This window comes from Mesoplodon densirostris, chromosome 9, assembly GCF_025265405.1.
Source record: "Mesoplodon densirostris isolate mMesDen1 chromosome 9, mMesDen1 primary haplotype, whole genome shotgun sequence".
NCBI lineage: Eukaryota > Metazoa > Chordata > Mammalia > Artiodactyla > Ziphiidae > Mesoplodon > Mesoplodon densirostris.
In genome coordinates, this window is record NC_082669.1 from 28,591,812 (window position 1) to 28,735,990 (window position 144,179).

A 144,179-nucleotide genomic window follows, 5' to 3' on the forward strand; every position below is an offset into this window, starting at 1 on the left:
CCATGCACCACAACTGCTGAGCCTGTGCTCTAGAGTCCGTGCACCACAACTACTGAGCCCACGTGCTGCAACTACTGAAGCCCGTGCACCTAGAACCCATGCTCCGCAACAAGAGAAGCCACTGCAATGAGAAGCCCGTGCACTGCAATGAAGAGTAGCCCCCGCTTGCCACAACTAGAGAAAGCACACACGCAGCAATGAAGACCCAATACAGCCAAAAATAAATAAAATAAATTTATTTTAAAAAATTAACTCAAAGTAAGTCAAGAACCTAAATGTAAGAGCTAAAACTATAAAACTTTTAGAAGAAAACTTAGGGGTAAACTTTTGTCATCATGGCAATGGTTTATTAAATATGACACCCAAAACACAGGCAACCAAAGAAGAATGAGATAAATCGGACTTCATCAAAATTAAAACATTTGAGCTTCAAAGGACACCATTAAGAAAGTGAAAATATGGGAATTCCCTGGCAGACCAGTTGTTAGAACTTCACACTTTCACTGCTGAGGGCCCAGGTTCAATCCCTGGTCGGGAACTAAGAGCCCATAAGCTACATGGCACAGCCAAAAAAAAAAAAAAAAAAAGGTGAAAATGCAACCCACGGAATAGGAGAAAAATACTTGTAAATTATTATCTGATAAGTCTACTACCCAGAATATAATAAAAAAAATAATGAATGAATAATAAAAATTCATTTTTAAATGGACAAAGGGCTGAAATAGAAATTTATGCAAAGAATGGATACACATGGCCAATAACCACATGAAAATATGCTCAACAGTATTAGTTATTAGGGAAATACAGGTGAAAACCACCAGATACATTACACTTACTAAAGCAGTTATAATAAAAAAGGCAAAAAATAAGTATTGACAAGGATGTGAAAAAATTGGAACCATTCTACATTGATGGTGGGAATATAAAATGGTGCAACTACTTTGGAAAACAGTCTGGGTGTTCCTCAAAAAAGGCAAACATTAGAGTTACCATATAACCTAGTTATTCCACCCTTAGGTATATATACCCGAGAGAAATAAAAAGATGTCACACACAAAAACTTGTACATAAATATTCATAGCAACATTATTCATAATAGCCAAAAGGTGAAAATAACCTAAATGTCAATCAACTGGTAAATGAATAAATTAAATGTGGTCCATCCATACAATGGAATATTATTCAGTTATAAAAAAGAAATGAAGTCCTGACATATGCTACATTATGGATGAATCTTTGAAAAAGTTATGCTAAGTGAAAGAAGCCAGACACAAAAGACCACATGTTGTATATTCTTTATGTAGAATGTCCAGAATAGGCAAATCTGTAGGAACAGAAAGTAGGTTAGTGGTTGCCTAGGGCTGGGGGGTTGGAGGAGGCGTACTATGGGGAGGTTGAGAGATAATGGCCAAAGTGGTTTTGGGGGGGGTAATAAAAATGTTTTAAAATTGTGATGATGGTTACACGACTTTGTGAAGATACTACCATTGAATTGTGCCCTTTAAATGAGTGGATTATATAGTATACGAATTAATTTATCAATAAAGCTGTTTTTAAAAAGTAATAATATATATAGATTAGAAAGAAAGGGATATATATCATGCAAACACTAGTCAAAATAAATTTGAAATGACTATTAATATCAAACAAAGTAGATTTCAGAGCAAGGAAAAATCAGGAATAACAGTACTTCACTGGGAAGGTGAGTCCCCGGAACATTTGGTTGTTAGGCTGGCAGGTCTTACTTTCAGGAGAACTAGAGGGCTGTGGGAAATAGAGACTCCACTCTTAAAAGGCAACACAAAATCTCACATGCTCCAGGACCCAAGACAGAAACAGTAATTTGAAAGAAGCCTGGCTCAGACTCACCTGCTGACCTTTAAAAGCCTCCCATAGAGGCAGGAGGCAACTGGAACTCACCCTGGGGACATAGATACTGGTGAGAGTCATTATTGGGAACTCATTCTACCACAAGGACACTGGTGTTAGCAAGCACCATTTTGCAGTCCTCCCTCTAGCTTATTAACATCATGACCCAGTGCTGCCCATCAGCCTGTTGGCACTAGTCATGGGATGCTCCAGGCCAAGCAACTAGGCAGACAGTGACACAGCCCCACCCACCAGCAGACTAGCTGCTGTATGAACCTCTAAGCCCCATGCTGCACTGAGACCGAGCCACACCCACCACAGGGCCCAGGACCCGCCCCCATGCACAATGGGGCTGGCACAAGTTCCAGGACCCATGGGGCCCCACAAACAGCCACCCCAGGATCTACCTACCAGAAGGCCAACACCAGCCCTGTGACACCCTCAGGCCATGATTCCATCCACCAGCAGGCTGACACTGCCTCAGGACCCCCCAGGCTATGGTACCATCCATCAGCATGCTGGTGCCAGGACTGAGACTCCCTAGACCATGCAGACAGCTGTGAAAGGACCTGCCCCCACCCACCAGCAACCAACAAACTTCATACTAATCAGGGTCTGGCAACCAACAGGATTAGAGACCAGCCACACCAACCAGCATGCCCACAGTAGTCAGCCTATCATAACAGAAGGGCCTGTGCAGCTCACATAGAGGACACACCTAGAGCATATAGCTCTGGTGACTAAAGGGGAGAGTGCTGCTGGGCCTCATAGGATGTCTCCTACATAAGGCCACTTCTCCAAGTTCAGGAATCATAACCAACCTACCAAATACATAGAAATAAAAACAGAATTAGGTAAAATGAGGTGACAGAGGAATATGTTTCAAAGGAACAAGGTAAAACCCCAGAAAAAGAGCTAAGTTAAGTAGAGATAAGCAATCTACCCTACAAAGAATTCAATGTAATGATCATAAAGATGATCAAAGAATGTGGGAGAAGAATGGATAACACAGTGAGAAGTTAGAAGTTTCTAACAAAGTGTTAGAAACTATAAGGAAGAACCAAATATAGATGAAGAATACAATAACAAAGTTAAAAATTCACTAGAAGGAATCAACAGTAGATTAGATGATACAGAGGAATGAATCAGTGAACTGAAGACAGAGTAGTGGATCTCACTCAAGCTGAACAGAAAATAATTTTTTTAAGTGAGAACAGTTTAAGACACCTGTGGGACAACATCAAGTGTACTAACATTCACATTATAGGGATCCCAAAAAAAAGAAGAAAGAAAGAAAAGAGCAGAGAAGATATGTGATGATGTAATAGATGAAAACTTCACTATCCTGGAAAAGAAAACACACACTCCATGTCCAGGAATCACACAGAATCCCAAACAAGATCAACCCAAAGATGACCACACCATAAGACACTGTAATTTAAAAGGCAAAAAAATAAACATAAATAGAGAATATTAAAATCAGCAAGGGCAAAGCAACTAGCTACTTACAACGAAACTCCCCAAAGACCATCAGCTGACTTTTCAGCAGAAACTCTGGACCCCAAAAGGGAGTGACACAATATGAAAGGAAAGGATCTACAACCAAGAATACTCTACCCAGCAAGGCTCTCATTCAGATTTGATTGGGAGATCAAAAGTTTTACAAAGAAGCAAAAGCTAAAAGAGTTTGGTACCACAAAACCAGCTTTACAAGATATGTTAAAGAGACTTCTCTAAACAGAAAAGATTACAACAAGAAATATGAAAATTACAAAAGGAAAAATCTCATTTGTAAAGGCAAACATATAGTAAAGGTAGTAGATCAGACACTTACAAAACTAGTAGGAAAGTTAAAAACTGGTCAAATCATCTTTATCAAGAATAAGTAGTTAAGGAATACACAAAACAAAAAGATGTAAAATATGATGTCAGAAACAGTAAACGTGTGGTGAGAAATGGAGTAAAAATGCAGACTGTTGAACTATGTTTGAACTTAAGGGATCAGCAACTAAAAATAATCACATATATAATAAATATAATGTATATATATATCTTTTTTGTTTTTCTATATGTATAAATCTTATGGTAACAACAAACCAAGAATCTATAATAGATAAACACAAAAAAGAGAAAGAAATTGAAACATAACACAAAAGATAATCATCAAATCACAAGTGAAGAGAGTAAAAGAAGAAGGAACAACAAAGAACTAGAAAAATAACCTCAAAACAATTAACAAAATGTTGGAGAGACCTTCAAGATGGCAGAGGAGTAAGACATGGAGATCACCTTCCTCCTCACAAATACATCAGAGATACATCTACACGTGGAACAACTCCTACAGGACACCTACTGGATGCTGGTAGAAGACCTCAGACTTCCCAAAAGGCAAGAAACTCCCCACATACCTGGGTAGGTCAAAAGAAAAAAGAATAAACAGAGACAAAAGAATAGGGACAGGACCTGCATCTCTGGGAGGGAGCCGTGAAAGAGGAAAGGTTTCCACACACTAGAAGCCCCTTCACTGGCAGAGACAGGAGGTAGCAGGGGGGAAGCTTCAGAGCCACAGAGGAGAGAGCAGCAACAGGGTTGCAGAGGGCAGAGCAGAGAGATTCCTGCACAGAGGATCAGTGCCGACCAGCACTCACCTGCCAGAGAGGCTTGTCTGCTCACCCGCGGGGGCGGGCGGGGGCTGGGAGCTGAGACTCGGGCTTCAGTCAGATCGCAGGGAGAGGACTGGGGTTGGCTGCGTGAACACAGCCTGAAGGGGGCTAGTGCGCCACAGCTAGCCGGGAGGGAGTCCTGGGAAAAGTCTGGACCTTCCTAAAAGGCAAGAGAACATTGTTTCGGGGTGTGCAAGGAGAGGGGATTCAGGGAACTGCCTAAACGAGTTCCAGAGATGGGCACGAACCACGAACCGTGGCTCTCAGCGCAGACACCAGAGACAGGCATCAAACGCTAACACTGCTGCTGCAGCCACCAACAATCCTGTGTGCAAGCACATGTCACTATCCACACCTCCCCTCCTGAGAGCCTGTGCAGCCTGCCACTGCCAGGGTCCTGGGATTCAGGGACAACTTACCCGGGAGAATACATGGCGCACCTCAGGCTGTTGCAATGTCACGCCAGCCTCTGCCGCTGCAGGCTCGCCCCGCATTCCGTACCCCTCCCTCCCCCAGGCCTGAGTGAGCCAGAGCCCCCTAATCAATTGCTCCTTTAACCCCCTCCTGTCTGGGTGAAGAACACACACCAGAGGGCAACCCACATACAAAGGCAGGGCCAAATACAAAGCTGAACCCCAAGAGCTGTGCAAACAATGAAGAGAAAGGGAAATCTCTCCCAGCAGCCACAGGAGCAGCAGATTAAATCTCCACAATCAACTTGATGTACCCTGCATCTCTGGAATACCTGAATAGACAACGAATCATCCCAAAATTGAGGCGGTGGACTTTGGGAATAACTGTAGAATTGGGGTTTGGTTTCTGCATCTAATTTGTTTCTGGTTTTATGTTTATCTTTGTTTAGTATTTAGAGTGTATTATCATTGGGAGATTTGTTTACTGATTTGGTTGCTCTCTTTTTATTATATATATATATATATATATATATATATATTTCCTTTTTCTCTTTTTGTGAGTGTGTATGTGTATGCTTCTTAGTGTGATTTTGTCTGTATAGCTTTGCTTTTACCATTTATCCTAGGGTTCTGTCTGTCTGTTTCTTTCTTTCTTTTTTTTTACTATAGTTTTTAGTGCTTGTTATCATTGTTGGATTTGTTGTTTGGTTTGGTTGCTCTCTTCTTTCTTTTTAATAATTTTTTTATTTTAGTAACTTTTTAATTTAATTTATTTTTTCTTTCTTTCTTTTTTTCTCGCTTTTCTTCTGAGCCACGTGGCTGACAGGGTCTTGGTGCTCTGGCTAGGTGTCAGGCCTGTGCCTCTGAGGTGGGAGAACTGATTCCAGGACATTGGTCCACCAGAGACCTCCCAGCTTCATATAATATCAAACGGCAAAAGCTCTCCCAGAGATCTCCATCTCAACGCTAAGACCCAGCTCCACTCAACGACCAGCAAGCTACAGTGCTGGACACCCTATTCCAAACAACTAGCAAGACAGAAACACAACACCACCCATTAGCAGAGAGGCTGCCTAAAATCATAATAAGTTCACAGACACCCCAAAACACACCACCAGATACAGTCCTGCCCACCAGAAAGACAAGATCCAGGCTCATCCGCCAGAACACAGGCACCAGTCCCCTCCACGAGGAAGCCTACACAACCCACTGAACCAACCTTACCCACTGGGGGCAGACACCAAAAACAATGGGGACTACGAACCTGCAGCCTGTGAAAAGGAGACCCCAAATACGGTAAGTTAAGCAAAATGAGAAGACAGAGAAACACACAGCAGATGAAGAAGTAAGGTAAAAACCCACCAGACCAAACAAATGAAGAGGAATTAGGCAGTCTACCTGAAAGAGAATTCAGAGTAGTGATAGTAAAGATGATCCAAAATCTTGGAAATAGAATGAAGAAAATACAAGAAACGTGCAACAGGGACCTAGAAGAACTAAAGAGCAAACAAACAATGATGAACAACACAATAAATGAAATTAAAAATTCTCTAGAAGGAATCAAGAGCAGAATAACTGAGGCAGAAGAACGGATAAGTGACCTGGAAGATAAAATAGTGGAAATAACTACTGCAGAGAAGAATAAAGAAAAAAGAATGAAAAGAACTGAAGACAGTCTAAGAGACCTCTGGGACAACATTAAATGCACCAACATTCAAATTATAGGGGTCCCAAAAGAAGAAAAGAAAAGAAAGGGACTGAGAAAATATTTGAAGAGATTATAGTTGAAAACTTCCCTAATATGGGAAAGGAAATAGTCAAGTACAGGAAGCTCATAGAGTCCCATACAGGATAAATTCAAGAAGGAACACTCCAAGACACATATTAACCAAACTATCAAAAATTAAATACAAATTAAAAATATTAAAAGCAGCAAGGGAAAAACAACAACATACAAGGGCATCCCCATAAGGCTAACAGCTGATCTTTCAGCAGAAACTCTGCAAGCCAGAAGGGAGTGGCAGGACATAGTTAAAGTGATGAAAGGGAAAAAAAAAAAACACAACCAAGATTACTCTACCCAGCAAGGATCACATTCAGATTTGACGGAGAAATTTAAAACTTCACAGACAAGCAAAACTAACAGAATTCAGCACCACCAAACCAGCTTTACTACAAATGCTAAAGGAACTTCTTTAGGCAGGAAAAACAAGAGAAGGAAAAGACCTACAATAACAAACCCAAAACAAATAAGAAAATGGGAATAGGAACATACATATTGATAACTACCTTAAATGTAAATGGATTAAATGCTCCAACCAAAATATATAGACTGGCTGAATGGATACAAAAACAAGACCCATATATATGCTGTCTACAAGAGGCCCACTTCAGACCTAGGGACACATACAGACTGAAAGTGAGGGGATGGAAAAAGATATTCCATGCAAATGGAAACCAAAACAAAGCTGGAGTAGCAATTCTCATATGAGACAAAATAGACTTTAAAATAAAGAGTATTACAAGAGACAAAGAAGGACACTACATAATGATCAAGGGATCAATCCAAGAAGAAGATACAACAATTGTAAACCTTTATGCACCCAACATAGGAACACCTCAATACATAAGGCAAATGCTAACAGCCATAAAAGGGGAACTCGACAGTACCACAATAATAGTAGGGGACTTTCACACCCCACTTTCACCAATGGACAGATCATCAAAAATGAAAATAAATAAGGAAACACAAGCTTTAAATGATACATTAAATAAGATGGACTTAATTGCTATTTATAGGACATTCCATCCAAAAACAACAGAATACACTTTCTTCTCAAGTGCTCATGGAACATTCTCCAGGATAGATCATATATTGGGTTACAAATTAAGCCGTGGTAAATTTAAGAAAATTGAAATTGTATCAAGTATCTTTTCTGACCACAATGCTATGAGACTAGATATCAATTACAGGAAAAAAATCTGTAAAAAATACAAAGATATGGAGGCTAAACAATACACTACTAAATAGCCAAGAGATCACTGAAGAAATCAAAGAGGAGGGCCTCCCTGGTGGCGCAAGTGGTTGAGAGTCCGCCTGCCGATGCAGGGGATATGGGTTCGTGCCCCGGTCTGGGAGGATCCCATATGCCGCGGAGCGGCTGGGCCCGTGGGCCATGGCCGCTGAGCCTGCGCGTCCGGAGCCTGCGCGTCCGGAGCCTGTGCTCCGCAACGGGGGAGGCCACAACGGTGAGAGGCCCGCATACCGCAAAAAAAAAAAAAAAAAAAAAAAGAAATCAAAGAGGAAATGAAAAAATACCTAGAAACAAATGACAATGAAAACACAACAACCCAAAACCTATGCGATGCAGCAAAAGCAGTTCTAAGAGAGAAGTTTATAGCAATACAATCCTACCTCAAGAAACAAGAAATATCAAATAAACAACCTAACCTTACACCTAAAGCAATTAGAGAAAGAAGAACAAAAAAACCCCAAGTGGGCTTCCCTGGTGGCGCAGTGGTTGAGAGTCCGCCTGCCAATGCAGGGGACACAGGTTCGTGCCCCATTCTGGGAGGATCCCACATACCGCGGAGTGTCTGGGCCCGTGAGCCATGGTCGCTGGGCCTGCGCGTCCGGAGCCTGTGCTCCACAGCGGGAGAGGCCACAGCAGTGAGAGGCCCACATACCGCAAAAAAAAAAAAACCAAAGTTAGCAGAAGGAAAGGAAAGAAATCATAAAGATCAGATCAAAAAGAAATGAAAAAGAAATGAAGGAAACAATAGCAAAGATCAATAAAACTACAAGCTGGTTCTTTGAGAAGATAAACAAAATTGATAAACCATTAGCCAGACTCATCAAGAAAAAAGGAGAATTCTCAAATCAATAGAATTAGAAATGAAAAAGAAGTAACAACTGACACTGCAGAAATACAAAGGATCATGAGAGATTACTACAAGCAACTATATGCCAATAAAATGGACAACCTGGAAGAAAAGGACACATACTTAGAAAAGCACAACCTTCCAAGACTGAACCAGGAAGAAATAGAAAATATAAACAGACCTATCACAAGCACTGAAATTGAGACTCTGATTAAAAATCTTCCAACAAACAAAAGCCCAGGACCAGATGGCTTCACAGGCGAATTCTATCAAACATTTAGAGAAGAGCTAACTCCTATCCTTCTCAAACTCTTCCAAAATATAGCAGAGGGAGGAACACTCCCAAACTCATTCTACGAGGCCACCATCACCCTGATACCAAAATCAGAGAAAGATCATAAAAAAAAAAAAAACTACAGGCCAATATCACTGATGAAAATAGATGCAAAAATCCTCAACAAACTAGTAGCAAACAGAATCCAACAGCACATTAAAAGGATCATGGTAATGATCAAGTGGGGTTTATTCCAGGAATGCAAGGATTCTTCAATACATGCAAATCAATCAATGTGATAAAGCATACTAACAAACTGAAGGAGAAAAACCATATGATCATCTCAATAGATGCAGAAAAAGCTTTCAACAAAATTCAACACCCATTTATGATAAAAACTCTCCAGAAAGTAGGCAAAGAGGAAACTTACCTCAACATAACAAAGACCATATATGACAAACCCACAGCCAACATCATTCTCAATGGTGAAAAACTGAAACCATTTCCTCTAAGATCAGGAACAAGACAGGGTTGTCCACTCTCCCCACTATTATTCAACATAGTTTTGGAAGTTTTAGCCACAGCAATCAGAGAAGAAAAAGAAATAATAAAAGGCATACAAATCAGAAAAGAAGTAAAGCTGTCACTGTTTGCAGATGACATGGTACTATACATAGAGAATACTAAAGATGCTACCAGAAAACTACTAGAGCTAATCAATGAATTTGGTAAAGTATTAGGATACAAAATTAATGCACAGAAGTCTCTTGCATTCCTATACACTAATGATGAAAAATCTGAAAGAGAAATTAAGGAAACACTCCCATTCACCATTGCAACAAAAAGAATAAATACCTAGGAATAAACCTACCTTAGGAAACAAAAGACCTGTATGCAGAAAACTATAAGACACTGATGAAAGAAATTAAAGATGACACAGACAGATGGAGAGATATACCATGTTCTTGGATTGGAAGAATCAACATTGTTAAAATGACTATACTACCCAAAGCAATCAATGCAATCCCTATCCAACTACCAATGGCATTTTTCACAGAACTAGAACAAAAAAATTCATAATTTGTATGGAAACACAAAAACCCTGAATAGCCAAAGCAATCTTTAAAAGGAAAACAGAGCTGGAGGAATCAGGCTTCTGGACTTCAGACTATACTACAACGCTACAGTAATCAAGACAGTATGGGGCTTCCCTGGTGGCACAGTGGTTGGGAATCCAACTGCCAATGCAGGGGACACGGGTTCAAGCCCTGGTCTGGGAGGATCCCACATGCCATGGAGCACCTGGGCCCGTGTGCCACAACTACTGAGCCTGCGCTCCAGAGCCAGCGAGCCACAACTACAGAGCCCATGAGCCACAACTACTGAGCCCGTGAGCCACAACTACTGAGCCCGCACGCCTGGAGCCCATGTTCCACAATGAACAGTAGCCCCCTCTCGCTGCAACTAGAGAAAGCCTGTGCGCTGCAACGAAGACCCAAAGTAGCCAAAAATAAGTTAAATTAATTAATTAATTAATTAAATATCATTAAAAAAAAAAGACAGTATGGTACTGGCACAAAAACAGAAATATAGATCAATGGAACAGGATAGAAAGACCCATGCACATATGGTCACCTTATTTTTGATATAGAAGATAAGAATATACAATGGAGAAAAGACAGCCTCTTCAATAAGTGGTGCCGGGACAACTGGAGAGCTACATGTAAAAGAGTGAAATTAGAACACTTGCTAACACCATACACAAAAATAAACTCAAAATGGATTAAAGACCTAAATGTAAGGCCAGACACTATAAAACTCTTAGAGGAAAACATAGGCAGAACACTCTATGGCATAAATCACAGCAAGATCCTTTTGACCACCTCCTAGAGAAATGGAAATAAAAACAAAAATAAACAAATGGGACCTAATGAAACTTAAAAGCTTTTGCACAGCAAAGGAAAACTTAAACAAGATGAAAAGACAACCCCCAGAATGGGAGAAAGTATTTTCAAATGAAGCAACTGACAAAGGATTAATCTCCAAAATTTACAAGGAGTTCATGAAGCTCACTATCAAAAAAAAGAAACAACTCAATCAAAAAATGAGCAGAAGACCTAAATAGACATTTCTCCAAAGAATATATACAGATTGCCAACAAACACATGAAAGGATGTTCAACATCACTAATCATTAGAGAAATGCAAATCAAAACTACACTGAACTATCACCTCACACCAGTCAGAATGGCCATCATCAAAAAATCTACAAACAATAAATGCTGGAGAGGGTGTGGAGAAAAGGGAACACTCTTGCACTGTTGGTGGGAATGTAAGTTGATACAGCCACTATGGAGAACAGTATGGAGGTTCCTTAAAAAACTAAAAATAGTACTACCATATGACCCAGCAATCCCACTACTGGGCATAGACCCTGAGAAAACCATAATTCAAAAAGAGTCATGTACCACAATATTCATTGCAGCTCTATTTACAATAGCCAGGACATGGAAGCAACCTAAGTGTCCATCGACAGATGAATGGATAAAGAAGATGTGGCACATATATACAACGGAATATTACTCAGCCATAAAAAGAAACAAAATTGAGTTATTTGTAGTGAGGTGAATGGACCTAGAGTCATACAGAGTGAAATAAGTCAGAAAGAGAAGAACAAATACTGTATGCTTACACATATATATGGAATCTAAAAAAAAAAAAAAGGTTCTGAAGAACCTAGGGGCAGGACAGGAATAAAGATGCAGACTAGAGAATGGACTTGAGGACACGGGGAGACGGAAGGGTAAGCTGGGACAAAGTGAAGAGAGTGGCATGGACATATATACACTACCAAATGTAAAATAGATAGCTAGTGGGAAGCAGCCACACAGCACAGGGAGATCAGCTCGGTGCTTTGTGACCACCTAGAGGTGTGGGATAAAGAGGGTGGGAGTGAGACGCAAGAGGGAGGAGATATGGGGATATATGTATATGTATAGCTGATTCACTTTGTTATAAAGCAGAAACTAACACACCATTGTAAAGCAATTATACGCCAATAAAGATGTTTTTTAAAAAAGTTATTAATATTCGGATTCTATGTTCCAATTTGCTTGAAACTGAATATTAGTTATGCACACACTATTTGAAAAAAAAAACGTGGCCCTTCTTCATGTGCATTTCTAACTAAATGGACTGATGGGACCAAAGGCAATTTAGAATATCAGTGGCCATATGGGAAACTTTTGAAATCTCCAACCTTAATTTCCTTAAAAAAAAAACTGGACTACAATAGATTAAAGTTTTCCAGAACTGAGTGGAATGCTTATTTTGATTGGTATTTTGAGTCTTCCCAAGGTTATCAGTGGTCTAAAATGGCCTCTCTTCAAAATAAGATTTTAAGATTAACTGGGGCAAACAAATGATTAAAGAAAATCAAAGGGCTCCTGAATTTGCAGGCCTTTCTTCCTGGTCTCTTTTTCTCAGGTTTTGTGTCCTGGGCTGTCCTGTCTCCCTCAACTCCTGTGCTCAGACTCCACCTTCAGCACCATCTTCCTCCTTCTCTTCTATGCTGCCTATGCCTCCTCTATACCCTCAGCTCCCTCACACTAATTCTCTCACCAAACTTTTACTCTTCTCTGAAACTCTCTTCTCCTCTGAAACTATCAGAATCTGTCCCTTTAATATTAAGCCTTCTGAGGATCCCAAGGGTAAACTCTTATTAATTTCTTACACTCCCTGGACTAAAGCTGAACTGTGAGCCAGTCAAAAATTTCCCAGAGGGGCTTCCCTGGTGGCACAGTGGTTGAGAGTCCGCCTGCCGATGCAGGGGACACGGGTTCGTGCCCCGGTCCGGGAAGATCCCACATGCCGCAGAGTGGCTGGGCCCGTGAGCCATGGCCGATAGGCCTGTGCGTCCGGAGCCTGTGCTCCGCAACGGGAGAGGCCACAACAGTGAGAGGCCTACGTACCACAACAACAAAAAAAAAAAAAAAAAAAAAAATTTCCCAGAGTAATGCAGATCCTCATAAATTTACTGAGGAATTCAATACAGTCATTCAAATGCATCAGCCTGGTTTCACTGACTTATTCTTGTTCATATGCTTGTCAGCGAAGGGCAGGCCCAGCACTGAATGAAAACCACTAACTGGGAAAATCCTGAAAGATCTCTAGAGTTACAACTGGGAGGCCAACCCTCTTGGCTATAATAGGCTAACTTATTATACAATCAGTCTCAGGCAATCGCTAGATGACTTCACTGAGCAATGCCTAGGGCTCTTCCAAAGTCTGTTGGTTGGAACAAAATTCAGTCTTGTGCACAAAAGTCTGATGAACCTGTTCATGAATATTATAATTGAGTTCAGGTTGTTTTTAAAGAAATGTCTGTAGAGAACAAACTTATGGTTACCAGGGGGGAAGGGAAGGGGGATAGACTGGGAGTTTGGGATTGACATGTACTCACTGCTATATTTAAAATGGATAACCAACAAGGACCTACTGTATAGCACAGGGAGCTCTGCTCAATATTATGTAACACCTAAATGGGAAAAGAATTTAAAAATAAAAAGAAAGAAAAGTCTGGTCTTCCAGATGTTGACTCCACTGAGTAGCTTTTAACTCTATGCTTATTAATTGGCCAGACCAGGAACTTTCCCTTCTAGTAAAAAGGACCAGGATGGAAAGGGAAACTATGTCCACTCCAGGTTTGGTTAGTCTGGCAAACCAGTCCTCTCACACTCCAGATGAGTCATCTCAAAGGAAGACTGCTAAAATTCATAATCTTCAACTCCAGCAAATGAAGGCCCCTAAACAAAAACAAAACCTTCCTATTTGTTGCTGCTATTATTACCCAGAGCCAGGACATTGGAAAAGAAATTGTTACAATTCAAACTCTTCAGGTACCTGCAGCCCTCTAACCAGCCTTTCTAATGTACTCCCAATTCTCAAAGATGGGGCTCCATAGACGGGGCTCTTCCCAATTCTCCCTCCTAATTGGCTGGGAGAAACGTTTCTCCAGAGGGGGGATGAATCTCTTCCAGTACGAATTGACCCCAGAGCCACACTCTCAGTGCTCATCTACACTACTATAAAGCAGCCCCTGCATCAGAGGACTAAAACTGTTCAAACAGTAGGGATCTCTAATGAACCTCAAGAGGTTCCTGTCTCTGAACGTATTCTGCTTTATTTAGGCCCTTTGAGAGATACACACCCTTTTCTCCTGGAATTTCTCTCCCCAAAGGGGAAAATGATTCTAGAAATTGACAGTGGTCATCAAAGTAACCCACCACGTGAATTAAATGACCCTTTGACATCTTTTATTTGTCCCATCTCTGATGGTACCAGAGCTGATTCTGGAAACACTGATCATTTGTCCCTATTGAGTCAGCTACCACCCTCCTTATGGGCAAAATCTCCAGCTGACCCCTCAAATCCTCTTAATCAATGTCCTACAAGTAAAGAAGCCCTTAAAGGTATAAAGCCCATAATAGAAGATTACAAGGCTCAAGACCTCATATTCCCTTGCACTAATCCCTGTAACACCTCCATTTTACTGGCAAGAAAATCTAAGGACCACAGGTGGAGGTCTGTCCAGGACCTCCAAGCAATAAACAACTTTTAAAAAAACCCATTATTTATTTTTGGCTGTGTTGGGTCTTGGTTGCTGCGCACGGGCTTTCTCTAGTTGCTGCGAGCAGGGGCTACTCTTCCTTGCGGTGCACAGGCTTCTCATTGTGGTGGCTTCTTTTATTGTGGAGCACGGGCTCTAGGCGTGGGGGCTTCAGTAGTTGTGGCACGTGGGCTCAGTAGTTGTGGCTCATGGGCTCTAGAGTGCAGGCTTAGTAGTTGTGGCGCACGGGCTTAGTTGGTCTGTGGCATGTGGGATCTCCCCCGACCAGGGCTCGGTCCCCTATCCCCTGCATTGGCAAGCGGATTCTTAACCACTGCGCCACCAGGGAAGCCCTAAACAACTTTTTTTTTTTTTTTCCCCCGGTACGCGGGCCTCTCACTGTTGTGGCCTCTCCCGTTGCGGAGCACAGGCTCCGGACGCGCAGGCTCAGCGGCCATGGCTCACGGGCCCAGCCCCTCCGCGGCATGTGGGATCTTCCCAGACCAGGGCACGAAGCCGTGTCCCCTGCATCGGCAGGAAGACTCTCAACCACTGCGCCACCAGGGAAGCCCTAACCAACTTATTTTTTAACACCTTGTTGTTCCTAATCCTCAGATGTTACTAACATCCATTCCCACCAGAAGCCAATTCTTTACTGTAATTGGTTTATGCTGTGCATTCTTTAGTATTCTGGTTGATGAACGAGCCAATATCTTTCTGCCTTCATTTGGGAAGAAAAACAACTCACCTGGACAGTAATGCCTCAGGGTTATACTGAGAGTCTTTCTTATTTCACACCAATCCTGAAGGCTAACCTGGATGACAAAACATTCCCTAGAGGTTCTACTTTGTTGCACTGTGTAGATGATTTGCTTCTTTGCTCTCCTTCTCAAGCCTCCTCACAGGAAGAAAGCATCCACTTGCTGAAGCTTTTAGCCTTAAAAGGACATAAGATCGCCAAAGAAAAATGCAGTTTGCCCAAACCCAGGTTCAATATTTAGGGCATCTGATAACAGAACAAGGCTATACTTAGATCCAGATAGACTTCATGGTGCCCTAAGTTTCCCCAAACCCAAAATTAAGCCCCAATGGGGAGGTTTTCTCAGGTTACTGCCGAAATTGGATTCCAAGTTCTCTGTTATGGCCAAACCTCTGTATGCTCTACTCAACAGTAACAACCCCACGCAATTTTGTAGGAAGAACTGAACAACACAGCCTTCAAGGCCGTAAAGGCCTTGATGAATCCACCTGCCCTTGGGCATCCCAATGACCAGATTCCCTTTTTCCTTTTTGTACTATATATGAAAAGGAAGGAAATGACCTTGGGACACTCACCCCAAACAGGGGGACCACCATTGATTCATAGGGTATTCTAGCCAGCAACTGAATCCTGTGGCCTTGGTTCCTGCTTAGAGCCATTCTAGCCGCTGCCCTTTTGGTTAAGGCCGCCAAGAAAATTGTGGCATCCCTCTTAACCATTTTTGTACTTCATGCAGTAGAAGCTCCCCTGAATTGTCATGACACTCAACATTTCTCAGCCAGCTGCCTCACTCCTATGAAGTCTTTATGTGAACAGCCTCTCCCATAACTCTTTCACATTGTAATTACCTTAACCCTGCTACTCTTCTCCCCTCTGTCACTGGCAATACTGATTGCTCAATGCTGACGGGACACCTCCTGACTCCTTGTAAAGATCTATAGGAAATTCCACTGGGTAACATTGACTTCTCATGGTTCGCTGATGATGATAGTGGCAAATATCATGCTGGGTGTGTTACTGCACCTCCTTTTGATGTTGTTGAGGCAGCAACTTCACCTATGGCTACTTCAGCCCAACAGCATGAATTATATGCTCTTATGAAAGCTTATACTTTAGCTAAGGGCAGAACTGCCAATATTTACACTGATAGTAGATATGCTTTTGGAGTACCTCATGATTTTGAAATGCTGTGGGAGCAATGTGGCTTCCTTACTTCCAGTGGAAGTAGGATCTAAAATGAAGTGTTGAATGCAATACTTGTATCTGCTGTTTAAGCTATCAGTAAGATTCCAGGGCATTCTAAACTTTATTCTCTGGAAGCTAAGGGAAATCACCTTGCTGACATTTCTGCAAAGAACGTTGCCCTTCAAGGGATCAACAGCAGTCAGACCACTTTCACAGTGCAAAGGCATATCTTTCCAAATGATAATTTAGAAAAACTGGCTAGAGGAAAAGACTACCCCTACCTGGGGAACTCCCCTCGAACTTCATAATGATGGAGGAAGCCATTTTACTGGCCAGTTGCTTTGACAAGGCTATGCTGTTTGGCCGGTTTTACAACACTTTCACTGTGCTTACCACACCAATCCTCTGGTTTAGTGGAATGCACTAATGGCACCATTAAGACTCAACTGGCAAGATTTGTAGAGACCCTCCCAATAGATTGGTCACAAGTATTGCTGTTGGTCCTTCTAAATCCACCTCTTTGGGAACTCATAAACTCTCACCCTTTGACATAGTCACAGGATGCCTAATGTACTTGACTCCTGCCTCTTTTCACCCACAACTGATAAGAGTTACTCCAATATTGCAAAGGCCTAATTGCTTCTGTTAAAAATAACCATCTTGGGCTTACCTGGTGGCGTAGTGGTTGAGAGTCCACCTGCCGATGCAGGGGACACGGGTTCGTGCCCAGGTCCGGGAAGATCCCACATGCTGCAGAGCAGCTGGGCCCGTGAGCCATGGCCGCTGAGCCTATGCGTCCAGAACCTGTGCTCCGCAACGGGAGAGGCCACAACAGTGAGAGGCCTGCATACTGCAAAAATAAGATAAAATAAAAAATAACCATCTTTGGGGAATGCAATCTTTTTACAGTGCATTCTCAGGAGATAAAGACCTTAAGCATCACACCTTGCAAACTGGAGCTTTTGCCAGTTGGAAAAGACACCTCCAGAAGGATTCTCTTCAACCTCACTGGAAAGGTCCCTATCAGGTGCTGCTAACCAACCCTTGTGCTGCCAAACTCCAAGGAAAATACTTGTGGATTCACATGACACACCTAAAAATAGCACCAAACCCTGACTGGACTTGTACATCATCTGGTGACCTGAAAGTAAAGATTTATCAGAATTGAAGCAGACGACATCTGATGAGACAACTTTCCAAGGACAATCAGACCAGGCCTGCTACAAGTTTGTAGCTAAACCTTTGACGATGACATAACACTTCAGATGATCTCCAATGTCTATGATCTTGATAACAGATGCACTTCATATAAAGTGCCTGAGAATTCTCCCTCCTACTGCTCCTTGTTCCTTGAATGTGACCTCGATAGGTTTTCCATCTGTGTACTTTCCCTCTGATGTGGGGCACTCTACACCCAGGAAAGATTCTTCCTAACAGTAAGGGATAAAAAGTCACTGCAACTAGAAAAGCTATTCATTAGCAATGCTGTCACAAAAGGATCTTGATCAAAAGGGGTAAATGTAAAAAATTAATAAACAGAAACCTCAATTCAATAGAGTCGGGAGACCAGAAGGAGAGCTCTCACAGCCTGTGATGATAGCAGAGCCCAGCAGGAAGAAGAAAGACTCCTCTTCTTTCTGGGAAAGGACTCAGGCAGAAAAACACAATGGACTCTTTACTTTAGCCGTCCCAGTGTTACTGACACAAGCTCATGTGTCCAATGCACAGTGAGTCCAAACAAACCAAAATGTCTGAATTTGGAGCAAAGAAAGGTTTATTGCAGGGCCAAGTAAGGAGAATGGGCATCTCGTGCTCAAAAAACCTGACATCCTCGACTTTTCGGAGAGAAGTTTTTACAGGCAAAATTTGGGGTGAGGGCTGCAGGGTGTGTGACTTTCTTCTGATTGGTTGGTGGTGAGGTAACAGGGCGGTGCTCCAGGAACCTTGTGCTCAGCCTAAAGTTACCGTCCTCCACCTGGCTGGGGGCCTTAGCTCCTGCAGAAGAACTCAAAGATGTTGTTATGTATATGCCTTGAGGAGGAACCCACACCCTGCTTTAATCACTGTACTATTGTTTCTTGATTGCTCCTGCTTTGTTTCTGAATTTCCTGATTAGCAATTGTCTGAATCTGCCCTTTGGTATTCAGGACCATATAGGAGGCTAAGGCCTTTTTCCTACGAACAAAAAATTGGGGAAACAGATAGGATTTGTACTTGGGAGGGCCCCATAGGGTCCTGCTTGGTTTCACCAACTTCCTTTTCCCCTCTATGAAAGTGTACTCTTTATTTTTAATTTTTTAATTTTATTTTGGCCATGCCACACAGCTTGCAGGATCTTAGTTCCCCAACCAGGGATCGAACCTGCACCCTTGGCAGTGAAAGCACGGATGCCTAACCGCTGGACCACCAGGGAATTCCCCAAAGTGTACTCTTTCTTTTTCCTGCTGGGCCTTGCATGTGGCTAGCCATGGTCCTATACCTCAAACTGTAGTTCTCTGCTGATCTTGTAACTGAGGAGGACCCTATGGGGCCTTCTGGGGACAGGCCCCTCCCCCATACCCTCTGCTTTAGTTCCTCTCTGAAGCACCTAGATAATAGTATGGGATGCACATTTCCTGAGTGCTTTTGCAGATGTGAAACACTACCCCCACTCCCCCACCGAATGGAAGAACTACTTGATGATCCTGAGCACAGAGCCCCAGGCCTCCTGGAGCCTAAGGACTGATAAAGTGAACCCCTGTGACACCGTCCTGTAGCTTCACCATCAGCCAGTCAGAGAATGGTGTACAAGCTGATCATCTACCCTGCGACCCCCCCCCACGCCCCTCTTGGCCTTTAAAAATGCTTTGCCGAAACCCTTCGGGGAGCTCAAGGCTTTTCAGGGAATGAGTCACCTCATCTCCTTGCATGGCCTTGCAATAAACCTTTCTCTGTTCCAGACTCCGACGTTTTAGATTGTTTGGCCTCACTGTGCTTTGGGCACACAAACTTGCGTTAAGGATCGCAAATAAACCCATCTTTGCCATAGAAATAACTGGCAGTCTTACTTGTTTCAGGTCAACAACCCATTAATGAGGGAACCAGAGGATGACAAAGCTGCTTCAAAGGAGAATGCAGGCAACTGACTATGTATACATAGCCAGTGAAAAAGAGGAGAAAAGGAAACTCTTGGGATGAGATCGATAAATCAGGCAGAAACCTGGTTAACATTCTGAGCTGGCAGAGGTCATTTGCATTTTTACCAGATGAAATCATTTACATCAACACTGGAGGAAAAAATTTGCATCTCTATTACACAACAAAGCTTGTGTTTGGTTTTCTACAAGTTAACTTCTACCCTTAAAAGAGTAATAAAATGCCCTCGTTTAAAATAGTAAGTCAAAGTTACTAAAATCCCAGGCAGTACCCTTGGTGGTCTTGTCTGATAGTGTATTACCATGACAATGAAGGCCACCAAGCATCTTTTCTGCTTGACTTGCAAGTTCTGGTTCCAACAGGTGTGGTCTGGTGGTGCATGTTTTATAGTCATCAGATGAGTACATATGTTGAAGTCTGGAAAGAGTTTGGGACATGCATTAGGTAACATCTATTTCCCTGACCCCTCCCTTCACCTCCAGTCACCCGTAGGTTCATGTCCTTTATTATCCTGTACCCCCTGGTGTGTGCACTCAGCACTTTGCATCCTATTCGTGTAAGTAACTACCTCTCCCTTTAGACACCAGGCAGAGTTTTCTTGCCCCCCTCTATGTACTGGCTCTCCAGCTCAGGGTCTGGTACAACTTACAAGTTCAATAAATGCTTGTTGAATAACTATAAATGAGATGGAATCTGAGCCATGTTGTGAACAAAACATGGTAGGTACGAGGTAGTGGGGGGAAGAAAGTCAGTTCAGCAGAGGCAAGGACATCGCAAACTTACTAGCAGGAGGGTGGGCTTCAATGTGGGCCAATTGTGCGGGGAGTACAGGCAGGGCCAGCACAGGAGGATGCGGACATGAAAGCACCACATCTAAGCGAGAGGTGAGGCGCAGGGATTCTTCCATTCTCCGTCTGCCTCCTCATCCTTTGGCTGTCCTTGCCGTCACACGTCGCGAGGGTGCACCGCCCCACGGTGTGCAGGGATGGAAGGGACAGTGAAGAACCTGGAGGCACACAACGGGTTCATGTATCTCCCTCTGGAACGAGCCTCACTCCGCGGAGACTTCGCTTCTTTTAAAAACCTTACCAGGGCTTCCCTGGTGGCGCAGTGGTTGAGAGTCCGCCTGCCGATGCAGGGGACACGGGTTCATGCCCTGGTCCGGGAAGATCCCACATGCCACGGAGCGGCTGGGCCCGTGAGCCATTGCCGCTGAGCCTATGCGTCCGGAGCCTGTGCTCCTCAACGGAAGAGGCCACAACAGTGAGAGGCCTGCGTACCGCAAAAAAAAAAAAAAAAAAAAAAAAAAAAAAAAACAAACAAAAAAACCCAAAAAACCTTACCAGGTCTATTCAGGGTTGACAGGGCGGTCTCCTAGGAGGGAGGAAACAGCTGGCCCCTCCCCTCCCACCCGCCAGCCTCCGCGACTCATCTCCCAGCTCCTGGCGCGCGCACTCCGGCGAGGCTGACCCTGACACCCAGTAGCTGAGCCGGGGACGCGCGAGCCGGGGGCGCGCGAGCCGGGGACGTGCGCGGCGAGGGCTTCGCGGCTCAGTCCGGCTCCCCGCCCGCCAGCCGGCTGGCCCCCTCGTAGGGGACGTGTTGCTGACTCGCGCCTGCGACCAGGAGGACGCGCAGCCATGGGCCGCCTGGCCGGGAGTGCGGCGGCGCTGCTGCTCGGGCTGCTCGTGGAGGTAGGGCCGGGCCGGGCGGGGCTGAGCGGGAGCGGCACCGAGGCGCCCGGGAGACCGTGTGCGGGAGCCCTGAAGGCTGAGGGCCGAGAGCCACGGCTTCACGGACCGGCATGAGCCCCCGTGCGGAAGGCGTCCGCGCCCTGGTGACGGGGTCGTCCCATCACTCCCCGCTCCTCCGACGGCCCTCAGTCCCCCCGCCCCGCGTTACCGACTCTCGCGCGTGGGGAGGACCCGGGAGAACCCTGTGCGCGCTGTGCGCCCGACCCCTCCCCTTCCCCGGGGGCCCGGGGCTGGTGGGGCTGGCGGGCGGGTAGTCCCTGAAGCGGCGCAGGCGCAGACTCAGGGCGACCAGCGGTTTGGGGCTGGGGAGGGGGCGTCGCCGGGTCGGGGCGCGACCGCGCGGAGACGCGGATGAGGGAGGTGTCACGGGTCCGCGAGTGAGATGGCGGGACTGAGCAGGAGGAAATGTCCCCGCCGGTGAGGATGAAGCGCAGTCCTCCGAAGCGAGAGAAAACCCCCGAAGAGCCGGGGTGGTGGGTGTGGTCTTTTGGAGCCGAGACAGGGGACTTGTTGAAGCGACGGCGGAGGAGTTGCTGGTGACCGCAACCTCGTGGGGACCTCGGCTGCCCCCGGCCGGAAAGTTGCGCCCTCGGATGGCGGCCACCCCCTTCTTGCAAAAGCGGGTTCTTTAAAATGGGGGTTAGTGGGGCCCTAGGGTGCAGTCTGGATTAAGGTTTGTTCTATTCCCTGCTCACTTCCATTATTTTGAATGAAATTTTATTAAATTCATGAAGTCAAAGTAAATGAGTGATGAGGTTCTTACGTTTTCTCTTTTAGGTAGTAAAACTCTGGAAACGACTGCTTGGTTTTCTTCATGTATAAGGAAATCAATGTTACAAAATGTTGGGAGGGAGAGTCTGAGCTCTCCTGAAAAGAAGGTTGATGGAAAAGTTTCTTGCGCCCGGCCCCGCCATAGCAAAGACTTCCTGGTTTTGTTCTTCTGTCTCCCTGGCTGAGTGGTTCATGATTTTGTGGAGTGCCCTCCACTTGCGTCCTTTTTGTTGATTCATAATTTTATGACCTTAGGTATCACATCTCCTGGGTGATCACCAGACAGATAATGGAGAAGTGAATCTGAGACCACTGTTCACATAAAAGCGCATGCATCTGTACCTACACATGCGATCCCCCCACTTTTAAATCAGCACTTGGTGAAATTACCTAGCATTTCGTTGGTTCTGCCTCCTGCAGGTCTTTAGTGTGTGTGGTGCTGTGCCCTGTACGTAGCCTAGACTGCTTCAAGGACTCAGTTCTTTTCAAAATACTTAAGCCTGGGACACAGCCTCTCAGATCACTCGGAGGGACTGCTCTGAAGGTTTAAGGGAGGAGCCAGGATACAGAGGAGGTTTTTTTTTTTTTTAAATATAAAATTATTTATTTATTTTTGGCTGCGCTGGGTCTTCGTTGCTGCCCGTGGGCTTTCTCTGGTTGTGGTGAGTGGGGGCTGCTCTTCGTTGCGGTGCGCGGCTTCTCACTGCAGTGGTTTCTCTTGTTGCGGAGCATGGGTTCTAGGCACACGGGCTTCAGTAGTTATGGTGCGCAGGCTCAGTAGTTGTGGTGCGCGGGCTCAGTAATTGTGGCTCACGGGCTCTAGAGCGCAGGCTCAGTAGTTGTGGCACGCAGGCTTAGTAGCTCTGCAGCATGTGGGATCTTCCCGGACCAGGGCTCGAACCTGTGTTCCCTGCGTGGGTAGGGGAATTCTTAACCACTGTGCCACCAGGGAAGCCCCCTATAGAGGAGTTTTTGCCAAACAAGAACAAAAACCAAACAAAAAAACCCCAGGTAGTTGGAACATCAAAAGATTACTATTAAGGAAAACCAGACATCTCAGGTTAATGAATTTAGCACTTTTCTATGTATGGGAAGTTGCAAGAGTTTGAGCATATTGAAATCATTCCTTTGATATGCACCTCAGCTATCTGGGGCCAGTATCCTGTTTTTCTCCATCCTGAATCCCCTCTGGTTGCACAGTCTGGGAGACTGCAGTGGCTGCTGGCTAGATGGCTGCAACATCCTTTGTTTACTGAAATGGCAAGTGACGTTCTTCAGGAATTTATCATCTTAAGAGAGAGTTCAAATCAGGCCTGACAGGTTCAAATGATATGAAGCAGAACTGTGACAACACTAAATTTTTTTTTTTTTTTTTTTTTGCGGTACGTGGGCCACTCACTGTTGTGGCCTCTCCCGTTGCGGAGCACAGGCTCCGGACGCACAGGCTCAGCAGCCATGGCTCACGGGCCCAGCTGCTCCGCGGCAGGTGGGATCTTCCCAGACCGAGGCACGAACCCGTGTCCCTTGCATCAGCAGGTGGACCCTCAACCACTGCGCCACCGGGGAAGCCCATACACTAAAATGTAAAGGAGTAAATTGATGTTTTCACAAAGTCAGATATCTAGATGATTGGTAATTTTTGTTTTCATGGGATGGTGTGGTGTAGCCCACTTTTGCATGCCTGTCCCAAGCACCTGTTTTGTTTGTGGTAGAGAGGTGTCTCTCTGAGGAATTAAGGATATTTCTTTCTAATGTATCACATGGAATCTTACACGTGCGTTATATATCTGAGATGTTTTCATCTTAAGTGGGTTGCTCTGAATTTCATCTAATATTGGTTGTTATCAGTATGCCTCTGATGCTTTTTTTTTTTTTTCTCTGATGCTTTTGAGGTCCTGAATCACATACCTAAATGTGCTATTTCCGTTGCCGAGCGTGTGAAGAGGCAAAGAGCTCTCTTCAATTTGAGGGCCTAAGACAACTGAGGGAGATGTCTGAAGGCTCCTGACAGCCAGCTGCAACCTGGAATACTTGTCTTTGTTCTGCTTGAGCTGGTTTCACTGTGGCTGTGGTGTAGTTGACCATAAACCACCTGGCAGCCTTTATGCTGCCCCTGGCCCTCTGGCATCCTGTTCCTAGGCAGCACTGCTCAGGGTTGTGTGGGGCGGGCGTGGGGCGGGGCGGTGTGCTCGGGAGAAGTCTTTGACCATGGAGGGTGTCTAAAAGTTGTTTAAGAAGGGCTTTCCTGGGCTTCCCTGGTGGCTCAGTGGTTGAGAGTCCGCCTGCCGATGCAGGGGACACGGGTTCGTGCCCCGGTCCGGGAAGATCCCACGTGCTGCGGAGCGGCTGGTCCTGTGAGCCATGGCCGCTGAGCCTGCGCATCCGGAGCCTGTGCTCTGCAGCGGGAGAGGCCACAACAGTGAGAGGCCCAAAAGAAGGGCTTTCCTCCCCTGCCTCACATCCTTCTATAGAAGTTCACTTACCTGTGAGACAGCTAGACTGCGTCTTGGTTTCTCACTCAGCAGACACAGAGTGTTTCCCCTGTGTTCTAAGCACTTTACAAATATTAACTCGTTAATCTTCTTAGCAATTACTTTTAGTCCCATTTTTGTGTCAAATGGGGACGTTAAAGAGCTTGTTCACAGTCTCACTGCTGTGACGTGTGAGGGCTTGAGATGCTAACCCAGGCAGAGGGTCTCCGACCGCCCCATCCTGTGCTTCAGCCTCTCCCACTGCTGGACACAGAGACATGGAGAGAATCTGTACTCGGTCTGTCCCGAGGCCAGTGGTAGACTTGGACGGGTGTGGTCCCGTGAAAACAGGGAAACCAGCAAAATCCCCTCTAGGAACTCAGCTCCATTTAGGGGACCATATAATTTAGTATCCAAACTATGACACTGGAGAGTGACGCTGGGGACTGTTAACAGTCGTGCCCGCACGGCAGGCATCAGCAGGACTGTCCTGGAAGCCCCGGCGTGTGCTCACCCCAAAGCCCAGACAGAGCTGTAAGTAGGAACAGGCTGGGGGGCAGCATTATCCCTTCCCCAGGGAGGCTTCTGGGGGGCTCATCACTGAAGTGACCTTTCCTTTCTGTTAACCTGGCCTTGCCTGTGAATCGCATGGGAAGCTGGTGTGGACCCTTATTTCATCTTCCCTCCTCCCCAGTCGCTCTGTGCCAGCTGGGTAGATATCCCAGGCACGTGGGCCAGGGGGGCGGCCACAGAATAGGGGGATCCCGTGGCTCCTCTTGGGTCATGAAATTCTCAAGTTGTGTGTTGTCCTCCTGTCCACTGGTCTGTGTGAGGCCCTGTGAACAGTGGCTGCGGAAACAGTGACGGTGCTGAGCCGTCTCCCAGTAGCCCTGGTGAGCTAGTCCGCTAGTGCACTGGGTTGCAGCTGCAGCATGGAAACTGAAGAAGAAAAGCGGTTCCAAGCCTGAGTGTGGCTTAGTAGAACCTGGGGAGTCATTAGGTGCTGAGCATATGCGCCCCCCGTGGGCTTTTGTCAGAATACGTGGTCTTCTGGATGTTGTCACAGCGGTCTCTTTCTAGAGGTCAGGTTGTTGACACTTCTGTAATATACTGGGCAGTATTTGCTATGCGTTCTGTCCTTACTGAAATGAGCCCCGAAATGTGTAGTGTACTATTTAGTATAAATTCCCCCTGTGCCAGGGTTGGGGGTTCTGCTTTATCCATCCGTGGGGGAAAGAACTCTGTACTAGGTTATTTTATTCAAGAGACCGGCATCAGTATCTTTCTGCCCCTCCCCTGGAACCCAAAGCTGGAAACCTTTAAGTGAGGCCGCCATGTGTTTCAAAGTTATTCTGGCCAAAGAACATCCCTTCTTGGGCTAGAAAAAGGAGTGGTCTTCTCTTCGAGAGAGAGGGTTGGAAAGGGAACATTGTCTTTTGAAACTAGGGAAATTCACAGGATTACTGAGTATTTTTCTAAAGTCCTTTGTATTTTGATGCCCAGGAGTCTTGAAATTAGAACCAAGTCATGTTTAAGAGTGTTTTTTGTCTCATGCCGAATGTCTTTTGTACCCTGGAATTGCAATGAATGTGGCAGCCCTTGGATGCCAGTTTTCTGAAATAAAGTACTGCCACCTTCCCACTCTTTAGAGTTTTTAGAATCTGAGCAACATGCAATTTGAGTGAAAGAGAAGACTGTGGGGAGTTTGTTATCTATGGAAGCTCCATGGAGGCTGGGTGCTGAGGATGAGGGGTGGCAGTGATACGTGAGCCTGGTGGCGAGGGCTCCACTCTGAACTGGGGGAAACTGGCTCCGGGTGTGTGAGGAGGGCCTGGGGCTCTGGGCCCTGACTTGGGGCCCTCATTGGCCCTTGCTTTCCTGTGGCTTGTGCAAAGCTATAAAGACCAACTAGGGGGCCGTGACTCTAGAAGCACATGGATTAGGCTATTGGCCCCTGGATTATCATTTTCCAGTGACTAAGAAATGACTAAGAAAATTAGTCATTTTCTTAGAACCTACATTTATCCTCTCAGTGAGGCCTCACATGTCACCCTTTTGATGAGGCCTACCTTGACCACCCTATATAAAATTCCAACCCAATTCTCCTCCCAGCACTCTGGCTCTGACCAATTTTCTCCTTTCTCTGTATCTGTTACCTTCAAAACATGATGGAATTTACCTTCCACAATCTACACATTATGGGAGCAAAGGTTTTGATCCATTTTGTTAACTGAAATATCCCCAGCTCCTGGAACAGTGCCTGGCGCACAGTAGGGACTCAGTAAATATTTGAATGAGTAAAAAGAACCCGTGGTAATGACCCTGCGGGAGGGAGCTGACTAGGTCTACAGTAGAAGAGGGGAAGGTAGTTGATTAGCTGTGACTCTGAAGGGGGCCTTGTGTGTTAGGACTTAGAGCTGATCATTATTTGAATACCTCTAGTGATGGAAACTCACTATCTCAAAGCAAGGCATCAACTTTTTGGACAATTTTAGTTGTTAAAGTTTTCTCTTATACTGAGTAGAAATGTCTGCATTGTTTCTACCTGGTTCTAGTTCTGTACTCTTGGGCTTTTCAGAATAAATATGATCACAATGACAGTCCCTCAGTTGAACACAGCTGTGCTGGTCTCCACGCACCCCCTGCTCCCCGCCCCGTGTTCTTCTCCAGACATCATTTCCTTCTGTTATTTCTCACAAGATGTGGTTTTGAATCATCTCACCGTCCTCACAGCTGCCCTCTGAAAACTGCCAAACTGGATGAACAGTGGTCAGGAAATCATCACTGTATGAAAAAAAATGGTCCTAGAAAAAGGCCACTCAAAGTGAATCCACTTAAAACAGGGATCAAAATTTCATAGTTAATAGTGAGGAAAAAGTTGCAGCTTAATTTGGAAAAACAAAGCCCAGATAATAAAAATAAGTTAATTCCATCCCAAGTACCCATTTTTAGAATTGAATCAATTTGGGCGGGGGAGATTAATTTTTCTGATAAAAGTCTGTGATGCATAATTGCATAGTCTTTACTTGACCTTGAAAGTTAGTGGCATGATCATAGCAAGGGACTTTTCTTTTTGTTCCAGAATCATTTGCTCGAGTAATCAAACCCTGCCCTACGTCCACCTCTAGCTTCTCTTGGTCTTTTTTATTCATATCATTCTGTTTTGGGCATCTGTTGGGTCATTATTAACGGGTACCTGCCAGAGTCTTTTGTGTCTTCCATAGACTTCATGTATCTTTGCGAGGTCTGCAGGGTCACTTTGCTGCCCATCTGTGTGGTATTTGCGTTGTACTTGCCTGTGATACTGACATCAGCGGTTGATTATGGAGCTGCTTGTGTTAAGTGGGCTGCGGTGATGGTACACTGTTTTAGAAGGAATGAGTTCAGTGTTGAGTGCATTTTGTCACGCAGCCTTTGGCTTGCCTCCCATCTCTTCCCCACTGGGACTTGTTTGAACAATAAGGACACTCTGTTCTGTAGATGTGGTCTCACTGGCACTGTCACAGCCCTTGTTTGGACCTTTGCATTAGGCAGGTAAGCCAAGAGATTTACACTGAGTTGGCAACCCACAAATCCTCATAACAGTTGTAGAGTGTTGAGTATAATATATAAAACCTAAATTGAGGACTATATATTAATTCTATTTTACATTACTTCCTTCATCTCATCTTCTTAAGCCTGTCAACCTCTGTTTGAATACTATTTTTTAAAATCCAGTACCCTTTATGGTTTTGTGCCATATACAGATTTGATTATCATACCGTTGTCGGCTTTGCCCAATGGAGTAAAAAAAATGTTAAATCGAGCCAAGTCAAAGATGGAGACTTACATCTGGGTTGAAGTAGATAATTAAGATTTTTTCAAATTAATTAATTAATTATTTTTGGGCTGCGTTGGGTCTTCAGTGCTGTGCACAGGCTTTCTCTAGTTGCGGCGAGCAGGGGCTACTCTTCATTGTGGTGCGCAGGCTTCTCCTTGCGGTGGCTTCTCTTTGTTGTGGAACACGGCCGCTAGGCGCACGGGCTCAGTAGTTGTGGCTTGCGGGCTCAGTAGTTGTGGTGCGCAGGTTCAGTAGTTGTGGCGCACGGGCTTAATTGCTCCGGCACGTGGGATCTTCCCGGACAAGGGCTCGACCCTGTGTCCCCTGCATTGGCAGATGGATTCTTAACCACCGTGCCACCAGGAAAGTCCCTGATTGAGATTTTGACTTGGAGAATACTGATGTCCTTAATTTTAAAAAGTCAAAATTTAGCTTTAAACGTGCAGTGTTTTGAAGTGTTTGATCATCTGCCCTCTGTGAGGAAAGATCCAACAAGAGTCTAGCAAGATGCTAAATTTGGGAGTTATCTGCACTCATGCTGCAGAGCAGTTGAGAGCCTTATTCAAGGCCATTGTGTTTGGTGAGTAGGACACGGTGACCTTTGCTGGTTGGGGTTAAGGAGTCAGGTGGTCAGCAATACAGGGAGGCAATAAATATGAATATATATATTTTCATGAAGTGTAGCTGCATACTTCAAAGCTCTTGATTAGAGCACAACATCCTCAGACCAGAACAGAGAAGTAGTATCTTATAAATCAGGTATGAAATTGATCAATTGTATACTTGAGGCACAGAAGACACGTGATGGTAGTTAAGTTTCTTGTTTAGATAGTGTCTTAGTGCATTTGAGCTGTTATAACAAAATACAAAATACTACCTACCAGGTAGTTTATAAACAGCAAAATTTCTGGAGGCTGGGAGGTCAGTCAAGGCACCAGCAAGGTCCAGTTCGGTGAGGGCCCTCTTCCTGGTTCAAAGCTGGCCCCTCTGGCTGTGTCTTCACATGGTGGAAGGGTAAGCAGTCTCTGTATAAAGGCATCTATCCCACTCGGGAGGGCTCCACCCTTGCGATCTGATCACACCCTAAGTGCCCCCACTTCTTTATCCCACCGCATTGGCGTTAGCATTTCAGCGTGAATTTTGAGGGGACATGAACATTCAGACCATAGCAGATGGCAGCATAGCGATGTGTTGTTGAATCTCAGCTCTTTGTGTGTTGGCTGGGAATCTTTTGGGTAAATTACTTAGCCTCTCATTGACTCAACTGAGTCACCTGTAAGAAGAGAAGTGCCCCAGGGTAGAGGGAAGCTCTGGGAAAATCCACCACTTGGAATTTAGCTCTGCACTGTTAGGACCAACAGATTGTGAATGTTGTCAGTTGTTTCTAAGCAAGGTGCCTTGCCCAGGTTCCCTGCCAAAATGGAGAGAGGGCTCCAAAAATACCTTTTTATTAAAAAATTGTGCTTTCTTCCCTTTTTAGTATATCTGTGACTAGATTGAAGAGAAACTTGGTCATTAGTGTCCAAAACAAGGGAAAGGAAGATTGTGATTACTACCCTCTTTGGCTCTTCATTTTTGCTCTGGGTAAAGCAATAAAAGGGTTCAAACTAGTATGCTAGTCCCCTTCGATGCTTTTTGGATGGTGGAGCAGAAGGCAGCATCCACAAAGGTAACACCTTGACTTTTAACTAACTGGGAGTAAAGTTGAGCGAAACGCTTTGCCTCTTTAGCTGGTCTCCGTCTCTTGGTATCTTGTGATTTATGCCCTTGTTGTCCAAAGAATCAAACTATGGCTTCCTGGAGAGAGTGGGGACAGATCTTAAACTCTTATGGGCGGGGGGCAGGGAGTGTGGGAGTTTGCTTGTGAGGGTTTGTGAAAGTTCCTAGTTGTGGTCCTTTGTTTCTTTAGTTGTATAGAAAACAAGCGGATAAGAAGGGGGTGGGGTGTGTGAAGCAAGTCCCACAGCCTCAGGGCATCGTTCTCACACTGCTGCAGGGTCTCCCCACTTGGTTAAAACCTCTGCAACCTCAGCTGCTCTCTGCTGACTTCAAGGTACATTCCAAGCGGTTCAGGATTCTTTTTCCGGAACCCTGGCTTCTTTCTATTGTTCTTTTTTACTTATTTCTTGTCACTTTCCTCCTGACCATTTTTCTCTAGCTCAGAGAGTGTCAAACCTTTTGTTTGTATACTCTCTTAAGGAATTTTCAAAAAGTATATACCCCTGCACATATTTTTTGAGTTGACATGCAATCTTTTTTTATTACAGATTTTAAATGACTAATGAATTGGATCCAGTGAGATTATTGGATTTGATCTCTTGTGTATTGTGAAAATTAGCTATTTAAAATTGAACTAGAACAGCACTCAGTGTATACAGTGGAATTTAAATATCAGTAGCAATTTGATACTGATTATTGTAGAGGAAGAATGTCACCTGCCACATCAGTAAACAAAGGTTGTTGCGGCCATCAAGCCCTCAGCACTGCAGCCACCCCAGGCTGTGCACCCTGAGGGGATTCAGGATAGAAGAAAACAGGTTACTGGCCCTAAGTAGTTAAGATGCTGATCAAAGGAACGATTTCAAAGAGCCCAGACTCTTGCATCTTCCCGTACATAGAAAAGTGCTACATTCATTAACTTGAGATGCCTGGTTTTCTTTAACAGTAATCTTTTGATGTTCCAACTACCTGGGGGGTTTTGTTGTTGTTTTTAGAGAAAGAGAGAGATATAGATATCTCTCTCTATATATATCTATCTCTTCAGCTCCTCCCTGACCTCTTCAGAATAGTCCCATAGAGCCTATCTCCAGGGCTTAAGTCCTCAGTGTATCTCCTGAATAAAACATAATTCTCAACCTTTAGGTTGTGCATTATCATTCCTTTAAAAATATGCAAACAAGCTCATCTTGAACAGTTGGAAATTTTACATCACCTCCTTTTCTCTTTGATTTTCTGCTTCCATTCTGCTTCCCACACAGAACTTTAATCTAATGAAATCTATGCTTGAAAGTCTGCTTTTGCTATCCTTTTTTGGGTAACAAAAATATGTATCGAGTTAATTTTTAAAACGTTTCCTCAGATAAACGATTAAAAGATTAAAAATTTACTAACAGAGCTATCATTACAGTTATTACACATTTGATGGAAACACTGTAAGTATATTACAAACTGAATATTAGTAAACAGAAAAAGTTTACTGGCAGTAATTTTCTGAGTGAGCTGGGGGAGGATTTTATTTTTTCAGTTGGATCATGTATCACTGGTAGAAATGGAAGAAGTTTCATATTGAACTTCTTCTGAGTAATGTGCCCAAATCTCACAGTAAACTATGATCAGGTCCTTTTTCAATTTAATTAAAAGCGAAGAATTTGAGAGCACCTGAGGTGTAAAGGGTGTGTTGACAAAGGAAGTCTCCTTGACGGAACTTCAGTGAGGTTCCTCTGCACTGTCTTCTTGACTGGGCCTCTCCCTGGCCTTCTTCGCCTGTCTGCACTGACCCACATTTAGCAAGAATCTTGCTAAATTATCCCCCATCCTTGATATGCGATTACGTTGACCTGCCTTCAGCAAGAATTCTGTTAAACCAACTTAGCAAGGATGCCCCTCTCCTTGATATGTCCTCTTAGTGATTTTCTGTCCCTTGACTCCTTCACTCTGCTCCTTGGCTGTAAATCCCCACTTGTCCTTTTTGAGTTTGGAATTGAGCTCCATCACACTCTCCCCTGGTGCCATAGTCTTTTTTTTTTTTTTTTTTTTTTTTTTTTTTTGCTGTTTGCAGGCCTCTCACTGCCGTGGTCTCTCCCGTTGCAGAGCACAGGCTCCGGACGCGCAGGCTCAGTGGCCATGGCTCATGGGCCCAGCCACTCCGCGGCATGTGGGATCTTCCCGGACTGGGGCACGAACCCGTGTCCCCTGCATCGGCAAGCGGACTCTCAACCACTGCGCCACCAGGGAAGCCCTGGTTTTCTTTTTAAAATGCATTATAAAGAATTATGTTCTCAGCCAAAGGCACGCCACTCCTGTGAAAATAATTAGCCACTACTACTGTATTTAATAATGAGGTATGGGGCAGGGAGGTGAGGGGCCCGTACTTAGCTTTTGCTACTTGGACACTTAGGGAAAGGGCCACCTGGAACAATACACTGGACTAAGATGGCGCTCCCACCCGTAAGAGCCGGATCTCATCTACACTCAGCGTGCAGCACACCGTTTTAGTTGTGTGCCTTACTTGTGTTCCCCACGGGAACCTTGTAAATGTCGTCACTCCACTTTACAGGGTGCAAACTAAGGTTGAGAAGTTAAGTGATTTATTAAAGGTCACGTGTGCAGTCAAAGAAGATGGTAGGAGCTTTCTTTTCAGCTTTCCCGTGTGGGGAAACTGAGGCACTAAAGATTAGTGATTGTTGCAAGTCAGCATCTGTTATACCTGTTGTCCTTCAAGGGCTGCGGTTTGAGCCGGGGAGAAGGGAGGGGGCAGCAGCGCTGACGGGTGAGGGGGTGTCGACACAGGGCCCCGCCTTGCTCAATCCCCCACACCCTCACCTCCTATCCCAGCCCCACATTTCACTGCTTTCCTTCCCCCTTTTTTTTGCTACTTCTCCCAAGTCTGCAGACAGGCTGATACTTTTTTTTTTTTTTTTTTTTTTTTGCTGTATGCGGGCCTCTCACTGTTGTGGCCTCTCCCGTTGCGGAGCACAGGCTCCGGATGCACAGGCCCAGCGGCCATGGCTCACAGGCCCAGCCGCTCCGCGGCATATGGGATCCTCCCAGACCGGGGCACGAACCCGTATCCCCTGCATCGGCAGGCGGACTCTCAACCACTGCGCCACCAGGGAGGCCCAAGCTGATACTTTTTTAAAAGACTTGTTAAAGGTGTATTTCTCTGTGTACCTTAAGTCTCAGGTGGATCGTCCTTTGGCTTACAAGCATGTTTCAGTGTAATGGGCCAACCTGGAAGCAGCACGTCTTCATGAAGCTCTTCTTCCCAGCACACAGCAGCATCCCTCCTCAGAGGCTCTTCTTTCACCATCCCCGTCCCGACCTCTCGTCTGCACCTTTGATGCTCACGTCTTCCAGGCTTGGTTGAGCACCTCCTCCTCTTCTCATTCTCTGAAAGATCTCGAGGAATCTCATTCACATCTAAATCTTCAATCACAATATTTACGCCAGTGTCTCCAGAATCTATGTTTCTAGCCCAAGAATTCCCTGCTGAGTGACAGCCCTTATTGATCCAGTTGTCTCATAGAAATCTCTCAGACCCTGCATCTGAAACAGAGCCCATCCTTTCTCCAAGTGGCTCCCGTTGGTTTTCATCTTGGTCAGTGGCCACGCCACCCAGCCAGGAGGCTGCTCCAGAAACCTGGGTCACTCCAGCCCCGCCCCCTCTGCATTCTCTGACCAAGGTTCTAGAATGCACCTCTCTCAGGCCTCCGTCCTGTGTGTCTGCCTGAGTCCTGGCTGTTCTCCCTGTGGACGGCCCTCTTCCTTCTGTCTGTGTTATCTCTTGAAACCCTAACCCAAGCTGTCACTTGCTTATTTGAAATCCATGAATGAACCTAAAATTTCACCCACCCTTAGCTTAGTTCAAAGTGCCCATCCGTGCCCCGTCCATTCCTTAGGTAATGTGTGGTGTTTCTGTCCTGTCCCAAGCCTTGCTAACTCCACGCCCTTGCCCTGACCAGGTGCTGTGTCTAAGAGTGAAGCAGCAGACGTCGCACATTTTTAAGTGTTTTTTTATCTTACGGGAATTAACTGATCACTGTACGAGTTTGAGAGCCTGTCCCATCAGCAGTAAATGGGGGAGGAGGGCCTCTGAATGGCTCGTTCTCTCTGCCTCGCCTCTCTTTACCTGTGATCACAGTTCTGGATAAGGGTTCACTTTTTGGAAATCACAACGGGTTGGAGGGAAAGAGATCCAAGATTGTAAATTTTGAACAGGGTGGGCAGTGTTGCTAAGATGCAACCAGGATATGCCTGTCAGAGCAGAGTCTTTCTAAATGGCACCCACTGTGTTGTGCAGTGTGCCGACCAGGACAGACTTGGGAGCAGCCCTGCTGTGAGGCTCCAGGGTCTGGAAGGAAACGATGCCTGGCTGTGCGGCTTAGGAAGAGTGTGAGTGAGTGTGTGTGTGTGTGTGACACAGAGCACGGTGATACCAGTGGAATCAGAGTTTGGGAGGGCTTCTTACGTGGTGATGAATGACCTAAGCAGCCGTGGTTTGTGCAGGGATGGAGCTGCTGGGGTTGAGGATAGGGACTGGGGGCATCTGGTAGGGCTGAGGGGAGCCCCAGTGTGTCTCACTGGTTTTGTTCTGGGAAATATTTAAAGCAAAACCACAATCTTTAGGCCAAGGTCTGTAATCTAAATATTGTTTGTCTGGCAGGAGGTGAATTGGCGCTTACAGCCAAGCCTAGGAACCTTGTCTTAGGGTCTATGTTATAGGTAAACAGCCTCTGGCTCCCCCAGGCTAGTCTTCTATTTCCCTCACTTTGAAAGCAGGCCTCTTACAAAGATTTTTCACTGGTGAGAATGCCACCAGCCCTGCCCTGACTCTTCCTCCCAAGTGGTACGAAAGTGGAAATGAAAATATATCCCCATTAAATTCTGCTAGGTGGTGGAACTATAGTTGCTAGGGACTAGAGGCATTAAAAACTTTCCCCCAGGGCTTCCCTGGTGGCGCAGTGGTTGAGAGTCCGCTTGCCGATGCCGGGGACACGGGTTCGTGCCCCGGTCCGGGAAGATCCCACATGCCGCGGAGCGGCTGGGCCCATGAGCCATGGCCGCTGAGCCTGCGCATCCGGAGCCTGTGCTCTGCAATGGGAGAGGCCACAACAGTGAGAGGCCCGCATACTGCAAAAAAAAAAAAAAAAAAAAACTTTCCCCCAAACCTCTCCTTTTTGCGAAAAAAAAAAAAAATCTGAATTCAAAATTTAAAATTAGCCGGTACGACAGATGAACGATGGTTCCTTTCCAGCAATAACCTCCTGGCGGTGTAACACACACTGGGAATAAGGTTATGAGATGCAGTTAACTGCTGTACCTATTGTTGCTCCCTGAATGGTTTCCAAGTTTAATTCCTTGTAGGAAGATTGACAGTGGTAATTATGTTGTCAAGCGTTTGTCTTTTTTGCTGTAGCAACATTGACACCCAGACAGAGAGCTCCGCCCTGACTTTGACTAGTGTGAGGCGCAGGTCTTGGTCGCATGTCTTTCCTAAAGTATGTCATGATTCATCAGCACTTTGCAGCCAGTGCCGTGTGTACTTTTTTCTTTGGGTTCAAGGGTACAGTCTAGGGAATCGTGTGTCTCTTCTTCCCAGTGTTCTGTCAGCTTTCTGAGTTTAGCACAGTTGGCACTGGGACATTCTCCTGGGAGACAGGGCTCCGCTGGCTGTCTTATCACTTTCTTCTGTGAGTGAATCTCCATCAGCTGCCTGGTAGATCAGACTCTATGACCTGAGGTCTCCCCCAGTTTTGGGAGGTGATGTAATGTGGTAGGAAAAGGGCAACTTGGGAGCCAGTCAGACTTGAGTTTTAAACTGACTTCTAGCATTTTGTTTTGGGGCGTTTTGCTTAGCTTTCCTGGACTTCATCTGTAACCCAGGGGAACTCGTGCACGTCTTGCCGGGGGTGTGTGAGTGTGAAGGTCTGCCAGGTAAGAGACATTTAGTAGACCGTGCCTTGTGTCCTTAAAATGTCTTATGCTTTCTGATAGGGACAGCCATTCAATTTAAGGTGGGAAGGAAAATATTTGCCACCCCATTTCTAGAGACAGTGTGAAGAGAACAGTCTGTGAAGGCAATTTAAGCTTCTTGTGGGGAGGGGCGTTTTGTGCAGAGCTTTTGAAGTCACCTAACTTCTCTCCTTGCTGTTCCTAAATCCAAAAGTCGCTCGTGTTTTTCCGTCTCATCTAGTCCTTTAATGGACCGCCTTACCCATGCAATGCATGTTAAAAACCAGCAGAAGGCCCAGGCCTCGACGGCAGCAGGTCCCACCATGGCCTTTGTCCTGTGTCGCTGGTCTCTGACTTGCCTTCCAGCGCTGTCCCTCCACCTCTCCGCCCTTTATCAGTTCAGCACCCACTTTGTATTGTCCTCCTGCTCCAGCTTCCATTCCCTCCTTCACTATGTTTCCGTTTGCCTTCTTCCTGTACCAAAGGGAATCCAAGCCCGCTTCCTCCGCCTCGTGGACCCCTCCCCACTCAGGGCTTCCCTTGGGAGGAATGAATAAGATGACCCTTCTCCATTTATTTTTGTGCACTTTAGACGTTCGCTTGGATGAGAAAATTGACCTTTGAGATATGAGGTGTGCTCAGAACACATCTTGGCACAGAACACGTCTTGGACTGTTTCAGCCCACTAGGAAATTTGTAGGTAATTTGCCAACCAAACTGGAGCGATCAGTGTTTCCACAGAAGAACCTGTCCCTTTGCTTCTGGTGGCGCTGTTCCCCACTCTGGGAACGCCCTCTCTCCTTGTCTTTCTGTTTTCACTTCAAATACAGCCTCCCCCCCCCGGGAAGCCTGTCCTGATGCCTCAAGCCAGTGTAATCCCTGACTTTCCAACTTCATAGTTAAAACATTGCTATGTTTATTATGAAAATAAAACTAATGCATTCTAATCATGGAATAATTTTAAAGTAGAGAAATACACAAAGAAACAAAACCATGTCTCATAATTCACCAGGACAGAAGCTGTCAATGTCGAATGACGTTTTCCTTCCAGCCATTTTCTTTGCATTCTTCATACAGTGGTCACAACATGCATAAAGTTTTGTATTCTCCTGTCATGGTCACTTCCATTCCGTTTTAAATTACCTGTAAACATTGTAGTAGCTGTATAGTACTTCATGATGTTGCTATTGATTGACTCATCCATTCTCCTGATGTTGAGTATTTAGCTTGTTCCCCATTTTCCTGTGTTTTAAGAATCCTAAGATAAGCATCTTTGTGCATTTTGGATTTTTTTTAAAGATAGATTTCTAGAAATGGGATAACCAGACCAGAACTCATTGACAGATTTTTTTTTTAATGAATGAAGTGGAGGGCTTCCTTGGTGGTGCAGTGGTTAAGAATCTGCCTGCCAATGCAGGGGACATGGGTTCGAGTGCTGGTCCGGGAAGATCCCACATGCCGCGGAGCAACTAAGCCCGTGCACCACAACTACTGAGCCCGCGCTCTAGAGCCCGTGCTCCTCAGCAAGAGAAGCCACCGCAGTGAGAAGCCTGCGCACTGCAACAAAGAGTAGCCCCCGCTCACCGCAACTAGAGAAAGCCCACGCGCAGCAGCAAAGACCCAACGCAGCCAAAAACAAATAAATTTAAAAAAAAAAAAGAATGAAGTGGACGATTTTTTTAAAATTTATTTATTTATTTATTTATTTTTGGCTGTGTTGGGTCTTTGTTGCTGCGCGTGGGCTTTCTCTACTTGCGGCAAGCGGGGGCTGCTCTTCCTTGCAGTGTGCGTGCTTCTCACTGTGGTGGCTTCTCTTGTTGTGCAGCATGGGCTCTAGTCACGTGGGCTTCAGTAGTTGTGGCGCTCAGGCTCAATAGTTGTGGCTCACAAGCTCTAGAGCCCAGGCTCAGTAGTTGTGGTGCATGGGCTTAGTTGCTCCGCGGCATGTGGGATCTTCCTGGACCAGGGCTTGAACCTGCGTCCCCTGCATTGGCAGGCGGATTCTTAACCACTGGGCCACCAGGAACGACCCCGAAGTAGACTATTTTTAAAATCTTTATTGAATTTGTTACAATATTGCTTCTGTTTTATGTTTTGGTTTTTTGACTGCAAGGCATGTGGGATCTTAGCTCCCTGACCAGAGATCGAGCCTGCACCCCCTGCATTGGAAGGTGAAGTCTTAACCACTGGACCGCCAGGGAACTCCCTATTGACAGATTTAAAGGCATCTGATATGTCTTACCAGACTGACTTACAGGAAGTTTACTTTTTTTTTTTTTTTTTGCGGTACGCGGGCCTCTCACTGTTGTGGCCTCTCCTGTTGTGGAGCACAGGCTCCGGATGCGCAGGCTCAGCGGCCATGGCTCACGGGCGCAGCCGCTCCGCAGCATGTGGGATCCTCCCGGACCAGGGCACAAACCTGCGTCCCCTGCATCGGCAGGTGGACTCTCAACCACTGCGCCACCAGGGAAGCCCCGAAAGTTTACTTTTTAAGCCAAATTTATGCTCCCTCCCACAGTGTATATGACTACAGGGTCAAATATTATATGTTTGCTTATTTGAACAAAAATACATTTTCCCCATGTTACAAGACGCAGAGGTTTAAGACACTAGCACATGTGTGTGTTCACTGGGTGTTGGCTGATGTCCTCTCGGAGGCGGACCAAGAGTCCACCCTTTTGTCCCGGCTGTCACGCCAGGTAGATTGGCCTCTTGGCTGGTGTTGGGTTGGACTGAGTTACTAGGAAGTGGGATTCTTCCGGGAGTTCTTGGACTGATGCTGTGCTCTCTCCCAAGCACCGTGTTTTCCGGTGTCCTCCTTCATTCTGCTCAGCTGTTCTGGCCCCTTGACCCCGGCCCTGTGGTCTTCAGGGACCTGGGCTCTGGGAGCATCCTGGAAAGCAGCCCAGTCTTGATGTGGATGACCCAGGGACTGTTTTCCTGGTTAGGGCAGTCGGTCCCTGCAGTTACCCTGATGGGAGTGGGTGAAAATGAGCCTTTTCCTGATTTGAGAGCACCATTTTTTCCTTCAGAAAGGATGGAAGTGGAAGCTTTTAAATATATGGGATTTCTATAAAAAAGGGGGATTTCTTTTAGAATAGTTCCACATTCTCTTGTCTGGAAAGCAGGCAAAGTGTTCTTCATATAGTTGGGTATGTGTCTGTTTAGAATGTAGCATTTGGGGTAAAGGAAGTAGATACAGCCTTGCACGCGTCAGCATATGCTTCCTCTTTTTGTTCTGTCTTCAGGGTAAGTGTTCAGTGCAGAGTGTCCGCCAGTGCAGCCCTGCCTCTACCAGTCCCCCTGGGGAGGACGTGACGGCAGAGCAGAGTGTTTCTAAGGGTGGGAAAAGTGAGAAGGTCTCTAAGAACATGGGGCTCTGGTTGTGTCCCAGTTGCAAAAATGATGTTTGAGGGTCACTGCCTTTCTCAGCTTTTGTCCAGATGAGTCACAGATTTGGGGGTTTTCGTAGAAATTAAGCCATATCACCAAGGCTCCTGTTCCGTGGAGTATGGATGCCTGACCTGAGGGCCACTTGCCCTGAGGGAAAGGCAGATTGTAAAAGACTTGGGCCCCTTGCTAACCTTCCTGTCCCCCGACGTCTGTAGAAATGGGCCTTTACTTTAAGAGCCTGGGTGTTTGTAATGCTTGGGAATGGTTTATGATGAGTTAGTCCTGTCTCCTCTATCAAGCCTTTAGGTAATTTAGGGTCCATTTGGAATACCTGGTCTCCAGCTGCCTGGACTGTCCGTTGTCGGCTGGGAAACCTCTCAGATGTGCCTTCTCCCTGCCAGGCAGGACCTCACATGACCCTCCTCCAGTGCTGACACCAGGCCCTGTATCTCCAGGTGACCAGCCCCACTGTCGTCACTCCAGGCTGTTTCGAGACATAAACGGTGATAAAACAAGATGCCCCTCTCTCCCTCCTGAGATTGTACGTCTTGTTGGTTATTGGAGATGCTGTTTTTTCATTATCCTGTAGTACCTGTTGCAGAACCCATAATATTTGCCAGCTTTTCCTCATATTTCGTTTACTCCTAGCTTCATCTCATCCCAAGTAATGGGAAGGAAGGTGGTGATCCAGAGCAGTCTTGTCACGTGAAAGGCATGTTGGCGGAGGGTGGGGGGAGGGAGACAGGAGATACCACTCAAGGTCTGGGTGATTGTGGACAGGGCTTTGGATTTGTCACAAAAAGCTGAAAATCTAGCTTTTTCTGTAAAGTTTCCTTATCTTAAAACTGCTGTGGGCCAAACAGAACACATCCGTGGGTGGCTAGTTGGAGGTGACCATACTCAGCTCAGCTTCCAGTAAGGGCTTGAATGATTGGTGCATTTAGTTCTGGGTGTTCAGAGGTCTCTGTAAAGGAACTTTCCTGCTGTTTCTCGAGTTTACATGGTTCTGTAACTCCCAAGAAGCTGGCAAGATTTATTGGTACGCAGAGACTTAAGTATAAGTTATTGATCCCTGTCCTTATATGTCGCAGAAGAACAGGACTTCACTATAAGATTAGCCATGGGCTTCCCTGGTGGCGCAGTGGTTGAGAGTCTGCCTGCCGATGCAGGGGACACGGGTTCATGCCCCGGTCCGTGAGGATCCCACATGCCGCGGGGCGGCTGGGCCCGTGAGCCATGGCCGCTGAGCCTGCATGTCCGGAGCCTGTGCTCCGCAACGGGAGAGGCCACAACAGTGAGCATACCGCAAAAAAAAAAAAAGAAAAGAAAAGATTAGCCAAAATGCCCTGCCTCAGTACTCCATGTGGCATGACAGTTAGAAAGAGCCTCAGAGGTCACTTGGGCTCCCCTCCTCCTCTTCGGGCTTCCGGGGGAGGGGGTGGCCGTCCTCCTGCGGGATTCTATTTGTGAAATCCCTTGAGTCTCTGTGTCTTGCTCCCCAGCCTCAGAGCGGAGGCAGGGTTTGACAGGAAAGTTAGTAGGCATTAGCTGAGAGGATTGGAAAAATACCCAGCGCACCAACACCCAGCTCTGCTTCCTAGGGCTGTGCAGCTGTCCCTGTGTCCTTACAACTGACCTGGGGCTGCTGAAATCCAGGTCACAGGGATTATGAAGGGCCCAGCCTCCTGCCACGCTGGACAGTTGGCATCCTGTGGGTCAGGAGACCTGACTCGCTGAGCTCACTTCTGTGCTCACATGCGGGTTCGCTCGTCTGTACCCCGAGGCCTGCCCATCAGCCCGTGTCCCAGTGGCTTCCCCTCATGCTCAGGATGAATGAAGCCTCAGGGTGAGGCTTGAGGGACCGTCACCCGGAGCAGTCCTTCCCCATCCTGCCCGCCTCTGCTCTTTGGGCTTGAAAGCCAGGAGCCTTAGTTCAGGTTTTGTTGACATTGTTGTTGTCTATTTGTTTTGGGCACAATATGTATATTTTTAGTCAGCTTTTAACTTTGAAAAGAGTTTAGATTTATAGAAAAGTTGCAAAGCTAATGTAGAGTTCCTGTATACCTCTTACCCATTTTCCACTAATTTCACATCCAATATTGCCACACTATATTTGCTTAAAAAAAACAAACCTAGGGGCTTCCCTGGTGGTGCAGTGGTTGAGAGTCCGCCTGCCGATGCAGGGGACACGGGTTCATGCCCCGGTCCGGGAAGATCCCATATGCCACGGAGCGGCTGGGCCCATGAGCCATGGCCGCTGAGCCTGCGCGTCCGGAGCCTGTGCTCCGCAACGGGAGAGGCCACAGCAGTGAGAGGCCCGCGTACCGCAAAAAAAAATCGCCCAAAAACCTACATTGATAATGTTACGATTAATTAAACTTCTGGCTTTATTTGAATTTCGCTAGTTTTCCCACTTGTGTATTTTCCTGTTGCAGGATTCCATGTTGAATTTAGGCTTAGCTCAGTGTTACCCTAGCTTCCTGCCTGCCTTTCCCTTTTCTTTCCAGGTTCTCTCTATGTAACCATTCTCAACCTGGGGCACTCCTGGGAAGGGGTACAACTAACACAAACCCACGTGGGGGGCTTCTCAGGGGCCTGGGAAGCAGAATAGGGGCACAGCCACCCCGAGCTCTGTCGGACGTGTAACTGCTGCGGCCCACAAGCTGGGACTCCAGCTGCAGTCATGTATGTTTTATTTTTCCAGTCACACCAGGGTGTCATCATACCTGCATTTCTCTGTGGGTAAAGTCAGCTATGCCCACCTGGCCAGAAGGTGGGAGCAGGAAAGGACACAGTGTGGACGGCACCCATGCGCATCAGCCGTGCTGGGGCTGGCGGGAGGCCCTGGCCGGGCGCCGGCAGGTGGGCGAGCTCCTCCCCCACAGCACCAGGGGCTCGTCACCTGGTCTCACCTGGTACCTTCTTTGCTAGAAGCCATGTTCACAGCTTATACTGATTATAAATGATGTTTGCTATATGTAGCTGGTTTATTTATTATTATTATTTTATTTATTTATTTATTTATCTATTTTTGCTGTACGCGGGCCTCTCACTGTCGTGGCCTCTCCCGTTGCAGAGCACAGGCTCCGGACGCACAGGCTCAGCGGCCATGGCTCATGGGCCTAGCTGCTCCGCGGCATGTGGGATCCTTCTGGACCGGGGCACGAACCCGTATCCCTTGCATCAGCAGGAGGACTCTCAACCACTGCGCCACCAGGGAAGCCCTCATAGAGTCTTTATAATACCCTCAGTGAGGGAGATGTTATTGTCTGCATTTACTGGATGAGGATATGAGCGGAGTCTGCGTTTTATTTATGGTCGATCTGTAATTGGTTTTGTTCGTGTGGCCTGTCAATGGCAGGTAACTGTGGGCCAGCCACTGACTGTGCTTCTTTGCTCTGTGTCTTTCCTGGCACCCAGGGTGATGCTGAACTGAACACAGGATATCCTTATCCATTCAGGTGGTCGTAGGTCAGATGGCTGAGATTGCCGAAGCCTGGCGCAAAGTTTGGGCGTCTCTTCTCAGAAAGAAGAGTGTTGTTCAGATATTGTACTTATCTTCCCCAGAACTCGAACGTGAGGTTACTTTGTCTGACTTGCAGTATGCCTCTACTTGCTCAAAAGCAGATGGCCTGATCGCTGTTCCCTGCTGGGTTTGGTTCCTGTCGAGTTTCTTTCTTTTTAAATATTTATTTATTTGGCTATACCGGGTCTTAGTTGCGACCCGCAGGATCTTCGTTCTCGCACGTGGGATCTTGAGTTGCGGCACGCTAACTAACTCTTAGCTGCAGCATGTGGGATCTAGCTCCCTGACCAGGGATCGAACCCAGGCCCGCTGCATTGGGAGCGCCGAGTCTTAGCCACTGGACCACCAGGGAAGTCCCTCGGTTTTCTCATAGTGAAAGCATCCTCAGGCATGACGTGCGAGTGAAAGTGCCAGCCGAGCTAGCTGCCTCACCTTAGAGAGGCTTGAAAGAGGTGCATGGCTCGTCTTTCATGGCTTTGCTGAGCACTATGGGTGCTCAGGGCACGCAGATTGACTATGCAGGAGCAGCCTTTCTCCCCACAGGTCCAGCTGGCTCCAGAAGAGGGTCCTGACAGCCCTTCCCAGTTAGGGAATGAGACAGGGTTAGGTGGAAGGGTCTTTGACTCACCATTGACATTCGGTCGGCTGTCAGAAAATGGCCAGTCCCCTCCCTCCACAAGTTTCTGACTACTTGGAGTTTCTATTAAACCCTCCAATCTTCTTAGACACAACTTGATTGATTGATTGATTGATTGATGGCGGGACGCGTGCCTCTCACTGCTGTGGCCCCTCCCTTTGCAGAGCACAGGCTCCAGACGCGCAGGCTCATCGGCCATGGCTCATGGGCCTAGCTGCTCCGCGGCATGTGGGATCCTCCCGGACCGGGGCACGAACCCATGTACCCTGCATCGGCAGGCAGACTCTCAACCACTGCGCCACCAGGGAAGCCCAGACACAACTTTAAATCCAGTTCTGCCACCAGTTCTCCTGCCTCCGTCCGCAGTTCTGCTGCAAGAGCTATGGATTTCACACTGTACGAATTCTATTTTGTTCACTTTCTGTGAAAGTTGTGGGGAGTTAGTGCATTTCCCGTCTTGCGGGGAGCAGCGTGGTGTGCCTGCATTGACCCGGGATGGGGGTTGGGGGGAAGCGTGCCTCTCCTGCTGCTGACGCCCTGCCCCACAGTCGTCAGAACTGCTGCCCTGTCGTCACTCTCCCCGGCACCCCGGCCGGTGTCCTCCACCAGCGGTGTTCTGTTTTCACATCAGTCTTACTCTTCAGTCCTGCACGTGCCATGTGCTTTCCCATCACTCTCGCCCGTCTTTTGGAGAGGCGCCGGGATCTCGTCCCTCTCTGTTCCCTCAGCAGCCCTCACAGCACATTGGGCTTTCAAGTTGTCTGTCCTTGCTGCTCTGAGGGTCGCCTCGGTGTGAACTGGAAAGAGAGCAGGGCCGGGGTCCAAACTGCAGTGTGTTTAGTCAAATCAAATTAAAACTTCTGAGCAGGCAGAAGAGGAGGAGGATACGTGAGCATTTCCACAGCAGCGTTTCCTGAACCCCTGCCCTGGGCCAGACACTGGCGGTCACAGGGCGGATGTGACAGGACCCCTAAACTCCCGAGGCGCCTGGTCTGCGGGAGGAGTGCACCCCAGCAGTGGGTGGGCAGGGGTGTGAAGGAGTGGGCCTCCCAGGGGAAGCACACAGGCACTTGGAGACAGCCTCACACCGGCCGCCGGGTGGGCGCCACGCGCTCCCTGATGTAAGAGGGACAGTGCCCCCCGATCACAGCATGGGACGGCCCACCCCACGCTAAGCATGCCTCCAGCCTCAGCAGCCTGCCCATTCATACAACACTTTTAGGACCAAATAAGATAATGCAAATGAAACTTTTTGTGCTCATGATTTTAGTAAAATTTGGAGCCCCAAGGAGAAAACTAACATCTTTTCTGAAAGTTCAGGAAATTTTCATCCACGCAACACTGAGCCTGGCTCCAAACCATGCGGACTCCAGGGAAGAGCATTGCAGGTGGAGATAAAGAAGATCTAGACCTGCCTTCAGGAGCTTGCCATCTAGAGGCAGGTGGATGGCAGGGGATGGAAGGTGGCTATGGAGTGGCAGAGACTGGAGCTCTAGCGGGTTGGGGGCCGTGGCCAGGAACTTCCCTGGTTGTCTGGAGTTTAATCTGTCAGTGAGGGTCAGGGTTTCTGGGGAAACTGGTACAGGCCAGGCTCTCTGAGCCCCAGCACTTTTGCTTGTTCCATATATATGCAGTCCTGTCTAGGATCAAATTATATTCAGAAGGAAGGGTTTTGTGACCTCCAGGAAAGAAGAAAAGAGTGCAATGAATGGGGCTTCACCGGAGAACCGCAAGCAGGGAGTGGGTGTGCTTGCTCTCCTTCTCTCTGGGTTGTCCTCTGCAGAGCCCTGTGTAGCCACCTGAGCCTTGTAAAGCCTCGTGAGAAGGGAGGGAGGCAGGTGCAGTGCCAGCAGCGCCCCGAGACTGGCCTCCCAGGGTGCAGGAGGTCATGTGGGCTGCTGAGGGTGCAGGAGCGGCCCTGGGCCTGCCCAGTCTGGGGCCCTGCTCTCCTGTCCCCACTGGTCTCCACCTGCCTCTCCTCGTCTCCCTCATCCCCTCCTTTACTACGGGCAAGCCCACACACGCTCGCTCTTCATCTCCCGGCCCCGGACCAGGCTCGCTGACCAGGTGCGCAGGGAGGAGCTGGCCCTGGCGGGCTGCAATGCTGTCTTGGGCGGTGCTGCTGCTCCCAGCTAGCAGCCCGAGGGGCCAGAGGCGGTGGAGGCTCTCTGTTGGGATGCCAACGTGAGGTTCCAGCAGGCACGGGGTCAAGGTGCCAGGCGGCAGGTGGAGAGAGGTCTCTGGCTCAGCAGAGAGCCCTGCACAGTGTTGCATTCTGGCATGTGTTGTGCTCGGGACCACCCGCAAGAGGGCCACACTGGAGAAATGTGGGGGACTTGAGGTCAGACTTGGGGAAACTGCAGAGCAAACTCAGAAGCAGAAAGCCAGTTAGGGGCAATACTGAATATCAGACTCTGAATGACAGACGGAGGCAGAGATGCAGCGTGAGGCTGTGGGCAGCCCCAGCTTCCCAAACAGCTGCCCACACCGGGGGTAGAATCGGCACGTGCTGCAGGTAACTGTTGCAGGACCTTTTCCTTGCCAGGACCGCACAGGAGAAAATTGCATGAGAATTGAAGCTGAGTCCACCAGTGGAATTTGTCATCTGCTTGCATTTGCTTTTTTACCTCCAGACGGTCTTCCTCTTCTCTCTCCATCCCCTGTTCCCTTAAGGAAAAAAAAAAGCCATACAAAACAATCTCCGTCACAGATTTTAAAAAGCAGGACACAGTGACAGCTATTAGAAGTGATAGCTGACAGAGCTAAGAGACAGCGCTATAAAAAGTTTGCTGACATTCTTCCAGAAATGTGCGGCACTGGGCGGAAAGCCATGGCTGTCTACGATACTTAAAGAATTGCTTTCCTTTTTGACCTGAGTTCTGCTGTCCTCCTCCCTGTGGGTGTTTTCCCCCAGCCCACCCCAGCCCACTTCCTCAGTAGGAGAAAAGATGAGGCGGCACCCAAAACAGAGCATCAAGAGGGTGATGTCCCCATGAGATCAGTTGAGTGTAGCCGCTGTCAGATGTGGGCAAGCAGGTCGTTCAGACTACGTGCCCTGGACTGTTTCAGGGCATATTTCCTTTCACTTTTTAAACTCATATATTATGCACCATATGCCTGCAAGGGCCAAGTGTGAGGTCATGCCGATGTGTCCCTGCCCTCCTGTTTAGGGGGGGCAAGGGTGGTGACAGAGGATAACACCAAACACTGCGCTCGTTGAACATTTCCTGGAGAGACGAGAGTCCAGGAGATGCACGCATGGGGCTCAGACGGCACCGGGGTGGTCAGTTCAGCAGAGTCCTCCCGGGTAGATTCAGATCTAGGAGGAACTTCATGTTTAAGCTGAGACCTGAAGGAGGCATGGCGGCTGCTGTGGAGTCGGCATGGGGATGCACCTGGTAAGTCGAAGCTGCAGGAAGAACAGGGCACAGGACAGCACTTGCGGGGCACAGGCAAAGGGCTGCAGGTTCCTGCCCCAGGGTGAGGGGTAGGTCACATCGCCTCTGACCACGGGGAGCCACGTCAAATCTCAGCTCTTTTCACTCTCGTGTCCTCTTTACAGTTAGAATCCAGACTTTTAGAAGCCTATCTGTCATCACACAATCCGACACACATTCCTTCCAAAATATAAATCGAATAGGGAGGGCAGTACACAACCTAAGTTAGGGAATCCTTACCTACTCTTTGGCATTTTTGCTCTCAAAATGTTAGTAATCTTTTGAGGCATTCCTCTCCACACAAGTTGAAAAGTTGCTATTTTCTCCTCTGGTGGTTAAGTTTTGGGTCTGCTGGTAAAGACTTAGGCTCAGTATATATCTGTTATCCCATTTGGGGAGACTGTGTGATGTGGTTGGAAACCACAGATCTTTCTCACATTCTCACTCACTTCCCATGAGGTCATTAAAGCAGCGTGTCCCCTGACCCCCGGCCCGCGGTTGCAGAGCTGCTCTGTTGGCCCTTTCACATTGCAGCTCTTGAGCTCTGGGCAGTGCCACTGAAAGGGGTGCCTTTCCTGGATTAGGCCCTTAGGGAGAGTATTGAAGGTCTGGTCTTTCTTCAGTGCTTTTGTTGGAATTGAGCCCATAACCAAGGTTGATGATATTCGTTTGTGGCCAGCAAATAACAGTAGCTCTGCTATTTCCATCTGTTATCACTGCTTTCAGATCATTCTAATTAAATCTCCTAGTTGTCAGTTTCTGAATGAATTATGTTTTGGGGCATTTGGAAAATTTGTCACATAAACCCTTTTGGCTGCAGCCCATGCATTCATTTCATGTTGTTTTGTGCCCCACAGTTGCACCTCTGAGTATTTTTAGTAGCTAAGAACTCTCTTCTAAGGGCACGAGGGGTTGTTTTGTGGTTTGCCTCTAAGATGGGCTTTGGGCCCCCTTGGTTTGTGGTTGTTCATGGCAGGTCAGCCATTCTGAGCACCTTTGTTTTGATTTTGCTTTCAGAGATGCAGTAATTGGTAGTTGAGATAGCTGAAGTATAATCCCTGATAACCCATAAAAGGAGATGGAGGTGGGCTCTTCCGTGTGGTTTCAATTGTCATTTTAGTTTTCTTCTAGACAGTGAAATGATGCCTAAAATAAATCTCATTCTGACTCCTTGTGGGAGATGTGTCAGACATCCCAGAGAATGAGATTATGCATTATTGTGGCGCAGGAAACGGCAACATCTATACACCGCCAGAGAAAGTGCACAGACGTTAGAAACCGACTGACCTCATTCAAACCCAACTTTCTGCTTGCTTCTGTGTTACCTTGGCCAAGTTAATTCACCTCTCCGATACTTAGTTTACCCATCTGTAAGTACATAAGCTGCCTAATTCCCAGGGTTTTACGCTGTTGAATGAGATTTCATATGAAAAGCCCCTGGAGGATAATAGGTTCTCCATAAATGGCGGCTGGTATTTTTACCTGACAATTGAGCTGGCGTGAACAGATGCTCTACCTCATTATTAGGGAAATGCCAGTTAAAACCACAGTGGGATACCAGTACAATACCAGATGATTAATGTGGAGAAACTGGAACCTCATACATTGCTGGTGGGAATGTAGAATAGTGCGGCTGCTTGGAAAACAGGAGGTTCCTCAAAAAGTTAAATGTAGAGTTGCCACCTGACCCAACACTTCCACTCCTAGGTATCTACCCAAGAAATGAAGACACATGTCCACACAAAGACCTGCATGTAAATGTTCGCAGCAGCCGTATTCATAGTAGCCAAAACGAGGAAACAACCCAAATGAATGGATAAACAAATTGTGGTGAATCCATTCAATAGAATACTATTTAGCACTGAAAAGGAGTGAACTGCTGATAAATGCAAGATTGATGGACATATGCAGACGTAAAAAACTATAAGTTGTATGATTCTTATTTAATTGAACCTTGTAGAAAAGGCAGAGCTATAGAGATAGAGAAATGGTTAGTGTTGCCTGGGCTGCAGTGGGAGCTGGACTTGACTGCAGAAGGAAATGAGAGAACTTTTGCGGGGGATGGAAATGTTCTAAAACTTGATTGTGGTGCTGAATGCACAGCTGCATAAATTTCTAAAACTCAGCAAGCCGTGCATTGAAAATGGGTGACTTTTAGGAACTCCCTGGCGATCCAGTGGTTAGGACTCCATGCTTTCACTGCCGAGGGCCTGGGTTCAATCCCTGGTCAGGGAACTAAGATCCCACAAGCTGTGCAGCTCAGGCCCCCCAAAGGAAAGAAAAGAAAGAAAATGAGTGACTTTTATGGTTGTGATTTTGTGACTTATAGTGAGAAATGTATATCCCTCTAAAGGTGTCTGTTGTTAGGTTAAGGGAGTGAATTTTGGAAAGCCCGTAGGTAGTCTAAGAATGGGGGCTGCTTCCAGGGGAACCAGCCATGTGATTAGAGGTGGAACTTTCAGTCCACCCCCAGATCTCCAGAGGAAGGGACAAGAGCAGGAGATTGAATCTGTTTACCAGTGGCCAATTATTTCATCATGCCTGTGTAACGAAGCCTCCAGAAAAACCCAAAAGCATGGGGTTCACAGGCTTCCAGGGTGAACACGTGGAGATTCGGGAAGAGTGATGCACAGAGAGCATGGAAACTGTGCCCTTCCCCTCCCCCAGACCTTGCCCTATGCATTGCTTCCATCTGGCTGCTCCTGAGTTATATCCCTTTACAATAAACCAGTGATCTAGTGAGTAAAATGTCCATGAGTTCTGTGAGCTGCTTTAGCAAATTAACGGAACCCAAGGAGGGGGTCGTGGGAACCTCCAATCTATAGCTGGCTGGTCAGAAGCACAGGTGACAACCTGGACTTGCGATTGGCGTCTGAGAGGGGAGGGGAGTAGGGCAGGCTTGGGGGACTGAGCCCTTGACCTGTGGGCTCTGACGCTGTCTCCAGGTAGTGTCAGATGGAGGTGAATTGTAGGACCCCTGGCTGGTGTCGGAGCATTGCTTGGTGAGGGGGAAGCCCACGCACATTGGGCATCAGACGTGTTGTGAGTGTGGTCATCGTGTGTGAGAGAAGCACAAGAGGAGTGTGGCTTTTCCAACACAGTGGTATATAAATTAAACCTCGTGTTGAGCTAGAACTTGGATGACATGACAGTCTCATAAATTATGCTTTCTATTGATAATTACGTTAAAAAAATAACGTGTTTTTCGGAACTCTTGTGTTCAGGCGAACAGGAGTGCTGCATGCCTGTTTTGAGTGCTTCAGGGGATCCTGTCTTTTGCACTAATTTAGGGTTATGTGCCTGTTGTTACCACAACAGCTTCTGATTATTGTTAGAGGAACTTAAGACTCAACAGAGAGATATTTGTAAAGTAACCCAAAAGAAATCACACTGTCCAAAAAGAACACTGTAAAGTTAAGCTTATCTATAGTCCCATTCTTTTTCCTATGAATATACATTAATATTTATTTTTATATTGTTAAAATCAAGTATATGTAATGTGTTTAAGACCGACTGCATAAAATGAACATTTTCCATGATGTTAAAATTTTTATAAATACAGTTTTAATTACTGACTACGTGAGTATTTGTTTCAGTAACCCCCTCTAGCTTTGTATATTCTTTTTAACAAACTTTGCTTATCTGTTACTTCTTATTTAATTCCTAGTTGTATAATGTTCACTTTTGTCAACCAATTATATTTCCTTAATTTCAATATCTCTTTATATCCACTCTCATATTCTGTATTGGACCACAAATGATCTGCTTTTTAAAGTGACATTTATCATCAGTATTTTGAAATATATCTTTTCATATTATTTTCTCTCTCCTATGATTTATAACAAAAATATACTATCTTAGATATACTATTTTACTGACTTTATTTTTCTTAGTAAAATATTCCCGTGCTATTGTATGCTTCTCTACAATGTCTTTTGGATGTGTTATAATATTGTTATCCAAACCCATATTCTGAAAATTTTGGTTATTTCCAATTTTTATTAATAACATTTTTTTACAATTGTTAATATTATTTCCTTGGGATAAATGTTAATAACGCTGTTTAAGTTATGTACATTTCAAAGGTTTTTTGACATATATTGAAAAATTGTCCTCCTGAGACATTACATTTATACTCCCAACAGTATTATGTGATATATATTTTCCTTCATGCCCCCATCAACTGTAGATACTAGGTCTTTTTCTTTTTCATTAAATAATTTGATATATAAATCCATACTATTATAATTTACATTTATTTGATTACTAATGAACTACATCTTTTTTTTTTTTTTTTCACGGTACGCAGGCCTCTCACTGTTGTGGCCTCTCCCGTTGCGGAGCACAGGCTCCAGGCGCGCAGGCTCAGCGGCCATGGCTCACGGGCCCAGCCGCTCCACGACATGTGGGATCTTCCCGGATCGGGGCACGAACCCGTGTCCCCTGCATCGGCAGGCAGACTCTCAACCACTGTGCCACCAGGGAAGCCCTGTACTGTTGTTTTATTAAACAGTGGCATCCTGGTTCTTCCTATAGGCAGTAGAGATAGATGTAGAATAATTTATGTCAATATGAGGATTATTATTTGGGATTAGCAAGGATTTGTTCTTTGGGGCTTATTTAGATCTTGGCTAACTGGGTAACTATATTTAGGAGGGCTTAACTACATTTATAGATATCCTAGTCCTTCAGTAACAGACCACTGGGATTCTTCCCTGAGTACAGGTGTCTTACAGGCCTTTCCAGTTTAAAGCTTAGATTCCCTCACTTGGATTTCTCCTCACACTAGATGTTCTCTCACAGTTCCACAGATTCTGCTTTGTGACTAGTTTATAAATTGTATGTTGCTACTCTTTACACTGTCTTCAGGAAATAGATGGTTGTGCTGTTAGTGCTGACACTAGACACATCATGAGCTCTTTGAAGGCCGGCCGTTTGTCCGGAACCTGGTAGAGCGTCCTGGCTACTGTGGGCGCCCAGTCAGTGACAGAAAGTAGCCAACCTGACCTCTCCTAACAAGTGTATTTTCTGTTTCAGTAGATGGTCAGTTTTTGAGAAATCACGGTAGTATCTTTGCAGAATGCATAGAGCTACTTTTAGGGGTAGACATAAAACCCTGAAATTGATTTTTGTTTTCCCCTTATTTACTTTTCAAAGTCTTTTTGGAGAGGGGCTTATTGTTTTTAGGGAGATTTTGGAAAACTGCATACCACAGAGTTTTCCAAAATGTAAGGTATTACATATTTAAAATCTTTGTTCTCAAGAGGTTTGGAAGCATGGCTTCTGCTTAAATGATAGATGATCACGGGAAAAATGAGCCTTGGAAGTCACTTGTTCTAGAGAATTGAGAAAGCTGGCTTCAGGGTGCGCATTTCGGGATAGAGTTGCTAACTGTGGCTGTGGCATTTAGTGAGCTATACCCCTGGTCTGGCCAGACATTTAGATATATGCAGGCTCAGTTACTTCATAAAGCCGTCTTATACATTCAGCAGGGAGGAGAGTCTGTCCTGTTTTATTTATTTATTATTTTTTATAACATCTTTATTGGAGTATAATTGCTTTACAATGGTGTGTTAGTTTCGGCTTTATAACAAAGTGAATCAGCTGTACATAAACATACATCCCCATATCTCCTCCCTCTTGGGTCTCCTTCCCACCCGCCCTATCCCACCCCTCTCGGTGGACACAAAGCACCAATCTGTCCTGTTTTAGAAGTAAGGAAGCTGAGATCCAGACTAACTGGCGACATGGCTGGTGAGTGGCAGTCAGGATTGGAACCCAGTGTTCTAGGCTTTAATCCATCCTTCCTCTATGGGGTGGATTCATCCGGGCCCCTGTGCTGTGGAACCTGGCACAGTGCCTCTGTTTGCTTTTCCCCATGCTGCCATCTGCCTGCCGATGGGGTTGCCTCTGACAGCCCAGCATTGTTGGGCAGTATTCTGGAAAGCACCCCCCCACACACTCATCCTTTACAAACTCCCATTTTGACCACATCTGCAAAGTTCCAGCTGTCTGGCTCTGCCATGAATCCTGGTGTTTATGCTGATTTGGAAATTGGAATCGGTAGGCTAACTGTGGCTCTGCTGGTGGACTTTCACTTGGCAGGAACTGGCTCTTCATCCTGGGTGGTTTCCAGCAGGAATCTCCCTCTGCACTTCCTACCTGTGGAACCTAATCTCCGTTTTTAACACGAGACCTCTCGGATGCTGTGCAAACCGACTTTGACAACTGTGTGCAATTACCCAGCGTTTACTGGGGGAGAGGCTCAGCAATGGAAAGGATCAGAGCTCCCCAGTCCTCATTCAGTGTTTTTCTGTTGATTAATGAAGTGTGACTTGTGTTCTTCCTATTATCCAGCTCTAAAATGATATGATAATGTGTTAACTTTTGTGAGGTACCATATATACGTGTTGCTACAGTATCGACATTCCTTCCAGGAAAGCTGTTGTCAAAGTCCAGCGTCCAAAAGTAGTGAAGACGTTGCCTGGATATTAGCAAATTTCAAGAACTTAACTTCTAGGCAGCTCAGTTTAAAAGAGATTTTTCCCTTCTGTGTCAGGAAATATGGCCGCAACATTTTCTTAAGAGAATCTTCAATAGAGGAACAAACGGGGTTAATACTTTAAAAATTGGTCTTATTTGAGTGGCTTAGTGAAAAATGGTGAAAAGTTATCAGCAAAGAACTGAGCAAGAGTAACCAACAAGCACCAGTGGAGTTCCTGGATACCCCAGCAAATGCTGGAAAGAGATGGTGGGAGGTCTGAGCGAGCGTGGGTGGAACTAGTGACCTTGGCATCTGAGGGCCCAGGAGGAGAGGGTGTTCTTGTAAGTTTCGTGTGAGCGTTAATCCCCACTTCCTCCATGGGGTCACTCCTGGCAAAGTGGTGGCTTGTGTAGGAGCTCCGTGATGGCACTTAGGGAATCTCTTTGGGCCGGGGAGAGTGGATTTAAAAAAAAATATGGGCCCGTTTCCCTGAGTCTCCATTGAGATGCCTTTTGGGGTGGCCAGGGCAGCAGAAAGGGAGGTTTTTTTTTTTTTTTAATTTATTTAATTTTGGCTGCGTTGGGTCTTCCTTGCGGTGCGCGGGCTTCTCATTGCGGTGGCTTCTCTTGTTGCAGAGCACGGGCACTAGGCACGTGGGCTCAGTAGTTGTGGCACTTGGGCTCTAGAGCACAGGCTCAGTAGTTGTGGCGCACGGGCTTCATTGCTCTGCAGCATGTGGGATCTTCCCGGACCAGGGCTCGGAACCCGTGTCCCCTGCATTGGCAGGCGGATTCTTAACCACTGCGCCACCAGGGAAGTCCAAGGGAGGGGTTTTGGACTTGGGCTCTAGTGTCCTGAGCTTCGGGACTGGCATCAGGGACACCGTTTCTTGACTGTGTGTGGAACTTGAGTGTCAAATTCCAAGAAAGTGTGTCTGTCTCTAGTGGTGATGGAGAATAAAGAAGAGACGTTGGAAATGCCACCTGGAAATAAGACCCAGTTTCTCAGTTTATCGTAGAAGACTCTAGTGAAATGAGTTGTAATTTAGGGCAGAGACCTGAAATTGCTCTTCCTTGCCAAAATAAATTGATTTCTTCAGCTGTCTGAACTTCATTTCTTGAACTGGACAAGAGCTAACCTAGTCTAAATTAAACTCATTTTCCATTAATAAAACTGGGTCACTTCAGGCTGCCTGAATGTGCTTCTGAGTGTCTTAAAGCATATATATTTTTAAAAATCCCATGTTTCATGCTCTTTTCATAGCTCATCTAATTTAGCCAGCATAACACATAACATTTTTTAAAATTTATTTATTTATTTGGCTGTGTTGGATCTTCGTTGCTGCGTGTGGGCTTTCTCTAGTTGCAGCGAGCGGGGTCTACTCTTTGTTGTGGTGCACAGGCTTCTCATTGTCGTGGCTTCTCTTGTTGCAGAGCACGGGCTCTACGCGTGCAGGCTTCAGTAGTTGTGGCTTGCGGGCTCTAGAGCACAGGCTCAGTAGTTGTGGCACATGGGCTTAGTTGCTCCTCGGCATGCGGGATCTTCCCGGACCAGGGCTCGAACCCGTGTCCCCTGCATTGGCAGGCGGATTCTTAACCACTGCGCCACCAGGGAAGGCCAACACATAACATTTGAACTCACCTCTCCCTTGGCATTCTGCAGTAGATTTGAGGTCTGTTTCTGAACTTCTACAGCTGTCAGGCAGACTGCAGCAGGAGGGCATCACCATACTCCCGCGGGGGTAGGGGCTGGACAAGACAGTTCGTCCCTGCCTTGCCCAAAGAAAGCTTTGTTTTCACTGTGCCTTTTCCTGCTGGTAGGGACCGATGAACATGGATCATGGAGGTAGAAAGTTGTGTACTTTATTTATTTATTTATTTATTCATTCATTCATTTATTCGTTTATTTTGCGGTATGCGGGCCTCTCACTGTTGCGGCCTCTCCCGTTGCGGAGCACAGGCTCAGGACACGCAGGCTCAGGGGCCATGGCTCACAGGCCCAGCCGCTCCGCGGCATGTGGGATCTTCCCGGACCGGGGCATGGACCCGTGTCCCCTGCATCGGCAGGCGGACTCTCAACCACTGCACCACCAGGGAAGCCCAGGAAGTTGTGTATTTTTAGAGTGGAGTAATTTTAGAAGAGCCTTGCTCAGCTAGGTCAGAGCGTTTCTGCTTGGAGCGCTCACTTGCAGTTGGTTCCACTGGCTTCCTCTTACTTGTCAGGTGTTTGAGATACTGAAGCCTCCAGGGTGGCATCGCACCTGCTCTGCCCTGCCCTCCCCTCCAGAAAGTTCAGCATCAACTTCCTTGGAAAGCACAGGGAAGTCCCTCCTTGTCCCCCTCTTCCGTCTTTCTCCTCCCTGGGAATGAGCAAGGGCAGGGCCCCCGCGGATGCGTCAGGTCAGTTCTGCCTCACGGAGTCTGGCAGACATAGGTGCCCACTGGGGAGTCAACGACTTGAATATGGCTTTTGGAAGACAGTGGACCCTTGAACAATGTAGGCTTGAACTGTATTGATCCACTTATAACTGAATTGTTTTCCATGGTAAATACGACAGCATTACACGATCTGTGGGGACGGAGGGCTGACCAATGTTCTACGCGAATTTTCAACTGTGTGGACAGTGGGTGCCCCGAACCTCTGCGTTGTTCGAGGGTCAGCTGTATTCTGAAATATAAAGGTCTAGAAATGTTAAGACTCTGGGAAATGTCTTTCAAAACCAAAAATTGGGGGAAATCTTTGTAATAATTTACTTCTATCATTCTTTAGATATTTGAAGTATCATACCATGTGAATTTTTAAGAATGGATTGTTTTTAATCTGCATTTTTAATGAATTATTCATCCCCAATTATTTATTTATTTATTTATTTATTTGGCTGGACTGGGTCTTAGCTGTGGCACACGGGATCTTCGTTGCAGCCTGCTGGGTCTTTAGTTGCGGCTTGCGAACTCTTACTTGCGGCATGTGGGATCTAGTTCCCTGACCAGGGATCGAACCCGGGCCCCGTGCATTGGGAGCACAGAATCTTAGCCACTGGACCACCAGGGAAGTCCCCCCACCCCTTGTATTTAGAGCTATGAAAAGCTAGAAAAATTATAGGGAAATAGATGTTTTCCTATGTTTTCTTCTCTTTTAAAAATTTTGAAGAAATAACAAGTCATGTTCGGGGTGGATCTCCCTCTAGTTCATCGTCCCCCCAACCCCTGCTTCTCACACTTTAAGCTGCATTCACTCATCCTTCCTTGTTCCTTTTCATGGGATCTTCTCAACAATATGCAAACTACTTTTCACTGACAAAGCTTTTCTTCCTTCTATTTCCAGTGCACAGAGGCCAAAAAGCATTGCTGGTATTTTGAAGGACTCTATCCAACCTATTATATGTAAGTATTTGCACTTATCTGTTGGTTTGATTCTGTGGTCACATCTTTCTCTGGGAATTATTTCTTTCATAGGTCACAGGACTGGTTATGGGATGGGGCATGTCCAGCCTCACGAGGCCTCCACCCCTGGTTTCACCTGCCTCCACCCCACAATGAGCAGGCGACCTCCCTAAGGATGCTCTCCCTGCCCCGACCAGCTGCTCTGAGGACAGCATGGAATTCTGGGTGCTTTGTTCTCTGAGGCATGTTAGCTTGTACATGGTTGGTCACAAAGGACAAAATGTCTGAACAAGGCCAGAGTTATGCTGGTTTATACATATCTTCCTAGGCAAAGGGAGCAAAGGTAGTGGGAAAGAATTTTGAACTTGAGCAGGACAGGACAAAGTACTTAGCTACTGTGACTGTGAGAGAGAGAGAGAGAGAGAGATGACGGTGATCACCAGGGTCACCCAGCCTGGCCCCCCCCCCCCCAGGCAGGTGCAGTCAGCCTTGTATGGCTCTTGGCTCAGGGCAGGTTATGCCTCTTCCTGTGCCCTCAGCACCTGCCAATATTACTCTTATTAAAGCATTGCCATATTTTCTCCCTATTGTTTTTCTGTATTTTTAATATCTGCTGTGTTAGCCACTAGTTCTGCTGAGCCACCTGCCTAGGTGGCCAGATTAACTCTCTAGATTATTAATTATTATTTTTATTTATTTATTTATTTTATTTTGGCAGTACGCAGGCCTCTCACTGCTGTGGCCTCTCCCGTTGCGGAGCACAGGCTCCGGTCGCGCAGGCTCAGTGGCCATGGCTCACGGGCCCAGCCGCTCCGCGGCATGTGGGATCTTCCTGGACCGGGGCATGAACCCGCATCCCCTGCATCGGCAGGCGGACTCCCAACCACTGTGCCACCAGGGAAGCCCTAATTATTATTTTTGATAGTGTTTTGAAGTTCCGTAAGTTTTGAGTGGAATAAGCCAAATTAATTTTTCCCAAAAACTCTTGTGTTGAATTTTGTGAAATGTGAGAAATTTCAGTAATGCATATAATTGTGTTATAGCAGAAACACTCTCTTTTCTAGTATATAGGGAGATTGGACAGGAAATACTACACATGGTAGCAAAGAGGATTAGTTCTTAATTGGCCAAGGTGTATGTTTTTCTTACCTGGCATTATTGGGGAGTTTTTAACCTCAGAGAGACCAGTGTAGTTGGGGAAGGTTGCTGGGCTGTGAATGGGGACGAAGCACAGGGAAATGGACAGTAGTTGTGGCTCGCAGGCTCAGTAGTTGTGGCTCACGGGCTGTAGAGTGCAGGCTTCAGTAGTTGTGGCTCATGGGCTCAGTAGTTGTGGCTCATGGGTTCTAGAGTGCAGGTTTCAGTAGTTGTGCCTTGCGGGCTCAGTAGTTGTGGCTCGTGGGCTCTAGAGCACAGGCTCAGTAGTTGTGGCACACAGGCTTAGTTGTTCCGCAGCATGTGGGATCTTCCCGGACCAGGGCTCGAACCCGTGTCCCCTGCATTGGCAGGCAGATTCTTAACCACTGCACCACCAGGGAATTCCTAAAATGTACCTTTTTTGTGCTTTGGTTCTGAGCTTACTAGATACATCCTCTTAGCAACAGTGTGATTTAAAAATAGCAGGGAGGGGCCTCCCTGGTGGCGCAGTGGTTGAGAGTCCGCCTGCGGATGCAGGGGATACGGGTTCGTGCCCCGGTCCGGGAGGATCCCATATGCCGCGGAGCGGCTGGGCCCGTGAGCCATGGCCGCTGAGCCTGCGCGTCCGGAGCCTGTGCTCCTCAACGGGAGAGGCCACAGCAGTGAGAGGCCCGCGTACCGCAAAAATAAAATAAAATAAAATAAAATAAAATAAAATAAAAAATAAAAATAGCAGGGAGGTCACGTGGCCTCACCACTCGCGTCCCTTTGCTTTCATTCTCGACTTGAGTTGTTCTTGGGCCGAGGACTTGCTCATTCAGCCCCTCTGTCTGCTGCAGGGGTGGACGAGGTGAGCAGATGGGGACGGGCCTGCTGAGGAGCCCTTGCCACTGGCCACACAGGGCTGCACAGGGCCTGGCTTCCTTCCTTTGTGTTCAGAGTCCAGAGGGCACTGCAGACCAAGGTGGCAGTTGTCAGGGAAGAGTCCCAGTGAAGTGTCACATCCTGGGGCACTTCGATGCCCTGGTGGCTGGCGGGAGCGCCTGTCCTGCTGGGAGGTGCACCCCAGGCCCCGCTCCTGCGTGTGCAGGAGGGCAGGCATGGGGCATGGGGCTGGCTCTGCTTCAGCTGCTCTCGCCAGCAGACCCCTTGGCCTCGAGGCCTTGGTTCTCGGGGTCACGTGGCTGTGGTCATAGTTACTACCACGTTCAATTTCTGAGAGGGTAGATACTGCCCTGCGCGTCCCTAGTGTCTGTAATCATCACTGATATTCACAGTTTCCTGGTGGCTTGGAGAGGGTCAGTGGGTCTGTGTCCAGAGGTGACCAGATGGGGCCCCTGACTTTAGCTACGGGCACTGCTGCCCCAGAGAGGGGCACGAGGGCTGGGCGAACCTGTCTCACTGTGGAGTACGCTCCTGGGGACTCTGGGAGGGCCCTTCCGCTTGTCTCCAGTGTCCAGAGGGGCCCTGGTGGACCACCACGGCCACAGTCGACCCCCCTGTGGGCAGAGGGGGCCTCTCAGGTCAGGAGCAGTGTCTCTCTGTCGACGAGAAATGTCACGCTTTCTGCTGACATCTGTAGCCCCGAGGCTCGCTTGCCCACAGCCGCCATCCGCGGAAGGACGTGAGTGTCCAAGGGCAGAGGTGGTTGGCAGAACCAGGTGGAAGGCGGAGGGTGCTGAGTCTGTGTCGGCCGCTTGGACTCGTGTAAGTCTCCAAGTATGGGGCCCAGGGACCTCAGGGCCTTCTCCGAAGTTCACGGTGGTGGAAGGACCTCAGTGCCCTGGCGCACCCGCCGGCACTCACCCGGAGCCATCCATGCTTCCGTGTCTCCCTCAGACCAAGACAGAGCAGAGTGCGTCCCTGAGTTTTCCCAGACTGTAGCTGAGGCGGAGCCCTCCATGGCGGCGAGGAAATTGTCCAGGAGTTAATCATAATACAAAGACTAAGAATAGTAACAGCTGACATTCATTGAGTGCTTACGGCATGCGGTGGACTTTTCTGAGCATGCTACATGTATACTCTTCCGAGAGCTTTTGAGGGTGGCCCCTCTCTCCTCCCCTCCCTTCTTTTCCCTCCGTTTCAGCTGAGGGACCTGTGTCCTTCTCGTCCTTTGGTACCACGCTCCATCCTCAGACTTACTGTTGCTGAAATAAAACATCCATTGTTTCCTCCCTAGACTGGGGGATCGTTGAGGGCACGAGTTCTATCTTCTGTGCTGACACACGGCCAGGCACATGGAAAGCACTCGGTACTCATTTATTAACTCACACGTGGTGGCCTCGAGCAGGGTTGGGGAAGGAAAGGGTGACTCACTGTCATTCTTCAGTGATGGAAATTGTTTTAGGGACCTAACGTCAAGAGACCTCTAGCCCTGCTCTGCCATTAGGTGGCTCTGTGATCTTGATCAAATCTCCTAACCTTTCTGGGCCCCAACTTCCTGGGCTATATAATCTCCAAGGTCTTATACTGCTTAATTCTATGACACCCTCTGGCTGGCTGTGCAGAATAATTTAGAGCATAGAGAACAAACAGTGAACGACCAAGCAGGCTTATGTGTTGTAGCAGAGACAAGGGTACAGATATAAGATGGATTTTAGCGCATGAAGGGTCCAACCTGCTTGCCAAGTACAAAGCAATCACCTAACATTTCCTTTCTAAGCCGTGAGTCATCTTTCTTCTGCAGGTCTTAGTATTGACACAGCAGTGGGGAGGAGATGTTAATCACACAGTCAGATGGTGGAATGGATCTGGGAGCCTGTGACCACTCACTGCTCCAGACTCTTTGAGGTTCCTGATACGTCTTATTAAGTGCTGAACTGGGCCTTCGTGGCAGTCAGGTACATGGATGCTTACTTAAACCGTGACTGTTTTCATTTGATTTTAAACAAGCCAGAGAAAGCTGGTGATTTAGATGTACATGTTTCCTGTTCTTTATGAATAGAATTGGATCTGGTAATTCCTTCCAGAAAATTGAGGGTAGGTTAGAAATGGGTTGGGTCTTCTTAACTAGACACCAGTGATTTAAAAACAAGATGAACCAGTGGCGCTCTGTAGAGCTGGCCAGTGGGAAAGGACCCAAAGGGGGTCCTTGATTTACCTATATTCTCTTGGAATACTAAGGAAACCTTAAGACCCTCCCTACCTAGTTTTACAAATGAAGTAATTGACAGCAGGAGTTGCTAAGCATCCACCTGGGCCCACAGTGTCTTCAGGGGTCTTATTGTGTGACTGGGTCACACCTCTGGCCGCCCCGTGGATGGAACAGAGCTGCAGGGCATTTGGGTCCTGGGTGTTGTGTTTGCACATTTATTCTACTTTTTGGTTCAGCTCTAAGTACCACTGAAGGAGAGAATGTGGGGACACTTGTCTTAATCATCTCCCCTGAGACTTGAGGGAATCCCCAACTGCCCAGCTCAAAGGAGAGAGCGAAAGGGAACCGATGGATGGAAAGCACTTTGGTCAGATACACAAAAGAAAGATAGGACGCATAAGACAGTGAGTGAGGACACACGTCAGGGTCATGCACTGATGACCCTGATGTGTGGACTTTGTTGAGTACCTGTTACGTGCACACCACCGCCACGGGGGAGGGAGTGAGCGTGTACCAACCTTGGGAGTAGAGACACGGAGGCAGGCCTCAGGCCCATCTCCTGCGGCTCTAGGAAGGGCCGTTCCTTCCAGCACTGCTCTTCTCTGGCTATCGATTTCGACCAGGCCATTTTCAGGCCCTATGCCCAAGTTTCCCATTGGAGTGTTGAAGCTTCTTTCAAAGTACTCACGTTACCCTGGTTTATCTTGTCCTTTGGGTTCATTTCTCTGCTGTGAATAATTAATGGTGTGAATGGGTGAAGTGTTTGCAGGTGTCAGATCAAGATCCCAGATTCAGGCTTTGCAGAGCCCGCACCCAGCTAGGAGGTTGGTGCCAAGGGGACACCAAAGACACAAGGTCCCCCCGAGCAGTAGCAGGCTGTGTTGTGACCTGGGCCCGGTGCCCTGCGCCCTCTGTGCCCAGCTCCCCAGCAGCTTGGGGAGCCTGAGGTGTGTGCAGGGTGGGGCAGGGCAGGGGGGCTTCAGCTGGTGAAGCAGCTGAGCACAGCCTTTGGAAGCAGCCTGGGGAGGGGGCGGTGTCTGGTCTGGGGACAGATACTCTAAAGAAGAAGTTTTCTTCTCCCTCACTCCTTGTTGCTGGGCTTCTCATTGAAGACGGCTGGTGTAAGTTGGGGGCATTTTCATGTCCTTAGAACAGGGAGAAAGGTTTCACCGTAATCCCCCTTTCAGATCGCTAGACTCCTGTTGTGGTCTGAATATTTGTGTCCCCCCAGAATTCACATGTGGAGTCCTAACCCCCAAAGGTGTTAGTACTGGGAAGTAAGGCCTTTGGGAAGAGCTGAGGTCCTGAGGGTGGAGCCTGTGTAAGTGGGATTCCTGCTCTTGTAAAAGAGCCTCCAGAGGGCTCCCTGGCCCCGTCCACCGTGTGGGGACACAGGCTGGGAACCAGAAGGGGGCCCTCACCAAAACACAACCATGAGCTTGATCTCGGACCTCCCAGCCCCCAGAACTGTGAGAAGTAAAGTTATGTTGTTTGTAAGCCACCCAGTCGGTGGTATTTTGTTATAGCAGCCGGAACAGACTACGACAGCCTCTAAAATGTCATGTTTCTCTCTATATTCTGTAACTGGATTTTGTTTCCTTAACTATAGATTATAAATCTTCTTCTAAATCAGTATACAAAGCAACCTCATTGTTTTTCTTAATGACAGAGTGTTCCCTGGGGAGGTACCATAGTTCATTTACACATTCCATTATAATCATTGTACATTCAGGTTGTGCCACTTCTGTTTTGTTTTTACTACTGAAGGTCTGCAGTTCCTTATCTGTTATTCCAAAATTTGAGACAGTGCTCATAAACAAATTTTTTAATAATTGGCAGCAGGAACGGATTTGGACAACACAAGGCTTTTAAAATTCTTTTTAGAATTCCATTTAGTATGATGTGCTAAAATATAAACGGAGGCATATTAAAGTTTTCAAGAGTTTATTTGAGGAAACATCAATTCAAATTGGGCAGTGATGAGCATTCCACCGCCAGAAGCCAGGGGCGAGGTGTTTATAGAGAATCAAACAAGGAAGTGATTTGATTGGCTACAGTTTAAGGGATTGCCTAGTCTGGGAAAGTCCCGTTGGCTGTTGGCCATTGGTTTCCTTCCCAACTTGAGGCATTCACAGGAACCCACTCTGCCTTAGGTTTCAGTTTGCTTCCAAAGACAACACAACTGTCAGAGTCCCCTCAGGCTAACGGCCTCCTTGTTTGAGAACTTTAACAGATGTTTTGTGTTTTTCAGTGTAGATTTCTGCTGGTAATGTTCCGTAGCACGTGGTTAACATATCTTATAATTCATGAATCCAGACAGTTCTCAGTCTCCACATACCTGGTCCCCAGAGTTTGGAGAAAGGATTCTGGTACGCCCCCGTACTCACTAAACATCTTCCTACACATACTAGAGCTTATTTTGTTGTGAGATGGATTTGCAGAAATAGAATTGATGAAGCAAAGGTTATGCTTGTTTCATATTTTAATAAATTGCTGTTAGTTTCCCAAACGTTGTCATGATATAACCGGCCATCAGGGTGTGAGAGCAGCTGCTTTCGACCATCCTCAGCACCACTGGGTGTAACACCGTAATCAGAGGACGCTTTGCACTCTGGGTTCTTGTTAGTTATGTGTTGTCTCATCCTAGGGAGTCTCTTTCTGCTGCGACATCACTTCCGCTCAAGGCAAACACATATGATGTGCCGGGAACCATGGTAGGCACCTGGGCTATATACATAGAGGAATGAGACAGGATTGCTCTTAAGCTCATGGTCTGGTGGCGGATCTATAGATGCCTTTAACGGTGAACAAATTGTACGTGGTCACAGCTGGAGACCCAGCAAAGGGAGGATCCTGGCCTGGCAGGGAGGACGAGGGGATGGTGCTGAGAAAGACCTCACAGAGCTGATCTCTGACGGCTGAGGAGCAGTTTCAGAGGCTCTAGTGAGAGTGTATTTGGGGCACCACAAGGCTGGAGTGTAGGCTGCCCTGCCGACGGCAGGGGCTGAGATGAATAAGGAGGGGGAGGGGCCTTGAATGTCCTTCTGAGGAGCTGAGACTTCCTTCTGCACAAAGCAAGGCAACAGCGCCAGCTTGGCCTCTCAGAAGGCTGCTGGCACAGCGCTGGGCTGGGAGGTGGAGGCTGGAGCTAAGGAGGTTGCTGTGTAGTAAGGGCACAGTGTGGAGGGTCTCCTTCAGTGAAGATGGGCTGAGAGACCAGTCGGTGGGCCCGAGTGTATCTCAGAAGCATCAGTGTGGGGCTGAAGAGTGGTCTCTGCTTGGCAGACAGTGAGAGAGGGTGCAGAGAACAGGTTCAGCCAGGGGTTTCGCAGAAGGGAGAGGGGGGCGGTGAGTTGAAGTTCTTGCAGAGCATCCAGGCAGTGGGGCTTTGCTTCTGCAGCTCAGGAGGGTCCACGGACAGAATGTAGATTTGAGAGTTCTGAGCAGGAAAGGAAAGTTCAACCAACTCAAGTAAAAGTCAAGCTGAGAAAGTCAGCCAGGTGTCAACCTGAATCCAGGTTTCTAGATTTTTTTTTTTTTTTTTTTTTTTTTTTTGCGGTACGCGGGCCTCTCACTGCTGTGGCCTCTCCCATTGTGGAGCACAGGCTCTGGACGCGCAGGCTCAGCGGCCATGGCTCACGGACCCAGCCGTTCCGCGGCATGTGGGATCTTCCCGGACTGGGGCATGAACCCGTGTCCCCTGCATCGGCAGGCGCCACCAGGGAAGCCCCCGAGGTTTCTAGATTTTTGAGCTAATGGGGACTGGAAGCTGTCTGCTTTCCAGAGCTCATGGCCACACTCATCATGCCATTTATATTTGCCTTACTTGTGTTATTTCAGTGAAATGAAACCTAGTATCGGGTTTCAATTCTATAAAATCATAGGAGGACTTCTGTTTTTCATTTTCAGTATTACCTCACTGACCAGCGTTTATTTTTTAACCTGAGGGTTAATCAACCCAAGCTATAGAAGGATAAGTTTCTTATTTTCCAGGTTAGAGTTGAATAGAACTGATATTAAATGATCAGCAATTTACTGAAAGGAGGAAGAGGAGAAACCTCTACCCCAGAAACACAAGGGCAGAGTTTCAAAATCTGGAGCCAGCAAAGGTCAGCAGTCATGGGAAAGCGTCTAGGCCATCTTTCCTCGTCCGCTCACTCAGCTCCGGGGGCAGCTGGGCTTGGAGGCAGCAGCTGTTCAAGGGTTAAAATGGCAAGGAAATGAGCACTTTCTAACCCATTTGGTCTGTTAATTTTAGGGCTTATAGTAAGCACTTATAATACTTTCTCCGTGGAAGAAGTAGAGTGGAATTCCCCTATGTAAACCCCATAAGCCACCCTAAGTACAAGCAATTTTGGTTTATTCCAGTTTGAGATGTTTTCTGGTAAAAGATGTGTCTCTGGAGGAATGACTCCCAGGGCACCTGTCCTTCCAACCCCCAAAGGCTCAAGGTCAGGTCTCATCAGAGCCACTGTGGTCCCCTCTTTAGAGCCCAGAGATGTGTGACTTTGCCATGAAGTGTTAAAAGGTCATCAAACTCTAACCATCTGTTTCCACAGACGGGCACATCCCCGCCTGTCAGGGAAATCAAGTCAGACTGGAAGGAAAATATTCTGACATATGAATTGTCAGCTGAGATTGACAGAAAGAACCGTCAATTCATCCTCAGATCTGTGAAATTTTTGACTTGACAGCCAGACATGTATAAGGTCTAAAACCTGTGACTGGAGAGATGAAAGTTCTTTTTTTAAAAAAATTTAATTTATTTAATTTATTTATTTTTGGCTGCGTTGGGTCTTTGTTGCTGCGCGCGGGCTTTCTCTAGTTGTGGCGAGCGGGGGCTACTCTTTGTTGCGGTGCATGGGCTTCTCATTGCAGTGGCTTCTCTTGTTGCGGAGCACGGGCTCTAGGCGCGTGGGCTTCAGTAGTTGTGGCACGTGGGCTCAGTAGTTGTGGCTCACGGGCTCTAGAGTACAGGCTCGGTAGTTGTGGTGCATGGGCTTAGTTGCTCTGCAGTATGTGAGATCTTCCCGGACCGGGGCTCGAACCCGTGTCCCCTGCACTGGCAGGCGGATTTGTTACCACTGCACCACCAGGGAAGCCTGAAAGTTCTTTTGAAATCACTTTTTCTCACAGATATTCAATATTGAAACTTATGAGAATATGTCTATTACCTCTTGTGTGATGATGATGTCACGGGTTTGTATGTGTCCAAACTCAACAAATTGTACCTATTAAATATGTACAGTTCTTTGTATATCAATTATACTTCAATAGAACTGTTTTTTAAAACAAACGATCAGGGGCTTCCCTGGTGGCGCAGTGGTTGAGAGTCCACCTGCCGATGCAGGGGACACGGGTTCGTGCCCCGGTCTGGGAAGATCCCACATGCCGCGGAGCGGCTGGGCCTCTGAGCCATGGCCGCTGAGCCTGCGCGTCCAGAGCCTGTGCTCCGCAACGGGAGAGGCCACAACAGTGAGAGGCCCGCGTACAGCCCAAAAAAAAAAAAAAAAACTGATCAGGAAAGGCAAAACAGCGTCTCCTCCCCTGCTATGTTCCTGCCGGGTGCCCCGAGAGGAAACACCGACAAGCGGGTGGGTCTCCGTCCTGGCTGTGTCCTAGACTCACCTGAGGAGCGATTACCAACCCACAGGCAGAGGCGTGTCTTAAAGCTGCCTAGTAATTGGGATGTGAGCCAGGGTCGAGAACCACTGCTCTCCAGAGTGCTCATCACAGAGTGACCACCTGAAGCTGCAGAGGTTCCTCCTGGGCTGCCTCCTTTCCTGTTATGCGCCCACAGGTGAAGGGTTCTGCTACTTCGTTCAAATGGAGAACTTTCCCATGGCAGGTTTGGGCCCTAAAGGAAAGGCTGGAGAGATGGTCTGCTGTGTTAGGCCATAATAAGGCTAAAAATAAATAAATGTTGAAACATTAAATAATATTTTAAAAGCTTGTTATAGGAAGGTAGAATTGGTGGTGAGTAGTATATTTTAGGATGATAGACTCAATATTGCGAAAGAGATGGCAGTGACACGTTGCTATCCATCTGAACGGGAAGCGTGCTTCAGGGAATTAGTGGGAAACCTGAAATGTCATGGAGATCACAGAGACCTGGTTTAAGGAGGGAAGAGGCGGGAATTGCCAGGATGTCAGTATGCTAAGGAAGCAAGCAGCCTACTGGGGTGAGATTTTAACAGCAGACGTGCGAAACATGAAAAGTGGGCTCATCACCCAACGCAGAATGGCAGGGAACCTACGTGAAGGCTTCAGGAGAATCATCTGAAAGAGCTTATTAAAGGGGCCTTTTGTGATCATTTGGAACTAATTTGGGTTCGCCTGTTAATGTCCTGTGAGGTTGGGCTCATTTTTTCAATGGGACCATGAGACGGGGAGATCTGTGACTTGACAGCTTGCCCGAGTTGCATGAAGACATTTAATAGCAACTCACTCCGTATTTCAGCTGATAAGATAGAAAGTCTGGTCTAAACAAAGAGGCCAGTTAGGTAGATTTGTGGCTGGTGTAATAGCTGTACCTATAAAAGTATGATTAGCAAAATACCACCATGGAAGGAAGGTCTTTAATGGAATTGACCATTGGTTCCATCGTCACTATTTTATAATTGATTTGAATGAAAATATGGAAGGCATGCTGTAGCAGTCACATTCTCAGGTTGTAGGGAGAGGGGTATCGCATCCAGCTCTTTCTTTTTTAAAGTTTAAAAAAATTTTTATCTACTTTATTTATTTATTTTTGGCTGCATTGGGTCTTCGTTGCTGTGCGTGGGCTTTCTTTAGTTGTGGCGAGCGGGGGCTGCTCTTCGTTGTGGTGCGTGAGCTTCTCATCGCGGTGGCTTCTCTTGTTGCGGAGCATGGGCTCTGGGCCTGCGTGCTCAGTAGTTGCTCTAGAGCGCAGGTTCAGTAGTTGTGGAGTGTGGGCTTAGTTGCTCTGCGGCATGTGGGATCTTCCTGGACCAGGGCTCGAACCTGTGTCCCCTGAATTGGCAGGCAGATTCTTAACCACTGCGCCACCAGGGAAGCCCTCCATCTCTTTTCTTTTTCTTTTCCTTTCCTTCTTTCTCTCTCTCCCTCCCTGTGTTCCTTCCTTCCTTCCTCTTTTTTTTTTTTTTTTTTTTTTGCGGTACGCGGGCCTCTCACTGTTGTGGCCTCTCCCGTGGCGGAGCACAGGCTCCGGACGTGCAGGCTCAGTGGCCATGGCTCACGGGCCCAGCCGCTCCGCGGCATGTGGGATCTTCCCGGACCGGGGCACGAACCCGTGTCCCCTGCATCGGCAGGCGGACTCTCAACCACTAGGCCACCAGGGAAGCCCTTAAACTAATATTTTATAGGGAGCTATTTTCTACGTATTTTTCTACATAAAACAAGTCAATTTGTACTGGAATTACCTACAAATTCAGCCTCCAAGGTCTTGCATCAAATTGTGTCTTTCTCCCAACTACTTTTTTTTTTTTAAAAAGAAGAAAATTGGCAGGAACCTAGATCACAATTCTATGATCATTTAATATAATTGAGAAACAGCCTTGCCCACCCTTGCACACACCCAGTCCACTGCCACTTGGACTGAAATTGCTTTAGTGAAAGTGCCTCTGTGAAAACCAAAGTGCAGAAGTTTTCACAGCTCCATAACCCCTTGGAGCCTGGACCCTGCTCCGGACCTGTCCTTGGAGGGTGAGGGCCTTTCTCAGGGATCTTCTGGGGGAGGAAGGGTGCTGAGCGCTGTGAGTGTCAGCCTCACGGGGGCAGGACAGGTGTGAGCAGCCATGGCCCTTGTCGGCACTTTACATGAGCATGCTGGCCTTCAGACTTAAAACAGCGCTGTAAGGAGGTCCTGCCCACCCACCCCTTTTGCTTGTGGGGAAACTGAGGCTCTCAGAGGTTGAATAACTTGCTAGAAGTCCTGCAGCTGGTAAGTGGCAAGACCAGGACTAAACCACCTGACTTGTCTGACTTCGTAACCTCTGTCCTTAACCTCGCTGGCCTTGTCGGTACAGATTCCCATCTTCTGACGGGGGTCAGCACTGAGCAGGGTCTACAGCGCACTGACGCTCCCCTCTGGTTTCATGCAGGTGTTTGGTCATCCAGTTACAGGGCCTCCCCAGAAGGAAACCACTGTGATTGCGCCCACAGGATATGTAGCAAACAGGTGCTTTGCGTGACACTGTCCCTCTCGCGCCTTCCGTTTGGGCCACCCGTTTGGACTAACCACAGCTCTGCTAGTTTCATAAAACGCAGTGGTGGCAGTTCTGTCCGTTGCACTGAAGTCTGCCTGGACCTCCTGACTGGTCTGGCCCTTCTTCTGCAGGATGCTGACGGCCTGTGCCCTGTCTTCCGCAGATGCCGCCCTTACGAGGACTGCTGTGGCTCCAGGTGCTGTGTGCGGGCCCTCTCCATACAGAGGCTCTGGTATTTTTGGTAGGTCACGACTCTTCCTCGTCTCAGATGCTCCCCCTGCCCTCCCCCAGGGCTCTGCCCGGTCAGTTTGTCACAGCCAAGGTGACATCACCTCCCCCTGAGGCCATGGTCTCTGGGTGGCCTCAGTCAAGAAAGCAGGTACGTTGGGGCTGGCTTCATGTCAAGCACTTCTGCTCACAGAGTTTGGAGAAAGCTCGTCCCCATTTCCACAGACCTGTGGCTCGGGAAGAAGACTTATTCTTTTGGAAGCTGGACTGTACAGCAGCCTGGACCTTCAGCGGCTCCTCCACCAATTTCTGAAATGGAGCTGAGGCCAGTTGTGTTAATCAGAGAATCAGCACATCTCGTTATAAAGTTTCCACTGCCTGGAAATCTTCCGTATCCACATTGTGTCAGCTGAGTCCTAACTTTCCAGACAGACAGGCTGCATCCTTGCCCATCTTCCAGCTCTACTGGGGGAAGTTGGAAGTGCTGTCTGGAGTCTGTAAGTTTGTACCCTGGGAGAGAATGAGGGAGTAAAGCTGACAGAGTCCTAAAAGGATAGGATGCAGAGTTTCCGCTAAGGAGAGGAACCTCCTGTGAGTTGCCACCCTCAGAGGATGCCCCTTTGGAGGTTTGTCTGAAGATTCACTTGACTCTGTAGATAAGAGATGGGCTTCAGATGACAGAGATGGCGGAGTACGTGTGGGAAAGGATTTGCCTAAAACCACAAGAGCATTTCCTGTGCCGGCCACGCTCTCCTCTGCACCACTGCAGAGGTACAGTCATCGAGGCAAACCCCGTGAAGGATTAGGACCCAGCTTTAAGGGTTAAGCCTCTTCCTGGGTTTCAGATTCTGACATTCCTGACATCTAAAGACTTTAAGGCCTTTCCTGAGCATGTGGCGGCAGACACTTGATTTTTTTTTTTTTTTTTTTGCGGTATGCGGGCCTCTCACTGCTGTGGCCTCCCCCGCTGCGGAGCACAGGCTCCGGACGCGCAGGCCCAGCGGCCATGGCTCACGGGCCCAGCCGCTCCGCGGCATATGGGATCCTCCCAGACCGGGGCACGAACCCGCATCCCCTGCATCGGCAGGCGGACTCTCAACCACTTGCGCCACCAGGGAGGCCCAAACACTTGAATTTTTGGTGAGACTTTGCCTTTGCCTCCTGACAGCTGTTCCTAATGTGTGATTAGGGACATCAGCAGGAAGTGGGTACTCCACACGCCACGTTTCCTTTAATAGGAGACCCTCTTTTCTTTCTCACCATCACCACCTCCTTGATGGGGTTTTGGCCATTTGGGGGCTGGACTCACCTGCCACGCTGGGCCCTGAACAGTGCCACGCTGGTCGTGGCTTCTCCCCACCTCCTAGTTGCTACGGCCTCAAGCTCTGTAATAGAAGGAGAACTTTTTGACCCTGAGATTTTCCCAAACGTTAACACCTCTGTGTACCTATCAAGGTGGAAGGGACTGGTACCCAAGCTGGGGTGAGGAGGACCAGGGGAGGTGGCATTTCAGAGCTTTGCCTGGCTTCACACACACACACCCCCTCAGAACTTGCCTCCACGGGGCCTTGTGGTCGAGGGTCCCGAAAGGGATCACTCGTGCTTCAGGTGGGCCTGAAACACCAGACGAATGATGATGAGATTGTGGGAATGCTCCCCAAAATGAGAAAACTTGTCAAAGTTTAGACATGACGTGATTAGAAAGAAGGAACAATTGAAAGGCCAGGAGAACTCTGAGGGCCTGGCTGCTAGAGCAGCTTCTGTCGACCTTCCCTGGAAGCGTTCCCTGAGCTGCTAGCTGGTGCTTCTGAGCTGTTGGCCGGCGTCACTTGTTGGGTCAGGGCACCTCAGCGAGCCAGTGGGTCCCTACACAGAGGCATCTCGTGAGAGCCGTGGAAGGAGGGCAGGTCTCCAAGGTCGGGGTGCCAGATACCAGAAGGTTTGGTTGAGTTCTTTGAGTTGAGATTCTGATACCAGATACCAGCTTCTAAACTGGGGATACAGCCAGAGAGCACCTTGAGATGCAAGTCTGAGGCGCCCCAGCTGAAGTCTGAGGACACTTGGTTTCCACTCCATGGGTTCCTTCTCTCAGTTATGTGTCTGGTAGGGAGAAGGCCCTACGGCAGCCGGGCTCCTAAAACAGACAGATGTCTAGACACATGGAGAGCTTTAAACCAGTGTTCTGGAAACAAAGCGTGCGGCCTCTGATGCCACAGAAGTTGGGGAAGGCTGCACAGCTTCTGACCGGGTCTCAGAGAGGGCCTTTCTTGGGAAGGGCCCAGCACATTGCACGGGCAGGGACGTAGGCATGGACCTGGTGAGGGAGTGATGGGGAGCTGGCGTGGGGGCAGGTTTGGAGGGAGGGGCCGGATGGAGCTGGGCATCGCGCGAAAGGAGGGCGGCTCTCCAAGCTGGTCCCACTTGACTCTGGAGGAATTTGGGCTCCTTACCGTAACACAAGAGGTTTTGGAGGAGAATGCTTTCAGAAGTCCCTGCCAGCTCTAAAATCTTAAGTTATCTTTAACCAGGATAGTCTAATGAAATCCCCGGGATTAGAAAAGGTGTAAAGTTGGAAAGCGCACTGCAACAGAGCGCAGCCTGGCAGGTGAGTGCTGCCCTGCTGCTAGGGCTCCCGCGGATCTGGGATCTGGGGCGGGTTGGCCCTGGATCTGCAGGGCCTCTGCTGCTGCCTGGGGCCTGCATTGGGAGCTGAGAACTGCTGTTCCAAGTGCTTTGGCGGGGAGGCAGGAAGGGACTGAAAAAACAAATTGAATTGAAGAAACCAGATTACTTTTGATGACAGAAAAGGCACAAACTTCCTCTCTTAATCCCAGGGAAGCTCCCCAGACCTGCTCGGCAGTGGAAGAGAATGTCTAGGAAACAATCGTCCTGTAACTCACAGCGCTCCCAAGAGCTGCTTTCTTACCTGGGCACGCCTTCCCTCACTGACACCCTGCTTCCTCTCCCTGTTACCAGAAGCTCATCCCCTGCACCCTTGTTAGTTTCTCTCAGACTACTGCTTCCATAAGGAATGAGTCTGATGATGTTAATGGCCCCCTAAGCCGGGGGTTAGCCTCCGGCCATGTGACTTTGTTCTCATTTGCTTGCACCTGTGTGGTCTCCAGCAGTCCACGGTGTGAGGTGCATATCACTTTTATTTGTCTAGGAAGAAATATGTATTCCATTTGACGGTGTAACCAACATTTTGGCTTGTCTCATGGAAGAGATCAAGATCTCTCATGGCTTCTGCATTTCTAATCCAGAGAGCCTGGTCCCTTGGGAGTGAGCAGTAGTGTTACTGAGAAGGGAAAACCTTATGCGCATTTACCCTCCCTGTGCTTTACCTTTCTGCTCAGATGTTTACAGCTGGACCCAGGGTTGAACATAAGATTACCGTGGAGTCCAAATGAAGCTGTTCCCTTTGGATTCCAGCATCTGACTAAGGAGAGGACCTTGTTTTGCACACCTTGGATTCCTCTAGCTCCCCAAGAGTGCACCCCTCTGACCCCCTCCCCGTCTGCAGCTCACAGCTGTCCTCTCCGGGTCTCTCACCCACCCAGCTTTTCCTGTGGGAGCACCTGTGCTGTGCTTTCCACCCAGAAAGCTCCTTCCCTTCCCTTCAATTTGTCTCTTTCTTTCCATCATTCAGACTCAGCTCAGATGTTGCTTTGAAGGAAAGGAAGCTTCCTCACTCTGACAGATACCCTTGTTAACCCTCTTGTTGCATTGAATTGTACCCTTGAAATGATGAACACAATTGTGTGTTATGTATATTTTACCCGCCACTCCCACCCCAAACCTATGTTGTATCCTTGCTTTTCTTGCTTAGCGCTATCAGAGTTGTAAATAAACACTTTTGTTAATTTGTTCTTTACTGTCACCCTCCCCTATGAGAACTCAAGTTCAGTGAGGGGAAGGCCCCACCTGTCTTACGCCCTGGAATGCACAGACTGGTGCTGGGAGCATGGCAGGTGCTTAAAAATTTTTTTGTTGAATGAATAATGAATTAGACGAGAGGTCAGAAAGCCACAATTTCAGTCCTTTCCTGAATCATTTCCTGTCTGGTGCCCCTGATCTTTGTTCCTGTTCAGGTTCCAGGGTTGTCCGGTAAACGCTTACTGACTGACTAATGGACTTAATTTAACCCTTAACATTATGTTAATTATTCTTGAAGGCTTTATTGTCTACTCTTTTCTTAAATTTCATTTGTGTGTGGACAGGTGCCTTTGACCATGACATGGCCAGCTCTGCTGTGTGTGCATCCTTCACAAGAGTGTGTGTGCGAGTTGAGTGAGGTTCTGGAAGGTTCTATGAGTCCTGTCATCATATCAGTTTAGAGATGGGAAAGTTTCTCAGTTATGTCTGCGTGGAACAGACAACTTGGCCCTTCTCAGAATGACTCCCCCTGTTTCTAGAAAAACAGGTATAGTGCAGATGTGAGGTGGGAAGAGTCATTCATTCATTCATTATTTATTGAATGCCAGTGATGCATCTGAGAATTCTTAGATGATGTGGACAAAGGTCCGATCCTTAGCAGTCTGCTCTGTGTCCGTTAGACTGTAGGGTCATGGTAGGAGGTTCAGCCATACTTAGAACCTAGAGATTTAAAAACAGCCTGTTTATTGATTGTGAGCATTTTCTCTATTCCTATAGTTTCTCTATAATTAAGATGTGCTCTAGGAAGGGCACTTAAAAAATTTTTTTTAGGGATGTTCATATAATAATGGAGAGAAAACTGCTAGAAAGGATCACGTGCTTACTCTTCTTGCTTTAACAGTAAAGAAAAATGGGGGAAATAGACAGTGAGGACCAGCAGTAGCATTCAAACTGGATTGAAAAGGCATCTCCCGTTTTGACTAAAATATTGAGTTAGGTCAGAGCCATGCACAGGAAGGTAATTGCACCAGCCCTTTGAAGCCAGCAGCCATTTGGGGCTTTTGAAGCAGAAAGCTCACTTCGAGAGCTTCTCAGCATGAGTGGCCTCCAACCAGGGGCACCCAGGGCTCTGCAAGCCAGCTGTCTCCCTGGTGTGCTCCACCGGGCCCGTCCCGGGGGAAGGTGGTCGGGGAGGACCAGCCAGGGAGCCCTGCCATGTGCCCGGGCCTCTGCCTGGGGCCTCACCCTGTGCTCTCGCCCAGGTTCCTTCTGATGATGGGCGTGCTCTTCTGCTGTGGAGCCGGCTTCTTCATCCGGAGGCGCATGTACCCCCCGCCGCTGATCGAGGAGCCGGCGTTCAACGTGTCCTACACCAGGCAGCCCCCGAACCCCACTCCAGGTCAGCCAAGCCCTCTGTCCTTGTCTCTCCTCCTTTCAGTTTACATGTTCTCTGTAAGCATGTTCTCTGCCACAGAATATGCTGGAAGACAAAATTCAGGCCATGTTTCTTCATTTAAGTTCTGATGATCAACCTTACTGTGCAGTTGTGCTGATAATAAATGCAGTGTCTGCTGTGTTGTATGTCTGTCACCTCTTATTCTTACCTAATTATTGGTGCATCTTTTATGCATGTTTATGCGGCACATTATTTGCTCTTTTTTTCTTAAAAATTACTTCATGTGTAAATTTTTATGTAGAAACTGTATTGTCCATGACATTCTTAATGCTTCTGGACTAAATATTAATCATGTTACTAAATGGTGATTTGCTTAGATAGTCTGTCCTTGCTGATCATTTGTTTCCTTTTGTTTTGCTTTTCATTCGTTCATTCAATAAGCGTTTGCTGAGCGTTTATGAGTATTGTGAGTACTTATTAATTGTGCTGCTATAGACATGTCTGCACAAGTTACATTTGGCCTGTTTAGGGAACATTACCCAGAGTGGTGCCCCAGGGTCAGAAAGAATTTGTGGTTTCCTAACTCTTATAAAACACTGCTTTAACTACCTAAACCTCAGACATACTGTAGTGGGTGAATTCAAGTTTCCCTCGGGACACGGGCCCATTCCTTTTTTTGAAATTACGTGTGCAATGTTTCCCCTCCCTTTGGGGGCAGGGGGCGCCAGGGACTCTGCAGGGCTGGGGAGGCACTGTTCCTTGAGCTCCTGTCTTTGGGCCCGTGTGGTGGGCCGGGGGCTGCGTGGCTCCCTGCGTTCCACTCTGCCCCGTCATGCTTCCCACCTCCAGAGTGTGGGCAGGCTCCCTCTATTCATCACACACCACAGGGAGACAGTCGGAGATCTAGAGTTCTGTTCCAGTTTTTACAGAGTTCCGGTTCTGTAAGATAAGTCCTAAGACCTGCTGTACAGCATGGGGCCTATAGTTAGTAACACCGTGTCGTATAGTCACGCCTTTACTGAGTGGAGGTCTTATGTTGTGTCATCACAAATTCAGAGGGCAGCAGGAAATGCTTGGAGGGGATGGATAGGTTTATGGCATATATTGTGGCGATGGCTTCACGGTGTATCTGTATTTCTAAACTCAACAAGTTGTAGACGTTACATATGTTCACCTTTTTTTTTTTTTTTTTTTTTGCGGTACATGGGCCTCTCACTGTTGTGGCCTCTCCCGTTGCGGAGCACAGGCTCCGGACGTACAGGCTCAGCGGCCATGGCTCATGGGCCCAGCTGCTCTGCGGCATGTGGGATCTTCCCGGACTGGGGCACGAACCCGTGTCCCCTGCATTGGCAGGCGGACTCTCAACCACTGTGCCACCAGGGAAGCCCTGTTCACCTGTTTGTATGTCGATCACACCTCAAAGAAAAAAGAAAGAAGTTGGGGGATTGAGTGTGGGAAGAGCTCTCTCTCATCTGCCCTTTAGACACAGAGATGCAGAGATGGGCATTTGCTGGTCTGTTTTTTATAGTTTTATTGCACCAAACACTCTGCCATGTTTTCTTTTATTATTTTTTAAAACGCTGCTAAAGATCTAAATATGTATTTTCCACAACAGTTCTGAGGTTGCTGTAGCTTAAACTTTCTCTCAGGGTTAGTACCACTTTTCATGCATAAGTGGATTTTTATTCTTTCATATTTGGAAAGATTTGAACAGCTTCAAATCTATGCTCCAGCCTAGGGCAAAGTGAAAATTTTCAGTTAAAATGGGAGGCCAAACCTAGATTTTATCTGGCTTGCTCTGAGTTTTCAGTCCTTTGATTTTTTCTTTTTTTTTTCAAGAAGCAGACAGTAGATCAGAGAAATGGGTAAAAGACTAATGAATTTCCTTTTCCTTCTGTCTTCATGACATGGATTTTTAGTGTCCCATGTGGCCACAGATGCAAGATGCCGTGTGTGCTTGGCCCACAGCATCAGGCCTGGGCTGGGGCCCGGGCGCTGAGCTGCCTGCACACAGACCCTGCTGAAAGTCTGCAGCCTCTCAATATTTTGAAACAAGAACGCCCTGCATCCCCTGTCACCCTCTCTCCCTCACCCCCGCCTCTTTTTTTCATCCCAGTGCACACATCTTTCTAACTGGAATCCTCGGCCCCCTTATAATAAATAGGGTATCAATCCTACAAGCCTTACTTCAGACTCTTACTCACCCCTGAGCAATGCCTGCTAAAAGCTTTCCCAGTCACTTGTCTCTGCCAGCTCTTCTCTGTCTTCCATGTTGCCACCAGAAAGTTCTTTGGGGAAAAAAAAAAAAAGCACCTAGGTCATGTTGTTCTCCTGCTTAAGGGTCTCTGCCGTGTCAGTTTGCTCCCAGCAAGTCCAGACTCCTTAGCCAAGGACCCAGAGCTCTGTCCTTGCCCCTCCTGTGCCCCGTGTGAGCAGCCCGCTCCCCAAGCTGTGCCACCTCACACCTCACTGGGCCTAGCCCATGCCCTCCCTTTGTCCCAGGCCATTTCCTTTCATTCTCTTTCTCTCCTGGATTCTCTCTGCCAAGTACTTTAACTGTGTTTATTACGGTGATTTTTGTTGTTGTTTATTTTTTTATTGAGGTAACATCAGTTTATAACATTATATGTTTCATGTGTGCAACTTTCTATTTCTATTGCTGTATACCCTACAGTGTCCTTACCACAAAAAGTTTACATTCCATCCATCACCATACAGTTGATCCCCTTTACACATTTTACCTGCCCTTCCTTCACCCCTTCCCCCGCCTCCATAACCACTACTCTCTTCTCTATATCTATGTGTTTGTTTTGGCTTGTTCATTGATTTTGTTTTTTATATTCCAAATATGAGTGAAATCATATAAATTTGTCTGTCTGACTTTCACTTAGCATAGTGCCCTCTAGAGCCATCCATGTTGTCACAAATGCTAGGATTTCGTTCTTTGTTTATGGCTGAGTAATATTCCATTCTGTATATTGACCACATCTTCTTTATTCATTCATCCACTGATGGACCCTTAGGTTGCTTCTTATCTTGGCTTTTGTGAATAATGCTGCTATGAACATTGGAGTGCGTGTATCTTTTCAAATGAGTGTTTTCATATTCTTTGGAAAAATACCCAGAAGTGGGACTGCTGGATCATACAGTGGTTCTATCTTAATTTTTGAGGCACTTCCATACTGTTTTCCACAGTGGGTGCACCAATTTACATTCCTAATGATAGTGCACAGGAGTTCTGTTTTCTCCACATCCTTGCCAGCGCTTGTTATCTCTTATCTTTTTGGTAATAGCCACTCTGACAGATGTGAGGTGATAGCTCATTGTGGTTTTTAATTGTCATTTCCCTGGTGATTAGTGGTGTTGAGCATCTTTTCTTGTATCTGTTGGTCATCTGATGTCTTCTTTGGGAAAATGTCTGTTCAGATCCTCCACCTATTTTTTAATCAGGTTTGTTGTTGTTGTATGAGTTCTTTATATACTTTGGATATTAACCCCTTAACAGATATATGATTTGCAAGTATTTTCTCCCAGTCAGAAGGTTGCCTTTTCGTTTTGATGATGGTTTCCTTCGCTGTGCAAAGACTACTACTACTATGACGTAGTCCATTTGTTTATCTTTCCTTTTGTTTCCCTTGCCTGAGGAGACATGTCCAGAAAGATATTGCTAAGACCAATGACAAAGAGCTTACTGTCTATATTTTTTTCTAGAAGTTTTATATTTTCAGGTCTTACAATCAAGTCTTTAATCCATACTGAGTAAATTTTTATGTGTGGTATATGATAGTGGTCTAGTCTGATTCTTTTCCATGTGATTGTTCAGTTTTCCCAGCTCCATTTGTTGAAGAAACTGTTCTTTCTTCATTGTATGTTTTTTGCTCTTTTCTTGTAAATTAGTTCTTCATGTATGTGTGAATTTATTTCTGAGCTCTCAGTTCTGTACCATTGATCTGTGTGTCTGTTTTTCTGCCAGTACCATGCTGTTTTGATTAATATAGCTTTGTGGTATCATTTGAAGTCAAGGGGTGTGATACCTCTAGGTTTGTTCTTTTTTTCTCAGGATTGCTTTGGCTATTTGGGGTCTTTGTAGTTCCATATAAATTTTAGAATTTTTTTTTTTCTATTTCTGTGAAAAAAATGTCGTTGGGATTCTGGTAGTGATTGCATTGAATCTGAAGATTGCTGTAGGTAATATGGACATTTTAACAATGTTATTCTTCTAATCCATGAGTTTGGAATATCTTTCAATTTCTTTGTGTCATCTTCAATTTCTTCCATCAGTGTCTTACAGTTTTTCAGTGTATAGGCCTTTCACCTCCTTGGTTAAATGTATTCCTAGGTATTTTATTCTTTTTGTTGTAATTATAAATGGGATTGTTTTCTTAGTTTCTCTTTCTGTGAGCTCATTGTTAGTTTATAGAAACAACAGATTTTTGAGTATTGATTTTGTACCCGGCCACTTTACTGTATTTGTCTACAATTTCTAATAGTTTTTTTTGGTGGAGTCTTTAGGATTTTCTGTATATCATGGTGAGTTTTAATCCCTACGTATATTTTGGGTTCCCCACTGGGCTGAGTGCTTTCGCAGGACTCACATCTCAAGCACCAAGCAGACTTACATCTGCCAGCTGAGTGAACGGTAAACCTGGGGTAGGGATTTACCATGGCCACACTTGGAGCGTCACTTGACCCATATTTCACACCTGCTAAGGTGCTGCAGGTACTTGGGACACTGGAATGCAGCCTGGGTTCCAGCCCTCACTCACCCCCCTTGTGCATTGCATGGTTTGCACAACCTTGTGTTGGAGCACTGTGTCATTGCACAAGTTACTGTACAGTCACCAACCATGTTGAGACGTACGTGGAAAAAGTTCAGGATGCTGGGAAGCCATGTAAGCGGGAAACTCATCCATACATCAAGTTGTATGGATGGAGGGGGCAGGAGAATTTGTAAGTATATTTAAGTGGAAGTGAGGGCATGAGGGGTGGGGGACTGAGGAGCAGCCAGCGAGGCTCCTGTGTCTTCCTTTGCTGCCTGCCTTTCACACGCCTGCCCACCGAGACTCCTGAGCTGCAGAGGCCAAGCAGCTGCTGTCAGTCCCACAGCTATGGCGTCAACGGCAGGCACTGTTGTAGGCATCTAGGGCAGCAGAGATGCCACATCAACTATATTGAGCCTCTCTGTGAACAGTGGAGACTGGGGGTTCTCCCATGACTAGGGTAGTGTGGTTTGACCTGATTCGGTTCTGCCCTGCGTTTGGGGGCGTTCAGAGAAATGGGGGCTGTTTATTTTCTTCCAAGCCCTCTCCTAATGCAGTCACCAGTGGGGCCTGTGAAAAAGAGCCCGCTCACCTTCTGTTGGGAGACTCTGATGTGGGTATCCTCAGCTCTCTGCAGAGAGTCACAGCTGCTGCTTAATTTACCATCCTCCTCCATTTGTACCCTTCTTACAGGCCTGTAAAGTATGAAATGGTCAGTCCCCGACACACCAGAGCATCATATGAAGGCTTGCTTTGTTCCATGGGCGTATACATAATTTCACCACAAAATCCAGGACTGTGTCATTAATTAACAGCACTATGCTTGGGAAGAATTTAATTACTTTGACTTTTTAGAATTAGTAATAATGAAGAAAAATAGGGTCTATTGGTTTCTCCATGATTTCGGCCTGGAGACCCGCCTCTTTCTGTGGGTGGGATTCACGCCCCTGCGGCTGCTTGCTGAGACCCTGTAGTGCTCAGGCCTGTGCCCATGGGGTGTGTGTGTATGTGTAAGGGAAGGCCGGGGGCCAGGCAGTCTGGGAAGGGAACAGGGTGCGCTGACCCTACGTGGTAGGTCCTCGGGCCCAGGAGGAGCCTGGCTGGCGCGGAGGGAGAGACAATACCTACGAATCGCGGGCAGCGCTTGCCCGTCTGCCAGGTGGCTCCGTTTTCCCTCTACTGCTGATCTGGGGGAGGGGAAGTGGATTCGGGTGAGTTTTGCTTATTCATGAAGAAGAAAGGGCAGGTTTTAAAGAATCAATACTCTTGCCCTGGAGGGCTGGGGAAGCGCGGCACTCGAGCCCGGTATGCAGAAGGGTACGCAGTGGTGTCCAGCTGGGACCAGCTCCCCAGCCCAGCAAGGCTGAGTGCAGAAGAGCAGAGGCCTGCACGTTACGAAGATGCTCAAGACTGGGTGGGGTGCGTGGCAGCATCACGGCTCTAGGGCACTGGTGTGGGTTGGAGCAGGACTGGGGGGAAGAGGCCAGCACAGTAGGCATGGAAGCTGAGGTTCAGAGGTGGGGCTCCAAGCCTGCCCAGGAACCAAAAGAAACAAGGGCTGAAGCTGCCGGCCAAAGGCCGTGGCTGAGAGCCAGCTCTCTTGGGCCTGTGCAGGGAAGTACCAGCACGGAGAGTGCAGGGAAGCTGGTCTGGGGACCGAGGAGAGCCACCTGGGCCGGGAGTCAGGAGGCCTGAGGTCTGTGGGCCCTGGGGTGGGCACTGTCTCTTCTGAGCCTCTGCATCTTATTGGCAAAATGAAAGTATATGAAGAAAGGCAGTCTCAATGATAGTCTTTATGTCCAGCGGTGGCCAGAGTAACTAAGTGCCTCAGCCTCCCCCGTCCTCCCCGACACACCGCTGGCAGGGCCCTGGTTATGCCCTCCTCGGTAGAGAGGAAAGACAGACTTTGTTCGTTCAGAAAACAGCGGCTGGCTGGCTGCAGCACTGTGTTCACGCGCTAGGAGGGTGTGAGGGATACGTGCTCAATGCCCTGCAAGAACTTGGAGAAAGGGGGCGATCGGTGTAGGGACAGTGGGTGCTAAGGTGTCAAACTTCCAGTTATAATAAGATACATAAGTCCTGGGGATGTCATGTACAGCATGGTGACCACAGGTAACTTTATATTTGAAAGCTGGTAAGAGAGTAGATCTTTTTTTTGCGGTACGCGGGCCTCTCACTGTTGCGGCCTCTCCCGTTGTGGAGCACAGGCTACGGACGCGCAGGCTCGGCGGCCATGGCTCACGGGCCCAGCCGCCCTGCGGCATGTGGGATCCTCCTGGACCGGGGCACGAACCCGTGTCCCCTGCATCGGCAGGCGGACTCTCAACCACTGTGCCACTAGGGAAGCCCGAGAGTAGATCTTAAAAGTTCTCATCACAAGGGAGAAAAATGTGGAACTATGTGCAACTATGACCTCACACCAAGGAGTACTTCCCAGAACTGCCAGTGTCCAACACCGCCTCTGCAGGAGACCCTCCAACACTAGCAGATACACCAGAAAAACATCTACACGTGGAACAACTCCTACAGAACACCTACTGAACGCTGGCAGAAGACCTCAGACCTCCCAAAAGGCAAGAAACTCCCCCACGTACCTGGGTAGGGCAAAAGAAAAAAGAATAAACCGAGACAAAAGAATAGGGACGGGGGGCTTCCCTGGTGGCACAGTGGTTGAGAGTCCGCCTGCCGATGCAGGGGACACGGGTTCGTGCCCCGGTCCGGGAAGATCCCACATGCCGTGGAGCGGCCGGGCCTGTGAGCCATGGCCGCTGAGCCTGCATGTCTGGAGCCTGTGCTCCGCAACGGGAGAGACCACAACAGTGAGAGGCCCACGTAGCGCAAAAAAAAAAAAAAAAAAAACACAGAGGGCCAGATTTAGGGCAGGGTGACCAGTATATTCCCTCTTGTCACCGTCTATGCTCTCTGGACCCCCGTGCCCTGCACCCTGGCCCGCAGCAGGGCTCAGCCTTCATCCTACAGCCTCTCCCTGAGACAAGAGCATCCTCCTCCTGCAGCATCCAGGGCAGAGAGAGAGTCCACAGACATGTCAGCCCACCCCGCTGGCATCCGCCCCGTAGGTCGTCACCTTATCTGGGAATTGGGTTCACCTGGATGACAGGTAATCTGCCCTGATTAAATGTTAATCCAGCAGGCGGGAGTGGAGCTGATACTTCAGCAAACTGTTCTCAAAAAGTGTATGGAGGTGCTGGTGATGATTCTGGCCGAGATTCGGGAACACAGGGTCCTCTTTTCAGTTCTCTCTGAGTTGACTTACCTTTCTACGCCCAGGCTTTTTAGGCTCTAAGGGACTCTCGGCCCTCTCTGTTGGTAATTTTTTGGTGCACCTCCCCAAGGTCTTGGCAGAGCTGCCCTGGTGTGTCACTCAGCTGCGGCTTGGTCCCTGCCACACCTGACCCCGCTAATGTCCCTCCATCACTCAGACACCCTCTCGGGTTGTGGTGCTTTCTGGCTGTCTGCATCCAGTAGAGGAGAAGCTCCAGGAGGCCGGGGCTGGCATGTTGCCTTTGCTCCTTACCTGATCCCAGGTGCCCTGCTGTGTTTGGGCCCTGGCTGTGATGGGCTGTGGGTTTTTTCTGCTGTGCTCACATCTGCTTTCCTGTCTTTCAGGAGCCCAGCAGCCGGGGCTGCCGTTTTACACCGACCCTGGAGGACCAGGGATGAATCCTGCTGGGAACCCTGTGGCGATGGCTTTCCAGGTCCAACCCAACTCACCCCAGGGAAGCATGGCCTACCCACCACCCCCTTCCTACTGCAACACGCCACCGCCCCCATATGAACAGGTGGTGAAGGCCAAGTAGCCGGGAGCTGCCTGGCACCTGCCTGTGCAACTGGCCGGGGAGGCCGGGAGAGGCTGTCACTCACCCTCCCTGTCCCCATCACTGTTCACCTCCAGGAATGGTCTTCTGAGCCACTAAGGGCAAATTCCTTTTTGATATCTTCAAAGCAAGCACAGCTTCCTTTCAAGTTTTCCTTGGAGGACCAGTATTTGAATTCACCCCGTGTCTCCTCTGTTGCTTCTGTTTCCAATGTAATCTGTGCTCTGGCCGAGTGGAGAGTCCTGAGGGTTGACCCCCTAGGGTGGCGCGCCCAGACCCTCAGGGGAGAAACCCCGGTGGAAGGTGAGGCAGGGTGCGTGCAGGTGAGTACATGTGAACGTGAGGAGGGGCCCGGGCCGCCCAGAAGGCCCCGCACATGGCAGGCAGCCCGTCTGAAACGAGGCACCACAGGGCCAGCTGTGTGAGCCCCTTGCCCGTCAGTCTTCCTCTTCAAAAGGCTCTCAGAGAGACAGGCGGTGGCGGCACAGCCTAGGAGCCCTCTCTTCTCCATCCCCTTCCTGAAGACCAGAGCTGCCCTCTGCACAGCCAGGACTGGGAGAGCCCTGGGCACGGCTTGCATCTCAAGGAGATGAGGATCCGGAATCAGACCAAGTTGCTGTCTATAGTTATCTGAAAGTCACTAAGGAAAGTGATTTAAATTCATGGGAAATTGCCCCCTGCCTCAAACCGGACATTGCATTTGATGAGCTCTTGGTCTGACTTGGGGAAAAAAATGTACGAGCCCTTTTCAGTGTGTCCTGTGGAAGGTGGTGTGGAGTCCTGTCCTGAGGTCAGACTCGGAGTCTTTCCTGGACATCGGCAGCTCTCTGGCCTGTGGTCACGGCCAGGCACCTCTGTGCCCTCCCCTGAGGTAGCCCTGACGGTGCGTTGTGATGGATTTTGGACACTTTCAAAGCAGAGAGGCATGTCCGGCTGGGAAGCCACATCAGCCTCTGGAGAGAGGTGTCCCAGCAGGGCGCAGTCAGTGGCTCGAGCCTGGGTTGGGCAGGCCTGGGCCCTGGCTGGTTGACCTCAGCAGGTGTCCGCCGGGCTCTGACGAGGAGCTTGTAAAGAAAAAGACGGAAACGCAAGACCCCAGGACTGCAGAGCGATCTCTTCAGAAAGGACCAAATAGATTTCACTGATGATGAGTTCATCAAAATTAGAATAAAGAAGATCTGGTTGGAAACGCAAAGCCTGGCTCAGAAACCTCTCTGGCCCTGGGATCACAGGTAGTCCTGGGGTTGTTAGGGGGCCCAGGTCCTTCTCCTCTGCGTTGTCAGGAATGCCCACGATCGCGTATTTAAACCCAGAGTGAGACCTGACAGGTCACGTATAGGAAGGGCAAAGCTGCGTAGCCGAGACATGTAGTAGACCCCTGTATATGTAGTGGTGGGGTGGAGTGCTTATTTTTGAAATGAACTCAACAGAGCCTCTTGAGGAGTTGTCACTCACTGAACCTGTGCATCAGGACATCTCACCGGAGTGGATACTAAGGGTTTTCATTCCCTAGCCCTAGTCTCTGTGTCCCTGCTCTTCTGGGACACGTCTGTGGCGTAGGGGTGAGGAATCAGGATGGGGCCACAGTGACTTACCTTTTCTAATGGTGGGGAATCTGGGAGCCTCCCCGGGAATTCCACAGGATGCTCTTGAAGCCAGATGAACACCTTGGAAACAGTCTGTGAACACGGATGCTGCTGCCGGTGTCTTTGACCACCGAGTGTGACCTCTGAACTCCTGTGCCCAACTTCAGTACCTCCCCACACTCAAGTCCTTGAATCGAATGAGACAATAAAGGGCAACACTTGCTGTTTACAACCCAGGATGATTACATGGGTCCAAAAGGTCCTCTTCCTCCAGGTCATTCATTTTGCATTTTCAGGTCCAGTTTCTCCCTTTATTGTTCTGATGAGGAAGCGCCCCGACAGCTGCCCCTGGAGTTGGATTGGGTGCAGCTGAGTTGCCACCCAAATGTCCACGACGAAATTTTGTTTATCTTTTTGATAGCAAATGATCTTGAGACTGAATGATTTCGGTAGCAATCAACCATTTTATATTCATGTGTGTGAGATAAATTTTGTTTTCCTTTGAACCGGGGTGAGAACCCACTACTGTGGGCACTGACACTGTGTGTGGAAATTCCACTCGCAGTGGCATTTCCTGCCCCTTCTGTTTCCCCCCGTGCTGTCGGTGGACAGTGCCCACTGCTTGGAGCCAGTCCAGCTCCTGGTGTGTGAAGGTGCATAGAGTTCCTTAGCGGGTGTGGCCAGGAGCGAACCGGGAGCAGATCGATGCATGCTTTTCCTCTTGTAACACTTGGCTCACTTCTCTTTTCTGTTCTTTTGATAGGGTCATGTTTCCTATGTATGCAAAATAAAAATAAATTTGGGTGTGTGCTTTGACTGTTTTGCTGGGGAGTGGGAAAGAGGGGAGAGATGAAGTTTCTAAAGAAGGATGGACAGTGGGCTCTCAGTTCAGCTGGGTGGGGTGGAGTGGGTGAGGAATGCACCCAACCTCAGCAGAACTGGAAATGAGATGCTATCCAAGAAGATAAGGGGGCTTCCCTGGTGGCACAATGGTTGAGAGTCCGCCTGCCGATGCAGGGGACGCGGGTTCGTGCCCCAGCCTGGGAAGATCCCACATGCCGCGGAGTGGCTGGGTCTGTGAGCCATGGCCACTGGGCCCGCGCGTCCAGAGCCTGTGCTCCGCAACAGGAGAGGCCACAACAGTGAGAGCCCTGCTTACCGCAAAAAAAAAAAAAAAAAAGATAAGGAACTTTTGTTTCACCAACACATTTAAAATATCTAGCTAAGGAAAAAATTACCGGAATAGGAAGACAGAAGCATTAATTATGTGGGCTCACAGCTAATACTGATATTAGTTATCTGGCGGCCTGAGTGTGCTTTGCATAGGTAGGGGAGCCTTGATTTTAAAATCCAACTCTAGGGCTTCCCTCGTGGCTCAGTGGTTAAGAATCCGCCTGCCAATGCAGGGGACACGGGTTCGAGCCCTGGTCCGGGAAGATCCCACATGCCGCAGAGCTACTAAACCCATGTGCCACAAGTACTGAGCCCGCGTGCTGCAACTACTGAAGCCTGTGCACCTAGAGCCCATGCTTCACAACAAAGAGAAGCCACTGCAATGAGAAGCCCGCGCACCACAAAAAAGAGTAGCCCTTGCTCGCCTCAACTAGAGAAAGCCCGCGCGCAACAACGAAGACCCAACGCAGCCAAAAAAAAAAAAAAAAAGAATCCAGCTCTATTTGGTCAGAAACTGTATTTCTCTCACGGATCTATAGCTGCTACAGTTAGGCTGTATTTTACATGAATCACCAACTGAGATAATGTTTATAAAGTAGTGTTTTATAATTTACTATCTTAAAACAGGACAGGAAATAAGGTAGAAGAGGCCAGACAGCCTGCTGGTGGGGAACTCAGAGCTGACTTACACGCCTCACTGGACAACCCGCTGGTCATCAGCTTCCCCCAGTGAAACGGGAGCAGGGTCATTTACACATCAAAGGTCATGACTGGAGATGGCAAACACAGTACTCACTCTTGTCTGTCCCTCCAAATTTCACTGAACTCCAAAAAGTCCATAATAGTTATCAAGGCAAAAAAGTGCAAGATCAGAAATTGTAATTTCTGAAATAGAAGGTGGCAGGTGGGATTGACAGGTGAAGAAACCAGATCTGAGAAAAGATGGGAGCTGACAACATGCAGAGGAGTTTCAATGACTCAAATGATCTCCAATCTCAGTTTCCTCAACTGCAAAAATCACATTATGGTCACTCAACAAATGTTAGAAATCCTCTGTTCTCCCTCATTCCTCTTTTCCCTGAGCAAGAGGAATTGAAGCTGAGTGGGAGAGAGAATGAGTTCCCACCCAGTCCTTTGCCCGTCAGGAGATGAGCTCCGTGGTGTGAGGGGAGCAAATTCCCCTTGAATACATCCAGGATGTGAAGATGGAAGCCGAACGGGTCCCATACACTGCCACTGCCCCCCATGTCACCTTACCGTCTTGAAATGTTGGCTGTGGGCGGCTCAGCAGTGGGTGTTGAGCCCACCAGAGCTGGGAAGGAGAAACCTCGGGCAACCATCTTTCTTCCCCACCACTGACGTTGAATGAGGTCTGTGCGTGCCCCAGGACCAGCCATGATTATAAGCAATCCGTCCTGTTACCTGGGTGTCTCTCTTGCCATTCCCTGACGCCCCCATTGCTTTTTGTTCCAATGCTCCTGCTTCCTTGGCTGTGCCGCGGTGTCCAGGGTGGATCCTGCTCCAAGCCTTCCTAAAACTGGTGTGGTTGGTGCAGGGACGATTATTGACACCTCCCATCCCCCGGTAGAGCTGGGTTCTGTTGCGTCTCCCGTTCTGACTCCAGCTTTGCTTTGTGAGGAAAGGCTCCTGATCCCCAGGGCCCGTGGTCTCAACAGTAGCAGGAATGCAGGGGGGCCCTGCTTTTTCTTCCTCTCTGGACTCGAAATCACAAACAGTCCTGAGGTCCTGAAAGCCCTGAGTCACATTTGCCACAGACCGGTGCTCATTGTACAGGAACAGGAGACCATGTACCTTTGTGTGTACAGAGTGTGTGCCTTTGAAAAGTGCCTGGTCACAGCCCTTACAAACAATAACGATCCCTCATGTTTTTGAGGAAGAAAGGAATTTTTCATCTTGCTTTAAAGTTTATAAGGAGAAATGCTTTTAGATGTATGTTCTAGACCAGGACTGTGCGTTAAAAAGATGTCAGCTAAGCATGTTATACTAAATTTTCACTAGTTACATCAAAAAAGATGAAATTTATTTTAATAATATTTAACCCAATGTATCAAAATATTATTTCAACATGTAGCAGTGTAAAATATATTAACAAGAAATGTTACATTCTTTTTTCCATACTGTCTTCCAAACCCAGTGTGGATTTTATATTCACCAGCACGGTGAACTTAAGGCAGCTGCATCTCAAGTGCACAGTAACTCCACCTCCAGTGGCTGCTTTATTGGACAGTGTGAGGGAAGTGCATAAGAAAATACTCCGCTCCTATGTTCTGGCCCGTCAGTCACAACAAAATCCAGTGAGGTTAAAAGGAAGTTAATTATTGAAAAGGTTGAAGGTAAAGGTCAACCTCAGGTGATACAGTCTACAGTTTTTAGGGACCCAACACATTCTCTAAATTAAACGTCTGATGTTGTAGATTCTGTAACAAAACTCAGAGTCTTAAGGTTACAAGTCAACAGTCTTGGGAGGTATGGGGCGAATTCTTCCTGAGCTTCTGGGGACCGTGATGGGTGCTGCCCCCATTGCAGCTCAGCCTTTCACTCCAGTCCCCAAAGGCACTGCTAAGGAACACGCAGGTGGCGAGGCCGCAGGTCCAGCGGGACCTGGAGAGCATGCCCAGATCACGTGCTCAGGTCTGGTAGGTGGGGCTAGGACTAGCCCTGGGGTTTTCTGCCCCAAATGTCCCCCAGCCACCAGCTGTCACTCCTTTGTCCTCACCAGGTTCTCCAAGGAAACACAAATCCTGGGAGGAGTGAGTTGCTATCAAGCAAGGGAAGGGAGGGAAAGGCAGTAGTCGTTGGCTTCTTCATGCCTGTCACGGTCAGGAGGAAGTTAGCAGCGTGCCCCCATGTGGGTGCAGAAGAGTATGCGGATACAGATTGCAGAAGTCGTGTCCTCTCGCCAGAGCCCTCATCCCCCAAAACCTGCTAACCATCCGTGCCCTTGAATGAGTTTCTGCCGGCAGAGGTGACAAGGTTGTACTCACAGGCAGCTAGGACCTTTCTCACCTGAGTCTAGGACTGGGCCCTAGGATGCAGGTACAGGAGTTGGATGGGTGGATGGGTGAGGGGGACAGGAAGAAGGTGACAGGATCTACCGAGGGCAGAGTCTGGTGGGCGGGAGGCCTCCTGTCTCCAGGACCCCGGGCAGGCAGTCCTGCTCTCCACGCCCGTTCTCTGCGCTCCCCTGGGGAGATACGAAGCCCGGTCCCTCCCCCTAGGCGGCCCGTCCACTCGCAGAGATGGCGGCGGAGCGGGGAGGGTCCGTGTGTCTCGCCCTCAAAAAGGCCCCAGTGCCCGGCACGTGTAGTTCGGTTCTGGGGAGCCCTGGGAAGGCACGTCCGCGCCTAGCTCAGGTCGGTGCCTGGCCAGCCGTGTCCCCCAGAACCTGGGGAGGACGCTCTGGGCGCGCTGACCTTGGAGAGCGGCTCCCTCTACCCACCTTCTGCTCTTGCTCGCGCCGTGCTGTCCTCGTCGCCCTGTGTTGTGGTGAGGGCCCTGGCTTACACTCGCGGTGGAGCCGGGTGAGCACGGAGGGACCATACGCGCACATGGACGGGCGTTCCGGACGCCCTGCCTCGGCGTCGCCCTGACGACTGGGCGCACGGGACGTCCTGGTGTCCTCGTTTCCCCATCTGGAAAGTGGGGCTACGGAGGCGCCCGGGGTGTGGTGCGAGTTGCACAGCCAACGAGGCACGCGCCACCCCGCGATGAGCCCGGGACCGGGGACCGCGGCTTCTGCGCCCAGATCGCCCGCCCAGAGACGGGCCTGGACCCCGCCCCGGCTCCGCCCCGCCCCGAGCCAGGTTGGGGCGCGGCACCTGCGCGAAGAGGGTGGGGCGGCCCCGGGGAGGCTCCAGGAGGGGACCCTGCTTAGCCCTTCTTGGCAAAGTCCCTGCTGATATTTTTTTAACTCAAAACCCAACCCATGCCTTTATTTTTAATCTAAAATGTAGACCGTACAGGAAAGCACAAAGCAAAAGGTAAACAGAAATCACCTGCGACCCCAGGATCCCGAGACTGCAGCTGGGCGTGTTTCCGTCGCTTTCTAGGTCCCTTGCTCTGACGACACAGGTGCACCGCGGGATCCTTCGTAGCCCGCTTTCCTCTAGCATTTTTCCTGGCATTTAAATAGTCTCCTGCTTCTTCCCTGCAATGATTAAACAGCGCCCCACCACACGGCTGTCCCCCCCCCAAATATCTACGGCACTCTCTTCCCGAACGTCCTGCCTCAGTTTGTTATTCGGGTGGCAGCATCGCTGTCTGGGGCAGCCTCTCCCCTGTTCCTTGAGGACACACACATCCTACCTCTTGAAGCGTTTGAACCAGCCCAGGCCTGGCAACATCAGAGTCCTCGTTGTCATTCTTCAGTGAGCACACTGTACTCATCGTCGGCTCTGGAGTCAAAGCATCTCTGCCACTTAACTCACTGGGTAACCCCCGGTGAGGGATTCTGCACTCTGAGCATCAGCTTCCTCAACTGAACCGTGAGGACAGGAACACCTCCACTGTTGCTTGGTTTAATCCAACCCCCATTGCCTTCCCTATTTCTTCTGTAGAAGCCAGAAGAGCCACACATTTTCTTTGCAACGGGCACAGTCTTGGCCAATGATGGATACTATAGAAGTCTACTCTGGGCCTCTGGGAAAGATTTCACTTTTGTCATAAATGAGACTGGAGTTGCTGGCACCGCCACATGCAGGTTCACCCTGCTTTCAACATTGATGTGATATCTGGAGCTGCAGCAGCTACCTTGTGACCATGATGGAAAGGCCAAGATGATCACAGAGATACCAGCTTTCACTGGGTTGAACCAATTCTAGGTTTCTTATTACCTGAAAAAATAAATTCCTGTTAATCAGAGATTTTCTGTAAGTAACCTTCCTTGTGGGGTGGTTGTAAGAATCACGTGAAGTAATTTTTTTAAGGACTAAATACAGTACCTAATGCTGATAAATACTCAATAAAAGGTATTTTATGGTTATTTTTAGTAGTGTGATCTCAGTTGCCACAGGGTATTTTCAACTCTGATACATGAATGGCCAGGAGTAAGATGCTTGTTGAAGGTGATTCTCTGCTTCCAATTAGCATCAGTGACCTTGAGCAAGTCTTGAACCTCTATGGGCCTCAGTTTCCTCAGCTGCTTATAAAATAATATCAAACTTCCCTCTCAGCTCTAAAATTCTTTGATTTTCTTTTCTTTTCCCTAGAAATCTTTCCATCACAGGATGTAGCGTCCCGACTGACGACCAGAGAAGGATGTGGAGGGCGTGTGACATTCCTAGTGCAGTTTACAAGTCCCTCAGGGCACCCTGGGACTCCCAACCAGGCCTCTGCATGTGATACAGTACGGAGTACAAAATACCACCTAAGAAACAGTCTTGCCAAAAATGTCCAACCAGGATATAACCGCATCTGGAGCAGTGTTATCCGACAGAAATTTTTATGATGATGGAAATACTTGCACTGTCCAGTACAGTAGACACGGGCTAAATGTGGATACTGGGCACTTGAAATGAGGCTAGGATACATATAGCTGATTCACCTTGTTATACAGCAGAAACTAACACAACATTGTAAAGCAATTATACTCCAATAAAGATGTTAAAAAAAAAAAAGAAAAATGAGGCTAGGGAGATGCAGGAACTGGATTTTAAAATTTAACTTAATCTTCATTAAACTAATTTACATTCAGATACTCATCGGTGGCTAGTGGTTTCCATATTGGACAGTGTAGCTCCAGAGTCCAAATCTAACCTCCAAGTTATAGGAAGTGGGAGATGGCAGGACAAGTTTCTGTGGGGTAAGAATCAGACAAACTCATGGGGGAGATTTATAAGACAACAGTCCTGGTGTCTTCAGAAAGTTGATGTCGTTAAAAACAAAACAAAAAAGCAGGTGAGTGTCCTAGGTTATGAAAAGATTAACAAAATATAAAGCAGGAACCTAGATTGGATCCCGATGGAAAACAACAATAATACAGACTTAAAGCACTCCTGAGTTGGTCTGGGCACTGGACATGGCCTGGATGCAACATAATATTACAGAATCATTGTTAGTTTTCTCAGGTGTGACACTGGTATTGTGATTATGCAGCACATTATTATTTTTATTTATTTTTTAAAATAAATTTATTTTATTTTTGGCTGCGTTGGGTCTTCATTGCTGCGCGCGGGCTTTTCTCTGATTGCGGTGAGCGGGAGCTACTCTGCTGCAGTGCGCAGGCTTCTCATTGCGGTGGTCTCTCTTGTTGCGGAGCACAGGCCCTAGAGCACAGAGGTTTCAGTGGTTGCAGCACGCAGGCTCAGTAGTTGTGGCTTGCGGGCTCTAGAGCGCAGGCTCAGTAGTTGTGGCTCACGGGCTCTAGAGTGCAGGCTCAGTAGTTGTGGCACACGGGCTTAGTTGCTCTGCAGCGTGTGGGATCTTCCCGGACCAGGGATTGAACCTGTGTCCCCTGTATTGGCAGGCGGATTCTTAACCACTGAGCCACCAGGGAAGTCCCTACGTCATTTTTTTAAAAAGCTCCCATTGGATCACATTGGTTTACAAACATGCTGTTATTTTTCGGAAAAAAAAAAAAGTTTTTTCTTGATCTTACTTCTCTTACCAACTATGGCCCCATTTCTTTCCTCTCTTTTGCAACCAAACTCCTTTTAGAGTTTTCTGTTCTGCTCACCAATTCACCAAGGACCTCCAGGCTGCTGAATGCAATGGCCAACTCCTAGGTTTTCTCTCACTTATCAGGATCATCTGAGACAGCCGGTCACTCCTCTGCACACGTAAAATTTCCTCACTGGCCTCCAGGAAAACAGACCTCCACCCAACGAGTGCTTCTTCTCATCCTTCTTTGCTGGAGCAAACTCCTCCCGATTCTTTGGTGTTACGTGGCCAAGGCTCTGCCTTAGCTCCTTCCTCCCTCCCCTATTCCTTTTCCCCTCACTTTCTGGGTGAGCTCTCCCAGCTCATAGCTGTAAATAATCAATATGCAAATGACTCCAAAGTGACAGTTCCCTCCCGGATTTCTCTCCAAACTCCAGCCGTCCGCGGTCACCTCAGACTCCACATGCCCTGACCCCCGACTGGCCTCTTCCACATCTCAGCTGCTGGCGACGCCCCTTCCAAGGCTAACTCTGCCCTCTCGTGCTCTGCACTGCCCATCAGGAATCCTACTGGCTCTAGGACACAGCTAGAGGCCGACCATTCTCGCCAAGTCCACATCATTTCTCTCCTGGACCAGCCTTCCGGTTTCCCTACGTCCACCAGGCATTCTCTCAGGATGTCCCCTTCGACGCATAAATCAGATAACGTCCTTCCTTTGCTCAAACCCTCCAGTGGCTCTGTACTTCACCCAGAGCAAAAGCCAAACTCCTCCGAATGGCCTTCCAGGCCCGGGCCTTCCTTCCTCCTCCCCCCGGTGGTCATTCACTCCGCTGTTGAACAGGGCACGGCCTCTGTCAGGTGCTCTTTCCACAGATACTCATCTGGCCAACTCCTTTAATTTCTTAAAGTCTTGGCTCAAATGTCACTGTCTCTAGTCTTACTCTGACCATCCTGTTTAAAACAGTAATTTGTGTTCTCTCCACCATCAGTCTCTCTTATTTTGTTTTATTCTATCTTTTTTTTCCATATTATTTATTACCTTATAACATAGGAGAAAATTTGCCTATTTAGCCTTATTGTTTGTCTCTCTCTGCTATACCACAAACTCTACAAGATAAGACTTTTTGACTGTTTTGATCATTGATGGATTCCAAGTGCCCAGAATAATGTGTGGCATTGAATAAGCCCTTCATGACTATGTGTTGATAAATTAACATCCTCAGAGATAAAATATTGCAACAAGAAATAAGAAGAGGATATACACAAAAGATACCCTGAGAACAAGAAAAACTCCTGGAACTAAACATACAATGGAAAGACTTGAAAATAAAGTTGAAATCTCTTGGAAAGGAAAGCAAAAAGGTGGAGGGAAAAAAAAAACATTAAGAAATAATTCAAGAAAATTTCCTAGAATTGAAACACACGAGTTCCCAGATTGGTAGGGCCTACCAAGAACCCAGGACTACATCGACAGATGAATGGATAAAGAAGAGGTGGCACATATATACAATGGAATCTTACTCAGCCATAAAAAGAAACGAAATTGAGTTATTTGTGGTGAGGTGGATGGACCTAGAGTCTGTCATACAGAGTGAAGTAAGTCAGAAAAAAAAAAATACCGTATGCTAATACATATATATGGAATCTAAAAAAAAAAAAAAAAAGTTCTGAAGAACCCAGGGGCAGGACAGGAATAAAGATGCAGATGTAGAGAATGGACTTGAGGATATGGGGAGGGGGAAGGGTAAGCTGAGACAAAGTGAGAGTGGCATGGACATATATACACTACCAAACGTAAACTAGATAGCTAGTGGGAAGCAGCCGCGTAGCACAGGGAGATCAGCTCGGTGCTTTGTGACCACCTAGAGGGGTGGGATAGGGAGGTTGGGAGGGAGGGAGACGCAAGAGGGAGGAGATATGGGGATATATGTATACATATAGCTGATTCACTTTGTTATACAGTGGAAACTAACACACCATTGCAAAGCAATTATACTCCAATAAAGATGTTAAAGTAAAAAAAAAACAAACCCAGGACTAGGCTCATCATCATGACAGAGAAAAAACTGTACAATTTGCAAAGTGCTCACATCAGAACACAAGATGTGAGCACAAGGAAACAAGGATCACTGTGGCTCTGAGGTTCTTGGAGGTAACAGTGGAAGCTAGAAGTCAGTATGATGCCTCGCAATTTCAGGAGGAAAGTGACTTCCAGTGCAGAATTCTCTATAAACAATCGCTGATTCAAGTGTCAGGGCAGAACGACGACACCCTTCAGGCAGGCAAGTTCTCAGAACTTCCCGTTCAGCTGCAGGGAGCGTGGTCCTTCTTGCTACTGGAGAGCCTCTGGAGGCAGGACCGTGCTGTTCATTCCCCCGTTAGCTCCCAGCAGCCAAGCATAAAGCGTTGGATAACTTCCCTGTGGCCTGACGAAATGGTTTGAAAAGCTGGCTTCCTCAGTTCTTGGGACCGTGGGGGACATTATATGATTATGGGTAGATATGTGATCATGCTGCTTGCCACATGTTTTCTTCTCTCATGAACAATACTTTAAGGTGGGCGTAAGGTCCCTGCTAACATGTGACCAGCACTGCATCTGACGATGATCTTATGAAAGCCACAAGAATCTACCTGGTACAGAAGCGGGAAGACCTCCAGGGGCATTAAACAAAGAACAGGCCGGAGGACGGAGAACCCAGCCTCTGTGAACTTCTAGACTTTGTGCAAGCCTGAAACTGTGGCTTGGTTCTTCCTTGCCCCTGTGGCAGACTCTTCCCCTTGAAGGAGCCTGGTGCAGCTGGGCACACACACGCCCTCGCCCACGATGGCCGAAAGCTCGGGGCTGCCAGGCAGAGCAGTGGTGTGCGATGGTGGTGTGGCTTGGGGTTTTGGCGCTGGACAGACCTGGGTTTTCATTTCATGACTCAGGAGAGCCAGCCCGTTTCTTCACACAAGAGCACTACACGCACACCTTCAACTTCCCCATCACAGAGCACTTCCACCTGCTAGGTGCTTTCTCCACCTGTTATTCAGTTGTAATTCTCCCACTAACCAAATAAGGTTGTCCTGATTACACAGAGAAACTGTAGGAAACGGCTGATCCAAATTCACACAGGCTGGTCCAGACTCTGCTCTGGACGCCCACTCCACAGGCTCCTTGATGACAGGGGCCAGCCTCAGCCTTGTGCCCGAGGTCATGGCGCCCTAAGGCTGAACCGGTCACACTCAGCCGTGGTGCCCTCCTGCCATTAGCGGGAAGCGCGCGCCCGGAGGCCGGCCGCCCCGCCCGCGCTGCGGAGGAGCTGTCCGAGGTCCTGACAGAGGCGGGCCAGCCCTTCCGCAGGCGCCCGTCACGGGGCAGGCGAGCTGCAGGAGGGTGGCTGTCGGCCGTCACGCTCAGCACCGAGCACAAGGCCTGGCATGCTGGGTGGAGGACTGGAGCAAACTGGAGAGGGAGATGGGGGCAGGGGCGCTTTGTGCGGCCGACTGGATGTCGTCACCGCCTCAGTCATCCAGCGACCCAACCCCAAGGAGCAGGGGCTGTGAGGAGCCGGCGGCCTTCCTCTGATCAGAAGTGATGACGCAGCACAGCCTTCCGGGCCACCGGCCAGTTTGACAGAAGGCTGACAGGCGCTGGGGGTGACCGTCAGGTTGGAATGGACACCTGGCTCTCCTCCAGAAAACATGATGTGGAAAAACTGAGACCTGAAAGGAAGGGGCCCTTGAAGCTTAGCAGAGAGGCTGGGAAGGAGTAAAGACAGTCTGTAAAAACGTTTGGGGGACCTGGACCTCACACCTGGGTCCTGCTTTTGTGAATTTAGCAAATGAAGTAGTAGCGGTTGAGAACTGCCTCACGAAGTTAAGAGTGTGGAATTGCACTGAATGGTTCAAGGGACCCAGGAGGGCAGCAGTACAGATGACAGGGCCTCTCCGGGGTTTCAATTTCTCACCTTCCGTGTTGGGCACGTAGGGGAAGAGGTACTGAGTACAAGTCAGAAGTATGGCCACTGGCAAGAACTGTCGGGTCAGAAGCCTCACTGTCCCTCATTCCGGCTGTGACCCTGGGCAAGGCCATCAGCTTTCTCACTTGTAAGACAGTGATGAGAAGAGTGCCCACCGCCACGCACGTGGTGACCCCAGTGGTGCTGGGGCCATTCAGGGTGACTATGAGTATAAAGGCCTGTCACACGGGCAAGCTCAAAACAGGCTTCTCTTGGTACTGCCTAGGGCTCGGAGGCCCTTGGGATAGAGAGAGAAAGCCGTCATTCTAGTGAAGCACGTAGGACGCCATAACATGAGCAACAGCCACGTCTTCCGTGAGGAAGGCCATCTTCAGAACCGTGGCCGAGGCTTCCAACCATTGCTCTCAAAGGCAGACAGAGGTGAGAAGAGACAAAGAACCCGCAAGTGTCACAACAAAACCGTGTTTTTACTAAGTACCGAACCAGGGAACCCCACACACTTTCTGTGGACATCAACGTTTTCTCTTTCATATTTTAAAATGGCATTGTGCATACACATTATTTTAAACACTTAGACACATCTTGGATACACAAACAAACGTAAGAAATCACTGTGAGCCGCTCTGAGATCCGAAATCGCACTCATCAGAACCACTAAACCAGCTCCGGGACTCCTCTGTCCCGCTGCCTCTGGGGACTGAGAGCTGGACCCGGCACCGTGCAGCCGCCCGCGTCGCGCCCCAGGAGGTGGGTTACTGTGGAGTCACAGACTGCGTCTCTGCTGACATCTGGTGGGTAAGCGGGAGGGGTCAATCCAGCTGGCTTCTAAAAAAACCCTGCAAATACAATCTCCTCCGTTTACCTTACAAGCGCTCCATCTTCCCTCAGTGTGCGAGGCAGAAACAAGCCAAACATACAAGGCATCGTGACGCCCAGGTGTCACGAAGGGTCACCCTCACTGCTTCCGGTCAGGAGACACGTGGCCAGGGCCAGGGCCTCCATGAGCTGCCCCCTCTTGCTGAGGGGGGTGAATCCTGTGCAGCCCCACTGGCCTCCCGTGAGAAATGAGACGGCTTGGGTAAACCTTTGGGCCGAAGCCCCGGGGGCTGCCGCTGAGCTTTGGCCGAGGTGGCAGCGGGGCAGCTGGGCTGAGCTGTGACACGGGGGGAGCCCCTCAGCTCACTAGCGTCCTGCCTGCAGGTCCCGGGAACCGGGCTGCCTGAGACGCACATGAGCAGGCCCGGGAAGACGGTTAAAAGACAACCGTGAGGACTTATACCCATGGAAGTCATCAACCTAACTTGAAAAGAACAGTCGTGACTGAGACTCACGAGGCATCACTTAGAAACCGAAGGGCACGTGTTAGGGAGTCAGCCCCACCACCAAGGCTCAGCCAGCATCCTAAGAACTGCACAGATTTACACCTGTGTGAAGGGATCTGTCTTCTACATGGACGTTCTTTCACCTTTATGAAAGGAGTGGAAACGAGGGCTGATAAACATTTGACAATCGCTTGCAGATAAGGACCAGACCATCAGAGAGACCTATCTTGTCTTTTATGAACTGGCCTTAGCTCATAAGATGAGAAGTCTGTACAAAGTCCTAGACCACTCATACCATGACAGCAAAACTCTTCTAAAAACAGATTTACAGAGTAAAATTATTGAGGGTATGCTAAGCCAAATTAATGCCCAGTTTTAAAATAAAAAATGTCAGACAGTATCGTAATCTTCTTGGTTAGAAGACTGTTTTCCATATGCATAAATGCAGACTAGTACTTTATGCTTAATACATTTCATCAAAGGTGAGACTTTTATCACCCAAATAGTAGACAAAAATAAGGACTAAATTCGTTCCAAATCTGTACTTTGATAAACTTATTCCAAAATTTGGTAAGTTAAGTGGAGAGACATAGGAAGAGATGAATATCTTTCTGCTTATTATGCATTTGGAATTGTATCCACTGTACTTTTAACACTAAGTTATAATGTTGATAGAACTGAGGTACAGCCTATTTTAATAATATACACTGAATCGAGACTTGCCAACCCTCAGTCACTGCTACATGATTTACAGTGTGGCCACGAAAACGGCTCCCTTGAATGGCCCTGGTGTCATAAGTCCACTCCCCAGGGCACGAGCTGCCTTGGATTGCGAGGAGGGTCCAGAACTTCACACAAAGAGCCTGAGAATGGGAGCCCCAGTAGAGCTGCAATGCACCCCCTTTCGCTTCTTAAAAACACTGAGGTGAGCACAAAACACAAAGAGGGAGCATTCGACTACCTGGTGGAAAGGCTCACCACCCCCTACTCCAGCAAACCCCCTCTACCTGTTCTATTTCTTTTCATTTCTGGGGTGGTCTTTCTCTCATGCTGATCTAAAAGGTACCCACAGAAAATGCTGTAAAGTCTTACCACTGGGACATCACTGCGGAGAATCTTCTGTTACACAGGAGAGACACAACCTGCCTATTTCCTGTTTGTCAGTACAGAAAACACCCCACTTTAAATATTATGTACAGAGAAGAGGCTGCCGCGTGCCCTCATGCACAGCCAGCTCGGGCTCATGGACAGAGAAGGGCTTCCGTTTACAACAACCTACACCTACAGACAGCAAACACCAAGACACATGCACACACTACAGAGAACTGGACATGAGGAATTCGTATTTTACACCAGTGAGGGGACACTGTTACAGATCGCTGATGGGACGGTCTGTCATCACACTCTGACACAGGGGGTCTGGGATGGTGCCTGCTTCTCCTTTTTCTCCCTCTTTCAGGATTCACACTTGGTTCTGTGTCAGGTACTAAGCAACCTGGTGGCTTCTGGTCCAGCTGGATCTCTCAGTCGTCTTTTTGCACCTTTGTATCACTCTGTGGAGAGCCGAGTTCAAATGCTGGAAACCGTGATGCCTCTGGGGCCAGGATGTCGGAGAGGAAGTGAACAGTGCCAGCCATACCTGCAACGCAAAACGCGGTCCTTCGTGAGAAAGGGTGCGTGGCGGGGTCCAGAACCAAGTGACCTCTGATCACTGCCTTTACTGGGGCTGTAAGGATGTGGGAAAAGGTGCGAAGGACTTTGAAAATAACTTCACACACACGAAAAGGAAATCTTCACATTAGCACCCAACAGGTAATACCAGTTTTCTTCATTATCTTAATTTTAAAAATTGGTTTCTGAGCTTTAATCTTGTATCTTGACACTTTAAGATGATTTCACAGAAGTGCTAACAAAAAAGTTAAGGGTGCTGCTGTGATATTCCAACATGTAAACTTCCTCTCAGAGCCTTTATGTTTTTATTCCAAACGGAAGGTTGCATTTTGGGTTTCAAAAAAAATTTTTTTTTTTTTTGCGGTACGCGGGCCTCTCACTGTTGTGGCCTCTCCCGTTGCGGAGCACGGGCTCCGGATGCGCAGGCTCAGCGGCCATGGCTCAAGGGCCCAGCCGCTCCGCGGCATGTGGGATCTTCCTGGACCAGGGCAAGAACCCGTGTCCCCTGCATCGGCAAGCGAACTCTCAACCACTGTGTCACCCACCAGGGAAGCCCTCAAAAATGTTATTTTAAAACGAACTTTACTTGCTTGGTCAAAATCCCCACCGCCACTCACTGCAGTAACTCAGCAGCCTACCCGAAGGATCCCTGGGCGGGAGGGAGCTCCTCCACAAAGGGTCCTGGGCGCTGTAGGCCCTTCCAGCCTAGTGGCCTCCACACCGGCACTCACCCATCCAACGAGAACCTAGTCAGTGTCTCCTGCCAGGCACTTGTGAGGCACAGGGGCCCAGAAGAAAGCAAGAGCTTCCCAGCCTCTCGGGAGGGTACATTCAAAGATTTTCACCTGCTGGGGCTTTGAATTTGCCATCGTAAACTTGAATTTATGAACCTGAATGAACTCCATTTAGAGTTCAGGTATTAACTGTGTTATATCTGATACAAATACACCTCATTTTTATGACACAATAGACGAAAATTTTTTTCTGAGAAACATTTTTCCGTTACGGTTTCCTTGAATATTAAAAAGATCTTATTCTGCAAAAGATAATGACAAATGCTCTAATTTTTGCTCATTTATCTATTATATGATTAAAATATTATCAGTAGCAGAAATAAAACATGGCATAGCACTACAGACAATTCAGACATCAAGAAGATAATGAAGGACTACTACCAAAGCTTTATGCACATAAATTTAACCCCGCAGGTAAACTGGAGCAATATCTTGAAAACACGAACTACTAAAACTCACTGAATATGAAACAGATAACTTGAACAGCCTTGTAACCTATTAAACAAATTTAATTTGTAAATTTAAAACTCCCGAAAAAGAAATCTCTCGGCTACGAAGGTTTCGCTGAAGAATGCTACCAGACATTTAAATGAGAATTCTCCCACCAATTAATATACAATCTGTTACAGAAAACAGAGAAGGTACTTCTCAGTACAGTTTATTAGGCCAGTATTACCCAGATATCAAAACCAGACAAACACAGTATAAGAAAGGAAAACTACAGGCCAATATTCCTCATGAATATAGACGCAAAAATCATCAACAACGTTTTAGCAAATATAATTCTGTCAATACATAAAAAGAATTGTACACCATGGCCAAGTAAGGTTTATTCCAGAGACACAAGGTTGGCTTAATATTTGAAAATCAACCAATGTGATCCACAATGCTAGGGGCCTGAAGAAGAAAAACCACATGATCTTATCAACTGATGCAAGAAAAGCACCTGACAAAATTCAACACCTATCTATTATTTGATTTTTTAAAAAGTATTCATTTATTCCTTCTGAAATTTATTTTGGAATTACTATAAAAGGTGGCTCTAAAGTAATTAAAAAGTTACCATCCATTTATTGTAACACCATTTAACGTTTGCCCTCTGGTTTCTGTGGCTTATGTTCCAAATTACCATTACACACACACACACACACACACACTAAACAAAGAATATCTGAGTCTCTGTAGGACTTCCATTTTGTTTTCCTGAATTATATTCTATGTATTGTGTGTGCCTGGAGCAGACTCGCAATGTGTTTGCTGGTTTCTTTCATTGCTCTTGTTTTTCAGAACTGTCTTCAATATTCTCATTATTTTTTCCAACTACTAATACTTGTATTTACTAATACTTTTAAATTACTAATATTAATTATTTACACTTCTTTACATGACTTAAATACATTTAAGTAACTAACCAAGTTTGCTGTGAATAGATCAATACTACACGCACAATATTACCGATGAAACGCACAGGAGTAAACTTGTTATTTTCTTCCATTACTGCGCAGCAGACAGTCTATGACTATACACGTCACAAAAGATCTAAAAATACTTGGAAGAAGTTCACAGGAGCACAATACAGGCAAGGTAAAGAGACTCAATATAATTTTCAGCAATGAACGACTTTGCTCACGGTATTTACCAGCTGTGCAGCGATTACTAATTAAGATCGACTGTGATGGTGTCACAGTCAGAAGAACCCAGATACCCACACACCCAGATACTCAGACCTGGAGCTTTCCCTCACTCTTACCTTCAAAGAGAGAATAGGGTCTGTCAGGAATGCGGCAACCATGTGTTCCATATTCTAGGCACCATTCTGCAAACTAGGGAGAAAGACATTTCTTTAAGAGTGGGGATTTCACTTGGTGAAAATGGAACGCGTAAGACACTGCAGTGAATTCACCAAGAATCAAAGACAGCAGACTCGCAGGCAACAGAGCGTCAGGAGTGTGAACTCCGAGGGACTTGGCACCACCTCTTCGGAGCAGGTGAGACCTGGCAAGCTGTCACCTGCCTAGGCCTGTTTCCTCCTCTGTAGCGGGGAATTTACCTAGGAAGGTTGTTGGGAAGGCCGAAGTAAGAAATCTCACAACCCAACAACCTTCGGTCTTTTCTAAGCACCGCCTCCTGCCCCTGCAGGCGCTCCGCCCAGATTAAAACACTGGCTCTGAATCCGCTCGCCGAGCTCTGCTCTCTGGGCTCACCGCCAGCCCCTCTGCTGAACGCGCAGCCCTCCCTCTCCTCTCCTCTCCCCACCCCTCCCCGGCCGGCCCACCCCACTGCCCACTGACCACCCTGCTCATCTTGAAAACTCATCCCTTAGCTTTATCAGCAATTTCCTCTGAGCTCCCTGACCCTTGCTTCTTAAACCTCTTCAATGGATTTTTATAACATTATAATAAATTTCCCTTTTTTGCTTAAGGTAACTTACTTTTTGTCATATGTATATAAATAATCATAAATTCAGCACATATACAATAAAACTTTCCACCTTCCAAATCTGCTCACTTTTCTAGCTTGTTTGATGCACCACCATCTATCTGGTTTCCTTAGTCAGAGAGCAGAGAGACATTCATACATTTCTGTCTTCTCCACATTTAAAAAAACCCACTGAATTCTGTGGACTCAGCTCAATATCTGGGTTTTTTTTTAGTGTCTATCAAGAGGAATTTATTTTTTTAACATCTTTATTGGAGTATACTTGCTTTACAATGGTGTGTTACTTTCTACTTCATAACAAAGTGAATCAGCGACATCAATATCTTAAGTGTTTCTGAATCTCTCCTCTTCAGTATCACAGCCAATGCTCTTGGGTTTATAACAACATTTCTTGCAGTAACTATTAAACAACAACTTGGAGAAACCCACATTGTTTATCTCCACCTCATCCATTCCGCCGTGGCCACGGCAATCCTGAGAGGAGTCTGGACATGAATCACAAACCTTTGGGAAGCCTCGCCTGCAGATGAGAACCACCCAGGAGCTGGCAGTGGGGGGCCTGGGCTCCCGCAGAACTGGGCCCAGGGTGGGGTCCAGGCACTCTTTCAAAGCTCCAGTGATTCTAAGGTGTAACCAAGGCTCAGATCTACTGACTAAGGGGAAGGGCCAGCTTTCTTTGGCCTCGGCCCCTCTGACTTCACCCCTCGCCCTTGCACCCTCCCGTGCTGAGCGCTCAGGGTCAGGCTGCACTGTGCCGTGCCTGCCTCCGTGGCTCTGCAGGGACTCTTCTCCTACTGGGGTGCACTTTGCCTCCCCATGCCCTGCCTTCCTGTCCCACCTGAAAAGCTCCACATCTTTAGAAAACTCGCTGTGCCTCAGCCCCCACGAAGCCTTCCCCAATCCCCGTATTTTCTTACCCATCTGCTACTGTGACTGCCGTCCACCCGAACTGCCCCTTGCCTCGCTGACGCCAGCTCCTGCCCTGCTCTGCTCTGGCCAAGGGAACGCTGCGGGCCCCAGGGTGCTCACCCCGCCAGCTTCCTCGGCTGGCGGCACCGCTCCCACCCGCCTGCTCGAGCTCCAGCTCTGCTCTGGGTCTCAGCCTACATGGCACCCCCGATGCCCGGCTCAGGCACCTGCCCTCTGCATCCCCACAATACCCTGCGCGGCCTCTGCTGAGTGGGGGCACGACGACTGCGTGCGTGTCTCGGGGCACCAGGTCGGAGGGCTCTGTTCCGTCTGGTGTGAGAAAAGGCTTCCGAACAGTAATAAATATACAGAATAAGCCACCCGAATGCCTCCATCTATCAAGGGTCACTGGACATTTTGGTGCATTTTCCTCCCATCCTTTTTTCTGTGTTCCTGTAACTTTATTTTGTGAAGTGTGTATAGTAATAAAAACACCAGCAAGCATTTACTGAGTCTTGTTTTGTGTGTCCATTTTCGCACACCCGATGCGTATTTATCAAGCCTGTCCTTGGTGCCGGCACTGCCCTAGGTACTGGGCACGTCGGGACGTCGACTAGGAAGACCACGCAGCTCGTGGTCTAGGCTGTGGCACACTCGGGAACGAGCAGAAGCGCACAGTGAGCGCCCTGGTGGCTCTGTCACCGAGGAGACCTCAGAGGTCGCCTCCCCCAGGCAGATTTCGGGGAAGCCCCAGGAACGCTGCGCCCCGTGGAGAGTGTGGGGCAAGGCGGGGGAGAGGCAGGCAGGGGCCGAGGTGCACGGGGCTGTCCACTTCAGGGCCGTGGGTGCCACTCCCGGGCAGTGGGAAACCACTGGAGGATTTTAAGCAGGGGCAACTACCGACGACCTGCCCATTACCTCAATTAATTCTTCCTGGAACAAATTTAGGAGGCGGGTAGTATTTTTACAGATGAGGAAACTGAGGCTCGAAGAAGGGGCGCCCCAAAGTCATGAAGCTAATAAATGCACAGGAGGGCATCCTAACAGGTCACGGGACTCCAGAACGCATTTCCACCCCTTAGTCCCATTGTGCAGGTGGAACGGCCAAGGCACGCGGCCGCCAGGGACAAGGCTCTGCGGAAGAAACCACAGAGCTGGGAGAAATGTGTCTGAAGGAGGAGAGAGCTGTATCTGGGCTCTGTGTGTGCCCTGGAGGGTTCAGAAGTGGTTTGGCTAGAGACATCCTTACCTTGCAAGCGCGGTAGAGGTACTTTTTATCCCGCGTGAGGTGGTAAAGGGAAAGGAAGGAGTAGCCGTTCCCGGCGGTCCCGTGGCAGATCCCGTAGCCCTTCCGCAGCAGACCTCGCTGCCAAATCACATCGCTGCACTCCATGGCGTCCTTCAAGTACTTCTCCTCCTTAAACACCTGGGCGATGAGAAGCAAAGCCGTGTTCAACAGGTGTCTTACGCAGCGAGTCAGCGAAATACTTCCCCTTGCTGTTTAGAAAACTGCACGACGTTCAGAAACCTGACATGACGGGTGAACCATGCCCAGAGGCAACAGCACTGCACCGGGTGCCGCGCAGCCCCATCCACTCCTCTCCCGCCTTCGCCGGCCTTCGAGCTCATGGTTTTGCAAAAGCAGTTCTAAAGTTCCAACAGTTATAAGGAAGGCTACCGGATCTCCCTGGTAAGATGCTCTTGTCACCAATGAACCACCCTGTGCCTCCTGGGACCTGTAGGCTGCAGCTGTAACACTCCTACTCGTGCAGAGGGCAGTCGAGGATTCCACACTGTCCCGTCATCCAGGTCGGGAACATTCCACATCCTAGGTTAGTCACACATCCAACGCACCCGACGAGCTGTCATAAACCGTCACAAGGAACCCCGCAGAGAGTGTTCTCAGCCCCAGCGGCACCATCGCCATGCAATGGTTTACGGGGACGGAGGGACAAACGTGCTCGGTGGAAGCAAGTGCGCCAGCATGAGGACGCTTTCGCGACCCCCAGATTCCCCTTGACACTCTTCTCTGTCTCCTGTCATTTCATTTATTTTCTTTCCCTGGTCCTCTCCTCTGAATCTGTTATTAGCAGTCTCCCCTGCTTAGCTCATTCCATTCTAGTGCAAATGCGTTTTGGACCACGGATTAGAGGCAAAAGGTCACTGGAGAAGAGCTCCTCAGGGCGGCAAAGGGGACACTCCTTGTGACTGCTGAGCGGTGACTCCTGGGCACCCGCCGAGGAGGCTCTGAGGTGCAGGGAAACCGAAGCACCTGAACTGTGATCAGCGTGTGCCGTGGCCAGCAGGGGAAGGAGGCGGATCCACACTGCAGTCACTGCTCCTGGTGCACGGCCTTGCCAGGGTCAGGAGCAGGCTTCTTGGTCATGAAAGCAGCTGAGACGTGGACTCTGGGGTCCCTGAGTGTCAACCTCAGCTCTGTCACCTTTTAAATGTCACCGAGGACAAGTCACCTCTTACTTCTTCATGTACTATAAAAAGATACCCTGTCTTCATCTCAGCGGCTTGTTGTATTAAAATGAAATAACATACAAGAAGCTCTTAGAACACTGCCTGGCACACGGTTAGTGCTACTTCTGAGCTGTCATTAAGCACCATTCTTTCTGTGTTATCCTGCCAGCACAAATATGTCATCCTCTCATTTGCATCTTAACCCTCTTAAAATGAATTAGAAAAGGGACCTTTTTCCCATCCTGAAAAAGATTAGGTCAAAGTTGACAGGTGAAAGGAGACTGTTTTGGAGGCTATGTCATAAAATCACACTCAGAGTAAGGCCAGTCCCAGAGAAAACCTGACTGGCTCCTTTCTGATGGTCACCCAGGGGTACGTGAAATCAATTGGACTTCTTTCCCGTTGTCCCTGTCCCCCTGGTGAGACTGAGGCTGCTAGAGGCACCCCACACAGCGAGCTTTACCTTCCTTCCCCGGCGCGTGCCCGCAGCACGCCCACCACGCCCACTACTGTCACACACTCATGCTCCACATGAGGAGCTACTCTGAATAGTGGGACATTTGAGGGGCTTCCCTGGTGGCGCAGTGGTTAAGAGTCCACCTGCCAATGCAGGAGACATGGGTTCGAGCCCTGGTCCAGGAAGATCCCACATGCTGCGGAGCAACTAAGCCCGCGTGCCACAACTACTGAGCCTGTGCTCTAGAACCCACGAGCCACAACTACTGAGCCCACGAGCCACAACTACTGAGCCTGCACTCTAGAGCCTGTGAGCCACAACTACTGAGCCTGTGCTCTAGAGCCCATGAGCCACAACTACTGAGCCCACGTGCCACAACTACTGAGCCCACATGCCACAACTACTGAGCCTGCGCTCTAGAGCCTGTGCTCTGCAACGAGAAGCCACTGCAATGAGAAGCCCATGCACTGCAACAAAGAGTAGCCCCCACTTGCCCCAACTAGAGAAAGCCCACGTGCAGCAATGAAGACCCAACGCAGCTATAAATAAACAAACAAATAAATATTCCTTAAAAAAAATAAATAGTGGGACATTTGAAAATTTAATGAACACTGAAGCTCCCAGATTTATCTTCTCTACATTGTAGCCATTATAACTTGGCCAGAAAATCTATTTACTGATCCACATTACCTCTCTCAAATCGTAAATTTCCCTGGGAAATGTCATGACAGAAAGTTTGAAGAGACAGTGCCATGCAGAGGAAGACGTAAGAGATCTGGAGTCGGAAGACATGGCTGGACTCCCTCTTCCACTACAACTGACCGAGTAACTTTGGGTGAGTCATTGTAACTTCTCTGAGTCTGTCTGCTCACACTAGAAAATGAAGTGATGCTGAGATGACCAAATGTTGAAAACAGAGACAAGCATTTGGGGCAGTTATTAAAAATCTTTAAGGATGAAAAAGAAACTAAACACATCATCAATGAATGGTTTGGAAATCTCAGAGAAACATTACTATAAAAAGAAATAGATATTCAGGAACTGAAAAAACACCAACAGATAAAATTAAAAACTTATTGAGTAAGGCTTAATAAAGAAGAACTCATTAGTGAATATGAAGCTAAATAAATAGAAATTATACACTCTGAATTACAGAAAAGAAAAGAAATTAAAAACAAAAGCCTCAGAGACCTGTTGGAAAGTAAAGGCCTAACATTTACCAAATGTAGTGGAAGACATACAATTACAAGTTCAAGAAGCTTAAAGGCTCTCAAGCAGGATAAATACAAACAGATACACATGGGTACATGATAAAAATATTGAAAACCAAAAAGAGGAAATCCCGAAAGCTTCCAGAGAAAACACAGACTACTTATAAGAGAACAATATAAAGAATGACTAACATTCTAGAAATAGTGAAGGCCAGAAGACAGGGGAGCAGTATCTTTAAAGAACTGAAAGGAAAAAAAAAAAAAACTGTCAGAGTAGATATTCAGCAAAAATATCTTCAAAGAATGAGGGTGAAATTTACAATAGCCAAGACACGAAGTAACCTAAATGTCCATAGCCAGATGAATGGATAAAGAAGAGGTGGTACACATATACAATGGAATACTACTCAGCCATAAAAAATAAGAAAATAATGCCACTTGCAGCAACATGGATGGACCTAGAGATTATCACACTAAGTGAAGTAAGTTAGAAAGAGAAAGACAGATTTTATATGATATAGCTTATATGTGGAATCTAAAATATGACACAAATAAACTTATCTATGAAACAGAAACAGACTCACAGACATAGAAAACAAACTTATGGTTACCAAAGGGGAAAGGGGGGAGAGATAAATTAGGAGTTCAGGATTAACATACACACATTACTTCATATAAAATAGATAAACAACAAGGTCCTACTGTATAGCACAGGGAACTACAGTCAATATCTTGTAATAATCTATAAGGGAAAAGAATCTGAAAAAGGATGTATATAATATCTCTGAATCGCTTTGCTGTACACCTGAAACCAACACAACATTGTAAATCAACTAGACTTCAATAAAAAAAATCAAATAAGCGAGTGAAGAGTCGGGGCCAGTGGTACCACAGCCCTCTGAGACCACACACTGTTTCACATCTAACCCTTCGTAGAGTGAACCCAGCTCTTCTGCACGACTGTGGACTAGAACACACCCCGTCCTTCCTCAGACCTGGTCACCGAGACCTTGCTCCTCGCTCTCCTCGGTATAACCCTCTTGTGGATTGCATGGTATGAAGCAGAATTCAGAATTTTTTAATACCTGGTGTAATTTTCCGTTGAGCTATAAGATTCTGACCTTACTCCCTCTGCCTCTTAAGCTTTTCCAAGGGAAAACTGGGTTGATTTTTTTCTTTTATGGCTTAATACATGACTACACGCAACAGCCTTTGAGATGTAAGTCATTATTTGTCTTACTGCCATGGTGTTTACCATTTCTTCATAAACACTGTGAATAACAATGTCTGCTCCAAGGAAATGAAGGTTTTTTTTCCCCTTCCTTCTTAATGCTTTCATCTTTTTATCTAATATTTCCTTTATCTTCTTTAAGATGACTTCAACTACTAAAATTAAAGCCTTCAAGGAAAATATCAAAACAGGAAAAATGAGCTCATATTCAGTGAAAACTGGATTGGTAAGAGGGTTTGGACTTGCCAAGAAACAAACATGACAGGAAGTTAATCACACTACTTAACATTTTTTTTTATTCTCATAAGTAGAAGTGACGTTTCAGCTGATTCATTTACAAGACCTTTTCCAGTAACAATACTCAATTTATTAGGAGATTAAACTTACGGTATTTTAGTAGTTAATTAAAAAATTAATTCCTAAGAGGCATTCCCACTGTAGGTCTTGGAGAGAAGGAATCCTTCACAATTTTCCACTTCAATTTTTTTTACACCTTCCATTTAGACTTAGTAGCCAATGTGATGGGGCAGCAGAATTGAGTTTTCTTAAGTACAGGGTACTATTCACCTCTCTCATTGCTTTTGCTTATTATTAGGCATTCCTAAAGTGCAAGGGAATCTCTGGATCAGTTATTACAAAACCCCTGTTCTCTGCAGTTTTGGCGATAATAAAGAAATGTCCACAGAATTGATCTAGATGGTCACGGTAAGGATAGCATTCTTCACAAACCACCACAGGATGTGGAAGGAAGATTGAAGCACCCCCAGAGGGACTGTTTCGGATTTTGCCCATGGAAATCACCATTGTAGGAACAACCAGGAAGTAACCAAAACTTTCACCTATATTAGGAAAAGTTCCCTGGTATGTAAAGCAGATGTACTAGTAATCCCAAAATGTCAAGCTCACCTTGAAAACTATAAAGCAATTCGGTACAAACTGCACCAGTGCCACAGGAATATGTAACAGTAGGAATTCTACTGTTAGAATTGTATCAGTTCATCTGGATGTCAAGAACCACACATCATCATCACAGAGAACTGCAAGAAATTTTCTTAAATTAGAGGAAGATACAGAATTCTCGTTATTACAGATTCCACAATGATCTACAAACTAGAGGCTGTTTGCCAGACATGCATTCCTTGCAAGAATCATCTCTTTGACAATGGATCATCCTCTAAGTAATCTGCTGAATCAATGAAAGCCAGGCCAAAGGAGTTCCCACTGGTGCATTCAAGTGGGTGGCTCCAGGCAGAACATGGTGTCCATATGGCACTCACCACCTGAGGCAGGGCCGGAGGCACGGGACTGTTTAGCCATGAGTTGGGATCCAAATGCATGCACTACAACTAAAATATACTGTCCTTTATTTTCCATTAAAAAAAAAAGAATGAATGAAAGTGAAATAAAGACAAATTTAAGATAAGTGATCAATCTGTTGTCACCAAACCTGGACTATAAGAAATGCTAAAGGAAGTTCTCTGGGCTGAAGGAAATGATACTTGGTAGAAATCTGGACCTTCAAGAAGGAATGAAGAGCACTGAAAAGAGGAAATATCCAAATAAATATCAAAGAGCATCTTCTTTGCTTGTCTTAATTTCTTTAAAATACATAGGGCTATTTCAAAAGCAAAAATTATAAAACTATACTGGGGGTTTATAACATTTGTTGATACATCTTGACAGATGTAATAAAGATGTACAGAACTGCTGTCAAGAGAACTAGGCACTTACTATTTTCTTACATTTTATATGAAGTGTACAATGTTAATTCTAAGCAGACTGTGAAAAGTTAAGGAGGTATATTGCAATGATAAAGATGTATATTTAGCAACCACTAAAAAAATGTACAAATAGATACAGTTAAAAGAGTCAACAGAGAAATTAAAATGGAATTCCAGAAAATATTCAGTTACTCTCTCCTACCTCCCTAAAAAGGCAAGAAAGAAAAAACAGAGGAGGAAAAAAGAGTTCCAAGATGTAGCCAATAGAAACCGTATGGAAAAATGGCAGAGCTAAATCCAACCACAAAATAATTACATTAACAATATATGAACTAAACATTCCAAATTAAAGGCTGAGGTTGTTAGACTGCATTGCTAGACAACGCCCAACTATGAAGACACACACTTTAAATATAAAGACATCAAAAACTATAAAACACTGCTGACATAAATGAAAGAAAATGTAAAAAGTGGAGAGATATACCATATTTGTGGATAAGAACACTCAATATTGGTATCAATTCTACCAAAACTGTTCTACAGATTGAATGCAATCTCAGTCATAATCCCAATAGGCCCCTTTTGCTGACAAACTGATTTCTAAAACTTATACGGGAATGCAAAGGATCTAGAATATTTAAAGCAATTTTGAAAAAGAAGAACAAAGTTGAAGTCTTAAACTACCTGACATCAAAACTTAGAGTAAAGCTAAAGTAATCCAAACAGCATGGTATCACAGTGACAGATAAAGAAGCCAAAGAAACAGAAGAGAGCCCAGAAATAAACCTACACTTACTAGGTCATTTGACTTTTGAACTAGTGCCTCTACAGGTACCAAATCAATCAATGGGGAAATCAAATGATGTGGGAACAATCAGATACTCCCATGGTTAAAAAAAGTACTTCACTCCTTACTTCACATAATATACAAAACTTAATTTGAGACAGTTCTAAATGTAAAATCTAAATCCATGAAGCACGTAGGAGAATACTATCTGTATAATGTGGGAGTAAGTAAAATTTCTCAGACAAGATACAGAAAGTAGTTACCATTACAAAAAACACACTGATAAGGAAGATTTTACCAGAATCTAAAACTCTATTCATTAGAAGATGCCATGAAGAACATGATCAGGCCAACTACAGACTGGGAGAAATTATTTCCAAAATGTATCTGACAAAAGGACTTACAACCAGAACATATGAAGAATTTTTATGACTCCATAATAAAAGGAAAACAATAAATACATAAAACAATGTGGGTAAAAGATATGAACAGACACTCAACAAAGAAACACAGTTGACCCTTGAACAACATGGGGGTTGGGGTGCCAGTCCCCACCTCGTTGAAAACCCTTGTGTAACTTTACAATGGGCTCTCTCTGTATGCCGTTCTGCATCCCCGTATTCACCACACTGCACACCGTGTGGTTCCACAGTACTGTATTTACTGGAAAAATCCATGTATAAGTGGCCCCACGCAGTTCAAACCCATGTTGTTCAAGAGTCAACTGTACAAACAACCCATGAGCACAAGCAAAACTGCTCGACATCATTAACCATCAGGAAGGCACAAATTAAAGCCACAATGAAATATCCACCAGAATAAAATCAAGATGACTTACAACACCAAGTGTTAGCAGAGATGTGGAGCGACTGGAACTCTGTTTACACTGCGGATGGAATGTAAACCGGTACAGCCCTTTGAGAAAAGGTCTGGCAGTGTCTTATGAAACTAAAAAAGCTACCTTCTGATCAAGCAGTTCTACTCCTAGTTATTAGCCCCAAAGAAATGCAAACATATGTCTACGAAAAGACCTGTACAAGAATGTTCACTATAGCTTATTCACAATAGCAAAAAAACTAGAAACAACTGAAAAACAAAGGCATAAACTGTGGTACGTTTATAAATGATGCTTAATATTAGGAAGGTACCAGAATGTTGAGGAGAAGGAAACCAAATATAGTTTGAAAATAATCTCTCCAGGTGATCCTGATATACACCACCTAGAAAGACATTCCACGTTAGAAATAATCAACTTACAAATGAGCTTTTGGAAAATAATTCATATGAAAACATTTTCTGATGGACAGTGAAGAGTTGACCATGAGGACACATTCTAACCCAGTTCTACTGTGGGAATTTCAGAGCAGGCTTGTGGGTGCAGGAGGGGAAGGTATGGTTGTTTCACACATTTGGCCCAGAATCAAAGGACTACTTTGATATCACTTTGGTATGACTTACCTGGTTTTCCTGGACAACATATTTACTTTTCCAAATATAATTTTATGTGGCCAATGCTAGCATTTGTTTATTAGTGGCTGAGCCCACACAAACTGCTAATGCCCTAAGGCCTAAATGTGTGGTTAGAAGGTGGTAGAATTTGTTACCGTAACCTGTAATTTACTGTCAGATAATTAAGAACTGATCGTAACTATTCATCAAAATGGTGTCCAGCTATGAGGTCCACAAATGTAATTGTTAGGAAATCATTTGCAAGTAACAAAATTCCTAATACAGCATAGAAATATTGTTAAAAATCTTGACATTTTTTCCAAGACCATCTACAATACTACATAACTGCGAATAATACATGTTCAGACCAAGAAGAGTATACCCTATGTGAAATGTGATTAGCATCTATAGGAAGGGAGAACAAATTTAGTGTGAATCTGGACTCAAATTATAGTTTTATTTGTGAAAGATATTAATATATTTTTAAAATACTTGAACACCTTATGCCTTCCTAAGTGCTCCTGAAGAACTTACAACTTTATATGCCAGCATAAGAAACTGCTGAAAGCTCGTTATTACACAAAATTTAAACATTTCCTCATTTTGAGAGATGGCTTCAATGGACAAGGACCCTCTTAATCTGAGTTAACAATAACTTGAGAGAAAATAGAGTCTAGAGCTGTGTTCCTCTAGCTTTGTGACACCCCTGTCCTGGCCAAATACAAATTTCATACTCCACTAACTTATACTCTGAAGACATATTTTCACCCCCAACTGTAAAACTACATGATTTATCTATGCTTCTTCAAACTACCATTGACACCTTCTGCCCCAGAAGATTCCGCTATTCCTCCCCTTCCTCAGGCTTGGGAATTTTGAAGTACATGGACAAAATTAAGTTTTAGTGACTAAGTATGGGATCTTATTGTCATTGTCCATGCTTCTAGAAAAGAGGAACTTCTGTTTTGGAATCAGTGTGTGGGGGGGGGGGCGGCGGGCACAGGCACCCAGTGGTCTCTGGAGCGGAAGCCCTGCAGGCAGAGCTGGGCTGAGACGTGGCGGCCCTGCCACTGGCAGGGGTCTGTGGCGCTTGCTCCCTTGGTACCAGCAGTGGTGGAAGCAGATGGTGGCCACGGTCAGCATGGCTAATGGAAATGGAACTGCCCAGGACAAGGGCCCACAAGGACAGAGCCCTGGCTCCTGACCACTTCTTACTGCCCACAGCTCAGCTGCTAAAGCAGGAGTGGGGAGACCCCCAGAAGCCAAGACTACCAGCCACCAGGAGTGCCCACCTCTATAGCTGATCCTCTTTAAAGCAAAAGGGAAAAGGAATTTTGACAAATAGAAGCTTTCAGCTTTTAACAGTCAAACATCTGTTTTGAATACCAAAGGATTCCTGTTTGTGCTGTCAGTACTGTGCTCAGATACTATGGTTGGATATTTATAATATTACAGACTTATCTCTATGTCACTGAAGTTACATTTCCTCTAAAGCTCTAGAAAAGGGGAGGCAGTGATTTGAACAGAAGTCTGTTCTAATTTAAAAGCTGAGGTATTGTTAAGAAGACGAATCATTAAGCTCTTCAGATCTCCAAAAAGTATACTTTGCTGTGCTTTCCTCTCATCAAACATCACAACTTTCTGAGTTATTTTCTTGAATGCTCATACCTGACTTTTATATTATGTGAATATTTTTGGTGTTATTGTTGTAGGACTAAAAAATTCTGAGAAATCAGCCTAAATCATGAAAGGTTAATTCCCCACAATTTTTCTGAATAATTTATTATAGTTAATGACAAAAGGAAAGTAAAATTGATTCAGGGACCAGTTCTTCTGTAATTTTCAGGTAGACATATGAATTCTGCTCCAGTAAGTCTATTTCTGCAAAACTAAGAGACCTTGCCAAAACACCAATCACTGTGGTTACATTTGTATACTCTGGTATATAAGCAACAATCTCCAACATCAACTATTACAAACAAAGATGCATTAAAAGAAAAATTAAATTGCAAAAGAATTGTTTGCTTTCAACTTACATCATAATTCTAAGTCCAGGAGAGAAATCAACAGTATTCTTAATACTGTGCCCAGATAGATCTACAGAGTCTACTACAATTCATCAGTAAAGGTACTGCCTAATTTCCAGTAATACCTCATATGTGTAAAAATTTGAATGCCACATCGATCTTTCGTAAATAATTTTATAATAATGTAAAACTCAAATTTAAAAGCTCCTGAATCATCAGCATTATCACCTAGCAATAAAGGCTTATTCAAGCAAGGAAATCAAATGATGTGAAGTCAAATAAAAAGCATTTTGGTTATAATACTACCTCCTGCCTTATTGGATATTCACACTTACGTCATCTAGGTTTTCTTTTACACATGAATATAATCCCTGTTAAAACACACACACATATACTTACAACTCTAATTATAGTGGTGATGAACAGTGAAATAAAAAGACTTTCTATCTACTAGTAGAAATATTAACTCTAAAATGTTTTTAGTTTGCAAGCAAATGTGCTTACCAAAACCAAACTGAAAACTTGGTGGTGAAAACCGTGTCTGTGCACATCGGGTGCTAAGGACACGCCCTGCAGCACTGACCTTGTACGCCTGCATGAGCATGTGGATGACACCGGGGGCCCCGTGACACCAGTGCACCAGTCGGTCTGTCTCATTGCTTAGGGATGACGGATAATTCCCAGATCGGAATCTTTTGTGGCGCATATAGTCAATACTAGGTTTCACCATTTCTGTCAAGGTTTCTTGGTCCACTTTTGCTGCTGGCTTTTAAACAAACAAAAATAAAACATTTAATTTATGTTTCCATAAGCTTTTTTTTTTCTTTTTTTTTAAACCTCTGCATTGTGGCTAATATAGTTAAGCTTCAATTACCCAGAATACTGAGGAACACATAAAATTAGAATTAATCCACTTCTCTGGTTACTTAAGGCCTGGGCAGACCTTTGCATCAACCCTTGCTGATGCTGCGCATGAAACTGATGGCCATCCGCTGGGGAATTCCCTCTTGCTCAGGGGAGGCAACTGACTGGATGAGGCCCACCCACAATGCAGACAGCAAACTGCTTTACTACAAGTCCACCTGTTTAAATGAAAATATCACCCAAACTTCCTCAGAGACACACCCAGAATAATGTTTGACCAAATATCTGGGCAATGGTAGCCCAGCCAAGTGAACACATACAATTAACCACCACAGACAGCTAGCTACCTTTTTTTTTTTTTTTTTGCGGTACACGGGCCTCTCACTGTTGTGGCCTCTCCCGTTGCAGAGCACAGGCTCCGGACGCGCAGGCTCAGTGGCCATGGCTCATGGGCCCAGCTGCTCCGCGGCATGTGGGATCCTCCCGGACCAGGGCACGAACCCGTGTCCCCTGCATCGGCAGGCGGACTCTCAACCACTGCACCACCAGGGAAGCCCTAGCTACCTTTTTTAATGGGGACTTCCATATACCTATAACTACAAATCTTTTATCTGAGCTGTTTCTCCAAGAGAGACTTCACTCCCCCAGGTGAGGTGGTGGCCGTGTTGCCGGCTGGGGCGGGGAAAGGTGCTGGTGCAAGGCTGGCTGTGGCAGCAGGGAGGTCTCCCGCTGACCGTGTGGACAGTCACCAAGCCCCGCTTTCAGGTCTGTGCTCCACTTCCACTCTCCTCTCCACCTGCTTCTCTGGAGTCAGAACTGGTTTGACTGCTCCAGACCACGTACTGTTTCCTGCAGTCACCTCACCCTGCGCGGTGATCTCACTGCACAGGTCCAGCGGGGCTGCACAAGGATTTCCAAAGAAGCTCCCCTGCAGCCCAGACCTCACTCCCCACCTGAACACACGTCTGGAGCCGACATCGATGGCGCCGTAAGTTCCCGAGTGCAGGGTCCTGCAGGACACCTGGCTTGCTTTTTGCTGGCATCCCCCTCCTCAGGCACCTTGTGCGGGCATCCCTGTCCCGTCAGGTCACCTGCTGTTCCTTTGTTCCTTCACCCGTTCTCAGTCCACTTGTCGCGCAGGGCTCCAGAAGTCTCTGAGTCTCATCAGAGAAGCTGGGTGTCTGTTTTCTGTTTTCCTTGAGGTTTTGAAATGATTTTCCAGAGGAGAACTGTACTTTTATTCTTCATCGTGAGAGTGGAGTTCCCTTTAAGTGATATTTTGAAAGTTCTTGTGTATGTTGTTCTCACAGCTGTCCAGATGAAACCACACATGGAGCCCCCGCACAGCCAGGCCGGCACCGCTGGGGAGCGGTGTGTGCAGCCGGCCTCGTGAGACCAGCTCTGGCACACCGCTGCTATCAAAGGAGAACGCTGACACCAATTTCTAAATAGGATCCTCACGAAAGAGTGTTTCCATGTTCTTCACTTTAAAAGCAGATGAGTTGTAAATTTTATGATTTGTAGTCACTTTTAAAACAGGGTTCAAAAGCCACTGTTAAAATCTTTTTCTGGGAGAATAGAGAAAAATGGACAATCTACCAACTGTCTAGAACAACACTGCCATTTTAAAATGAGACATGGAATTGATTATTTTGGAAACATGTCTGCACCTAAATTCACAAATTGGAATACATACGTGTTTTACTTTCTACAGTGATAACCAAAGACACCTACTAATCACCAGAGAAGGGAGTTCTAGTCCTGTGCAGATAGGAATCTCCTATTTTCCTTTAGTGAGGAGTGGCATGATGCAAAATGTAAAAATAAAAAAGGAATTTGTAAGTGAAAATTTAAAAAAGGAATATATGGGCTTTTAATTTAAAAGATCTAAATTCTAATCCATGCTCCTTGACTTACTAGCGTTGTAATTTTGAACAAATTTATAAAGTACTGTTATGGGTGTAGTAGAATAAATAAAGGCTTAATTGGGGGAAAACACAAACAAAAGGCACAGCCAGACCCTGTTTTACTGTTCTTTGCTTTAATGTGCTGCATTTGCAGTTTTTAAAAATTGAAGGCTTGCAGCACCATTTTCCCAATAGCATTCGCTCATTTTGTATCTCTGAAACATTTTGGTAATTCTCACAATATTTCAAACTTTTTCATCGTTACGTTTGTTATGGTGATCTGTGATCTTACTATTGCAAAAAGATTACAACTCAGTGAAGGCTCAGATGATTAAGCGTTTTTTAGCAACAAAATATTTTTAATTTCAGGTATGTACACTTTTTTTTTTAAGACAATGCTATTGCACGCTTAACAGACTACAGCATAGACTTGCTTCACCGAGATGTTTTGCTTTATTGCAGCAGTCTGGAACTGAACTCGCAATGTCGCCGAGGTCTGCCTGCAGGCTGCATACAGAGTGGAAGAGGGACCCAGAGGCCATAAGGCTGGAAGCAGGTTGAAGCAATATTTGGGGTGAGGTCTTTGACTGCCTGACGCAAGAGTCAGTACTTAATTCAGTAGATGTCAGGGATGATTCAGAGACAAAATCATAACCACAGCAATAAACTAGTTAAAAAAAATTTTGAACACAACTGATAGTAAGTTGGGGGTATCTGAATATGAAAAGTCTCTGCCCTAGTCTGCATTCTGGAAGCCCTTTCTGCTCCCTGAAGGTTTTCCCCTACTAAAAGAGCAGGAGGACATGGACAGAAATAAAGTGTGGGCCACAGACACCTAATCCAACACGAAACCGCACACAGAATGTGCTCTCAGGAGGTCACTGCTTGGGGACCCGTGATTCAAAGCAGGATCCTTATTTTCTTTCAGCCTGCTTGGTTTGTAGTAAAATTTCAGTACCCATTTCCGATTTGATCTAATATTTTACAATACGGTCACTGCACTAGTATTTCAGAGTATCACTCACCTGCATTAACATGTAGTAGATTCCGGCCATGCCATGGGCTGCTCCAACATACTGCTTCCTGTGCCACTGATACAACAGGGGACAGCGCTCAGCCTTCCTTTCTTCCCTTGACAAAGCCTTGCCCGATTCAATAATAGCATCGACTACCTACAGACATAATGAGATAGCATAAGTCTAAAAAACTTACATGTAACCTGTTTTGGTCTAATTAACAATAACAACATGCCTTTATATAGATAGATTACTTATTCTAAAAATCTTTAAGCAGTTAGTAGCCAACACTGTTATCTTTATTTTATAAATACATAAATACAGGCAGAGAGAAACCAGAAGACAATCTCAGAGTAGAAAAACATATTAAGAAGTAGAACCAAGAGATCAAAAGGTCTTTCCATGAACAGTTTACTGGAACCTGGAAAAACTTCCGATAAAAACTATCCTAGACTACTTAGTTGCTTTGTAGCTTCAGTGTTTTCCCCCAAACACTGGCAAGTACAGTCGGCTCTCCATATTTGCTGCGGGTTTCACACCCATGGATTCACCAACCTCAGATAAAAAATATTGGTAAAAAAACATTCCAGAAAGTTCCAAGAAGCAAAACTTGAATTTGCTGCACGTGGGCAACTTTTTACATAGCATTTACATGGTGTTAGGTATTATAAGTAATCTAGAGATGATTTAAAGTACATGGGAGGATGGGCACAGTTTATATGCAAATACTATACAACTTTATATAAGGGCCTTCAGCATCCTGGCATTCTAGTATCCAAGGGGGCTCCTGGAACCAATCCCCAACAGATACTAAAGGATAACTGTACATCTTCCAAGGCTGGAGGAACTGGCTTTATTTATGAAAGGCTAAGGAAGTGGGGTCTGTTGCAGGATTTTAGAATGACTATGCGGCAAAGACAGTAATTGTTTCCTCATATCCTCTCTCCCCTCACACTTTTGGTAACAGCGCCCCAAGTTATAGCGAGGCATCTGGCCTCAGAGATACAAACAGCTGGACCCGGTCATCTGACTGAGCTCTGGAAGTGGGATGGGAGCAGAAGGGAGGTGGGCAGCTTCTAATTCTCAGGCTTAAAAAGGAAGCTGCTCATCTCCCACTTCCTCACCGCCCCCTGGGCTGGGGGTGCTCAGCGAGCTTTAGTCATGCAGATAAGGGCACAGCCCTAGGATAAGGCAGAACAAGACAGAAGCTGGTGCCTAGCCATATTCGTCTGGTTTGCCTACCAGTTCTGATACCTCCTGAAAGAGAAATAAACATTCTATCTTCTTGACACTGCTGTTTGATTCTAGTAAAGACAGCTAAATTAATACAGACCTGAAGTTTTTTAAAAAACATTCCTGGAAGAGAAAAAAGGAGCAATTTATTAATTTTATGAGTGGCCTTGGGAAGTTACTCCTACCTAGAAGCAGAGTCCAGCCACTACTGCTAGTCTCTGCTAGCAGACAGGCTGCGTGGCAGACAGGAGAGGACGCCCCGGGGCGGGACCCCACAGTACCTCTTTGACAGCTGACCCACACACGGCGCCCGGCCCCATCTCCGTGCTCACGTAGAGTAAGGCGTACAGATAGCCTGCCCGGCCCTGAAGCAGCTCGTCGGGAAGGTCTGAATCTCGGCAGACGATGGCTCTCTGGAGCTGCAAAAGTCTACCCAACAAGAAACATCCTGCTTTCCCAGAGAGAGAATGTCTAACATACCTCTTCCTAAAACTGCAAGGAACCCTGTCACTTTAGGAACCATCTGTTACTATTTTTAATTTAAAACTAATTTTTAAAAATACCAAAAAAGAGAGAAAACAACGAAAACCTCCCCACTACAAAACCAAACAAAAACTTCTCTCTCAGATATCATCCACACGAATGATAAAACACCTTGCTGTTCAAAAGTTCTACATTTATATCTAAAATGTATAGGATATATGCATATAAGAGAAGATACTCTAAACCATATATGAGAAGATACTCAATTTTGTAATCCAGAATTACAAGAAAGTGATTTCAATTTTTATTTTTTATTTTATTTTATTTTATTTTTGCGGTACGCGGGCCTCTCACTGTTGTGGCCTCTCCCGTTGCGGAGCACAGGCTCCGGACACGCAGGCTCAGTGGCCATGACTCACGGGTCCGGCCGCTCCGCGGCATGTGGGATCCTCCCGGACCAGGGCACGAACCCACGTCCCCTGCATCGGCAGGCGGACTCTCAACCACTGCGCCACCAGGGAAGCCCGTGATTTCAATTTTTAACAAAAATGTTACTAAAATGTAGCCAATGCTTGAAAATTAGCTTGAGTCACCCCATCTTTAACAAACATTAACTGACCAGCACCTGCCAGACACTCCACCAGACCATGGCCATGAGCTCTGATTTCTGCTGCTTCAAAAGAGAATATAAACCAATAGGTACCATAAAAGCTTACATTCTCTAACTGTTTCCTAACAATTGAACCCCAAAATAACTGAGTTATTATAGAGAATCTAAGGCATATAAGGTAATTTTCATGCATTGAAGGCAAGCAAAAATTATTTTGGAAAAAACATGTCTATTCCTCCCTCAAATTAAGGCAAACGCATGCTTGGATAGAAAGGTAGCATACAATCCCACCATTATGCTCAAGATTAAAATACAAACTCTTCGCTTATTGGAGAGAACTGTCTGCAAGAGCAGGTTAATTAAAAGATAAATTCTTTTTCGTTTTTTGAGTTTCTTTCTACATCAAGACTGAGAATTTGGAGAAAATACTTCCAGTTGTAAAAACTCACTTTGTGATGCATTCCTGGGACTCGCAATCACTTTTGAGTTTATGATATACCACAGCTCCGACGGCCAAGGGCCCAGCATCTCCACAGAGGAAAGTGACCCTCCGGCCACTCAGATTCCGAAGTGTTCTCTTTACGTAATCCAGGGATCTGAGCAGATAGGTCTGGTCACATGTGACCCGATACAACTGCAGGTACAAAAGGGCTATGCCTGGAAAAATCACCCCCACCCCCACAAAAGAAAAGCATTATTGTCTTTCCTTTTTACTGTCAGGACATTATTTCATGATTACGTGAAAAACCCACATAAAGACTACGTTTCTGAAGGAGTAACATCAAACAAGTTATATATGATATGTTTCTTAAAAATGGGAAAAAAAAGAACCCAGTGTAGAAAAAATTGCAAACAAGTTAAAATGTTGCTAACTGTTCTGACACAATGATTCACTACCTCCTAGATAAGGGAAATACAAGACTTCCCACTCATTCCCCTTTAATTCTCATTCGTTTCCAGGTTGTACTTATTCCCCTTTGTATTATAAGCTAATCTGGATCCTTTTCTTCTTTCTTCTCATATAATAATGTCCTCCTATCTTATGCCAAATTACATGATTGCTTTTCTGAGCTTTATACCATCTTCTTTCTAATTTATCTATTTCTCACAATTTTTCAATTTTCTTTAGTGACCAACCAACCAGTGAGTCAACTCACCGTTTACAGAACAGCTACATGATGCAGAGTAAGGTAGTGAATTCAGAAGACAAAGCTTATCACCTATCCACATTTCCTATTTTAGATTAAAGAACAGATCTGGTTACTCAAGGGAACCAGAGAGGGGTCTTTTTCTGAAAATCTATGGAGGATGACCTATATGACTTATAAAAGAAGCATGCTATTATTCCTGGGCTCAAGAAGTAATGTGACAGATAAGTAATAAACAAATCTGTATAAATATATACCTAATAAAGTACACTGTAGGAAAAAATATTTAAAGAAATGATATGATGGTGAAAAGGCAAAAAAATCTATTAATGTTTGAATTGAGGTTCTCTAATATTCTGTTCTTTGTCTGATATCCTACTCTTACTTTTATTATTTTTCATTTTGCTTTTCAAATTTCTCTAAATAGGTAGCTTCTTCTTTTTTTTTCACTAAGCAATTTTTTTTTTGCTTTATAACAAATTTAATCAGTTATACATATACATATGTTTCCATATCCCCTCCCTTTTGCGTCTCCCTCCCACCCTCCCTATCCCACCCCTCCAGGCGGTCACAAAGCACCGAGCTGATCTCCCTGTGCTATGCGGCTGCTTCCCACTAGCTATCTACCTTATGTTTGGTAGTGTATATATGTCCATGCCACTCTCTCGCTTTGTCACAGCTTATCCTTCCCCCTCCCCATATCCTCAAGTCCATTCTCAAGTAGGTCTGTGTCTTTATTCCTGTCTTACCCCTATGTTCTTCATGACATTTTTTTTTCTTAAATTCCATATATATGTGTTAGCATACAGTATTTGTCTTTCTCTTTCTGACTTACTTCACTCTGTATGACAGACTCTAGGTCCATCCACCTCATTACAAATAGCTCAATTTCATTTCTTTTTATGGCTGAGTAATATTCCATTGTATATATGTGCCACATCTTCTTTATCCATTCATCTGATGATGGACACTTAGGTTGTTTCCATCTCCGGGCTATTGTAAATAGGGCTGCTATGAACATTTTGGTACATGTCTCTTTTTGAATTATGGTTTTCTCAGGGTATATGCCCAGTAGTGGGATTGCTGGGTCATATGGTAGTTCTATTTGTAGTTTTTTAAGGAACCTCCATACTGTTCTCCATAGTGGCTGTACCAATTCACATTCCCACCAGCAGTGCAAGAGTGTTCCCTTTTCTCCACACCCTCTCCAGCATTTATTGTTTCTAGATTTTTTGATGATGGCCATTCTGACTGGTGTGAGATGATATCTCATTGTAGTTTTGATTTGCATTTCTCTAATGAGTAAAGATGTTGAGCATCCTTTCATGTGTTTGTTGGCAGTCTGTATATCTTCTGTGGAGAAATGTCTATTTAGGTCTTCTGCCCATTTTTGGATTGGGTTGTTTGTTTTTTTGTTATTGAGCTGCATGAGCTGCTTATAAATTTTGGAGATTAATCCTCTGTCAGTTGCTTCATTGGCAAATATTTTCTCCCATTCTGAGGGTTGTCTTTTGGTCTTGTTTATGGTTTCCTTTGCTGTGCAAAAGCTTTTAAGTTTCATTAGGTCCCATGTGTTTATTTTTGTCTTTATTTCCATTTCTCTAGGAGGTGGGTCAAAAAGGATCTTGCTCTGATTTATGTCATAGAGTGTTCTGCCTATGTTTTCCTCTAAGAGTTTGATAGTGTCTGGCCTTACATTTAGGTCTTTAATCCATTTTGAGCTTATTTTTGTGTATGGTGTTAGGGAGTGATCTAATCTCATACTTTTACATGTCCCTATCCAGTTTTCCCAGCACCACTTATTGAAGAGACTGTCCTTTCTCCACTGTACATTCCTGTCTCCTTTATCAAAGATAAGGTGACCATATGTCCGTGGGTTTAACTCTGGGCTTTCTATCCTGTTCCATTGATCTATCTTTCTGTTTTTGTGCCAGTACCATACTGTCTTGATTACTGTAGCTTTGTAGTATAGTCTGAAGTCAGGGAGCCTGATTCCTCCAGCTCCATTTTTCGTTCTCAAGATTGCTTTGGCTATTCGGGGTCTTTTGTGTTTCCATACAAATTGTGAAATTTTTTGTTCTAGTTCTGTGAAAAATGCCAGTGGTAGTTTGATAGGGATTGCATTGAATCTGTAGATTGCTTTGGGTAGTAGAGTCATTTTCACAATGTTGATTCTTCCAATACAAGAACATGATACATCTCTCCATCTATTTGTATCATCTTTAATTTCTTTCATCAGTGTCTTATAATTTTCTGCATACAGGTCTTTTATCTCCTTAGGTAGGTTTATTCCTAGATATTTTATTCTTTTTGTTGCAATGGTAAATGGGAGTGTTTCCTTGATTTCACTTTCAGATTTTTCATCATTAGTATATAGGAATGCCAGAGATTTCTGTGCATTAATTTTGTATCCTGCAACTTTACCAAATTCATTTATTAACTCTAGTAGTTTTCTGGTAGCATCTTTAGGATTCTCTATGTATAGTATCATGTCATCTGCAAACAGTGACAGCTTTACTTCTTCTTTTCCAATTTGGATTCCTTTTATTTCCTTTTCTTCTCTGATTGCTGTGGCTAAAGCTTCCAAAACTATGTTGAATAAGAGTGGTGATAGTGGGCAACCTTGTCTTGTTCCTGATCTTAGTGGAAATGGTTTCAGTTTTTCACCATTGAGGACGATGCTGGCTGTGGGTTTGTCATATATGGCCTTTATTATGTTGAGGAAAGTTCCCTCTATGCCTACTTTCTGCAGGGTTTTTATCATAAATGGGTGTTGAATTTTGTCGAAAGCTTTCTCTGCATCTATTGAGATGATCATATGGTTTTTCTCCTTCAGTGTGTTAATATGGTGTATCACGTTGATTGATTTGCGTATATTGAAGAATCCTTGCATTCCTGGAATAAACCCCACTTGATCATTACCATGATCCTTTTAATGTGCTGTTGGATTCTGTTTGCTACTAGTTTGTTGAGGATTTTTGCATCTATTTTCATCAGTGATATTGGCCTGTAGTTTTCTTTCTTTGTGACATCCTTGTCTGGTTTTGGTATCAAGGTGATGGTGGCCTCGTAGAATGAGTTTGGGAGTGTTCCTCCCTCTGCTATATTTTGGAAGAGTTTCAGAAGGATAGGTGTTAGCTCTTCTCTAAATGCTTGATAGAATTCACCTGTGAAGCCATCTGGTCCTGGGCTTTTGTTTGTTCGAAGATTTTTGATCACAGTTTCAATTTCAGTGCTTGTGATTGGTCTGTTCATATTTTCTATTTCTTCCTGATTCAGTCTTGGCAGGTTGTGCATTTCTAAGAATTTGTCCATTTCTTCCAGGTTGTCCATTTTATTGGCATAGAGTTGCTTATAGTAATCTCTCATGATCTTTTGTATTTCTGCAGTGTCAGTTGTTACTTCTCCTTTTTCATTTCTAATTCTATTGATTTGAGTCTTCTCCCTTTTTTTCTTGATGAGTCTGGCTAATGGTTTATCAATTTTGTTTATCTTCTCAAAGAACCAGCTTTTAGTTTTATTGATCTTTGCTATCGTTTCCTTCATTGCTTTTTCATTTATTTCTGATCTGATTTTTATGATTTCTTTCCTTCTGCTAACTTTGGGATGTTTTTGTTCTTCTTTCTCTAATTGCTTTAGGTGCAAGGTTAGGTTGTTTATTCGAGATGTTTCCTGTTTCTTAAGGTGGGATTGTATTGCTATAAACTTCCCTCTTAGAACTGCTTTTGCTGCATCCCATAGGTTTTGGGTCATCGTGTCTCCATTGTCATTTGTTTCTAGGTATTTTTTAATTTCCTCTTTGATTTCTTCAGTGATCACTTCGTTATTAAGTAGTGTATTGTTTAGCCTTCATGTGTTTGTATTTTTTACAGCTCTCTTCCTGTAATTGATATCTAGTCTCATAGCATTGTGGTCAGAAAAGATACTTGATACAATTTCAATTTTCTTAAATTTACCAAGGCTTGATTTGTGACCCAAGATATGATCTATCCTGGAGAATGTTACATGAGCACTTGAGAAAAATGTGTATTCTGTTGTTTTTGGATGGAATGTCCTATAAATATCAATTAAGTCCATCTTGTTTAATGTATCATTTAAAGCTTGTGTTTCCTTATTTATTTTCATTTTGGATGATCTGTCCATTGGTGAAAGTGGGGTGTTAAAGTCCCCTACTATGAGTGTGTTACTGTCGATTTCTCCTTTTTTTTTTCTTTTTTTTTTTTTTCTTTTTGCGGTATGCGGGCCTCTCACTGTTGTGGCCTCTCCCGTTGCGGAGCACAGGCTCCGGATGCGCAGGCCCAGCGGCCATGGCTCACGGGCCCAGCCGCTCCGCGGCATATGGGATCCTCCCAGACCGGGGCACGAACCCGTATCCCCTGCATCGGCAGGCGGACTCTTAACCACTGCGCCACCAGGGAGGCCCGATTTCTCCTTTTATGGCTGTTAGTATTTGCCTTATGTATTGAGGTGCTCCTATGTTGGGTGCATAAATATTTACAATTGTTATATCTTCTTCTTGGATCGATCCCTTGATCATTATGTAGTGTCCTTCTTTGTCTCTTCTAATAGTCTTTATTTTAAAGTCTATATTGTCTGATATGAGAATTGCTACTCCAGCTTTCTTTTGGTTTCCATTTGCATGGAATATCTTTTTCCATCCCCTTACTTTCAGTCTGTATGTGTCTCTAGGTCTGAAGTGGGTCTCTTGTAGACAGCATATATATGGGTCTTGTTTTTGTATCCATTCAGCCAATCTGTATCTTTTGGTGGGAGCATTTAGTTCATTTACATTTAAGGTAATTATTGATATGTATGTTCCTATTCCCATTTTCTTAATTGTTTTGGGTTCGTTATTGTAGGTCTTTTACTTCTGTTGTGTTTCTTGCCTAGAGAAGTTCCTTTAGCATTTGTTGTAAAGCTGGTTTGGTGGTGCTGAACTCTCTCAGCTTTTGCTTGTCTGTAAAGGTTTTAATTTCTCCATCAAATCTGAATGAGATCCTTGCTGGGTAGAGTAATCTTGGTTGCAGGTTTTTCTCCTTCATCACTTTAATTATGTCCTGCCACTCCCTTCTGGCTTGTAGAGTTTCTGCTGAGAGATCAGCTGTTATCCTGATGGGGATTCCCTTGTGTGTTATTTGTTGTTTTTGCCTTGCTGCTTTTAATATGATTTCTGTGTTTAATTTTTGACAGTTTGATTAATATGTGTCTTGGCGTATTTCTCCTTGGATTTATTCTGTATGGGACTCTCTGTGCCTCCTGGACTTGATTAACTATTTCCTTTCCCATATTAGGCAAGTTTTCAACTATAATCTCTTCAAATATTTTCTCAGTCCCTTTCTTTTTCTCTTCTTCTTCTGGAACCCCTATAATTCGAATGTTGGTGCGTTTAATGTTGTCCCAGAGGTCTCTGAGACTGTCCTCTGTTCTTTTCATTCTGTTTTCTTTATTTTGCTCTGTAGCAGTTATTTCCACTATTTTATCTTCCACCTCACTTATCCGTTCTTCTGCCTCAGTTATTCTGCTATTGATCCCATCTAGAGTATTTTTTATTTCATGTATTGTGTTTTTAATCAATGCTTGATTCATCTTTAGTTCTTCTAGGTCCTTGTTAACTGTTTCTTGCATTTTGTCTATTCTATTTCCAAGATTTTGGATCTGGGAAATAGAATCTTGAATCATCTTTACCATCATTATTCTGAATTCTTTTTCAGGTAGACTGCCTATTACCTCTTCATTTGTTAGATCTGGTGGGCTTTTATCTTGCTCCTTCTCCTGCTGTGTGTTTTTCTGTCTTCTCATTTTGCTTATGTTACTGTGCTTGGGGTCTCCTTTTTGCAGGCTGCAGGTTCGTAGTTCCTGTTGTTTTTGGTGTCTGTCCCCAGTGGCTAAGGTTGGTTTAGTGGGTTGTATAGGCTTCCTGGTGGAGGGGACTAGTGCCTGTGTTCTGGTGGATGAGGCTGGATCTTGTCTTTCTGGTGGGCAGGTCCACATCTGGTGGTGTGTTTTGGGGTGTCTGCGGACTTTTTATGATTTTAGGACACCTCTCTGCTAATGGGTGGCGTTGTGTTCCTGTCTTGCTAGTTGTTTGGCTTAGGGTGTCCAGCACTGTAGCTTGCTGGTCGTTGAGTGAAGCTGGGTGCTGGTGTTGAGATGGAGATCTCTGGAAGATTTTTGCCATTTGATATTATGTGGAGCTGGGAGGTCTCTTGTGGACCAGTGTCCTGAAGTTGGCTCTCCCACCTCAGAGGCACAGCACTGACTCCGGGCTCCTCAATTTGGGATGATGTGTTGTCTATTCCTGTATTCCACAGATGCAGGGTACATCAAGTTGATTGTGGAGCTTTAATCCGCTGCTTCTGAGGCTGCTGGGAGAGGTTTCCCTTTCTCTTCTTTGTTCTCACAGTTCCTGGATCTCAGCTTTGGATTTGGCCCCGCCTCTGCGTGTAGGTCGCCGGAGGGCGTCTGTTCTTCGCTCATACAGGACAGGGTTAAAGGAGCAGCCTCTTCAGGGACTCTGGCTCACTCAGGCCGGGCGGGAGGGAGGGGCACGGAGTGCGGGGCGAGCCTGCAGCGGCAGAGGTCGGCGTGACGTTGCACCAGCCCGATGTGCGCCGCGCGTTCTCCCAGGGAAGCCGCCCCTGGATCCCGGGACCCCGGCAGTGGCGGGCTGCACAGGCTCCCGGAAGGGCGGTGTGGGCAGTGACCTGCGCTCGCACACAGGCTTCTTGGCGGCGGCAGCAGCAGCCCCAGCGTCCCACACCCGTCACTGGGCTCCGCGCTTTCAGTCGCGACTCGCGCCCGTCTGTGGAGCCCATTTAAGCAGCGCTCTTAATCCCCTCTCCTCGCGCACCAGGAAACCAAGAGGGAAGAAAAAGTCTCTTGCCTCTTCGGCAGCTCCAGAGTTTTCCCGGACTCCCTCCCGGCTAGCTGTGGCACATTAGCCCCCTTCAGGCTGAGTTCTCGCCGCCAGCCCCAGTCCTCTCCCTGCGCTCTGACCGAAGCCCGAGCCTCAGCTTCCAGCGCTGCGCGCCCCGGCGGGCGAGCAGACAAGCCTCTCGGGCTGGTGAGTGCCGCTCGGCACCGATCCTCTGTGTGGGGATCTCTCCGCTTTGCCCTACCCAGGTATGTGGGGAGTTTCTTGCCTTTTGGGAGGTCTGGGGTCTTCTGCCAGCGTTCAGTAGGTGTTCTGTAGGAGTTGTTCCACGTGTAGCTGTATTTCTGGTGTATCCGTGGGGAGGAAGGTGATCTCCGCGTCTTACTCTTCCGCCATCTTACCTGGAAGTCTCGGTAGCTTCTTCTTTAATTCTCCTATTCAGGGTATCCTACTTGCCTTTCAAATTAATTCTTAACACCTACATATATTTTTTGAGAAGTCCTTCTTCTGTCATTATCCATTTTTTCTTTTAAAGACATTAAGTCAAACAGATATAAAAGCAGCATATTTGTAAGCCCTGAAAAAAACCCCTCCATGTGAATTGCTTATGATCTCCTTGAGTGTCTTCTGTACGCAAAAAATTGAAATGATAAACATACAGAAAACAAGTTAGAAGTTAAATACCTACAAATTTCAAACATAATAATCACTATAGAAGGTTTTTCAAGTACTTCATGATTGACTCAGAAACCCCTAAAAATAGGATGATGATCTGGTCAACCTGTGAACCTAAAAACCTATGGTTATATACATTCAAAGCTTAAATATTTTAAAGTAAATGATGATGGGTAAAATATAAAAAAAAAAAAGTCATCATGTCATTCTGCCCCTGAATACTTCAGTATGAAAATCTAAAATATATGAACCTTTTCTTACAAGCCAAAACAGCACCGTAACTATCAAAATTAATAATTAGTGAGACTGCGCTGTGTTTTTTATATCAGTTTTGGTACCAGTATTTACCGTGCTTCATAAAACAATGGGACGTATTCCTTATTTTCCTATTCTCTGAAACACTGTAAGAGGAGCACTGCGATTTCCTGTTCTTTAAAAAAAATTGTCTCTTTTTATTAGTTTATTGTTTCTTTTTCCCCAGTTTTACTGAGGTATAATTGACAAATAAAACTGTATATATTAAAGTGTACAACAGGATGATTTGACATACAATGTGGAAATATTACCACAATCAGGTTAACACATCCATCATCACACACAGTTATCACTGTGTGTTTGTGTGTGTGCGTGTATGAGAATGCTTAAAATCTACTCTCTTAGCAGATAACAAGTATACAAGTATACAATACAGTGTGTGTATGTATGAAAATGCTTAAAATCTACTCTCTCAGCAGATTACAAGTATACAAATTACAAGTATGCAATATAGTCCCAGGTTGTACATTAGATCTATAGAACTGGTATATCTTATAACTGAAAGCTTATGCCCTTTGACCACCATTTCCCCATTTCCCCTACCACACAACCCCTGGTAATCACCATTCTACTGTTCCCATGAGTTTGACATTTTGTTTGTTTGTTTTAGAATTAATATGTATGTGAGATCATACAGTTTGTGTCCTTCTCTGTCAGGCTTTTCACTTAGCATAATATCCCCTAGGACCATCCATATTGTCAAAAAATGACAGGATTTCATTTTTTCTTGTGGCTGAACATTCCATTCATAGACAGCATAACATTCCATTAGATATAGTTAGAGAGATCGATCAATCGATCACAACTTCTTTATCCATTCAAGGATGGATGGATATTAAGGTTGTTCCCATATCTTGGCTATTGGGGGTGCAGATGTCTCTTTGAGATACTGACTTCCCCAGAAGTGAGACTGCTGGATCATATGGTTCTATTTTTAGTTTTTTGAGGAACCTCCATACTGTTTTCCATAGTGGCTGCACCAATTTATGTTCCCACCATGTACTAGGGTCCCCTCTTCTCCACACCCTCACCAACACTTGTTCTCTCGTCTTTTTGACAAAAGCCTTCCTAATAGGTGTGAGGTGGTATCTGTGGTTTTGATTTGCACTTTGCTGATAACTAGTGATGTTGAACACTTTTTCATATATGTGCCAGCCATATGTATGTCTTCTTTGGAAAAATGTCCACTCAGGTCCTTTGCCCATATTTTAATTGATTATTTTTTTCTATTGGTTATGTAAGTTCCCAATATACTTTGGATGCTAACCTCTTAGAAGATATATGGCTTGCAAATATTTTCTCCTGTTCTATGAAGTTGCCTTTTCACTTCAACTGTTTCCCTTGCAGTGCAGAACTTTTTAGCTTGACCTACTCCTGCTTGCTTATTTTTTTATTTTATTGCCTGTACTGTTGGTGTCATATCCAAAAAGTCATTGCGAAGACCCAAGGAGCTTTTACTTTGTTTTCTTCTAGGAGTTTCATGGTTTCAGGCCTTACATATTTAAGTCTTTAATCCATTTTGAGTTAATTTTTGAGAGCGGTGTAAGATAGGAATCCAGTTTGATTCTTTTGCACGTGGCAATCCAGTTTTCACCATTTATTGAAGACGCAATTTTCCCCACTGTGTGTTCTTGGTTTCTCTGTCAAGAATTAATGAACCATTTATGCATGGATTTCCTCCTGAGCTCTCTATTCTGTTCCATTGGTCTCTGTGTCTGTTTTTATGCCAGTGACATATTGCTTTGATTACTATACCTTTATAATATACTTTAAAATCAGGAAGTGTGATGCCACCAGCTTTGTTCTTCTTTCTCAAGATTGCTTTGGCTGTTCTCAGTCTTTTGTAATTCTATATGAATTGTAGGACTAATTTTCAATTTCTCTGAAAAATACCATTAGAATTTTGATAAAGACCATATTAAATCTATAGATCACTTTGGGTAGTATGGATATCTTAACAACATTAATGCTTCCAATCCATGAACAAAGAATATTTTTCCATTTATTTGCAGCTGCTTCAATTCCTTTCATCAATGTCTTATAATTTTCAGTGTACAAGTCTTTTACCTCTTTGATTAAATTTATTCCTAAGTATTTTTCTTTCATGCTATTGTAAATAGAACTGTTTTCTTAGTTTCTTTCTTTAATAGTTTTTTGTTAATGTATAGAAAAAACTGATTTTTGTATACTGATTTTATATACTGCAACTTTGCTGAATTTATCAGTTCTAACAAATTTTTTTGGTGGATCTTCAGGGTTCTTTACATATAAGATTATGTCATCTGCAAGCAGAAGCAATTTTACTTCTGATTTGGATGCTATCTATCTATCTATCTATCTATTTATTTATGGGCAGGCCTTAATTGCTCCCCCCTAGAATTTTCAGTACTATGTTAAATGGAAGTGGCAAGATTGAGCGTCCTTGTCTTGTTCTAGATCTTAGAGGAAACACTGAGTATTGTTAGCTGAGTACGAGTATCCTTGAGTATGACGATAGCTGTGGGCTTATCATATATTGCTTTTGTGATATTGAGGTACATTCTTTCTGTACCAAATTTTAGAGTTTTTATTATGAAAGTATGTTGAGTATTATCAAATGCTTTTTCTGCATCTATTGAGATGATCATGATTTTTATCCTCCATTCTGTTAATGTTGTATATCATATTTATTGACTTGTGTATGTTGAAACATCCTAGCATCCCTGGGATAAAACCCATTGGTCATGCATATTCTTTTAATGTGCTCTTGAATTGTGTTTGTTAGTATTTTGTTGAGGATTTTTGTATCTGTGGTTCATCAGAGATACTGATCTTTAGTTTTCTTCTTTGCTTCAGCTTTTTTGGAACAGTGTGAGAGGGACTGGTATTAATTCTTTAAATGTCTGACAGAATTCACCGGTAAAATTGTCAGGTCCTAGGCTTTTTTTTTTTTTTTTTTTTTTTTTTTTTTTGCGGTATGTGGGCCTTTCACTGCTGTGGCCTCTCCCGTTGCGGAGCACAGGCTCCGGACGTGCAGGCCCAGCGGCCATGGCTCACGGGCCCAGCCGCTCCGCGGCATATGGGATCCTCCCAGACCGGGGCACGAACCCTGCATCGGCAGGCGGACTCTCAACCACTTGTGCCACCAGGGAGGCCCAGGTCCTAGGCTTTTGTTGGGAGGTTTTTGGTTACTGATTCCATCTCTTTACTCATTATTGGTCTGTTTAGATTTTCTATCTCTTCATGATTCGGTTTTGGTAAGCTGTATGTTTCTAGGAGCTGATCCATTTCTTCTGGGTTATCCAATTTGCTGGCTTATAATTGTTCATAGTAGTGTTTTATGATCCTTCGTATTTCTGTGGTATCAAGTATAATGTCTTCTCTTTTACTTCAGATTTTATTTACTTGGATCTTCTCTCTTGTTTTCTCAGCTAAGCTTGGTAAATTGCCTATTTTGTTTCTTTACTGAAAAACCAACTCTTAGTTTCACTGATCTTTTCCACTGCTTTCTGGTTTCTATTTCACTTATTTCTGCTCTGATCTTTCTTATCTCCTTTCTGCTATCTTTGGGTTTAGTTTGTTCTTGTTTTGCTAGTTCCTTGAGGTGTAAAGTTAGGTTCTTTATTTGAGACCTTTCTTTTCTCTTAATGTAGTTGTTTACTGCAAGGTACTTCCCTCTTAGAACTGCTTCTGCTACATCCTGTTAAGTTTTAATATGTCGTGCTCCCATCTTCATTTGTTTCAAGATATTTTTTGCTATTCCTTTGATTATTCTTTGACCCACTGGTTGTTCAGGAGCTTTCTGTTTTAATATCCACATAGTTATGAATTTTCCAGTTTTCCTACTATTATTGATTTCTAGTTTCTTACCATTGTGGCTGGAAAAGATACTTGATATAACTTCTATCTTCTTAAATTCGTTGAGACATGTTCTGAGTTGTAACACATGATCATCTTGAGGAACGTTCTGTATGCACTTGGGAAGAATGTGTTCTGCTGCTACTGAATGCAGTATTCTGTATATGTCTGTTAGATCCATTTGGTCTAAGGCATAGCTCAATTCTAATGTTTCCTATTGATAATGCAGATGACCTGTCCAATGTTGGAAGAGGGATCTTTTTTTTAAAAATAAATTTATTTATTTATTTATTTATTTTTGGCTGCTCTGGGTCTTTGTTGCTGCGCACCGGCTTTCTCTAGTTGCAGCAAGTGGGGGCTACTCTTCGTTGCAGTGTGCCGGCTACACATTGTGGTGGCTTCTCTTGTTGCGGAGCACGGGCTCTAGGGCACACGGGCTTCAGTGGTTGTGGCATGCGGGCTCAGGTTGTGACTCAAGGGCTCTAGAGCACAGGCTCAGTAGTTGAGGCGCACGGGCTTAGTTGCTCCGCGGCATGTGGGATCTTCCCGGACCAAGGCTCGAACGCATGTCCCCTGCATTGGCAGGTGGATTCTTAACCACTGCGCCACCAGGGAAGCCCTGGAAGAGGGATCTTGAAGTCCCCTATTATTGTTGCATTGTTGTATATTTTCCCCTTCAGAACTGTTAGTATTCACTATATTTTTAGGTGCATATATATTTGCAACAGTCATATTCTCTTGATGAACTGACTCCTTTATCATTATATAAAGACCTTCTTTGTTTCTTGTTAAAGTTTTTGAAGTTAAAGTCTATTTGTTCTGACATAAGTATACCTACTCCTGCTCTGTTTTGGTTTCTAGTTGCATGGAATATAATTTCCCATCTCTTCACTTTCAGCCTATGTTCATAAAGCTGACATAAATCTCTTGTAAGCAGCATATAGTTTTTCTTATCCATTCAACCACTCTGTTTTTAATTTGAGAATTTAAGCCATTTAGATTTAAAGTACTTACTGATAATGTAAGGACTTACTAATGCTATCTTATTATTTTTCTGGCTGTTCCGTAGTTCCTTTCTTGCTCTCTAGCTGTCTTCCCTTGCGATTTGATGATCTTCTCTATTGGTATGCTTCAATTCCTTTTTTGAAAACAATTGCTTGTGTATCTACTACAGGTTTTTGCTTTGTAGTTACTATGAGATTTACATCAAACGTCTTACAACGTTCTATTTTAAGCTAGTACAAAAACTCTCCTCCCCTGCCCCAACATCTTATGTTTCTGACATCACAAATTTACATATTTTATGTTGTATACCCAGTAAAAAATTATTGTAGCTATAGTTAATTTTAATACTTCTGTTAAAACCTTTGTAGTAAAATTAAGTACTACATGACCATATTACATTACTATAGTATTTGGATTTGACTACACACTTGCTTATAACAGTATGTTTTATATTTTCATGTTACTAATTAGCATCCTTTTGTTTCAGCTTGAAGAACTCATTTCAACATTTCTTGTAAGGCAGGTTTACTTGTGATGAACTCCTTCAGCTTTTGTTTGCTTGTGAAAGTATCTGTCCTTCATTTCTGAAGGACAGCGTGCCAGGTATAGTATTTTTGGTTGGCATTTTTTTTTCTTTAAGTACCTAGAATACATCAACCCACTTTCTCCTCGCCTGTAAAGTTTCTGCTGAGAAATCTTCTGATAGCTTTCTTGGGGTTCCTTTGTATGTAAGGATATTTTTGTTTCCTGCTTTGGAAATTCTCTGTCTTTGGTTTTAGACAGTTTTATTATAACGTGTCTCAGTAAAGTCCTCTTTGGGATGAGTCTGTATTGGAAATTATGGACATCATTAACTCCCCAGATTTGAAAAACTGTCAGCCATTATTTCTTTAAATAAATTTTCTGCCCCTTTCTCCCTGTTTTTCCTTCTGTGACGCCTATAATGAATTGTTTTACTCGATTATGTCCCTTAATTCATGTAGGCTTTCTTTACTTTTATTCATTCTTTTTACTTTTTTCTGCTCTGACTGGTTAATTACAAATGACCTGGCTTCGAGTTCACAGATTTTTTTATCTTGTTGATTCATTCTGCTGCTGCCGCTGCTCTCTATTGCACTTTTCATGTCATTCATTTATATTCTTCAGCTCTACACTTTGTTTTTGGTTCTCTCTCTTAAACTTCTTATTTTGTTTATGTATGGTTTTCCTGATTTCATTAATATGTCCCCTGCATTGGAAGGTGGATTCTTAACCAATGGACCATCAGGGAAGTCCTCTAATTTGAGTTCTTTATCAGGCACACCATAAACCTCCATTTCTTTGGGGGTGGTTACTGGCAAATTATTTTATTATAAAATTATAAATTATTAGTGCTGTTATATTTCCTTGATCTTTCATTTTCCTTGAAGTCTTGTGTTGCTGTCTTAGCATTTGAAGATGCAGTCACCTCCTCCAGTCTTTACTGACAGCCTTCAGGAATGAAATGTCTTCTGTCAGCCTTACTACAGATTCTCAGGCTTTCTCAGGCCTTCTCTATGGATATGCCTGCTCCATACTTTTTGTTCCCTGTTAGGGGAGAATTCTTAAGACTGTATGCCTTCTCCTGATTCCACAAAGCCAGGCTGAGTGCTGACAGTCTCCTGTTTGCTTTCCCTAGGGCAGTGAGGGATGCTCAAGTGTCTATGCCTTCTCCCAATTCTGCAGGGTTGGGCCAGCTTTCTGCCCATGCTAACTGTGCACTAAGGTTTGCACACACTGCCCTCAAGGGCACACACAGTTATGGGGTGGGTCAGTGTGTGGGTAAGGAATGCAGAACGTTGGAGGTAACCATGGGCTAACTGGGGGATCCACTGGTGAGGTGTCCCCAGTGGCTCACAGGCAGGTTTCCTGATGGAGTCCTCAAAGTAGCTAGTGGACCTGCATCCCTTGTTGAATTCTGAGCCCTGGTTGCTATGCTCTTAATCTTTCCTTGCCCCTTGGTCATGCAGATCTCCTTTGTATTCTGAAAGGGATGAGAAAGAAGTGGGTATCCTTTGTAGCTTCCCACATAGCTGGGGAAGCTGGGCACTCATTCACATGTTCTCACTTTCCCCTGTAGGAGAAATCACAGGCTGAATGTGTCTCTCTTGGCACTAAGCTGTGCCACCTTGGGGATGGGGTGACACGGGTGAAGTGAAAATTTTCCTCTTACCCTTTTCAATGTGTCCAATCTCAGTTTTTGTTTTGTATCCCCCCACCACCGCCCAATGGTATTGTGTAACTCCTCCACTGGACTCTTGGGTCCCAGAAAGGTACTCTCATCTGTGTATAATTATCAAAACCAGTGTTCTGTGGGGAGGAAGACAGTAGAAAACTCCTATTCCACCATTTTACTGTTGTCACTCCTAAGGATTTCTTGTCCTTTAGTAAAGGTTTGGTATAATTTCCCAGTGAAATTTTTGGGTAGATATTTGACATTCTCAAATTTTTATTTGAAATTTTGTCTGTTTACATGTCTTATCTCTTCTAGGGTCAGGTTTGGTAGATTGTGTATTCACAGAGAATTATCCATTTCAGTTACATCGTGAAATAAATTTTTGTAGAGTAAAAAGTAGTCATGTGATTTCTAAAATTTCCTCTATTTTTTATTTATCTGGCTGCGTCGGGTCTTAGTTGAAGCATGTGGGATCTTCATTGTGGCATGTGGAAACTTTCGTTGTGGTGCGCGAGCTTCTATGTTGTGACGCTAGGGCTCTAGAGCACGTGGGCTCAGTGGTTGCAGCACGCGGGCTCTCTACTTGAGGCATGAGGGCTCCAGAGTGCACAGGCTCAGCAGTTGTTGTGTGTGGGCTCTCTAGCTGTGGTGCACGAACTCTAGAGCACACAGGCTCAGGAGTTGCAGCACATGGGCTTAGTTACCCTGTGACACGTGGGATCTTAGTTCCCCAACCTGGGACTGAACCCGTGTCCCCTGCATTGGAAGGCGGATTCTTAACCACTGGACCATCAGGGAAGTCCCTAAAATTTCCTCTGTTTTAAGGCTTCCCGATTTCATTTATGTTTTTGTGCCCTTCTTCCCCTATCTGCAAACTTCTGTTCCTAATTAGTGTAACTATAAAATTATGCCCATTTCCTCAATCATATCTTGGCTAGTCCTCTAATACAGGAATCAGCAAATTTTTTTTCCATAAAAGGCCAGATAATAAACTTTAGGTTTGGCTTCAAGGGCCACATTTAGTCTCTGTTGGGTTTTCTTTTATTTCAAAATTCTTAAGAATATAAATAAAAATGCTTCTTGGTTCAAGGCCTGTGAACAAACAGGCTGTATCCCAGATTTGGCCCATGAGCCACTGCTGGTCAACTACTACACTAGTAGAGTCCTCTGGAATGCTCCTGATAAAAGTATTTCCTAGGTTCCTGTTATACCTTTTGTTATATTTCATATGCCTGGAGAGCAGTAACCTAGCTGGATTTAACATCTTATCTTCATATTTTCATTCCTTGAATATCTTGTAGGATGCTAGTGAACTTCTTTTTTAAAAAATATTTATTTATTTGGCTGTGCCAGGTCTTAGCTGCAGCACATGGGATCTTAGTTGCGGCATGCAGGATCTAGTTCCCTGACCAGGGATCGAACCCCGGCCCCCTGTATTGGGAGCATGGATACTTAACCAATGGACCATCAGGGAAGCCCCTGCTGGTGAATTTCTGAATGTGGCCACTTAGAGGTTTGACACCAATGTGATTTTCTCCCTTGTTGATATTTCTGTCATATACCTCCTCCTCAACTACTGACATCCCACACCACAGTGGTACATTTATTACAATTGATGAATTGACACTGACACATCATTTTTCCCAAAAGCCCATAGTTTTTATTACGGTACACGCTTGGTGTTGTATGTTCTGTGGGTCTGGACAAATGTATAATGAGACGTATCCACTACTGTACAATAATCCGGAGCAGTTTCACTGTCCGGAATATCCTCTGTGCCCTACCTATTCATCTGTCCTTCACCCTCTAGCTCACTGAAACCACTAACCATTTTTATTGTCTTCACAGTTATACATTCTCCAGAATATCATATAGTTGGAATCACATAGTATGTAGCCTTTACAGAATGTCTTCTTTCAATCAGAAATATACAATTTAAAATTTTAATTAATTAATTTTTTGGCTGCATTGGGTCTTTGTTGCTGTGCGTGGGCTTTCTCTAGTTGCCGCGAGTGGGGGCTGCTCTTTGTTGCGGTGCATGGGCTTCTCATTGTGGTAGCTTCTCTTGTTGTGGAGCACGGGCTCTAAGTGCGTGGGTTTCAGTAGCTGTGGATCATGGGCTCTAGAGCACAGGGTCAGTAGTTGTGGCGCACGGGCTTAGTTGCTCTGCGGCATGCGGGATCTTCCCGGACCAGGGCTCGAACCCGTGTCCCCTGCACTGGCAGGCAGATTCTTAACCACTGCACCACCAGGGAAGCTCAGAAATATACATTTACGTTTCCTCCATGTCTTTTTGTGGCACACTTCCTTTTAAGTCTGTATAGTGTTTCCTTGTTTGGATGCACCATTTATTTATTCACTCACCCATTGAAGGACATCTTGGTTACTTCAAACTTATGAATACAGTTGCTATAAACATTCATGTGCAGGTTTTTTGGTGGGCCTAAGTTTTCAGTTCATTTGGGTAAAAAAGAGCACAATTGCTGGCACATATGATAAGTGTATGTTTAGTTGTGTTAAAAACTTCTGAACTGTCTTCCAGTGTGTCTGACTATTTTGCATTTCCACCAGCGGTAAATGAGAGTTCTGGTTGTTCCACGTTGTCACCAGCATTTGGTACTGTCAGTGTTTTGAATTTTGGCAATTCTGTAATGACATAAGACGTTGAACATATTCTTATACACTTACTTGCCATCTGTATATCTTTTCTGGTGAGGTGTCTGCTCATGCATTTTGCCTATTCTGTAATAAGGTTGTTCATTTCTTATTGCTGAGTTTTAAGAGTTCTTTGTTTATGCTGGGTAAGAGTCCATTATCAGATATGTCTTTTGCAATTATTTTTTCCTTGTCAGTGGCTTGTCTCATTCTCTTTCTCTTTTTTAATTTTAAAAAAGCCCAGATTATCATTTACAGGGATACCTCATTTCACTGTGCTTCACTTTATTGCACTTCCCAGATGTTGTGTTTTTTGCAAATTGTAGTTTTGTGGCAACTATGAATTGAGCTGAGTCTCTCAGAGTCTGTCAGTCATTTTTCCAATAGGATTTGCTCACTTTGTGTCTCTGTGTCACATTTTGGCAATTCTCACAATATTTCAAACCCTCAACCAGCAAAAAAGACTGACTCACTGAATGCTTAGATGATGGTTAGCATTTTTTAGCAATATTTTTAAATTAACATATGTACATTGTTCTTTTTGGACATGATACTATTGCACAATGTACTGTAAACATAACTTTTATATGCACTGAGAAACAAAAAAATTCATATGACTCACTTTACTGCAATACTCGCTTTATTGTGGTAGTCTGGAACTGAACCCACAATATCCCCAAGGTATGCCTGTATTTCACAGATCACATCTTTGGTGTTGAATCTAAAAAGTCAGTGCCATACCAAAGGCCACCTATGTTTTTTCCTGTGTTATCTTCTACGACTTTTATAGTCTTGAATTTTATGTTTAGGTCTATGATCCATTTTGAGCTAATTCTTTCGAAAGGTATCTAGATTCATTTGTTGCATGTGGATGCCCAGTTGCTCTAGGACCATTTGTTGAAATGACCATCTTCACTACACTGCATTGCCTTTGCTCCTTTGTCAAATATCAGTAGCTATATTTATGTGGGTCTATATCTGGGTTCTCTATTCTGTTCTATTCTATCACCAGTACTACACTGGTTTGGTTATTGTAGCTTATAAGTCTTATAGTCTTATAAGTCTTAAAGTCAGATAGTGTCATGTCTCCAACTTTGTTCTTTTCCTTCAATATTGAGTGGGATATTCTGGGTCTCTTTCTTCTCCATACAAACTTTAGAATCAGTTTATTGATATCCAGAAAATAACCTGCTGGAATTTTGATTGGCACTGCATTGAATCTATAGATCAAGTTGGGAAGAATTGACAATATTGAGTCTTCCTATCCAAGAATATGGAATATCTCTCTTTAGTTCCCCTTTGATATCTTTCATAAGAGTTTTGTAGTTTACCTCACCATAGATTTTGTATATAATTTGTTAGACTTATACCTAAGTATTTTGGGGGGATGCTAATGTAAACAGTATTGTGTTTTCTACTTCAAATTTCACTTATTCATTGCTGGTATATAATGAAGCAATTGACTTTTGTATATTTACCTCATATCCTGCAACCCTGCTATCACTGCTTATTAGTTCCAGGAGATTATTTTTGTTGATTCTTTCTGATTTTCTACATAGAACCGCATGTGATCTGCAAAGGCAGTTTTATTTCTTCCTTCCCCATCCATACACCTTTTATTTCCTTTTCTTGTCTTATTACATTAGCTAGGACTTCAAATATGATGCTGAGAGCAGTGGTGAGAGAGAACATCCTTACCTTGTTGCTGATCTTAGCAGGAAAGCTCTGAGTGTTTTACCATTAAATACAATGTACGTTTTTTTGTGGATGTTCTTAACCAAGTTGAAGATGTTCCCATCTATTCATAGTTTGCTGAGATTTTTTAATCATGAATAGCCACTGGATTTTGTCAAATGCTTTTTCTGCATCTATTTATATGATGTGATTTTTTTTCTTGTTTAATCCCACTCCACTTTCAAATATTACTGTACCACTTCATGGGTAGAGCAAGTATCTTATAATAATAAAATATTCCTAATTCCTTCCTCCTACCTCTTGTATCTTGCTGTCATTCATTTTACTTATACATAACATATAACATGTTATATATATATAACATATATACATAACATATAACATGTTATATATATATATAACATATATACATAAACATATATATGCACACATATAAACATATACTTAAGCATATGTAATTGAACACATTATTGCTATTATTTTGAACACACATTTTGATCTGTTAGATCATCTGAGAATAAGAAAAATAAAAGTTTTTATTTCGCCTTCACTTACTCCTACTCTGAAGTTCTTCCCTTTTTTAACATAGATCCAAGTATCTAACCAATACCATTTTCCTTCTCAGAAGGATCTGGCTTACCATTTCTTGAAAATCAAGTCTAATGGCAACAAATTCCCTTGATTTTTGTTTGAGAAAGCTTTTATTTCTCCTTCACTTTTAAGGATAATTTTGCAGGGTACAAAATTCTAGGATTTTTCTTTCTTTTTTTTTTTAACTCTCAATACTTTAAGTATTTCACTCTACTCTTATCTTGCTTACATTATTGCTGAACAGAAGTCTGGTGTAATTCTGATCCTTGCTTTTCTGTAATAGGGCAGTTTTTTCGTGTTCTTTCAATATTTAAAAAAATTTTTATTGTAATATAGGTGATTCACAAAGTTGTGTTAGTTTCAGTTGTACAGCAAAGTGAATCAGTTATACATATATCCACTCTTTTTTAGATTATTCTCCCATATAGGCCATTACAGAGTATTAAGTAGAGTTCCCTGTGCTATACAATACATCCTTATTAGTTATCTGTTTTATATATAGTAGTGTGTATATGTCAACCCCAATCTCCCAATTTATCCCTCCCTCCCCCCTTTCCCCTCTGGTAACCATAAGTTTGTTTTCTACATCTATGACTCTATTTGTTTTGTAAATAAGTTCATTTGTACCCGTTGTTTTTAGATTCCGCATATAAGCAATAAGATATTTGTCTTTCTCTGTCTGAATTACTTCACTCAGTATGACAATCTCTAGGTCCATCCATGTTGCTTCAAAAGGCATTATTTCATTCTTTTTTATGGCTGAGTAGTATTCCATCATATATATGTACCACATCCTCTTCATCCATTCCTCTGTCGATGGACATTTAGGTTGCTTCCATGTCCTGGCTATTGTAAATAGTGCTGCAATGAACACTGGGGAGCATGTATCTCTTTCAAGATTTTTTATCTTTGGTTTTATGAAGTTTGGATATTATATGCCTAGATGCAGGTTTTTTGTTTCTTTGTTCTTTGTTTTTGGCATTTATCCTCTTTGGTATTCTCTGAGCTTCCTGGACCTATGGTTTAGCGTATATTAATTTGGAAAAATTCCTGGTCATTATTGCTTCAAATATTGTTTCTGATTCTTTGTTTCTTTTCCTTCTGGTATTACCATTTCACAAGTGTTGAACCTTTTGTCACTGTTCCCTAGTTCTTGGATATTGGTTTTTTTTTGGGGGGAGGCTTCAGCTTTTTTTCAGTTTTAGAAGTTTCTACTGCCATATCCTCAAGCTCAGTGATTCTTTCCCTACCTGTGTCTAGTCTACTAAATGAGCCCATCAAAGGGATTCTTCATTTGTCATAGCGTATTTGATTTCTAGCATTTATGTTCAATTCCTTCTTAGGATTTACATCTCTCTGCTTACATCATCCATGGGTTCTTGCATGTTGTCTACTTTTTTCATTAAATCCTTAGCATATCATCATAGTATTTAAAAATTCCTGGTTTGATAATTCCAACATTCCTGCCATATCTCATTCTGGTTCTGATGTTTGTTTAGTCTCTTCAAACTGGTTTGTTTTTGCCTTTCAGTATGTCTTGTAATTTTTTAATTGAAAGGTGGACATAATGTACTGGGTAAAAGAAACTGCAACAAATAGT

General features: G+C 45.7%; 2 protein-coding genes across 2 annotated transcripts in view; one reads left to right on the plus strand and one right to left on the minus strand.

Moving 5' to 3' along the window:
- The first annotated feature begins 21,237 nt into the window (after window positions 1-21,237).
- Window positions 21,238-86,046, plus strand: VOPP1 (VOPP1 WW domain binding protein). The gene is made up of 5 exons (XM_060108518.1): window positions 21,238-21,482; window positions 57,077-57,135; window positions 69,719-69,796; window positions 74,922-75,058; window positions 83,443-86,046. Exons 1-5 carry the CDS (start codon window positions 21,429-21,431, stop codon window positions 83,631-83,633), a joined length of 519 nt encoding a protein of 172 aa, XP_059964501.1. The 5' UTR covers window positions 21,238-21,428; the 3' UTR covers window positions 83,634-86,046.
- An 11,392-nt stretch (window positions 86,047-97,438) lies between these two features.
- Window positions 97,439-144,179, minus strand: part of LANCL2 (LanC like glutathione S-transferase 2) — a 69,200-nt gene continuing 22,459 nt past the window's right edge. Inside the window, exons 3-9 of the mRNA XM_060107647.1 lie at window positions 122,040-122,247; window positions 120,779-120,926; window positions 119,274-119,420; window positions 116,061-116,243; window positions 105,375-105,551; window positions 102,528-102,600; window positions 97,439-99,951 (exon numbers count right to left, since the gene is read on the minus strand). Coding sequence (XP_059963630.1) covers window positions 99,836-99,951; window positions 102,528-102,600; window positions 105,375-105,551; window positions 116,061-116,243; window positions 119,274-119,420; window positions 120,779-120,926; window positions 122,040-122,247 — 1,052 coding nt within the window. The 3' untranslated portion in view covers window positions 97,439-99,835. The remainder of the gene's footprint in view (window positions 99,952-102,527; window positions 102,601-105,374; window positions 105,552-116,060; window positions 116,244-119,273; window positions 119,421-120,778; window positions 120,927-122,039; window positions 122,248-144,179) is intronic.

Bases quoted from the DNA above. Each gene is read 5' to 3' on its own strand.
- VOPP1 (XM_060108518.1), top strand. From the start codon at position 21,429: ATGGGCCGCCTGGCCGGGAGTGCGGCGGCGCTGCTGCTCGGGCTGCTC. The intron at 21,483-57,076 runs GTAGGGCCGGGC...TTCTATTTCCAG, and splicing joins TGCTCGGGCTGCTCGTGGAG to TGCACAGAGGCCAAAAAGCA. The intron at 57,136-69,718 runs GTAAGTATTTGC...TGTCTTCCGCAG, and splicing joins CTCTATCCAACCTATTATAT to ATGCCGCCCTTACGAGGACT.